Genomic DNA, 134,106 nt, shown 5'->3' on the forward strand with positions numbered 1-134,106 from the left:
AAAAACCGCGAAGTAGCATATGCAGATGTTCCCAGTGTACCACTGCGTGGCTAATCGTTGTTATATTTTGAATGAATAGGATTGAATTGGGCTGTACCACAGATGTTCATGTAAATTTTGAGGCCAATCGATCACCAGTTTATGATATTATCAATGTCATCAAAGGGACAGTGTGTAAGATTTTGACCGTTTTTCATTACGGACAGCAGGAGGTGCCTCCGGAGAAGTGCAACCCCCCATGTAAGATAATTTAATGATAACTAGACCAATGATTATATTTAAAACACACTGTTGGTCATTAAGAACACATTCATTCTCAAGTTTTTGAAATTTACATTCATTTAATTTGTTCTTTTTTTTAAATGAAAAACGGTCTTAATCTTACACACTGTCCCTTAATGTTATTATTAATGCAGGACAGGAAACCATGCTCACTCTTGTTGTGGAATGTTGCATGTCTAAGACAAAGGGTATGCCATATCGGACACAAGATGAATTTGACGCCACAGCAGGGCCCAAAAAGAGCTTCCTTGATCCACTGAATATCAAAAAATCTCTTTGTTTTTTTTACATCTTTTTTACAACTCCTTTACACACATAGGCAAAACTTACACTCACATCAGCATTAGCATGCTACGTCACTAAGTGCGATGAGAATCTGACTCATCTGCACAAAGCATTCCATCTGAGCTTAAAAATAAAACAAAATAAATAAAGTACTCACATCAGGTTAGGAATGACCTTAAAGTAAACTTAATTAAACGTAGCTCAAAATAAATATTATTGCATCCTTGGACTTGTAACTGATGCCTAGAGAGCTGGAAATGTAAAATAAAAACATGTAATAATAAAACCTAAACAAAGTTCTCTGCATACCAACAATACACCAGCACCATCATCAGGGAATCAAGTGAAATAAATCCATGTTATCAACTGCTTCAAATAATATAATAAAATAAAGGGTGTAGGAGCATTTTTGGGGCATATATTAAAATGTATTGTTGACGTGTGTTACTGTCATTTGTACCAAGTAAAATATTACTATTTTTTGTGTGTGATGCCTTACATTACAACAAAAACTACGGCATTACAGTAATTGTTTTACTTTTGTAATGCATTTCTCCCAACACTGCTCTCGAACATCCCAAGCCTGCCAGATTGCATTGTCCAATCACAAATGCATGAATCAGATTGATAGCGGCACATTAGCCAGTGAACATCAAAAGAAACTACACAAATTTAAATTTCCCCGACTTCCCCGTTAATGGTTTAATGGTAGGTTGCCATTCTCTATCATGTTTGTAAATGTTACTTTACATTGTGAATAATATATTGAAGCTCACCTAACCAAAACCACAAAATAAAATTGAAATACTGTATTTGACTTTTTATTTTTTGCATGAAATCGTTCATGCCTAAGCCAGAGGAGGATTACTGAATAAAGATGTTATTCTTGTCGTATTGAATTTCATGTTGTTGGTTTATCACAGGTGCAACATGCATTATAAAGAAGAAGTTCTCAGCCTCACAGTTCTGGAATGACTGTCGAAAACATAATGCCACGGTTTTTCAGTATATTGGTGAACTGTGCAGATACCTCTGCAACCAGCCAAAGGTAACAATGTGTCTGTTATTTAACTGTGCGTGTGATTAGTATTGTTTTAGGGGCATCTGCCTTTCCTGTGAAAATTTACTACATTTCTCTCTCAATTAAAAGTCTAACAGCCATTCTTGGCCCATCCATACATCTAAAGTTTGATAATGCAACTGGACGTCACAACAATAATGTATTTGCCTAGGTGTTCTGCGAAGGCGCCAAAAATAAACCACTTCCATGTCATCTGACCAAGTCAGAGCAATCGGGAAAATGCGGGGAGGTTTGGAATGCTGAGTTGCCTATCAACAAATATATATTCCGCTTATTAGGTAGCCTTCTTCTCTTCAGCCATTGTCTGCATGTGTAAAGTGCCGATTGAAAAGAAAATGCTATGGACTGCCCAGAAGGGACCCTCCACACTGGCTGCACTTTACTGTCGGAAAACTGCGATAATTTGTAAATGAACCTAGTCTAGCATTGAGTGGTACTTTTGGTGGCTGATTACTTTTCACTCTGCTCGTAACTGACTATAGCTGCGGTGGGACTGCTGACATATGTGTTTGGTAAATGGTAAATGGACTTTCACTTATATAGCGCTTTTCTACCTTGGGTACTCAAAGCGCTTTAGACTAACTAGTCATTTACCTACTGATGACGCAGCATCAGGAGCAACTGGGGGTTCAGTGTCTTGCTCAAGGACACTTAGACATGGTCTTGATGGTCGGGGGATCGAACCCACGGCCTTTCGGCTGGGAGACGACCGCTCTACCACCAAGCCATGCCGCCCCAATGTTTACGATCGGATTGGTCCTCAAATCGATTCTAAGGCTTGACTGGTTTGTACACTGGTTTTAGCAGTGTACAAATCTGATCTGGCTTGGGTTACTATAGCAAATATTTTGAAAAGGGGTGGCGTCCAGTACGTTTAGTGTTTGACATCATGTAATTGCGACAGTGGCAACAATAACTAGTGTGTGTTCCAAAAAGTTCTCCCAGTGATTTACTCAAAGTGGGTGTGTTCAGGGAGGGAGAGAACTCTGCGCTCCCACTGGTTTAATCACCAGCTCGTGTTTGAACTGCTTCCATATGTACTAGTTGGTGCACCAGCGCACTGTTTTCCAAATTTCGCACTGTGAGAGGTCATTGAACGCACCTCAAGTGTACTGCCGAATGTGAGTGAACTTTCTGTTGCTCAGAAAACAATCCACAGTGTCTGATTTCATATATTTCCGTCACGGCTTCCACTTAAGTTGTCCGTGCTGCGCTGCATAGTGACTTCACTGACAGTCAAATGTCCATTCATCCATCTATTTTCTAGAGCCGCTTATCCTCACTAGGGTCGCAGGCTTGCTGGTGCCTATCTCAGATGTCTATAGGCAGTAGGCGGCGGACACCCTCGACTGGTTGCCAGCCAATCTCAAGGCAACAGTCAAATGTTATTGGTGCTTTTCAGACTGAGAAGAATGCTGTCAAAATCAGATATGGAACGGAGACTCATTGCGGTTTCCCTGAATTATTCAGATTTCAAAATATTTTTGCTGAATTTCAATTGAATTTACTAGTTAGCCTCATGTAAGTGTGTGTGCGATGCGGTGCATAGCCCCTGAAATTGTGGCATATTTGGCTCGTAACTCGAATTGGCCGTATTACGGGCAATCCAAACCTATGTTAATTAGTGAATGGGTGCAACGCGTGCAAAAACCTTAGGTAAAAACATCACGACTTTATACACATATTAAAAATTAGTAACATAATCTACTGTACAGGTAAATTAAATAACATAAATATACAAAGGAAAAATGACATTTACCTTTGGGGTGACGTGACTTGAGCTGGTGGTGGGAGGGGAGCAGAGACGAACCCGCAGAATTGTTTTGTTTTTTTTTCTTAAAGAGCAGAATTTATTGATTTATTTTGTTAAACAAGAACTTTTCTCAAACTAGAACATATCACCAGCGATTGCATTCTCTTTAATCCATAATAGAAGAAGCCTCTCCATTTTGTTGTTGACCGAGGTCCGTCCCCTGGCAAGGAAAGTCATGCCCTTAGAAGACTTGCTTGCTAATAGCTTCCTTGTTCTTGAGAATTGTACCGATTGTCGAGCGGTTCTGTCCATACTCACTAGCAAGGTTAACTATGCGTGCGCCTCCTTCGTATTTTTTTTTATCATCTCCTGCTTCGTTTCTATTGTCATCATCCTCTTACTTCTTCCTTTACCGCCACTTGCAATTTTAGAAGCCATGTCTAACAGATAAAGTTTGCAAAGTCTTCACAACACACTGACCAGCTCGTGTCATTAAGCTAGATGAGGGCGTTCGGCCAATAGCATATCGGCATTTCTGTGATTGACGTGACGCCGGCCAATAGCCTATCAGCATCTCTGTGACTGAGACCGTGACTGTGACCTTAATCGACCAATAGCATATCGGCATTTCCGTGACATGCGAGAAAAGTTGTTTTTGTTGATGCAGCAAAGCGAAGAAAATAGTGCGAACACACTGACCGGCATGTTGGATGGTTCGTAAGACGAAAGGTTTGTGCGAAAGAGGGGGACAAAAAAACGCTGCGGTCCACGTCGTGAGATGAAAAATACGTAAAACAGGGGGTTCGGAAACCGGGGGCCCACTTTGAGGGGTTGAAGGATAAAAATATATTTGTATTTAACGATATTATGACTTCAAAGTCAGCCCAAGTTGGGTGATAATAAGGCCAGGTTAGTGTAAAATCCCAGAACACCCAGTGGTTAAAGTGCAGAGTCTAGAAAAAAATATTAAATTGACTGGATTGTGCCAAATGAAGTTTTGGCCCAATGCTAGTGATAATAGCAGGCCAGTGCTGGTTCTGGCTGGGCCACCATAATTTGGCTCCTGGTGTCCGACAGGGCTATCACCCAAAAAGGCTCAACGTAAAATCCTGCCGTACCAAATAAATGGCGCCTGCTGTAATGGAAAAGCAACTGAGGCCATACTGCGTCAATCAAGGCCAATGTGGTGTGGTGTCAGGGTGTTGTGGATCATGAAATGGAAAAGGGGCTTATGTTTCTTCTTAGTTTTTTAATAGGATAGGATCAAATTGATATTGAATACATTCTATGCAATTCGACTCTATTGCAGTTCAACATTCCGATTTTTGGAACACATCCATTTCTATGGGAAAGTCATTGCTATATTGAAGTAACCTGCTATAAGGCACCATCGCCATTGTACTTTTCAGCCATTTACGGAACAGAAGAAAAGCAGTTTAAAAAAGCAAACACAGTTAGCACATTATGTTTTAAATATACCGTATTTTTCGGACTATAAGCCGCGTGTTTTGAGCCCGCGGCTTATAGTCCAGTGCGGGTTATCTGTGTTTTGTTATGTTTTTTTTCTTGCTAGCCACAAGCAAGCAAATACAGTGAAATTATGTGTATCTGTTCAAGGTGTCAATTTATGGAACAACTATCAAATAGAACTGAAAAGATGTGAATCAATGGCTGTGCTCAAAAAGAGTTAAAACAATATACTATTAAAAACAAATATATGTCTAAATTTAATCGTCAGTCGAGTTATCATTAAATTATATTACATGTTGGGTGGCACTCCTCCGGAAGCTGCCATGTCTGTTACTGTATAGTTACGGACAATGGCAAATGCAGCACTTCCTGCTGTCCATAATGTAAAACTGTCGAAATCTTACACATTGTCCCTAATATCCAACACAGACACTATAACATGTACGGGATATTTTGTGGTCAAGCAATATCACAATTTTTCAGTTGTAATGTGGCTGGGTCTGGAATGTGCCCCCAAGTTGAATAGTGGTCTACTGTAGTAATTAATAGACGATAGCACATATGGCCCAAATAGTACATGTTCATTGTCAGCATTCCAATATACAGTTTATTTTTAAGGCAACAAACACTCATTCGTTTCTCACTGATCCATAATGTTGAACTTTTTGTGTGTGAAGCATCATATCATATTTGGTCCCATTTTGTTGTGATGCACTATTATTCTGACAATGCTCCCTGAACCAAAGAAGAACGCCTTTTGTTGCCTGTCTTTGCGCCTCCCACAGTGGACAGATAGACATGCACGTACTGTACACGTAATATAATGGGAGAGGTCTTTATTGATTCGAGACTGAAAGTCCTCTTTGTCCACTGTTCTTCTATTATTTTGTTGAGTGGGTGGAAGCTTGGCCGTGGCACTGTGCTCATTCACGGTCATCTATCAGCAATTAGAAAAGCGATGCACACATGACTTACGCCCATCAAAGGACTTAGACAGTGAGAGCTTATTAAAGGAGTATGTAGACCTTGACTAATCAACTGGCAACCCTTGTAAAACAATATTTTGTTCCCTTTCATTGAAGGGCCTGGTATTCAAAATCCAATCATCCATTATCTCAAACGCTTATCCTCACGAGGATCGTGTGTGTACTGGAGACCATCTCAACTCTCTTTGGGCTGTAGGAGGGGTACACTCCGAACTTGTTGCCAACCAATTGAAGAGCTCACAGGCAAACGATTTCCAACCAATCACAGGGCACACAGACAAACAACTCACAAACAAACCCAATGACAGTGTACTGCCATAGTTGTCAAAGTCCAGTCAATGCTTCTTTCTCAAACACACCTGATTCAAATAATTTTCAAGCTCCTGCAGAGCTTACTAATGAGCTAATCGTTTGATTCAGGCGTTTTGGGGAAAGAATCCTGTACAACATATAGAATACCGGCCCTCAAGGACTGAAGTTTTACACCTGTGATTTAGTGTATCCATTATTTACCTACCACACATGTTTTTGAAAATCAAAATTTGTATTATGATTTATGAATGTTAATTAAAGATACCACTTAGAGTCATAACTTTTACATTCTGAATAGAAATGTAATTTCTTGGAACACTATATGGTAGCTTTTAGTGCTGGATATTGTGTCTTAAAAGTGTATTGCGATATACAGCGATACAGCAAAGGCGTATTGCAATATGTATATATGGAATATGCGACATATTGGACAATATTTGTAAAAAAAAAATAAAAATAAAATACAATAAATAAAACATCTATAGCATATATAATAATGACTGAAAAAGACAGGTAAATTAATAGAATAGACAAATTCTATTTACTATTATTTTTCAGAAGTCATACATCATTGACATCTATGAGCACACATTAAGCATTCTTTAAAAAAAAAGTATTTCTTTCAAGCCTGCCCTTTACTATGTTAATATGTCCCCAGCAGTTGAGAATACTCTTTCAGATGGCACTGATGTGGCACAAATATATAGGTGGCTCCACATGTGCCAGCATAAAATACTGGTGATGCTCTGGTGGTACTCTTCAACCATAAATGAAACAGATCAGTGACATCACTCGCATTGGTGAAAAAAATACGTCAAAAAACAAGGAAAAATTAATTGTTATAATTTATCTAATACAGTGAAATATTGAGATATGGTCGCTTCTGTACAGATTTTTTATCTTCATATTATGAAAATTACTGAGCACATAAAATAAACAAAATGAAATAAAACAAAACAAAACTTGAAATCTCAAAATTCCCATTTGAAATAAATGCAAAATGAGATTCTACTGCCCGTAAATATGGCTGAACGGATATTATTGTGCTTTTCGGGATCACATACGGGAGCTTACTACGGACGATTTGAACAGGTGTTGGAAGCCTGAGATATGACTACAACGGCAGATATGAAGAAAATGCTATCTTCGTATCATAAAGTTTTTGTTTTCCGTTGTTTGTTTTCTCCTGCCATTTTTGGTTCGGAAAATCACCTCACTCGAAAGTTCATGTATTGCAGTGCTTCTCGAATAGTGGGGCCGGCCACCGGGGGGGATGCCAAGGTGGGCGTGGATTACCCCAGGGAAAAGGCTTTGTTGTTGTCCTATGGCAGGGGTGTCGAACTCATATTTATCGGGGGCCACATTGTAGTTATAATTTTTGTCAGAGGGCCTCTATAATTGTGAAATCAAATCAATTTTAGGTGTGTTTGTCACACTTCTAACTAGTTTTGAAACAAGAGCCCGGTAAAAACTGTTCAAAAGAGATATTGGGAACAAAAATTGCTTGTTATTTTTACCCCCAAATTTTTAAATGTTAAGGACAACTTGCAAATTTAGTATTTTAACCAGAAACTTGAAGTTTGCTCAGGATTTCGCGGGCCACATAAATTGATGTGGCGGGCCGGATCTGGCCCCCGGGCCTTGAGTTTGACACCTATGTCCTATGGTGTAATTGCAATAGAATAAGATTTTTTTTTTTGTTTTAATTTCAGGCACCTTAATGTACTTGTTTATTTTTTTCAGTATTAGACTAAGCTATAACCCGTATAAACGCTGTAAAAAATAATTAGCAGTTGTAATAAGTAAGTACGCACTGTCACTATTTGGTGTTTCTATCTGCTGAAAACCAACACTTAATAATGGGCCTCTGGTATTGAACATAGCAAAATGCATTAACATTCATGTCTGAGTGACATCTGAGCGTTTTCAATATGCAAGCAAGTACGCACAGTCATTATTTGGAGTTTCTATCTGCTGAAGAACAAAATATTACAGTTTGTTGGACAATCAACAGTGTTATTTACATAACTTCAAAGACACAGTAAAGAAAAATAATATAAAAATCAAACGATCACAGGGCAGTATGCATTTAGTTTTCTCCCACAATAATTCTAGTCAAACTTATCAAACTAATGCTACTATCCATGTCTTTATGGACCATGTTTTAAACAGTTGTGTACCCTCATGGAGGGGGCAGGAGGGGGATCAGAACCAGAAACACAGTAAGTGAAAGCAATTTTTTTTTTTTTGTTATCAAACATGCATTTGGAAAACAGAGAAGAGGGTAAAATATCAAAAGAACTATACATTGGAGTATATACAAGAAACCACTTTGGTTATTAATAGAGGAAACCCAAATGTAAACGTTTATTTAGTGGTCAGTGCAATGGTGGAACATCATGGTAATAGGCCCTGATGCATTTTTTTTGTTTTTGTTTTTGTGCCCCCAAACTCCTGGCCCAGACACGAGCACATTCACACACAGCGGGAGAAGGAAGATGAGCAAATGCCAATGGTATTTGCACTAGGACAATGGATTTTCAAAGCTGTGTTCCTTTCCCCTCAATTTGTTCCCAGTGAAACAGTCAAATTGGTTCACTTCAAAATATAACCGTCCTTGAGTTGTATCACACCCGATTTATTGTGATACATATTCAATCCTCCTTTATTGAACTGGTGGAGGCATCAACCGGTCACCAGCCAATTTCAATCATTTGAAAATTGTGAAAAGAAAAAAAAAATGTAAATAAGTACCAGGGAATGAATGCCTATACTCTGACAAGACATAAGTATGTCTTTGAGATTGAATGAGTTAAAACACACCTGTTATTTGAATTTAAAGGACAAAGCATACTGTGTCACACTGTGAAAGGATGGACAGGAATATTGAAGCCCAACCTCTCAATTTTTTAGAAAAGCTGTTAATTACAATTACGAGGAGTGTATTCCAATAACCATAGCCAGATACTCAAATGATATGAAACCACCTAATGGTGATCTGTACATGAAAACATCAACATCGTTCACCATTCTGTCTTGGCTAGTACAAAATAAGAAACAGTAATCAGGGGTTGATGCCTAAATAACTGCAGCACTGGCGCTGGAAGAAAGCCACCATACAGTGCGAAAAAAGAAATGCAAATTGCATAAAATGATTCATATAAAAAGTAAGTCACTGGATAGTAACTTTACATTGATTAGCACAAATCGGAGGTTGACTTTGGAATAAGTCAGAGGTACACAGTTAACTTAAGCAGTATTAATTTTGATCAATTTAGGATATGAAGGACCAGAAGGTTTGCCATAAAACAAAACATGTAACCAGGTAGATGCCTATTAGAAATTATATCAGAGATGGGCAGATTACTAGCCTCACATTTGGCTGATTATTGTGTGGCACAGATATGAGCTGTATCTGCATTCATAGGGGCAATGCATCTGTCAACATTACTAGATTATGTTGGAGGCTAAATCAGAAATGCTCTTGCTATAGGTTCTGTATGTATATTTTTAAATTATTCTTTGCAGCGTGTTGGCGCCGTGTAGGTTATGTTGACGTTTTTGTTTTTTTAACTGTCCACATCAAGTATCAATAAATATATGAATATGAAGTTAAAAACGTACTTACTTAAACTTAATTACTCAATGACTTCACTGCCTGCCAAAATTGCTTCCATAGATGGGACTAAGAGGACTCAGGTGAGCTTCTCTCCTCCTCTGCTTGACATGAGGACTGCCATGCTTTGCACATATTTTTCCGCCGACCACATAGGACCCTAACTGGGGAGCTTGATCTATCTGAATTACTGATGGAAGACGATACTTTGCACCACTACTCTTCAAACCAATAAGAGTGGTCCGAAACAGTATTCTACCTGCTGACATCTACTTTGTTTCATACTCGACTTTGTTTTGATCACATGGGGTCTACTGCGCTAAAATAGATCCAGACGCTGCTTGATAGAGGTGCAGGAGCAGTGTTTAGAATGGACTGTATATGAGTGCTATTATCATAAATTTTTAAATGTACCTTAGGTGGATAAAATCTATTCGTTTTTGGGCTGACCAAAATCCAATATCTACATCAGAGCGGGTCACCACTAACAATGACATGAATGTAATTAAAAAAATGTCTTAAAAATAACTTTCTCTTACTGTAATGTAATCTTCTCACACCAGACAGAGATTGACAAGGTCCACTCGGTTCGTATGGGGGTCGGGAACGGTCTGCGCCAGGATGTCGGGCAGGTGTTCCAGAGACGCTACGGAAACATAAAAATGTGTGAGGTGTACGGCTCCACTGAGGGAAACCTGTGTTTCATGAATTACATTGGCAAGACTGGCACAGTGGGGAGGTCCAACTTCTTCTACAGGGTGAGTAGATAAGGGTGGAATAGCTAATAAGAACAGGTGGGGAGTAAAACACATAAAGAGCAGACAGAGGAAAACCTGCCAAAGTTAATCACAACATGGGAAACTGATATGATCTATGCCAGTGTTAGGTTAAACGAAAACCAAAAGATAAGCCAAACACAGATGCCAAACACTTGCTTTTTTTACTGAATTTCCTTGTTTAATGAAGTATTACTTTATTTTGTGTAGCTCCTGCTTAAATATGATCTGGTAAAGTATGACATGGTGAAAGACGAGCCAGTGAAAGATGAGAATGGGTTTTGTCAGCGAGTGAAAAAGGGTAAGATTTTGGGGGGATTCCCATTAATTGAATGCCTTTTATTTGAATGCCTTACCACTTAACTATACTTTCTTGCAACTTGTCAGGTGAGACAGGGCTTTTACTATCTAAAGTAAGTGCCCTGACCCCTTTTTTTGGGTATGCTGGAAGCAAGCAGCTGACCGAAAAGAAGCTGATAAGGAACGTGTTTGTCAAAGGTGATGCCTACTTTAACACAGGTGATCTAATGGCTGAAGACAACGAGGGCTTCATCTCTTTCAAAGACAGAGTAGGAGACACCTTCAGGTACAGTTATGTAAGATTTGACTCATAGTCAAACACAACTTTTTGATTATCACCAGTTATATTCATTTCTAAAATAGTAAAGGTTTAATTTAACAGAAGTGCCACAATGTGAGATACTGTATATCTTTTTAACTCTTTCAGTGCCAAGTGTTGTTTGAACGGGCAACCGATTTCGAGCATTTTGACGCATCTTTCAAGGCTGACAGGATATTGTATTATATGTCGATTTAGACATTGGTGGTATGGTGGGACCATATCAAAGATTGGATTCAATTTTTATCTTGAAAAAGAAAGTGCGATTTTACCTTATTGTAACCCCAGTAAAATATAATATAGTATATAATAATAATATAGTAAACATAAATAGAAATAGAACAAAAATGGAAAATAAATAAAACCAAACTGCCCCTCCCCCATGGAGGAAGTGGCAACACCACATCCTAATAGACAGCCTAATTGAACCAGGGCACACCTGTTCCCTGATTGCAGTCAGTAAAGTCACTAGACAGTCAACAGCTCTGAGTGCCAACACAATTCTTTCACCGCAACAGTATCAATTCGCATGAGATAAGACACGTCAACTTTAAGATTTACCACGGACAAGTTTTGGCCAGCCCCCTCCTTTTACATGACGAAACTTCTCGTTCAAGGCACTGAAAGAATGAATCATTCAAAACAGAGTGCCCAATTATTTTGCACAACAGTCAACCAGTTTGGCTAAGAGAGAAAAAAAGAAAGAAAAACATTTTTTGAGAAGGGATAAGAAAGCAATGTGTGCAGAGCGTTAATTGCAGTAATGATGCTATAACATCAAGCTATCATCACGTTTTAGTAACGTTGTTGTTAATTATGGCCGATGTTGTTTTCTTACACTCAGGTGGAAGGGTGAAAATGTAGCAACAACAGAGGTGGCAGAAATTCTTGGGTCAGTTGATTTTATCCAGGAAGTCAATGTGTATGGAGTGGAAATACCAGGTATGGTTCTACATAGAAAAATTTGATAAACAATTAATATAGCTGAATGGCAGTCCTGTCCATACTCCTGAAAAGCTCATATTTACAGCATGATATTAGACTGATACTTTTTGGCTGATTGATTGGCCAAAAATTAAAACCAAAATATCATGAACACCCGTTTATATTGGAAATTGTAAACTTGCCCATATATGATGTTTGTACAGTAAGTATGTATAATCAATATTGTGTTGGTTTGTTTAATGTCTGATGTAAAAAAAATAAAAAAATATATAATACAAATTGGCTAGTAAACGGAAGGATTCGGGTTTCACCTTAGTTTTACTGTGTAATTGTGTTATACAAAGCAACAACGTATATATATATATATATATATATATATATATATATATATATATATATATATATATATATATATATATATATATATATATATATATATATATATATATATATATATATATATATATATATATATAAAACGTCAGTGTATGTTCTCTCGGAGATAACCTCAATGAGGTTCACGGCCGAGGAGCCACCGATGGCATCAATCAGATTTACAAATCATAGGAGCCCTTCAGACCAGCATATTCACACATTGATTTGGAAGCAGTTACCTGTTCATGTTTAAAGGGACACCGTGTAAGATTTAGACAATTTTTCACTACGGACAGCAGGAGGTGCAGCAGGTCCTGCATTTACCAATGTCCATAGTGATAACAAACTTGGCAGTCTCCGGAGAAGTGCCATCCCCCATTAAATGAAATTTAATAACTCGACCTACAATTATATTTAAAACGTAGTGTTGGTTGTTGAGAACAAAAAAATATTTGCAAGTTTTTGAGATTTATAATCATTTAATTTCTTCCTTTTTTTATGAAAAACGGTCCAAATCTTACACAATGTCACAATGTCAAAATCTAATACTGTATTTGCATTTTTTTAAGCTCGAGGTCAAACTTGTTTTAGCTTGCATGCCTTATATAGGAAAATCTATTCGGACCAATAAAGTCATGGTATATATTTTTGTAAATTTAAAACAGCAACTTCAGATTGATTAATCTTTTTAGATAATGTCCAAAATAGTATAAGGACAACATTTTTATTATTATTATCACTATTAATCATAAAACATGATTATTACTGAACCTACATGAACATTGTGCAGAAGTCAGGTTAATCCACAGCCCTAAAATCTTATTGTCATTTTTCTGCACCTATATAGGACATGAAGGAAGAGGTGGAATGGCTGCCATGATCGTAAGACCAGGCTTCATGTTTGATGGGAAGATATTTTTTGAACACGTGGTGATGGAGCTACCCACGTATGCTCGACCCCTCTTCATAAGACTTCAGGTATAGAGATAGTATCGTTTAAAACACCACTAAAGTTACCCTGTGAACTCCTTGCTATTTTCCAACTTTTCAGTTGTATTCTTCTTCACTGTATATATGTGGGGCATCTCTGTGGAAGAGTGCTTAACATGTTCGTCTCACAGTTCACCGTCCCAAATTCAATTCCAGCTGGCATTGTATGATCTACTTAACTTTGTAATGCCATTTGTATAGCAATCTTTCTTGAGCTATTTAGAATTTTTTTTTTCTTTTAAAGGTTTGTGTCAAACCATTCTGATATGGGGTAGATTGGGTTTTAGGATAATACAAGTTTATATCCTCCATTCCATTTCTATACTTTACACAGCTGTCCATCATAACCTCACCAAAACATACTAAAGGGCACCAGCATGAAAACAGCCTTATATCTCACCTTTCCCTGAATAATAATGGATTGGCAGACTGGGGTGGTGGTCCCCTTTTTTAAGAAGGGGGATCGGAGGATGTGTTCCAACTACAGAGGGATCACACTTATCAGCCTCCCCGGTAAAGTCTATTCAGGGGTGCTGGAGAGGAGGGTCCGTCTGGAAGTCAAACCTCGGATTCAGGAGGAGAATGTGGTTTTCGTTCTGGTCGTGAAACAATGGACCAGCTCTACACCCTTGGCAGGATCCTCGAGGGTGCATGGGAGTTCACCCATCCCGTCTACATGTGTTTTATGGATTTGAAGAAGGCGTTCAAACGTGTCCCTCGGGGAGTTCTGTGGGGGGTGCTTTAGGAGTACAGGGTACCGAACGCCCTGATACGAGCTGCTCGTTCCCTGTACCACAGATGTCAGAGTTTCATCTGCATTGCCGGCAGTAAGTCGAATCCGTTTTCACTGGGGGTTGGACTCCACCAAGGCTGCCCTTTATCACCGATTCTATTCATTACTTTTATGGACAGAATTTCTTGGCGCAGCTGAAGCGTTGAGAGAGTCCGGTTCGACAGCCTCCGCATTGCATCTCTGCTACTTGCAGACGATGTGGTGCTGTTGGCTTCTTCAGACCGTGACCTCCAACTCTCACTGGAGCGGTTCGCAGCCGAGTGTGAAGCGGCTGGGATGAAGATCGGCACCTCCAAATCTGAGACCATGGTCCTCTGTCGGAAAAGGGTGGAGTGCCCTCTCCGGGTCGGGGAGGAGGTCCTGCCCCAAGTGGGCCCCATACTTGAACTCCTGTTCAAGTATCTTGGGGTCTTGTTCACGAGTGAGGGTAGGGTGGAACGTGAGATTGACAGGCGGATTGCGCAGCATCTACCGTAATGCGGACTCTGTACCGGTCTATCGTGGTGAAGAAAGAGCTGAGCCGAAGGGCAACGCTCTCTATTTACCGGTCGATCTATGTTCCTGCTCTCACCTATGGTCACGAACTGTGGGTCGTGACCGAAAGAACGAGATCCCGGATACAAGCGGCCGAAATGAGTTTCCTCCGCAGGGTGTCCGGGCTCTCTCTTAGCGATAGAGTGAGGAGCTCAGTCATCCGGAAGAGACTCAGTGTCGAGTCGCTGCTCCTCCGTGTTGAGAGGAGCCAGTTAAGGTGTTTCGGTCATCTGGTTAGGATGCCTCCCAGATGCCTCCCTGGTAAGGAGTTCCGGGCATGTCCCACTGGGAGGAGGCCCCGGGGATGACCCAGGAGGCTGGAGGGAGTAGGTCTCTCGGCTGGTCTGGGAACGCCTTGGTATCCTCCCGGCGGAGGTGGATGAAGTGGGTGGGGGAAGGGAAGTCTGGGCTTCCCTGCTGAGGTTGCTCCCCCTGGACCCGACCAGGGATAAGTGGAAAAAAAAGGATGGATGGATGGATGGATAAAACCTCATTAATGGCTGTGATGGTTTACTTCAATATTTTGAAGTTATGCTCATGTTTTCTTTGTTCAGTGTCGTTTTCAAATCAGAAGTCAATGTTTGGTCAACTATTGTTGAAGTTGCCGTAGCAAAGCCTTTGGTAAGCAAGAAAATTCTTGCAATATCACATCTATGATTTGAAAATTGAAATATTAGTAAATATTTTAGCAAACGTCATTGAAGTTGACATGTTTGGTTTGCTTTTGCGGCCCACGTAAAATGAAGTGGTGGGCCATATTTGGCCCCCGTGCGTTGAGTGTGACACCTGTTTTCTACACCTTTTTCTCATCATGTTATTGGTATTCTTTTTAATGACACAACCCTTACTGATTGTTGCTTTTGTTGGTCTCCTCAGGTGACGATGGAAATGACAAGCACTTTTAAACAGCAGAAGTTCCAGCTGGTGCAGAGTGGATTTAACCCCTCAACAATATCAGATCCTCTTTATGTGTTGGATTATCAACAGAACAGTTATATCCCATTAACAATACGTGTCTACAATAGTATCCTCTGTGGAGAGCGCAAGCTATAGAAGTGTGAATTCCAGTCAAAGTAATGGATGATTTAGCCTAGCTTGTTTTAGTTTTTCATCTTTGAAGATTTAATTTGCTTGCCTCAATTATAGAAAGATTCACAAACATTATCACTCAGATAATTCATTGTTAAATATTGTTAATTCTTTATATTCAAATACAGATGCTGCAATGCTGCAGACTTTAATGTTATGGCCAGGTGGGCAAGACTTTTTGAAACCGTTTGTGTCGGTATAAACCTATTTGAACCTTGTTGTTCTGGCTGCACCACTCCAATAGGCTCTGCCAGATGAGAGCTGTCTGAAAACGACATATGGTGAATGTTTGAAGACTACGCCACAAAACTGTTGTTCCATTTCAATGACATTCTGTAAAGCATTCCTGTCCTGTATGGAAAGCTCTCATACCACAATGTGATTATGTCAAAATCTCTTTCTTTGCACATTTGTAGAAATTGCTGAGCAGTTCGAAGGGAATCTAAATTTTTCTGCACTGTCCAAATCTTTCTGATAATGTGCTCTATGTTGAAGGTCCAAATGAGGTCTTCACTAATGTGTGTACCAAGCAGTTTGAAGGTTCTCAGTCTTCCCAGCTAAGTCTCACTGTGCAAAATGCTCTTTCCCACATCTTTGATAACCATTTATTTAGCAGAGCAGCGCAGTTCATCGACACGGACAGATTCCCGTTTTGTCACCGGATTGCTGAATTACAAGAAATCTTTTAGAAACGATGGGGCTAAGCCTCACAAAGTGGTAGATTCCGTCCATTGTTTTCAATCCTTCATTGTAATCACTAGCTATCCCACTATTGAATCCTCCAAATACAGTAATTGAAAAACTGTGAAATGATCTTATACTTGAGAGTGTAAAACACAATCATAACAGGCAGCAAGCTAACAGACATGAACCCGGGGATACCTGTTGGTACCGCCGTTTCATTCACTACCACCAATTGTTGCAGTGTTTTTGTGTCACAATACATTGCCTTAAGTGTTACTTTCTTGACTTACTTTTACCTCACACTGATTGCCGATCATGGCTGATATCTCATTGTTTGCGCCGCACTCCAGAGTCATTGTTTCATTAAGTGAAATGCATATGTGTACACGATCTTGCTCAACACATTCATTATACAGGCCTAAAGTTAAAAAGCATTGTTTCAAATGACTAATTAAGAGAAGAGGTTGTATATCATTTTGCTTTTAAGTATGATTTGAATGAATAGGTTATTTCAGCATCGCTGAACAAAGCATTCTGGGATGCCTTTCCTTCTGTATGGTAGAAAGAGGTGACATCCTACAAGCAACCACTGGTCTCATTGCAACTTGGAATCTGTGACAAACACTCTGATTGGCTTTTAGCCAAGACATGCAAATCAGATTGTGAACTACAAGTTAATAAATTGCATTATCTATTAAACATGTCGAAGTCAGAGCACGCAAGAAGGTTTTCTATTGCCTCCGGATGATATCACTTTATTATTTGAACCACCCCACAGGCCTGCTACATTTTACACATACCAATACTACATTTCCCACAATGCAACAGTGACACGCCTGAGCTAGAGGCGACTTCACTTTATCATTCATCAGGGCATTAGGTAGCATAACAGTAAAAGTCACCTTTTGGATACCAGTGCTCTCGCTAGCCTGCATCCATGATTTTTGCCATGGGACGCATAATTTCAAATCAAGATATTTCTTTGTAGGGCAGTTGCTAAACAATTGTTTCACACAAGATTGCAGCCTGCAGATGAGGGCTTTGTCTCAATGTGACTCATACTCTTTGGCTGCCTTAGCTAATTGCTACTTTGATCCTGCTTTCATGGAGCATTATATCGGATATCGTTCGAGGTAGGACGCAAGCAGTCTATCGAGCTAATGTGTGGATCAAGAAGGCAAACCAATCGAACTTTTCCCCAACTCTAAAAAAACAAAAAAGATTTTAAAATGATATATTTTAGAGCTGTAATTTCAGTTTTTTGCATAATATTTGGGTACTGCAATTTCCTTGGAAACGACAATGCATCTTGTTCTACCTTTTAATTTTTTTTAAATCTTATTTTATAATATAAAAGATTTATATAGCTAGCATCAAAGAGTAGCGGTTGTATACACTTATTTTTTGGGGGAAAAGGCATTTTCGTTACAATCTTACATCACTTAGAAAATAAAAAAAAAAAAATCCCTTTTTTTATTCTGTCTTGCAAAGCAGACTGAATTTGTTTGATGATTCTTTGCACATCTATAGATTGAAGCAGAAATCATTTTTGATCGAATCGAATCATTTTGAATCGGGGACCCCAAAATCAGATTTGAATTATGAGACTCTCAAAGATTCCCACCCCTAGTTTTTTTAGTATTTCGTCAGCAGAATCTCATTATAGAGAATAAAAAAGGCCCCTAAAAGTGCTATTTTTGGGCCTGAAACAACATCAGCTCGGCAATTCTGTTAGTCGCAGTGACAAGTTGTGTAATACACAATCAGGTAACAATGACCAAGTAAGTAAAAAACGAAAATACTTCGGAAAATCAAGAAGAGGAGCAAAAGTTGACATGTTGAAGCTAAGTGGACTTTTATACCAAAATGGACTGTTACATCAGTGGTTGTGATATGAAGAAGATGATGTTGGCGGCTACATATAAGTTCATTTTATTATTTTAATACATTTTACTTTGACATTTGTGAACATCTGTTGTTGGTTTTTGCTCACATCTTGTAAACACAGTTTGAACCTTTTTACTGTGCGATTTTTGGGACTCCAAACATTTCTGTCGGGACCCATAGTTTTTTAGTACTGTGAGTTCTGGGGACCCAACGCTCTTCAGAGGTAAAATACCAATACCAATGGAAAATGGCAAAATCGAAGATGGACACACTGAAAACCGGTGGTTCCAAACAACGTGGGAGTCGGATTACCTGTTCAAGCAGATTGCTGGAAAACCTGTGTGTTTTTGGTGTGGAGAGTGGTGGTAATGAAACAGTATACTCAGAGACAGCATCATCAAAAGAAACACAGACAACGACAAGATGGACATGAAACAAGGCTACAGAAGGTGGAAGGGCTAAAACGAGGCCTTACAATCTCGGCATGCTCTGTTCAGAAAAGTCAAATCACAAAGCAAGGCCAGTTTTATTGTGGCAGAAAAGCTCGCCAAATCAGCCCAGACATTTACTGAGGGTGATTTTTTTATCAAAAACCTAACGTTTGTTTGTGTGTGTCAAGTTTGTGATGCAGTTTGCCCAACCAAAAGGCAACTCTTTTTAACCATGAGCCTGAGCAGGAATCAGTTTCTTGGCGTGTCCATCAATCTAAAAGCGCTAGCAGCACTGTGATAAAGGAAACATATTTCATTGCATGTTCTGAGTTCTTCTGACATTGCCCAGTTGTCAATTTTCATCCGCAGAGTAGACTCGAGCTAGAGCATGACAGTGGAGTTTTTAGCATTATGTCATGGCACAACTACAGGACATGATCTGTACAAAGACGTATCAAGGCCCCAATCCCAGGGCTATAGGAGGAACCGTTTATGATAGGCAAAGGCCAAAGGGGATGCTGTTAGATAGGTTAGATTGAGAGTATTTGTGTACCCCTGTAAAAAATGTATCCCCTGAAAGTAAAGTTCTCCTAGCTAGATATGAATAAATGACCACCAATTTATGTTTCATTTATGTTTGAAAAGTATTTCACTTGAGTGACTGAGTAAAGAAAAATGCTGATATTTATTTCTTCGAAGAGAATATACTGTAGTCTACTTTTGCCAGAAAATATACTGATAGTGCCTTGAATAATATGACCTTGTTCATTTAATGTGCATGTTATGGGGATTTTTATATAGAGGAAGTTTGTCTTTTGTGCCTGTTGAAAATTAAAAAAATGACTGTCAGAGCCATAAAAAAAATATTGCCTTATTGTTCAGCTCCAGATCCCCGCTGTCCATTTGACTTATTGACTATTATGCTGAGCAAAACCCTGATTTTGACGTGGACTTGGTTGTTGTGTATGAGGTGGATTGCTAGCACTCACTTGTGAATTTTGTTTGACAGAACCATGACTGTGAATGGAGTTGGGAACAATGACTTCTGAGTTAAGAATAGTGTGGACATCATCAATTTGTACATCTGCCTGTGTTCATGTATGGATTCCTGCCTGGGAAACGTATTTAAGTAAACTTTGTCGTTGAATTTAATTCTGAAGTGCACTTGAAGCTGCTTGAAGTTTTTCAGGGTGCTGCTTGTGAAGTATGAAAGGCAATGAAGGACTGTTAGAATGTAGCCCTTGTGAGAAGAATCCCCATGTATAAAAAACAAAACAAACAAACAAAAACTTTAAACCAACTATGCTCACACATGCACACTACCACCATTTTATTAGGATTCTTTTACTCATGGTGGTATCAAGTTTTGACTAAAATGTACTCTGGTCTAATTTCTGCCCACAAAACAAGTGATAACTCCACAGTGAAAATTGCAGAGGTGGGAAACTCACATTTTTTTTTTTTGCTGGTCCGAGATTCATCAGAGCACCGCCCCCTTTCTATCATCGTCTGTCCGTCCAAGCCAGACAAAATTGTAATCATCAGTCCATCTGTGTATTTTTGCACAACCTTCCACCGCCACTAGAGGATGAAATTTGACCTTTTTTTTTTTCCTGATTCGTCTTTTGTCAGGCACAGGTCTACTTCTGGCTGCACTCATTCTAATTGTTTTTTCTGTTTCTGAACTCACACTTAACGTTAACAACATGTCTGTGGTTCCACAGTTACACTGCAATTGAATCACAACGCAGTTATATGAGTGTAAAACAAAAACAAAGCTAGCTAAGGGGTTTAACCTAAGGCAATAATACACCATATTTGTAATCCCACAGCTAATGAGAATGCAGGTTAGACCAGAGCAAACTAGTGATCATGTCCACTAGGTGGCATTATCATGCTTTACATAATACTAAATTGATGGATGTCGGTTCTCATTTATAGCTGCCTGTCCTACAACTGTAGAAGACAGTTTCATGACCATTTCTCTAAAATTTATCTGTCACATACACTACAAGTAAACAAAGTATTGCTGAGGTTGAATTTGCTAAAAAAAATAAATAAAAAAAATCTATAACTAGGAAATTGAAAATCTTGCATTTCTTGGCCAAGAGACAATCCAAGAAGGAATGCAAATTTGGGTGCAGACTGCAGTGGAAACGCCTCCCAGCATGCTCTTGTCAGCACGCAATTTCTTCTTTGATTTGGCACGCTTCATGGAGGTCACGAGACCCTGCAAAATTTAGCTACCACTCAATCAAACTAGTCTCGCAACATGTAAGGAAAAAAAAGTACTACTCAGTTTAGATTTTAAATGACTGGCAAGAAGAACGGTGACCACTTGCTTGAAAAAATATGCATGCTTTTTAAAAACACACGCGCACACACACATATATATATATATATATATATATATATATATATATATATATATATATATATATATATATATATATATATACAACACAGCAGGTCCAGCATCATCAAAAAAAGTAGCATTGGTATTTTAAAAAAAAAGAAACTGGTTATCTTTTGCTTGTAAAAAAACAACAAAACTATTCAAACACTTATTTACAGAGACACACTACTGTTCCAGCCAGTCCAGGTCAAGTCTTTCATCCTTAAATGATTTCCTTTGCGCCCCATAATCAAAGAGGAACTCATCGTCCACTTTAAAGTCCTTCAGCGCTCTGAACTGTCATGGTTTGTTGGATTTTGGCTTGTGGGTTTATTTTGAGGGGTTCTGTTCCTTTCTGTTTTCATATGTGCTCCTACTCCTCTCGTGTTGCCCTGCGTTAGTTTTGATTTAGTCCACCTGTCCATCTTACCTGCCCCTCGTGTGTCCTCCAATCCACTCCCTTAGCCTATTGTTCCCTGCCCAGCTGCCGTGCGTTCGTCTGATTAGTTTGTGAGTGTTTTAAGCAGAGTTTTTGCTTCAGCCCGTGTTGGATTATTGTCATATTGTCTCTGTCGCATTTTCGTAGTCGTATTGTAGTCCCGTCTCGCCCATCGTCCCTCAGCTCCGTGTTTTCCTGCCAGCCTGCCCGTAGTGTTTGTTTTCTGTTCTGCCAGCCTGCCTTAGTTCGAGTTTTTGCCATCCTGTTTTTCCCGCTTTCGTTCTCGTTCGTTGTTAATAAATATGGATTTCATGAAGCCCCTGTCTCGACGCCCTCCTGCTTTTGGGTCCTCCTCCTACGCAACCACGCCAGCCTTCACACCCGCCGCGCACCCCCGTGACATGAACAGAACGCAGTGTCGTTCCTGACCAGCTACTGTGAGGCGACACTGGCAGGAAAAGTTCTGTGCGTCGATGCACAGGCGCTGGCCACCTGCGCTGAAAACAAAACAGTAAACTAGCTTGGATGCTGGGATATTCCACCATTTGCTCCCCTTTATCGGCCAAAGGAAAGAAGAAACAAATGTGGTTAAAGAACTTGTGAATCATTATTGAAAGTTAAACTGGACTGAAGAAGAAAAAGAGAAGATTAATAACCTGCAATTAAAACTGGATGTGATGTATTTGTACAAGGCCCAAAGGTGCTTACGTTAGATCTAAAGCCAATTGGATAGTAGAGGGAGAAAACAAATACTGGCTATTTTGCAATTTAGAAAAACACAGACAACAACTCAATTTGCAATTTAATAATCAATGGGGAGGAAAGCACAGATCCTAAGGGTATATCAAAGGAAGTCTTCACATTTTATAGTAACCTTTTCAAATCCTCATACTCAGAACAAAATGTCAAATCCTTTTTTGATGAAATAATCCGATTTCGAAAATTGATAACTCCAAATAAATTTGTGATGAAACTTTAACTATGAAGGAATTGGATTGTGCTATTAAAAACATGACGTCTGACCTCTCACCAGGAGCAGGTGGTTTATCAATGAATTTTTATAAACATTTTTGGGAAGATATAAAACCTTTACTGTTACAAACTATAATTGAATATATAAATCAAAGAGAGCTCATGTTAACTTTGAAACAAGGGGTAATTGAATTGATTCCAAAACTTGGAAAAGATAAGAGAATACTAAGCAACCTAAGACCTATAACAGTATTAAACATGGTCAATAAGATTTTTGCAAAAGTTTTGGCAACAAGTTTGAAAAGTGTAATTTCTAAGATAATTAGCCCAACACAATCGTTTTTTTGAGCAGGTTGATACATATCAAGTCAAAGGAAAAAAAGAAGAAACAAATGTGGTTAAAGAACTTATGAATCTTTATTGAAAGTTAAACTGGACCGAAGAAGAAAAAGAGAAGATTAATAACCTGCAATTAAAACTGGAAGTGATGTATTTGTACAAGGCCCAAAGGTGCTTACATAAGATCTTAAGCCAATTGGATAGTAGAGGGAGAAAAAAAATACTGGCTATTTTGCAATTTAGAAAAACGCAGACAACAATACAACTCAATTTGCAATTTAATAATCAATGGGGAGGAAAGCACAGATCCTAATCGTATATCAAAGGAAGTCTTCACATTTTATAGTACAGTATCTTATTGATAATAAACAGCTAATTGAAGAAAATGGTTTGATGTTGTTTCTGGACTTCCATAAGGCATTCGACTCGATTGAACATGATTTTGTTTTATTTTCAATATGGTGAAATACTTTGGATTTGGAAATGCATTTCTTGGTATGATTACCATGTTACTTAATGATATTAACAGCTGTGTATCCCTCTCAGAAGTTACATGTTCCAGGTTTAGGGTGGAAAGAGGCATCAGACAGGGCTGCAGCATTTCACCTCTCTTATTCATTGTAGCCCCTGAATTACTTGCTCTAACTATTATCACTTCAAACATTAAATGACTAAATATAAACAATCATAGATTAATTATAAGTCAGCTTGCTGAAGATACAACAATCTTTCTTAAAAATAAAAATAAAGAACAAATTCTGATGGTCCTTGATATAATAAAACTTTTCTCTCACGCCTCTGGTCTGCATCTGAACCTTGGTTACACATTTATGACTTTGGTTAAACATTTGTGGATTGAAATACGCGTTTGTGAATTGAAATATGCCTTTGTGAATACTTTTGCTCAAATTCTGACCCCACAGAGACCACGTTTAGGGAAAAAAAAAATGACCAAGGACTGCCAAGGAATGTTGGCGGAAACAAACAATAATAAAACAACAGTAATAATTTATGCCAAACATACTGTAAGTGCCCTTTCTATTCAGCAACATATTAAATTTGTCAACAAGTATATTTGTTACTTTTCAGCTATACTGGTTTGAAAATAACAATTGCAAATTGCATGCCTGTTTGTAACCGGGTCAACTTCCCTCCAAAATGTTGCTGACAATTACTTATCCCCAAGCTCCATACAGGGGAGGAATCCCAATTTTCGGACTCATTTGAAGTGCACCGGCCCGTCGCCTCTGGGTACAAATTGTCCTAGTATGCTGCAGGTATCCAAATCAAGCTCTAAGGGAGGAAGCCCAAAAAGCCAACCCTTGTGAGGTAGGTTACATGGTCATTCAATTTAATTCACATCTAAAAACAAGTAAAAACATATATACAAGTATTAACACTGGAGTGATTACAACATTCTTGTTATAAAGTTTGAAACATGCAACCTGACAGATTTTACATAAAGTACATTAAACACTGGATCCCCCTTCACAACTCCCCAACATAAATTTTAAAGGGACATTGTGTAAGATTTAGAGCGTTTTTCATTACGGACAGCAGGAGGTGCTGGATTTACCATTGTCTGTAGCTATAACAGACATAGCAGCCTCCGGAGGAGTGCCACCCCCCAGGGTAATACAATATAATGATAACTAGACCTACAAATATATTTAAAACATACTGTTGGTCGTTAAGAACACATTTATTTGCAAGTTTGTGAAATTTACAATCATTTAATTTATTCCTTTTTAAATGAAAAACGGTTTAAATCTTACACATTGTCTCTTTAAGGCTTTTCATCATGGTTTGCACTACACATACCTATAATATAAAAGTGTTAAAATGAAGGATTCTTTGGGTGTTAAAAAAGTGATTTTATGCTTTTTATTTTTAGTCAATACATGCAGGTGTTGTTACAATCTTTGAAAGACTGTACGTTAACTACTGTGAGGACGATGTTATTTCCTTGCATGATTTGTTGCGCAATTTTAAATCAGGCATTCGTCAGTAAAAAAAAAAAAAAAAAAAAAAGTATCTCACTTTGACCGCCCCGCCTGAAAAAACCCTGACTCTTTTAGGCAGTTTTTGATGTAAACAACAACAACAAAAACTAAAGTTCATGCTTAATACTAAGACGGACAAAAGACCATATGAGGAGTAAAGGTAAATCATAAGTAAATCTTTAATATTAAAATGTATGAGGAGAGTTTATTTTTGTATTAAAAACATCAAACTAAAAAAATAGCATGATAGTAAGGTGATACATGCTGCTGCCTTTTGTGCAGATGGTGTGGACCCCAAACCTTGATTAAAAAGAACGGTGGGGAGGTAAGGCAAGAAAAGTCATATGGCGAAAAAAAATCTACCAACAAGTAATCTTGTGAGTCACTCTGGTAACCAATGATGAAGCACACCAAAGAGCGCAACAGCCTAGCTTACATATAACACACCAATACTGTAAAAATCGACTAGGCTTTATACATGAGACAATGAGAAAAGATGGATCAAGATAAAACTCTCTCCACATTCAGCCACTACAGGTTGTTGATAAAAGAACCTAATTACTATACTGTACATTGTATGTGTATTCCAATATGCAAAAAAAAAAGATATAATTATAATTCTAACATGACTTCACTTGGGTTTACCTATAGAACAACCATAATAACATTGTGGTAGATGATATATGAGAGATCATGTTTTATGGATACATTCTGTATATTCTCATTCTAATTCCAAATGGACTATGAGATTGCATTGCTGTGACTTACTTTGTCAGGTAACTCTGAGAAATTAAAAGTGAAAAAGTGTTGAATTGATCAAATTTAATAACCTCACAATGTTGAGAACAACTATGGTAAAGCATAGAATGGACCCAAATCTGGGTTTTAAAATGATTGCAGTAAAGGTACAGACTCCACAAAGGAAAATAAGTTGTATGACAAAAGAAAATCCCCCCAAAATCCCCAGGTCATATCCCGTCAAGCACATCATATCAAACATGCTAAGCAGATAATGTGTCACATAAAAGCTAAAACTGAACATTTCACTTGCATAAACATAAACCTGGGTTAGTTTTGTTTCAAAACGTACAGAATGTACAAAAACGTAGGCAAATGTTACTGCACTTACACTTGCACTCATATTTGGTAGTGTGAATGATCTCTTTTGTAATTCTTATAGTAAAATATCATTCTGTCAGGTGAAATGGAACTAAATCTTTTTCAATCCTAAAGGCACAAATGCTGAAGTACCGTAGTAATCCTCTCACTTCATCGTTACCTTTTTTGGAATACTGTCACTTGGCAAAGAAAAGTATACACAGGATTCATTCAATTTTAATAACAAAAACAGTCAAAGAAAACATGCGCTCTTGCTCAAACTATTTACCACGCGTACAAATGCTATACTGCAGTGTTTCTTTAAAATGTCAATTCCATTGGTGAACATCACTGGAATGTTTTCACAATTATTGGTTGGATTTATGCCTCCCGCTGCCCCAGATGCAAACCATCAGGACAGTAAGTCTCCATGGGAGAGATGACTGAGTTATGGAGGATGACCACAGGGACCTGCTCTCCATAAGATTCAGTTCTTCCTGACCACGATGAAGGATGTTCCATTGTTCCCCTCACAGTCCCTTCTGACAACAATATCAGTCATCCAGTTCAAAGGCAGTACTCAGTTTTTTTTTTCCCCATACAACACGTGTTTAGGTCTTTAAAACATAATTGGTAATGCTTCTCTGTTGTTTTGGCCTCCACTCACTACATCTGAAAGGAAGAAGCTGATAAAAGAGTCAACAGGTTACTAGTTCTCCTGCAGCTCTTTGGCCTTAGTCAGGATAGTATGGACATCTGAGATGGGGTAATCCTGAGTACAAAGTGAAACAGGAAATCAACAAAATGAGTAGTCGGTCAATCCAATTACGAGCTTTCGTGCCCAATGTACACAGTATTTTGATTCGGACTGGAAAAAAATATTGATCAAGTTGGTTTAGTTGATTTTATAAATAGGTTGACGATACAGTAATTCTTCGTTTTCCACAGTTAATGGGGACTGAAACCCTCCTGAGAAGTGAAAAACAGTGACGCGTCACACCCCCCCCCCCCCCCCCCCCCCGGTGGAATTTTCATACATGAATTTACATGAGTTATTTAAATGTGAAAAGTATTGATACATTACATATTTAAGGTCAATATTACTGCAGAACACATATTTACTTGAATCTTAAAAGAGCAACGCTTATACCGTAACTGTACTGTTATCCCTTCTCTTCCCATCCCTTTGGCTGGAGTCTCACGGAGAGCCGCAGTTATATTATGAGTTGTAATCTATTCCCGCCTCAACTCCTGCCCTCATTTATAGATGGTTGCACCGAGAGCCAATCACGTGTCTTGTAGGAGAGCATGTCTCCCTCATGAAACTCACACACGCTGGTTAGGTAGACTAGGAGAGGAGTTGGATGAAGAAAAAAAAAAAAAAGACAAAAACCAAGGAGAAATCTATTATAATTTATGTGAAAAATTGAGATACGGTTGCTTCTGTATGTTTCTGTATGAGGTGAAAATTGAAGTGGATTTAATAATATTTGGCTGAAAATGTGACCAGACCGCCGATTACAGTTTGGGTCAACTTTCAAACAAACTGTTGCATCAGAGCAACTGTTGGTTCAGTGTCTGGCTCAAGGGTTCATGGTTTGGTCGCAATGGTTGCGGCTCAACGGCAACAACTCCATGTACGATTCGCAATTTCACATGTACGAAAGGATTAAGTATTGAAGTGCACGTGCTGCTGGCTGGATCACATTCATTTGAATGAGAGCTGCAGCTTAGTTTGCTTGGATTTTTGACAATGAAACATAAACTAAAGCCAGCAAAATGTTTAAAAACAGTAAGGAAAAACCTTTTTGCATTTTCCAACAGACACTCACCTGCAGCAACCTCATATTGACTGTGAAGTCTCCCGCAAGAAGATTACTCCGGATCAGTCTGTAAATGTGTTAGGTCAAGAGAAACTATGAGAAACAATAGAGCGCAATAAGTATTTTTTTTATCACCTTGGGGCTGAGTGTCTCACATGAGCATGGCACAGCAGACCAGGATGAGGAAGTGAAAGCGGTCCTGGTCAGAAAACAGAGTATCCCAAATGCGGATGACATCTGGTAGGAGGAACTCCTGTGATAACAGCAGGGTCAGCCAGCGGAAGGTGAAGTACTGAGGCTTGATATTCTGTTCTAGCTATATGCCAGGAAAAAGGGAAAACACACAGGAGTTTTACTGTCATTTTAAAAGAAGATATTGTGAAAAGAAGCTTGTGCTTTTATGTAAACATTATTTTGTTCAAGAGACAGAGACAGCACTTATTGTGGGATGAAGCCCTCTAATGTGGTGCATCCCAAATACGTGTACATGAGCAGCGAGCGCATTGCAGGGGCTATACAAAAATACATTCAAGCTCGGATTACTTGATGAAAAATTTGGGATTCGAGGGGATTGGGTGGTTGGCCCAATGTGCCTGAGGCATGATGCCTGGAAACTAAAGTCCTGAGAGGCCTAAAAGTGGGCTTCAGATGAAAGTATTTGATAAAAGTACTGTAAACATAAAATGGACCATACATTTGAACTCAGTAAAATATCAAAGTAATTCAACACTCATCACTCTTCTTGATACGTCCATTTTTTTATACATTGAGAAAAACTCCACATTGTTTTGATATTTGCAGTTACAGTGGGCCCCCGTGTTACGAGATTAATCCGTTCCACGGTTGGGCTCGTAATACGAATTCACTGTATGGCGGGCAATGCTAACCAATGTTTAATATGCGTTTAGAACCCCAGGTAAAAACATCAAAATTGTACATATATATTAAAAATTGGTACCAAAATAGTATAGTAAGTGCTACGTATATATAATATACAGGTATACAATCAGAAACCATCATAAATAAAATACATAGAAAGGATTTATTTTCCTTTGTGTGGCGATTTGGCATTATGTTACAAATTATGGAAATTCCTTTGATCTTTTTTATGATATCATAAAAGAATCAATTGGGGAAAAAACGCTAGGGATCTGAAATTTCCAGGAGATTATAACAGATTGAAACATGCTTACATTTGAAAATGCAACGATTCTGACAATTTCATGTGATTGCAGCTGGATGTGTGAGATTTTGTGTACAAAAATAATCATTGTCCAAATTTTTGACCATAAAAAACCTCTTATAATTACAATTTAATTTTTGGGATGCATTTTAATAGGATTTATGATGATATTGACATTAAACATGACATTGATTTTCATGTGATTTTTGCAACATTCCGTTGAGCGGGGGTCAAACTATGTCAGCAAACAGAAAATTCTTTGTTGACTTGAGTTTCACCTAAAGACAGTAGGTGGTGGTAGAGACCAGTTAATGACTGTGTCTTAAAGTGTCACCAAATGTCAAAGACTACATTCCATTTTTCAAGTTTTTGAGGGTGTTGATAAATTTAACCGACATGTATGGATAGAACTGATGCCTCTGAACAATGAGAGGTTGAAGGAAAAATAATATTCATAAATACCTTTACTACGCCTTTAAAAGCATTTACAAAATTTGAAAAAAAAAATGCAAAGTATAATTTGCAAAGTGTGTGCACAAGGGATAATCAACGATTGAATAGGATTTATTTTATTGGTGGTGTGTTGATGTTGGTAGTTCATTTTGAGGGGCGGCATGACTCAGTGGTAGAGTGGTCGTCTTCCAGCTGAGAGGCTGTGGGTTCGAGCCCCCGACCATCATGACCATGCCGAAGTGTCCTTGAGCAAGACACAGAACCCCTCGTTGCTCCTGATGCTGCGTCATCAGTAGGTAAATGAATAGTTAGTGTAAAGCGCCTTGAGTACCCAAAGTAGAAAAGCGCTATATAAGTGAAAGTCCATTTACCAAGTCGGCTTTCAAAACACATCTTTGGCAAGTGATGTTTTTTGATCTTCCTTGGTTGTTATTTTATGTGGTGTGCATAACAAATAAATATTTGAGTGTTGTCACATCCATGTATGTACTAATTTAAATATGTACTCGCGCCATGTCAATGGATGTCATTTTCACCAGCGCACAATGTTAAGCTGTATGCTTTTATTATTTTAGTTTACAGTGAACCCTCCCTACTTCAGGGGTTCCACTATCGCGGATTCGCGAGTGCGACTGCAGCTGCGCGAGACTTCAAAAAAAAGGGCTTCTCCGCCGGCAGTTGGCAATCCAGATTGCTAAACCAGCTTCCATACGGACGATCGTTTTATTATGAGCCGTAACAACTGGCTTCGCTTAATTGCCAAAGGTGATGGCAGCTGTCTTCTAGTGTTTGCTTTGTCCTTAATTTTCTCACTTTTTTTTCTATAACTCAGAAACCTGTCTTTTGAACTGGGGTCTTCAGACATTTTACAGTACAGTGGGCAACCGGTTTACGAACTTCCCCTCTTACGAACTTTTCGACTTACGAGCGTGGACCGCAGCGTTTTTTTGTCCCCCACTTACGCACTAACCTTTCATCTTACGAACAATCCGACATGCCGCCGGTCAATGTGTTCGCACAATAATTTTCGCTTTGCTACATCAACAAAATCAATTGTTCACGCTTGTCACGGTCACGCTGAACGTTATTGCTCTTACAATGTCACAGTCACTGTCTCAGTCACGGTGTCAGTCACGGAGATGCTGATATGCTATTGGTCGATTAAGGTCACAGTCCCGGTCTCACTCACGGAGATGCGGATATACTATTGGCCGGCGTCACGTCAATCACAGAAATGCCTATATGCTTGGCCAAACGCCTTCATCTAGCTCAGTGTTTCCCAACCTTTTGATCACCGCGTCACATTTAAAGCCTTGAGGGTGCTGCCCGCGGCACAGTCAAAGCTGTAATTTTAGACAGCGGACCGGGGGGATAATTTCCCCCGGCACAACTGACAATATCTGTGCCACGGCACCCAGCGGTTGAAAAACATGGATCTAGCTTGATGGCACAGCTGGTCGGTGTGTTGTGAAGACTTTGCAAACTTTATCTGTTAGACGTGGCTTCTAAAATTGCTAGTGGTGGTAAAGGAAGAAGTAAGAGAATGATGACAATAGAAACGAAGCAGGAGATAATAAAAAAAAAAAGGCGGAGCACGCATAGTTAACCTTGCTCGTGAGTATGGCCGTAGCCGCTCGGCAATGTTCTAAGAGCAAGACTTTCCTTGCCGGGGGACGGACCTCGGTCGACAACAAAATGGAGAGGCTTCTTCTATTATGGATTAAAGAGAAGGAAATCGCCGGTGATATGTTCTAGTTTGAGAAAAGTTCCCGTTTAAGAAAATAAATAAATAAGTTCTGCAGGTTGGTCTCTGCTCCCCTCCGCCTCCACCCAGCTCAAGTCACGTCGCCCCAAAGGTAAATGTCATTTTTCCTTTGTATATGTTATTTAACTGTACAGTAGATTATGTTACTCATTTTTAATATGTGTATAAAGTCGTGATGTTTTTACCTAAGGTTTTTGCACGCGTTGCACGCATTCACTAATTAACATAGGTTTGGATTGCCCGCCATACGAGCAGTTCGAGTTACGAGCGTAGCCGCTGAACGGATTAAGTTCGTAACACAGGGGCCCACTGTATATTCATGGTATAAATAATCTTAGCGACTATCTTAATGATAGGGTTGGTAATATAATGCTAAAAAAGTAACAAAAGATTTGGGGTAAGGACATATCTAAGAAAATATTTGTGTGTCCTTACCAACTTTGAATAGAGCTCTTCATCTTTTTCTTTGAGCATTGAGTAAACACTCTCCATCTTGTATGTTATGCCACACTGTGAATCATCCAGGCTCTTGATGAAATTATCTCGATTCTCTGACATTAGGTTGGTGAAACAGAAGAATGTATCTGCTTCAGCATGCTCTGAAAGAAAAAAACAACAGAAGGCCATTTCATCTATTACAGTAGACAAATATAATAAAATGTTACTATGAGTTTTTACATTGGCCTGTCAGTTGCCACAGTTAGCATTTTTCCACAATAAAGATAAGTTGCACTACAGGTATATCTAAACTAGATTTGTCTATGTTTCAACAAATGACACACAAATATTACACAGAGGTTCACTTGAATAAAAAGTGAACACTTATAGACAAGTGGTCCCACCTTTCCACTGGCTGTTGGGGTCTGTGGCAAAGGTATAGTAAATAGGACCAACTATTTCGTTCATGCCCTGCACATAAGCAATCCCAGGATTGAGTTTGGCATAGATAAAAAGGATGCGCTCCACCACTTCCCAGTGTGCTTCACTTCCATTGGGTAATACCTCATATTCATTAGATGGATACAGGTTCAAAGACTTTCCTGGGGAGCTCACCTGGTAGGACAGATACAATGTATAGCTAGTTAATCCCGTGCAACTGCTGTAATTACCGTAATTTTGCAGCATGTTTGGGGTACAGAAAAAAATAGTACAATGGTGCTTGCACTTAACACACAGTTGTTTTTTTTTTATAATTAAAACACTAATAAAAATACGCAATAAAAATACACATACGAATAAAATGATTACTTTTAAAAGAACATGTATACCCCGCACTTGCTGTTCTTCTAAGATAAAGTGCTTTATGATCTAAGATAAAGTGCACATGATCCATATTTGCCATTTTGTTATCCAGACCCTTTTGCCAAAACAGATCTTAGTATTTCACACAGAACAAAGATAGTTCGGGCCAATATGGATTTCACCCATATCTAGCAGACATTTCAAGACCAATACAGTATTACACGAATCATTGTAATGAAATTCGGCTCTAAGATGATGCAACTTCGAGGCTACACTCAAGTTAATTTTAAACGGACAATGTGCATATTTTAGCGACATCTAACGAAAAAACAAGAGAAAGGAATCATTTTGAAGCACATGTAATATGGCAGGGGAGCTCGTCGACCACAGTTGACCGCTGAGGTAGTGTTGGTCGACCGCATGACATTACACTACAAGGGTGTGGGGACAGCCCGAAAAAAGAATGTCTATCAAAAACCACCAAGCTTATATCACAGGAAGTTGGCTGCTGGAAATGTTGATCTTGGGGGCAAAAAAGTTTGGGCCCCCCTATACAAAGGTTTCTCAGAGGACCATACTTCAATTGGCTACAACTAACACTACATATGTTAGCATAGTTCTTCTCCTTTAAATTATCTGTAACAGAAAGATGGCAGCGAAACATGTCAGCCTAATTGTAGGCGGGGCGCGATCTGTGTAATATAACTGCAGATTACAAGAGTGACGATTATTTAAAAAACAAAAAAAAATGTGCAAGTTTTTAGTTTCCCCTAAACAAACTGAATGTAAGTTTTTCATATGATTTCTTTTAATGAATGAACAACCACTAGATTAAGCAAAATCTTACAAGTTCTCCCTTAAATAAAATCACATCAACAATGATAACACGATGATGAAAATGACACAAAAACATAGGTAAGAGAAAAAACATCTTTTGTGGCCCTTTTGTGCTGTGTGCCATGTTGGATAATGGATACTTTACAATGGATGGTAAATAAACAATGGATAATTTACACTGTTGCAAATTGAACATAACTGATCAAACACGTGTTTTCACAAATACATTATAAGGAAGAGAGAAATCATACATACATTGGTTACTCCACTGCGATTACGATTTACAGTTTGTGCTTTTAGGGTAGTTTGTTCCACTCGCCGACGCAGTGTCTCATAATCATTCTGTGGGTCCAAGATCAGTTGGCAAGGGTAGTCTGTAGGACGCTGAAAAAAGGCCATGTCTGGATACAGCCTCCTATAAAATGTAAACATCTATACTTTACTGCAGATGCATGACACCCATTATCCAGTAATTCATTGTTCAATGTAACAAAGAGGACAGAAGAGATTTCGGAAGAAAAATATATTGCAGTAGTCCGTACCTTACATCCTTATCAATCTGAAGTAGAATTTCATTATCTTTGAAGTATGTATTCCACCTGCTCTCTGGATTTGGATTCAAAGGCTGAAAAGCAAATGATTTATATATAATACACTAGTCTAGCAAGTTGGGGTTTTGCATCACGTTTTATTTTTTTTTTACTTTGCATCTCATGTAAACGCATGGACTGAGAGAAGCAAAAACCTGCCGATGGTCCCAAATGATTTTCGAATGAAAGTTCATTTGTGTTCACGAGTGCCAGGTTTCATTAGACCTAATCAGTGATTCATACGGAACAACTGTCACAGTTCAGGCCGCATGTGGTTCGTGGATTGCATGGTAAAAAAAAAAAAAAAAAACGTGTGCATGCATGTGAAGGCTGCATGTTCCTCTAACCCAAATTACTACCGTCACATGAAGCACATTACACACGGGGTGGGCACTGGCACTATTTTGCCATTAGTGAGTCATGCGTACGGATCTATTTTTGGAATGTGGATAGCACCACACCATCGGTGTCAAGTATCAACCTGGTTTTACAGTTCCCATGCTCAGGTGCCAACAGTGCTCAATATGTGGAGGATGGTAGACAGGGGCACATGGCTATTGTTCACGGTGCATGTGCTCTTCACACCCAAATTAGGCGGCGTCCTGAGAGTACATTTCGGAATACAAAATAGTTGGTCTTTGGATGACCCTTAGAAGAGATCGCTTTTAGCCTTTGTGAACTATGGAGTTACCAGCACGCACGCACGCGCGCACACACACACACACACAAACACACACACACACACACACACGCACACACAAGCTGACTCACATGGTCTTCCATTGTAACGTCTTCCCTGGATAGTCCCAGTTTGGCTTTGGCAATGCCAGGTTGGATGATCATTTCTTTTAGAAACTGGGAATACACCTCTCTGTAGTAAAGAAAAAAACATGTTATTATTAAAAAACAATTATTGTACTAAAAGGAGTGGTGATATATAAAATATGTAGAAATATTTAGATAAGGGATGAGTAATGTTCATTTAAAAAAAAAAAAACTTTTTACAATCATAAAATAAAAGCTCGAAGAAATATTCTGGCTTTCTTATAATTGTGTGAAGATCAGCTCTCCTTGAGCTTTAACAGTGAAACGTGATAGGAGGATAATGAACATTAAGTAAAATTATTATGTTTTGTTTGTTTTACACACCCAGAGGTGTCAGACATGGTAACTTCAATTTCCTCTACATTCACTCAGTAGTGACAGCCCACCGATCCTAAATTTGCGCCACCACTGCTAGGGTGGAGCAACATAATGTTTTGGATTACAGCCCTACTATGCGATTTTGTGATCGTCAAATATATTTTCTTTTTATTGGCTCTTATTGTCAGATCTTACCAATCAGTGGCATGCTCAAGGTAGCACAACACGGCTCCTAAATGCTTTGTACAGACTTAATGTGTGTTAGAAGTAAGTCGGTGTGCTGCAGCGGCAAAAGAGCAGCGTTGTGTAGATGCTCTTTTTTATGGTGACAATCACTGTAACGACCCTTTCTTTTCTTGGATCAACATTATTAAGACGGGCACTTTTTATCATAAGTTCATTCTCATCTTTGTGGTGTGCAACATAAAAAGCATTGTATTCTCAACTGCGTGAGTCAACTACAAAGCACCTCGAATTGCATGGGGGGGGGGGGGGGGGGGGGTAAATGTAATAATAATAAAATAATAATAAAATAAAAAATAAAATAATAAAAAATAGCCTTCATCAGGTTTAATCAATCAACAACATAACATTTATGTTTCTCAAATAATAATAAGTATTCTCAAATAAATTTAACCTACAGTAGGACTTAACAGTACAACAACAACAATATTTACAAAACTGAAAAGTAGTATTAAGGTAGTCTTATGAATGATGATGAAAGGAATCTTCTCAAACTAATTTATATAGCACAACAGATATAGAACAGAACATTTTATATTTCCTTTCTATTTTTTTTCTTTTGGCTTGTTTTTTTTTTTCAATGACAACTTAACAACTCAAAAAATATCCTCTCTCCACTCGTCATTTCTCTTTCATTTCTCTCACTCCTCTCCACTCTTCTGTCATTTCTCACACTCCTTTCCACTTTTCTTTTTTTCTTCACTCCACTCCAACAACAGTCTCAATGATTTCAATGTTGTACCAAATGCACTTTTTGGTGATTCAGTGACATCCCTCCCCTTATGCTACATTCTCTGGTTTTTAAATAAATCCCTCTGCCTAATTTTAAGGATTTTTTTTATGATTATTAATCAATATCTATCAATATATTGATCAATAGCTCTGCTGTTGGTTGGGTTAGGGACTCCAAAATCACCACACACATCAATGACACCCCTCCCCTTATGCTACATTCTCTGGTTTTCAAATAAATCTTTCTGCCAAATTTTAATGATTTTTCCGTTTTGGAGTCTCTAACCCAACCAATAGCAAAGCTATTGATCAATATATGTGTAAATATTGATCAATAATCATAAAAAATTACTTAAAATTAGGCAGAGGGATTTATTTGAAAACCAAAGAATGTAGCATAAGGGGAGGTGTAGTATGATCATGAAAATGTCATTAATGTGCCCAGTGATTTTGGACTCCTTATATTAAACAATATTGGAGCTATAGATGAATATTTAGTTTATTAATGATTTTTAAGAACAAAACTTGTTCAAAAATTAAACGCTTTTTTTTTTATCCCAAAGCACTGTTCCAATATGATTTGGTTAATGTCTTTGATGTGTTGGTTGAATTCATAATCACAAATTGTGGCGTTATTGTTTTTTTTTCCCTCCTCATCTCGTAATCTGCAGACGGTCCCTTGCGCACTCGCCCAGCCTCTGCTGCTCATAGAGATCAATTGCGTCTTTTCAGCGAAACAAAAGGTTTAAATATTTTACAAATGTCTTTTTTGACATTGTAGCTGGTAGTCCGTGTTATGAAGGGGGCATAAAGGCAACTTTGGTGTTTCGACGACGTTTTGTCTGAGAGGTATTGATCGCGAAAGTGCGAATCTGCCAAAATCTTGCCAACTTTACTTAAGTCACTGGATGGGGGCTTCCAATTTCAGGGTTGGTGATTTTATTTTCTGTTGTGTTCACAAGTGCGTGTGTGTGTGTACGCGTGTATTTCATCAGGTGGTGGTTTCAATTGATTGGAAGTGTCTCCGCCTCTCCAGTGCACAGGACAAGGACGTTCCAGCCTTATTTAAGTATCCATATTATTTTTAATTATTTTTTTAAAATAAATTACGATAAAAATATTGGAACTATACCTCTGTCTCCGACTCGTTGCCACATAAATAAGATGGATTTTATTTTGTTTCATTTCAGCATGCACGTCTTGAAGTGAACGTGGTAGGCTTTTTGTAGACTTGAAGGTTTGATCGGCGAGAAGAGCACTTAGACCCAGCACAAAACAGAGAGCTACATGATAAGCAACAGCTTACTCGCTCGAGCTTGTAGGCAGGCTTCTGCGGGGCCAGCTTATGATCGATTGCTGACTTTGGTCAGATAGCAACGTTTAACTCCAGCATCTTGTCCAAGAAATAGAATTTGAAAACGATGAGTAGTTAGCAGCTTCCTAACAGCAGGGAATTGTTTATGGGGCGGTTGTAGTAGCCACTACCCTGGAAGTGGATAGCGGCGGAGGTTTACAAGCATATGCATCATCCAAAAATGCTTCTCTAGTGTTATTATAAAACAAATTTCAACGAGAACGTCACGATCCAACTGGAAATAAAATAAGTAACACACCATTGAGAAAAGAGCTGATCAACATTGATTTGAATTATAACTATGCAGAAATAAAACCACACATCCAGACGTGCATGATTTAAAATAATGAAAATAATACTGGCAAGCGATTGCAACAATTTTCCTGCACATAATTTTCTAGTGAAAAATAATAGCAGGAAATGTGCGCACGTATTTAATTCTAAGAGAGCGTTGTACACACATCTAATAGACATTAACACAAAATACACACATTTACACACTAGCACAGCGCTGAATCGCACTTACAATGAGGCAAGAAGTTTGTTATGTAGCGAAAAGGCTGGCTTTCCTAATAACATTTACTAGTCTTTTGCGCCACCTACTGTCTTGAGGCGTAACACAGATGTCATCAAAGAATTTTTTGGTTTGTCAACCGATCTCAACCAATGTTCTTTCAATAAAAAAGTGATTGGACAGAACCATGACTAAGTAAATCCTTTCACAGGGCATTGCAAGGCATTACAGTATTATAGATAGCCATGAATTGGTTTCGTCCCTTTTTTTTCTTAATGCTTTGTGAAATAATCTGTCCCGTCAGATTAAACCTCCTTTGGATCTGGCCCCCAGGCTGCACGTTTGACATCCCTGCCCCAAACGGTGTAAGAAGACTGTAATGTAACCCACTGCAGTTATGTCATGTTCAACACCAGTCATTTCTTGGGATGGGATGAGACACAAATCCCACAAGAGTAGATCACTCACAAGATTGAATAAAATGAGGCAGATTATTTTTAAATTTTGTAGTGTAAAATAATGCGTAACATAAATTTTTCGGTTTTCAAAATGTTTTATTTTTACTGAGCAGACTGCAACAAAATTAACGATCTAGTGTGCAAATATAAATATAGACGAAGAATCAGGTTTATTTTTCAGCTATAGCTGAGATCTTTTCTAATACTCGATAGGTAAACAAAATACATACAGCTCCTGTTAGCTGCGGTGTTTGGTCTTTTTTTTTTAGTTGCAGTGTTGTCATGTTTACCAATATTTTACCACCTCTTCAACTGGAAAACCAAAATATCGGCAAAGTTGATGTGAATGTAATCAGAGCACCCGGTTTTTCTCTTGTAGAGCTGCAACTATTGGCACTGGCTATTAATCCATCATTCATTAGCCATAGCAGCTTATATCATATCGCTGGCTTGTTAGCAGCTGGGATAGGCGCTGGACACCCTGAACTGGTTGCCAGCCAATCGCAGGGCACAGAAGGACAAACAACTGTTTACACATCCAATCACACCTAAGGGCAAATTTGGAATGTCCAATAAATCTACCATGCATGTTTTTGGAATGTGGAGGAAGCCGAAATGCCCGGAGTGAACTCACACGGGCTCAGGGAGAACATGTTCCACACAGGAAGGCCGGAATGAACTGGAATTGAACTGAGTGCTCTGAACTGTGAGCGGACGTGCTAACTCTTCTACCAGCTATTATTATTATTTTTTTTTTTCATTTTGCTTAGTGAAAAATAAATATGAACACAGAAGACCAAATAACACAATTCAACTGAATTATGAATGACCAACCTTTATAATGTTTGATTATCAATATTTTTTTTGTTAAATATATGCTGAGATATTATATAATTTTCTCCCCATTTATTTTGGTCAAAACAAAGTAACGTCAGAGCCAAAGAACATATAAGAAGCCTGGTTTGGTCAAGAGTACCAAAGCAAAAGAAATTCAGTATGCAACAAAGTGTGCAGTCACCTGACTGCTCTCGTCAGCTGCACTACAGCGCTGCTAGCTAGCAGCTAAGGCATGCTGAACGCTGGCAACACACACATAGAATAAAATGCCAGTGTAATTAAGTCATTTTAGCGCCCTGTATTGCTTGAATGTGACATCGGGATGACGTTGTGTTGTGCGCATTGAGCTGCTACTCGTGACTCTCCTGTCACAACAGGCTTTGTGGTATAAAGTCAGCAGTTGCCACTACATACTTTCTTTGTAACAACTTCAAAATAAAAGCCTTTGTGTAAAATAAAAACAAGTATTTGTGTCCATCCTTTTTCAGTATGGTCACATTTATTTTTAAGTCTCACGAAAATTGACAGTGCTTTTATGCCACAGCAGTAAGAATCAGTGCATTAACCTGTGTAATCAGTTTCCGCAAAAACAGCCAAAAGGATCTCATGCTGTGCAGGGTCGAAATCTTGTGGTGACTTTATCTCACGAGATATCGTTGCACGAGAAAGTGTCTCATCCCTTATTTTTACTGCAATCGCCATACAATAAAAAGTAGTGTTGTATTACCCTACCTTTCCTTTTTAAGGAACGAGTCCCATCGTGTCTGATCAAGAGGAAGGTAGTTAAGAAGGATCTAGAAAGAGCAGGGTAGAAAGTCTATATTGTCATTGTAAAGTGGGAGTATTTCAAATTCTGCTACCTAATCTCAATGTGCTCAAATATTTATCTCATACATATTTGGATATTTTTAAAATGAATGTGCAAAGAATAAAAGTTCAAAACAAACGACACAGCATAATTTATAATTATTTCCATTTCTATCACAATCTATCCAATTTCAATTTTTGCACTGAAGAAGTTACCTGTAGCAGGAATAAAAACAATTGCTGCAAACCACATATGTCATTTTACCTTCCAGCAAAGTGCCCGTATGCCTCCTTCAAATGGAATTCCTAAGAGGAATAAAGAAAAGAATGATCAAATTGCTCGACAATGCATTTTCAGAGCAACACAAGGACTATCATAGAAACTTACCATTGAAGCATAGCTCTCTTAGTGTTTTCAAGTTTATGTTTTCTTCTGTCAAAGCTACTTTAAAGTCCTGTATTCTGTGGGAGAAAAACAGACAATGTTTTTAATCAGAGCCATCAGAAAATTACAGCTTAAGTGGTCCTACCAGAATTGAACATGTGGTATATTCTGTACGCACAAATATATTCATTTTGATTTTTCATTTATTTTCATTTTCATCTATCAACTATAGTTTCAAGAATTTATGACAATAAAGAACAGCTCAGCATGACTTGTGGTTAAAAACTTGCTGATGTACCTATTCGCAAATGTATTTCTTTTTTTTTCACTTTTGCTTTTTCCTTTAGGGTTATTAATCCCATTTTTCATGAAAAATCCATATTTGTATTTATTATTTACTTTTTTAACAATGAGTTGCTGTAGGCCAGTGCTTCTTAATTGTATTTTGAAAAGCCCTTTTTTTTTTTTTTAAACGTAACAAAACAAAAATAGGAGTTAACTTTCAACAGTTAACTACTTTTTACAGCGATTATACAGGTTGCAGGTCAGTCTAAAACAGAAAAAATAACCAAGTGTATCAAAATGCCTGAAATAAATAAAAAAAAAACATGGCAAAAACAAACAACCATATCTATTGCTCTTGTTTTCCTCTGTTGCTGTCTCATATCTTGATGGATATCGGTTCTCATTTATAACTACCTGCCCTACAATCCTCTTCGGGGATTAAAAAACTTTTATCTTACATTTCCTGGCCAAGAGCCAATCATTGAAAGAATGCAAATTGGGGTGCATTGGTTACTTGAATGGGTGAACACCTGCAGTGGAAAGGCATTCAGAATGCTTTTCTCGTCAGGCCAATTCTTTATGTAAAACATATTAAAAACAAAAAAACAACAACAACAGAATAACACAAAAAAAATCTCTTTAACATTTAATTCTAAAAATTACTTTTAACTTTTGGTTGGCGAGATTGTGCACACAATGAGTTTGGTTTTTGAAACCAGGACTTAAAAAGGGAGCAACTATAAATAAATCTCTGGTAAAGTCAACTGTGTTATAGCTGTGAATAACGAGTAGTGAATTGAACCAATGCAGTTTATTCACTACTAAGCATAATTCTTAACTGCTTGGTGGTGCTCTAAAATCACTGTCATATTGACTGCAGGCTGATTGCAGTTAGTACTGACTTGATCATGCAAGTCAATAGAAATATATTTCACTAAGCAAAAAGGGGCAAATATATGATGGACATCTAATGAAATGTCTATCCCGACAGTTACAGTGACGGATGAAAAATGCAATGCTGACATTTCTAACTTGCTGTTTGTTGTTTTTTTAAGTATTCCTGTCATCTGACAGTCCATTGGCTAAATGGGTGTCCATCAACGACAGATCGTTTGTCAGTGCTTATGAAGTGCCCGCTTCTGGTTGTTTGTCTTTGTGTGCCTTGCGACTGGCGGGCAAACAGTTCAAGGTATCCCTAGCCTACTGCCCCAAGACAACTGGCATAGGCACCAGCACGCCAGTGCCCCTACTGAGGATGAAAATAGAAAATGTATGGTAGTAGTAGTAATACCATTACGTGGTGCCAGTGATTCTTTAAAAGTTGAGTACTTGTACTGGTAGTGGTCTGAAAGAGCTGATCATATTAGGCCAATGAGATGGTCAGTACAGTCGGCCCCCGGTTTACGAACACCCTCTTTTACGAACATTTCAACTTACGAGCGTGGTCCGCGGAGTTTTTTGTCCCCCACTTACACACAGACCATTCACCTTACGAGCAATCTGACATACCGGCCATTGTATTTGTTCATATATTTTCGCTTTGCCACGTCATCAAAATCAGTAGTTAAAGCTTGTCACGGGAACGTAGAGATGCTGTTGCTCTTACAATGTCACAGTCACTGTCTCAGTCACGGTGTCAGTCACGGTCTCACTCACGGAGATGCTATTGGCCGGCGTCACGTCAATCACAGAAATGCCGATATGCTATTGGCCGAACGCCTTTATCTAGCTTGATGGCACAGCTGGTCGGGACGGAAGGAAGGAGAGAAAATGAGTCAAAAACGGAAGGAAGGAATGTTGTGAAGACTTTGCAAACTTTATCTGTTAGACATGGCTTCTAAAATTGTAAGTGGCGGTAAAGGAAGAAGAGGATGATGACAATAGAAACCAAGCAGGAGATAAAAAAAAATAAAATAAAAATACGAAGGAGGCGCACGCATGGCTCGTGAGTATGGCCGTAACCGCTTGGCAATCTTCTAACTTTCCTTGCCTGGGGACAGACCTCGATCGACAACAAAATTGAGAGGCTTCTTCTATTATGGATTAAAGAGAAGGAAATCGCCGGTGATATGTTCTAGTTTTGAGAAAAGTTCCCGTTTAAGAAAATAAATCAATAAATTCTGCGGGTTGGTCTCTGCTCCCCTCCGCCTCCACCCAGCTCAAGTCACGTCGCCCCAAAGGTAAATGTCATTTTTCCTTTGTATATTTATGTTATTTAATTTAACTGTACAGTAGATTATATTACTCATTTTTAATATGTGTATAAAGTCGTGATGTTTTTACCTAAGGTTTTTGCACGCGTTGCACGCATTCACGAATTAACATAGGTTTGGATTGCCCGTCATACGAGCAGTTCGAGTTACCATCGTAGCCGCTGAACGGATTACGTTCGTAACACGGGGGCCCACTGTATATTCTAAATTTTGAACAGTATTCTATAGTCATGTGTTTACTTGAGCTTTTTTTTTCCTCATCCAAGTGAAATACATGGATTTAATCCAAACATAACCGGTGCTCCAGTATAATGTTCTAGAAAAAAAAAACAGGAAATGAAACGAAAAAAATATTCAGCATACTTAAGTAATAGTAGTAACAATTTTTATTACGGCAGAAATTAGAAAAGGTTAAAAACAATTTTTTTCCGAAGAGTAATACACGTCAGAATTTAACACCTACAGCTGAATGGGATTTCACTATTTGCCAATTATCAAATGAATGACAACATCAAACGTTATTTGCACATTTCAGGATTTATCAGGCTCTTATGTCCCGTTACTATCCCAAATTAAGGCAAAACCTATGCATAACACCATAAACGCTTAATTGAAAGTAAACTGACCTGCGGCAGAAAAACATTGGGTGTATTGGATAGAAACCGGGGCAAAAAAAAAAGCACAGTTCATTGATTCAACTCAACCTATTCTGCTTTTAGAACTAATTTTATTGCTCATGTTCAAAACTACACTGTCAGCAGAATAAGCAAGACGTTAGCCGTTCCGGGCTTGTAGGCTAGTGTGAGTTGGATGTTATCAGCTGACATGCTAACGGAAAACTAGTATCGCTAGTTTGTCAAAGGATAGCTAAATATTGAGATTTTGGGGGAGTAACACCACAAATTTCAAACGACAGTATAATTCAAGGAGGACAAAAACGAAAGACAAATGTTGAGACCTGCGATAGCCCTTGAATGAAGGTTTACGGTTCTGCTAGCCCGCGTTGCAATTGTGTGTTCAAGATGCTTTTATCATTGTAGTAAATTACATTGCTCTACATATATCAGCAATTTTCGCGTCCATCATACCACGCAGGACGTACCTGTTTTTGTATGCAACGGACATATCTGGGCAAACGACGATATTTTCATGCAGCTACAGTATTTCCAAGAAGGTGTTTGCCTGAGGGAAGTCGTTCGGTCACTTCCGTCTTCAAAAACACATTGGAAAAGGCACCACACTACACACTGGTGTTCACACGTGATTTTTGTTACAGGGGAAGTGTGTGTGTGTATGCTCTCCTGTTAGACGAATGTAATTTCATAGCCAAGCTTGGAGATCAACCTTATTCATACGCGCATATATATATATATATATATATATATATATATATATATATATATATATATATATATATATATATATATATATATATATATATATATATATATATATATATATATATATATATATATATATATATATCATAACATTTAAAAAATATCTATTATTAAATAGATATTTAAATAAATAACAGGCATAGTTTTATGTAGTCAGAGGCCTTTGTGTCTAGAATCTTGATCAATATATTCATAGTGCAAGTGGGACCAAATCTAAAGTAATAGCAGTGAAATGAGAACAATTCAGTTTTGTGTCGCTCTGCTTAGACATAATTTGAAGAAATGGGCCACCATTACAATATGCAAAGTAGAGTCTGTGAATTCTGTTAATTTCGGAGCGCTCCTCCGACTGGTGCATATTTAAAAAAAAACTAACAATAAATAGAGTCAGAGAGAGCTGGCAATGTCATCCAGGGAGGGCAAAGAGCATCTACTGATTTTCTGGGCGATGTTGATCACTATCTGGAGCGTTTGGGATTATCTGGAGGCAATGCACTATTGTACAGTGCCATATAGCGCTATAGTAGAGTAAAATCAGCAAATCTTGCTTTGTACTTAGACTTGGTGCCCCTCATGTGGATGCCTGGTGCTACTGCTCCATCTTCCCCGCCTTATCCACACTCCTGCTCTTCAGCAGAACATTGTTTTGAGTTACACACATCAACTGTTCTGACTTCATGGCTTTGTGTGTGCTATTGTAACTACCTCTATAGCTAGATTTGACTTGTCAGATCACCCATCCAGCCACACGTAATCTACTGCTTTATCCTGAGTTGAAAGGATTCCTTGGCGTTCCCAGGTCAGCCGAGAGACATAGTCTTTCCGGGGTGTCCTGAGCCGTCTCCAAGGCCTCCTCACCGTGGAGAAAACCTCAGCAGGGAGGCATCCTAACCAGTAGCCCGAACCACCTCAACTGGCTCCACTCAACGTGGAGGAGCAGCAGCCCAACACTGAGGCCCTCCTGAATACCTGAGTTTCTCACCTTATCTCGAGGGAGAGCCCAGACACCCTGCGAAGGAAACTCATTTTGGGCGCTTGCATCCAAGATCTCGTTCTTCCAGTCACAACCTGCTGCACGGGACCATAGGTGAGGGCAGGAATGTAGATCAACCGATGAATAGAGAGGTTCACCTTTTGGCTCAGACAAACCAGTTTAGAGTCTGCATTACGGCAGACACTCCTCGGCCTCCTGAGTAAGTAGGAAAGGGGCCGCCAAGTCTAATCGGATTCAGGAGGACCAGCTCTCCACCCTTGGCAGGATCCTTGAGGGTGCATGGGAGTTCACCTAACCGGTCTATACTGTACGTGTTTCGTGGATTTAGAAAAGGCACAGCGAGGGTAGGACTTTGCCAAGGCTTCCTTTTGTCACCAATTCTGTTAATTACCTTTATGGACAGAATTTCTAGGTGCAGCTGAAGCTTTGATATGGTCCAGTTTGAGGATCTCAGCATTGCATCTCTGTTATTTGGAGATGATGTGGGGCTGTTGGCGTCCTTGGGCCGTGATGTCCAACTCTTACTGGAGCAGTTTTTCAGCTGAGTGTGAAGCAGCTGGAATGAAGTTCAACACCAACTCCAAATTTGAGAACATGGTCCTCAGTCCGAAAAGGGTGGAGTGTCCTCTCTGGGTCAAAGATAAGGTCCTGCCCCTAGTGGAGGAGTTTAATTAAGTATCTTGTCAGATCACGTGCAACCAAAAGAAATGAACATTGTACTGCAATCAAGTTTTAGAGCACACCAAAGAAGATTGTTCGAGACCCAATTGTAAACGTCGTAGCAAAGTGTGTGATTCTTATGCATATGACATTGTTGAGTGTTTTAGTTTTATGTTCTTGCAAAGAAACATTTAAAATGAACTAAATTAAAATTGCTTACTTTGTCATTACTGGGTACACTCTCAAGAAGAAGAGTACTTCCTGTAGGGTGCATTATTGTTCTCCAAGTAACACATCATTCGTGATCTCTGATGAGGGACCGTTTCTCAACTGTTTTTTTGCATTCAAATGTATATGTAATCTATATGTAAATGCCTTCTAAAATTATATGGAATACAACTTAAATAAATAAACAGTAAGCGCAGTAAGGGTTGTAACCCAGACAAGGGACATATACCATATAACGTAAGTGTATTTTTAACTTTGGATGATCCACTTATATTTTCACCGTGTCTGGTTCTATTAAACAAGCAGAACTACATAATTGCATCACAACACACCTGCCGAACCGCAACCCTTTTCTTTGGAATTATGCAATATGAGTATCCCCCCCCCCCCCCCCCCGCCCCCCCGCTGCAATGAATATGTTTTTTTTCAGTGCATAGCAACGTGAGGAAATGAGGAACAGGAACCGACGGACGAGAGGACTTGTAGTAGAAGTAGGAGGAGTCTGTTTGTTGACATCAGACGAAAACGAAAATCAGATGAGCGAAGACTGGCGATAATAACTCCGATTCTCGCCTTTATCAAGACGCAAAGCCTTGGCGAAAGCTAAGGTAGAGCATTATATGACAACTTGTCTACTCAGACATCGCTGACCATTGATTGTTTTTTGTATTTCCACACAGCACATATAGGCTAGCCGCACAGCTAAGTTCGCTAACATTGCTGGGAAAGTCATCGTTAGCCGAAAGCTAACGTAACCTGAAACACACTAGTGATGTTTGCTGTCAGATACTGGAAGCCCAGTTTTGAAAAACAACTACTTGTAAGTTGTGTGGCTACTTAAAAACAAGTAAATAATAGTATATTTTGCTAGCCGATCATATCTTGACTGTAGCGTTATTGTTAAGTAAATTGTTTTACTTAATCGCTAACTAGCTTGCTTGCTAACTTAGTCGCTTAGGATTCATTGCTTTAATTGCTGACAGCCTAGAAATAGACTCTAGAAGACGGGGAAGCAATGCATTTAACTGTATCGAACCCTCAATAACAAGTACGCTTAATGTCACGTCATAAGCCATATTGTTTGAATTGTTTAGATAGGTTGTAAAGTAATTATCTCAAGTCACCAACAACCAGCAAGATTGTCAATATTGTTTTTTTTAATGTTAATTGTAAGTATTCATTCCGTAGACTGACTTGTGTTCCTTCAAACAGTTTTTTTTTAAATAAATAAATTCATAAAGTTATCCAAAAGACAGGATTTTGTAGAGGATTTTGTGATGCCAAGTCTCCCTCTTGCCACATCCTTTTGTATAAATGCATAATTGTATCAATTATGTTGACAGCTTTGTTTTAAAACTCATTTCTGCTATATTTATCCGATTCTCTGCGACTCTAATTTGTTTGTATAGATGTGAATTTGTAAAGAAAAAAAAAAACGATCAAAGTTTGTCAAAATTGTGGCACCAGTCATCCTTACTCTACTTAGGGATGTCAGCATCCACGCTAGTCATTAGAATTGTTATTACTTGTCTTTTCAGGTCCCCTGCTCTGCCTAATCTTTGATCTGAGCCAGACAAGAAGAGGCGAATATGGCAGCTAAAGCAGGAGACAACCCCGACAGCCTCATGACTCTGGCAACAGTTTTCTGCCTGAGGAACCTCAGAAAGACGATGTGCTATCAGGGCCTGAGGGACAAGCTTTGCTTGCGCTCAGACATCTTTCTTCCCAGTGAAATCTGTGACAAATTGGTCAATGTGTATGTATATACAGTAGACATACCATGTTTGACCTAGTTACTGTTTTTTGATTAGTCAGTTATGTATGCTCTTATTGTATTGTGTAGCTCATGCATTTTAAATTCTGTTTACACAGGTACATGGAGTTAGTCCATACAGACACTAACTTTGAACCAGAAGAGAACTTTTTCCAACTATTCTCAGAACCCAGGTGCACAAGACTCACCAGGGTGCAACTAAAAGAAGACTTCATCCGTGACAAGGACTTAGAGGCTATAAGAAAACAGGTAAAAGGCTGTTATTCTCTATATGTCTGTTATTAAATTAAGATAGATTTTTATAATGTATGCTTATTTTCTAGTATAACAGGCTACCTGTTGGTAATTCTGTTTTTTGTTTATTAGTATGTTCACAGCTTTTTTTTTTTATACTCACCTGCTCCATGGGGTTTGACAACAAAAACAAGGTTTATCCTGTACTTCAGCGGTTCCTGTTTATCACCACGGACTGGTCAATGCTTTAGATTTGTATTGCGGCAATCAGAGAAAGTACAGTGTTCCCTCATTTTTAGCCAATGAGTTAATGACAGCTCTAACTCTTGCCGCAGCATGAAAGTAGCTTGAAGTGGCAAGGAAACATATATATGCTAAGAACATGGGAACATATGCTGATATAAATAAATTTAGCATGTTTCTTGTGAGGCAACACAACATGTGAAAAAAAGCTTGTAAAAATACTTTTTATGTGTTCTTCTAGGACCTGATTGAGCTTCATCTCACCTACTGCAACAGTCTGTCGTCCCGCAGTTTGAAAACATTGACCTGCTTCCGTGAGACACTGGTCTCTCTTTGTCTCTTTGGTTGCAGCAACATCTTTTATAGGAAGGGCGGTGCCCCACTAGCTTGCACTGAAGATACAGAGGACGATGAGGAAGAAAGCCCTGTGTCAAGGCAGGCATTAAAGACGGACTTTAACTTTCAGGGGTTTAACCGCCTGCGTTTGCTAAACCTGGGTGGCCTACCAGATGAGATGCATGCTGAGACCCTGCTAAAACCCTTGAAGTCGCTCACCTCACTAGATCTGTCTAATGTACAGTTATTGGGAACATCTTTTCTAACACAGTGGAAAGATAGACTGGCATCTCTTGTTCTCTACAATGTGGACCTTTCAGAAGACTTAGTCAATACAGTGGTGGAACTTGTCAATCTCAGGTAAGTACTAAATTCTGTTCTATTTTTTGTCAGTTTTCAACTTGTGTGAGTTGCCTAAAATGTAGCACGCATTTTAAATAATATACTTAAAGTATTATTTCTTTCACTTCCATAATTACCAGGTGGAAATTTTCCTCTTAGCAGCTAATTTGCAAACAAAAGAACTAGTTCACTTTGTTGGGATGTAAGGGAGGTTTGATCACAGGTAGCTCAAAAAAAATGCCTAAAAAGGCATCTCTTGAGCATCCATGTCCAGTTCTGTGTTAAACTTGTGAACCAACAGTCAGTAAACTATATAAGACACCAATCACCAAACACGCATATGTCTTGTGGGAATGTTACTGTCTGAAGCGTGTTAAATGGCCTATTTAACATAACATTTGACCCAACTACTTGACCGCTAATCCACATGAGGCTCGTTGATGCTGGAGACTATCCCACCAGTAAATAAAAGGGCCAAAAACAAGACGTTTCACTATAATAAAATGCAAAACAACGTCAATACACCGCTCTCACTAACACCCGTTCCTCCTATCAAATCAGTTCCCGTAGGAACCGAGTATTCATAACAATAGTTACGCTCACGGGTGATTTTTTTTTTTTTTACGACTGGCGTTGATTGTTTGGCTATGTGCTCCCAAACAAACATTTTTACCACATTTGTATTTTCAACAGATAACTAATAAATGCAACGTTGCTGTTTACTTTGCCAACTCTGTGCAAAATCTCTCCTCCTCAACTCCAGAACAAAAACGAAACTAAAAGATGTGGATAAGTTGTATTTAAGGTCAGCGTGTATTTACTCTTTCGCGCGCTTTCAGGCTCTGTACGGGAAGTATGGTACATATTTTTCTGACCTCATAAGTTTTCACTCAAGTCATGTTTCTTTGCTCGGGAGGGGCCAGTGTGAGAGCGCAGAATAAATAAAGAATGCTTAGAAATGCATTGGTGAAGGAAAATAACACATTGAGGGTGTTTAGGGTGAGAAAACAACATTGTAACATGGTTAAAAGCTCTTAAAAGTTGACTTTTCATAATAGGGCACCTTTAGGAGTGATTTTCTCTCATTGATATTGAGTAATTCACCATGCAAGTCCAACAATTACTAAAGAACCTGCATTCCTCAGGCATCTTGACATCTCACGTGAGAGTAGGAGGGCCTCCAAATTTAAGATGACAAGGAAAATCTTGACTGCTATCGTTCAGCGACTGGTCAACCTGGTTTCACTGGACATCTCAGGTCACATCATGCTTGACAACTGCACAGTTCCACACTTAGAAGAAGCTAGGGGTCGGCCCAGGTGGGTAAATAACACCTATTTGAGCTGTCAATGGTTCCTATAAAAAAGTTTTAGAATCTGATGAAAACATTTTCCTTTTCTTTAGTAATGAGCCATGCAAGAGCAGCATCTACCCTTTCCAAGAGCTGAAGAGGCCCCTGCAGTTTTTGGGTTTATACGACACAACCCTTTGTAATGTGATGCACATCCCTGCTTATAAGGTACTACTAACACAAATGACTTGAATCTCCTGAAAGTAAGGTGTTTCTCAAATCTATTACGTAGTAAAAGTGTGCTGTATTTCATATGTGCTTCACTGTGTCACAATGTGATGCATACCTTGCTGGGTCCATTCAAGTGAATTGGAACTTCTTTCAATATCGTTTTTTTTTTGTTTTGTTTTTTTTTGTTTGTTTGTTTTTTGTTTTTGCTAGCCATCAGGAGATAATCCACCAAGCAAAACTGTGTATCTGTTCAAGGTGTCAATTTATGGAACAACCATAAAATAGAACTGAAAAGATGTGAATCAATGGCTGAACTCGAAAGGTTTTAAAAATAAATCATTCAGAATATTGAAAAATATGTCTAAATTGAAAAAGATTGCGTATAAAAGTTTGTGATGCAAATTTGATATAAGGTATCTATGATTGGATTTAAATATTTATGATTGTATTAATCAGTTATTTGCAATGTGTTTGTATGTTCACTAAAATAATCTAGCAATTAAACAGAAGGCGACAGAAGAAGACGCTATCAAAGAATTGATTTTGAGTTTGAACTGCTATTTAACGCTGCAGTATAATGTTGGAGTTATGTTGAATATAATTCATCCATTTTTGCAAAAATGTGTATTTTTTTTTAATTGAACAATTGAGTCTCGATTTAACGGACTAATAGTGGGGAGACGATGTCTGGCAAAACTGATTTTGTTAAATTGAACTTGAACTTCTTTTTTCAGAACCAAAAAAGACCCAATACAGTTTGAATTTTTCTAAATAAATACATAAATGTTTGAAAATATTTGACAGTTCTTTTTGTCATAATCAAAAAGACCTAATACATTTTGAAATGTTCTAAATAAATACATAAAGGTTTGAAAATGTTTGACTTTTATTTTTATCTTCAAACATTACTATGATGGTCTTGAAATGCATGAACATTTCGTTGCTCAAATGTACCTCACCCCTAATACTCAATTCATTTTTTCAGATTTTTTTCAGGCAATGAAAATGATACTCAACAGCTGTTAGAGAATAATTTGAGCCTTTTAAACAAACCTAAAGATAGTATTTTTATTCCTTAAAGAAAACCCTGTTTTTTTTTCCCATTAAATCCACTGTTCCACATTATTATGCACAGCAGGGATTCAAGATCCTTCATGGGTTGTAATGAACTGAATAAATGAAAATAGTTATTTGTCTTTTTTGCCGCATTTAGAGATTGCTTTTACTTAAACCAATAGCTATTTCAAACGTAAACATCTGAAACCGGTCTTAAGCAGGGTTTTGTATTTTTTTTTAGTTTCCTCCCTTTTAATACTCTTTTCTCTGAGACGATACCATATTTTCTGCACTATGAGGCACACCTAAAAGCCTTATTTTTTTAAAAAAGCTGATGGTGCACTTTATAATCCGGTGCGCCTTATATATGAATCAATATTGAGATTGGGATTCTTAGATGGGGAATGAACTGATAAAGTAAGCTTTACCTGTTTCTTTTGTGTGTTTACAGTTGAACAAGGTTGGTCATATTGACATTGAGTTGTTATGCTATTGAGAGTTTATTATTTGAGTTATTATTGTTATTACTTTGAGTATTACTATATTGTGATTGAACTGGAGGAAAAGTTCCCTGATTTAAATGTTGCACTACATGTTATACCTTGCTGTTAAAAGATAAACTGTCACGGAAATACTAATAAAATAAAACATAAGACAGTTGTTTATTCATTTTGGGAGTGAATGGAGTTGTCAGAAAGCTGGTTTGTAATCTACAAATGAAGTTTGACTGCTTCAACTGTTGCACCTTATAATGCGGTACGCCTTATATTTGGAAAAAGTTTTAAAATATGTCATTATTGCGGGTGTGCCTTATAATTTGGTGCGCCTTATAGTGCGGAAAATACGGTTATAGTTGCATTATACTACCAAAGTTGTAAAACAAAAATTATTGGAAAAAGGTGAAAGAATTACTGTCATAATGTTGGTAGGATTATGTCCTAGGTGGGATTTGTTATGGTTACGTCCGGGAGACGTATCACTAAAAAATGAGTGATTGAAAATTAAAAGTTGCGTATAAGAATCGTGCTTATGTAACAGATTGGGTTTTGTGCTTGTTGGTGGTGTTTGTGCATTTGTAGGTGACTGGATCAAAGAATGAAGACCAGGTTCTGAATGCTATTGAAGCTTACACTGAGTTTCGCCCTGAATTGGCGCATCGAGCCATCAATCAACTGTTTGATATCGCCAGGATACAGCACTGCAATCAGCTACTCCGAGCATTGCAGGTATGAGACTTAAAAAAAAAAAATAAATCCACTAATCAATACATTTTACACAAAAATTGTTGCGTTCTTGTGACTGGTAAAAATGTCATGTTTCAGCTTGTTATTGCAGCATTGAAGTGCCATAAATATGATAAGAGCATTCAGGTGACAGGTAGTGCTGCACTCTTTTACCTGACAAACACAGAATACCGAAGTGACCAAAGTGTACGGCTTCGCCAAGATGTCATTCGAGTAGTTTTAAATGGAATGGAGCAATACCAGGAGGTCACTGTAAGTATGCACTTCTTATTTATATTATAAATGGCCATCTTTTAATAGCTCTGTTGTAAGATTGTGACAGTGTGGAAGATTTAGACCGTTTTTCATTATGGACAGCAAGAGGTGCTGCATTTACCATTGTAGCTATAAGCGATATGGCACCCTCCGTAGGAGCGTTACCCCCCCTGTGATATCATTTAATAATAACTAGACCTACACTTATATTCAAAACATACTGTTGGTGGTAAGAACACATTTATTTGCACGTTTTTAAAATTTGTAATAATTCATTTTATTTCATTTATAATGAAAAACGTTTTAAATCTTACAGTCTGTCCCTTCAAGTAAATGGCTGCAGCAGGGAGGGACATGAGCCTCTTATTCACAGATAGCTACAAAGATAGTTGAATAGCAGAAAAATTTGAGATTAATCAAGTTTGTGCACTATTTCGTTGCAAAAGTTAAATTTTCCTTTCTTTCCACCTCTCCCATTCTCCACACAAGGTTCAAAGGAACTGCTGCTTAACTCTGTGCAACTTCAGTATTCCTGAAGAGCTGGAGTTTCAGTATAGTCGAGTCAACCAGCTGCTTCTAAACATCTTGGAGCCAGCAAGGCAGGATGAATCCATCCAGAGAATTGCTGTACACCTCTGCAATGCTTTAGTCTGCCAGGTTGACAACCACCATAAGGAAGCTGTGGGAAAGATGGGATTTGTTATGGTAATATCAAGATGAAGTTTTCAATTTGTGGATTGAGGATTGTTTTAAAGTTTTTTTCTTTTTCCTTCTGATCCATTATAATTAATTCATCTCAGTGGCATTGTTATGCCTCTTTTAGATAGCTGAAGCACCTCTTAAAATATTCTCAAGTCACTCCTAAAGGTTTTGGTTGCATTTTTAATTGGGCTGTGTCACGCAAAGTCACCTTTATGGAACTTTTAACCCTATTAAATGCTATTTCTTCATCCTCGACACCCCCAACGTGGTGTTTTCCTCCCTTCACACACCTCTGAGCATTCCTGTTCCTTGCTGTGCTTTCAATTGCAGACCCACCCGATCAGAGAAAACGAGTGGGTCCTCAAAATTTTAACACACGCCCTCATTTTCTTTGAAGTTATCGGTACGCTGAGTCATAGTGCACACGTAGCCGGGGTTCTTGCAAACGGGTGGCAAATGTTTCTGGTTTGCTATCTTTCTGCTATCTGTGCCCGGGCTTGTTTTTTTTCTTCAATCACGCTACTCTATTTCCCACCAAAGATGCAGATGCCGGTGACGTTGAGAGATGAAAAATCTTTCTGATTTGACAGAATTTGGCAACACTACTGTCGCCTAGCGGCTTCACATGCTTGTAAATGTATAAAACTGCACTCTGCGATTCATTGATCAGCGATTTTTAAAAAAATTTTGTTTTATATTTTTTTTCCTGCTCCTCCAATAAACAAAGCCATGTGGACAGATTTTTTTTACACACAAAGGCGGGGAGAATATGTCCTGGTTACGTGAAGACAACACCTGAGATGATGTCATGAAAGGGCAATCGCACAGTGAGAGGATGGATTTATGGCAGCCAGGTGTCTCTCAATTTGAAATATAGCCACCAAAATGACTCAGATTTCATAGGGAAATTGAATCACCATTGTGAATCATATACATACCTACAGTTACATAACTGCAGAAAGTATAAAATCCTATGATACAGGCTTTTTAATGTTTTTGTTTTTTTGTTTTTTACAGAAAGGATTGAATGTTCCGTATAAAATGGCTATAAAATTATTTTAAGTAAATATATACCTAATACATAATTTTTCTTTTAGATATGATCATAATTCTGGAGATTTTCCCTTTTCTTCAGGACGGTCCTTGTCATGCATCGTTATCCAATCAGTCCACTTAAACCAGTGTATCTCAAATGGTGGGGCGGGCCCCCCTGGTGGGTGCGAGGCGATGCCAGGAGAGGCGCGGATGAAAAGGATTTGTTTTTGCCATGTGAAGTGTAATTTGGATAAAATAGAGATTGACATCTTTTTTTTGGCACTTTCATGCACTTGGGATGTTTTTTACATACACAAAACTTTAACCTATATAAATGTTGTACAAAAAAAAAAGTTGAAAGTTTAAAAAAAAAATTCTTAGTCTTTGTGTCAATGATAAAAAGGATACAGTTTTAGGTATAAAGTACGTATACAATTTTTATAGATATTACTGTTTGTGGTTGGCGTGGCGCAAAGTGTTTTCTTTTCTGGGGGGGGCTTTGCAAAATATAATTGAAAAGCATGGACTTAAATGAATAGGAAACGTCCTTGTTTAATGCAAATCCAGTCCATGATTTTTCTGTGACCTGACTTGCACAGACAAAGTAAATTGGCTGTATGTGACTTCAGTTTCACTAATGCGACTAAGTGCTTAACGGCTTTGATAATCCAGTCACAACACTTTAACAAATCAAAATGGATACAGTATGTGACGTGAACCATTTCAGGCAAGGTGCATTATTTTTGCCAAACTTGTATTACTTGAAACTTTATTTTGGAAACTAATCACTGGAAAACCGATCGAGCCAAGAGATCAAACCAAATTGGCCTGTCAAGACAACCACTGTTAATAATACAATTGTTATGGATTTAAAACATCATTGAGGAATGTTTTTCCTCAAACATTACAGCACGTCACATAAAAATCTAATCCCAGCAGCTTCGAAAGTGTATCTGAGCAATAAGTTATTGTGCCATGAGCCAAAATGTCATTACATATCATTAGACCATGCACGGAGTCATGACAGTAATCGATAGAGTTGGCACCTATAAAATCAAGGAATTAAAAAAAAATATTACCCAGCAGTATCTGGTGATTGCGGCTTTTATTTGATTTTGATTACATAATTAAATCCTAAAAAGCATTTTTTTCTCTATCGAAAATAATGGTGTTTGGCATACATTTGCAAAACTGACCCTTTTTTTGCACTTTTACACACAGTTTTTTTGTTTTTTATGAGGGGGGGGGTCATTAAAGCTACAAATGTATTTATCATGTTTTTATAATGTATTGAAATCAGACTGAAATAACACTACAAATCTAATCCGTTGACTAAACCTTTACACAGTATTATTAGTATTATCAGTCTTCGATTGCTGTGCTCATATGCTTGATTCAGTCACAAACTGTACATTATCCTGGGGATTAAGCGCCCATGTACATAAAACTTAGTGACGCCCCTGATTCTTGTAAATGGACTTTCACTTATACAGTATAGCGCTTTTCTACCTTGGGTACTCAAAGCGCTTTACACTAACTAGTCATTTACCTACTGATGACGCAGCATCAGGAGCAACTGGGGGTTCAGTGTCTTGCTCAAGGACACTTAGACATGGTCTTGATGGTCGGGGGATCGAACCCACGGCCTTTCGGCTGGGAGACGACCACTCTACCACTAAGCCGTGCCGCCCCAAATTGATTCTTGTCTTTTGTTTTTAGACAATGTTGAACCTAATACAGAAGAAGCTGCAGGATCGAATGGTGAGTTACAATATCACTGGTTCTGGTTCTTTTGAGCCTCAAGTTTTCTTTGACGACCTCAGTATGATTCAGCTGGTTAGAATTTTACGTGTGTCATTTTAATGTTTTTAGTCAATATGCTATAGCGATAGGTTTAATGAATACATCTTTGTTTTTGTATGCGCTCAGTGTGATCAGGTGATGGAGTTTTCCTGGAGTGCTCTGTGGAATATTACTGATGAGACACCAGACAATTGTCAGATGTTCCTCCATTGTGATGGAATGAGTCTCTTTTTGAACTGTTTGAAAGTGAGTTGATGTTGCACATGTTCCAAAGTCTCATATGTTTTTCACATCTTGTTAGTTTTGGATTTTTCTTTTTTTTGTGATTAAAACCTCTTTCTGTCTGTTTCAAATTTAATTGAAGGAGTTTCCAGATAAACAGGAGCTCCATCGCAACATGCTGGGTCTTCTGGGTAATGTTGCTGAGGTTAAAGCTCTACGACCAAAGCTAGTCACACCACAGTTCATCTCTGTTTTCAGGTAACACATTACTGAAGCCAATTCCAATTGTTACATATAAAAGTACAAATTCTCTGATGAAACGACAATGTCAAAAGTCGCCACTTTAGTACCATACTTCTGCAACAGGTACTCCTGACAACCCCCCCCCCCAAAAAAAAAAAGTACCTATATTGCTTTTGGTACTTTTTACTACTTTTGAAGATCAAAAATAATTAAAAAAAAATGCCTGGACCTTTGTTTCATTTTCAGAAATGTATCCAATGTTTTAATTTTTTTGTGTGCAAACTTTGCTTTTATCACCAATTGCATAATATTCCTTTCTGTTTTCCTGTCATTTACGTGCTAGTAATCTACTAGACAGTAAGGCTGATGGGATTGAGGTGTCATACAATGCATGTGGCGTGCTTTCCCACATCATGTTTGATGGACCAGAGCTTTGGTCGATGAAAGAGCCACTAAGAGACACGGTGATGAACAAGATGTGGGATGCGATCCAGAGCTGGGACGTCAGCTCACGTCGCAACATCAACTATAGGTAATAATATCTGCCTCACCATAAAAAGTAATGTGGAGGTTGTACAAACCCAATTACAGTGAAGTTTGAATTATGTGTAAATTGTAAATGAAAAGAGAATACAATTATTTACAAATTATTTTTCCTGCTATATCCAACTAATTAAACTATGAAAAAAAATCTCAATAGAAGAACATACAAATTGGGATCAGGTGGAGGCGCTACCTTGAAGTGCACGATCATTCACAAGCAAATATGGGGTAAGGTTCACCTCTTTGTGAACAATAATATGAGAAAATAATCCAAACAATTTGAGGGCAATGTCCCTCAACATATAGTTGCTAGAAATGTAGGAATTTCATCATCCACGGTTCATAACAGTATCAAAAGGTTCATAAAACCGTAAACCACCATTGAGTGCCTGTGATTTTTGATTCCTCTGGCGGCAATTAATCAAAATCCATTATCAATGTGTTAACCACATGTGCTCAGAAACACTTCAGAAAACCACTGTCCGTAAACATAGTCCGGCGCTAGATACAGTAGATGAAGTGCAACTTCAAACACTACTATGCAAAGCAAAATCCTTTTAGCAACTATTACCAGAAATGCAGCTGGCTCCCCTTGGTCAAGTAAATCAAAGATAGATTGATGTAAAGTGGATTTGTTCTGTGGTCTGATGAGTCCACATTTTAAATTGTTTTGGGAAATTTTAAATGTCATGTCTTCTGAACAAAGCTCAAAAGCCAGAATCTGAAATGCTAAATGGTACTGTGCTTGTGCCAATGGCATGGGTAAATGACACAATTGTGATCGCACCATTAATGCTAAAAGGTACATTAAGGTTTTGGAGAAACATGGTGCCATCAAAGCAACATCTTTTTCATGGACGCCCCTGCTTATTTGAGCAAAACCAAACCACATTCTGCACGAGTTACAACAGTGTTTCCTTGTAGTAGTAAACGAATGCATGTAATAGACTGGCTCATTGAAAATATGTGGGGCAATTTCAAGTGTAGAATATGACAACAAGACCAACTATTAAACAGTTGGACATCAAGCAAAAATGTGAGAGAATTCTGCCTAGAAAGCTTAAAAAAATTACTGTATTTTCTGTGCTATAAGGCGCACCGGATTATAAGGTGCACCCTCAATTAATGACACTGCAAACCTTTTTCCACATATAAGGTGCACCGGATTATAAGGCACACCCTCAATTAATGACATGTTTTAAAACTTTTTCAATCACAATATAGTAATACTCAAAGTAATAACAATAATAACTCAAATAATAACTAAACTCTCAATAGCATAATTACTCAATGTCAATATGACCTACCTTGTTCAATTGTAAACACACAAAAGAAACAGGTTAAGCTTACTTTATCAGTTCATTCCCCATCTACGGATCCCAATCTCAATATTGTTCCATATATAAGGCACACCTCATTATAAGACGCACCATCAGCTTTTTTAAAAAAAATGAAGGCTTTTAAGTGCGCCTTATAGTGCGAAAAATACGGTAATATCCTCAGTTCCCAAACATTTATTGAATTGTGTTAAAAGAAAAGGTTGATGTAACTCCATAGAAAAGGTCACACTGTTTCACCCTTATTATTACTGTTTCCTATTTTTATTTATGTTTAAGACAACGTCATAACTTCATTGGAATTAGGTGTGTGTAATAATGTTATAATAATAATAGTAATAATGGTAATACTATAAAAATAATAGTTTTTTGTCTTAGTTTTGCAGCTAAAAGTACAAGAGGACCTCAAGTTACGCCCTTAATTGGTTCATGAACCTGTTCATAACCTAAAACATTCATGAATTGAGGTGATATTTCCCTTTTTATCAAACATTAAGAAATAACATTTTATTTTTCATGCAGTCTACAGCAAGTTGGACACAATTGTGAAATGGAACAATTTCTGCAATATTTTAAATATTTTTCTTTTCTTTTCATATAAAAAGCTTATAAGCAGGATGTACATATATAGACAACCAACTTACCTCATACTTTACACTGTGTTAAATGGAACAAACTGCACACTAAACTGACAGCTGAAAAAGAAACAGTTATCTCACATGTTTTAAGGCAGGGTGGCAAAAAAAACCTAAAAAAAATCAAACATAACGTAAATAAATGCTGCGGTACTTGTGTGGTTGCATGAATTCAAGTGTTATCGTGACAAACGAGGTGATTGAGGATACACCATGTCATCCAGGGCTTCCATGGCAACGATAAAGACACAAGTCTCTATTAAAATTCAGGTGCCATCAAAATATTTGACAAGCCGTTATTTTAAGGTTAATTAATAGTTAAATCTAGTAAGAAGCACAGGAGCAAAAAATACTGATTCCATACTACTATTTTCAAGTTGATGGGCTTCACAGATGTCACAGGGTTTTCTCTGTTTAAAATTTTAAATTCACATAGGTCATTCGAGCCCATCTTGCGACTTCTGCCTCAAAGCATCGCCCCTGTCAGTCAACACAAGTCTCTATTAAAATTCAGGTGCCATCAAAATATTTGACAAGCCGTTATTTTAAGGTTAATTAATAGTTAAATCTAGTAAGAAGCACAGGAGCAAAAAATACTGATTCCATACTACTATTTTCAAGTTGATGGGCTTCACAGATGTCACAGGGTTTTCTCTGTTTAAAATTTTAAATTCACATAGGTCATTCGAGCCCATCTTGCGACTTCTGCCTCAAAGCATCGCCCCTGTCAGTCAACACTGGGCCACGTGGGCTCTGTACAACCTGGTGTCTGTTTACCGTGAGTATCTCAAGGTTCAGCCATGTTGTCAAATCAAGCCAGTGTTTGACCTATTTTTCCCCCTCATTTTTGTTTTAAAGCATATATTTATTTTATGTCCAACAAAAACATTTGATTATTTCAATTTGAAATGTTATGTTTCCAGCTTATTTCACCTTACTGTGCTTGTTCTTCTCCTCACACAAAAATGTTTTTTTGCTTCTTTATATACTGTACAGTATCAGGAATAATACCCACATTCTTCCAATCTTTGCTCATGTTCTATGTGTAGCAAGCAAGTACTGTCCCCTGCTCATAAAGGAAGGAGGAATTGGCCTTTTGGAGAGAGTTTTGGAGTTGGAAAGTTCGCAGCCTGAGACTAAAGACATGGCCCAGTAAGATAGGCTTTTTTACTTACCTTCACAACACAATACAGTTTACAAATGACACTGAAAAGATAAACACATCAGCAAATGAAATTGAACAAAAACAATGACTTTGCAAAACTGACAACAAAAAATAAACACAACCGTAAATGAAAAAAATAAACGGAATGATGAATGAATGAATCAGTTTGAGATTGTTTCCAAAAATACCCTACTTAATGTCTCGATTTTCAATTTACGGCAGGTCAAAATTTATAACTGTGAACAAAGTGGATGAAATGAAGTAATTATTGTGTGAAGGGGAAAGCCTTTAACATTTCACATTTTGAGCTTTCCCATTTCATATTCACAAAATTTAACTCATTCCTATCGCCTTATGGATCATTCTCATCATTCCAAAAATTCATACATATTAATATTTTTCCATAATTCCATAGTTTCACCTCAATATTCCAATATTCATATCCAATGGGAGATTTAACATTTCACATTTTGAGCTTTCCCATTTCACATTAACTTTATATATTACAGATTGCCATACACTATATATATATATATATATATATATATATATATATATATATATATATATATATATATATATATATATACACAACACACACACACACACACAGTGGACCCCCGTGTTACAGCGTGGCTTACGTTATTTTTATGTTGCGACGTGGTTTTGCGTCAAAAACAACTGTCATGACCCCAGGAGCTTGGCTGTGTTTGTGTTGTTTCGTCTCCATGTGCAGCCGTTTTTAGGTAATTGCACTTATTTTCAGTTGCTGTCACACTTGCCTCCCTGCAACGCGTCACTACAATTCTGGTCTGCTATTCAAAGTTGAATTCAAAGTTGAAAAGGTTAGCCATGGCTCCCATGTTAGCTAGTGATGTTATAGAGAGAAGTAAGAAATGATTTATATGGAAACGATGCTGGAGATAACCCTCATTAGGGAATATGGGCATAACAAGCGGCACTCAAAGGTAAATAAAACCTTTCTATATTGTTTATTTATGATGTTTTCTGATTGTATACATGTATATTATATATACATAGCACTTACTATACTATTTTGGTAACACATTTTAATATGTATGAACTATTTTGATGATTTTACCTGGGGTTCTAAACGCATTTGCTATTTAACATAGGTTTGGATTGCCCGTCATGCGACGAATTTGCCTTACAACCCCAACCGCGGTACGGATTCATGTCGTAACGAGGGGGCCCTCTGAGAAGTTTTATTCAATGCACAAGTTACTCATTCTAAGAAAAAAAAAATGTTGAAATTAAACATTTCAAGTATGGTGTTCCATGTTAAAGTTGAGTTGTGTGAAATAATTAAAAAAACAACCAAAAAAACATTTAACCAGAATTGCAAATGATAAACTTGACTTGAAACAAATAAATTAATGTTTCAACTATTTAAATTATTATATTACTATTATAATGTTTTTAAATAAAATTATCACAACAATTATATTTTATTTTAAGCAGGCATGTAAATCTCAACTTTTCTTTTAGGAAAGTAATGGAGCAGTGTGAGAGCTTCAAAGAAGACCCCATGGAAATAAATCATGTACAGGAGGTAAACTATGGACCAAGAGGTTGACACCACTGAGCTTTGATATCTGGCAAATACCAAGCAAGCAACCTTAAGCTCCTTGTCATCACCAGAAGGGTCAATGTGTGCATTTTTCTTCTTCTTGTGATTAGTTTTATTTTGTTGGGAAAACTGTCTCTCTGACTCGTTTCAGTTTGGGCACCAGCTTAATATCCGACATTTTGGGGTGAAGACACAGTGCATGGTGTTTTTACCTTTGCTGCTCATAAGCGTCACCTCTGTTGGGCTCGGGGATTATGTGGGTGGGTGACTATTATCGCTCAGTGTGTGTTTTGTGAAATATTTCTTGATACACCATAGTAGCTGGATTGATGCTTGATTCTCAGTGGAAACAAAGAGAAACGCTCCGCAGCACACCAACAGTTGACATTGACCATGGTGGAGGTTAAAGGTCATGTGGTGTTGTGCAACACCTGCAGAAGCCCCCCAATCTCCAGGCAGCTCACTGAGCTGTGGTGACATGTACAGTGAAGATGAGCCAATATGCAAGTAGGCTGGTGTTGGCGGGAGGGAAGACTCTGCAGATAGACTTTTTGTTAAATATGTAAATATTGTTTGTTCCTTGCTTTTACTGTGTGTATGTTTTATATTATAACTGTAAACATATAAGACTGTACACTCTATTTAAAACTATTTAGGTTGGGCTGGCTAATGTTCAGTGCAAACACAGTCACTCAACTGTAGGTTAACAATCTGTGATATGTTAAGATCATATACATTTAGAGCAACCTCAGCCCTCCAACCTCTCACACACACACACACAAAATTTCCATTCAATAGGGATAAGAAAAAAAATAACAGGATCCGCTTTTTTGACATAAAGTTAACAATTTATGTTGATTACTTTCTCATTCAGTTTTTAACTTACACAGCGAACAATGTCAGGTGGCTGTTGATATGTAATCTTAAAAGTGACTACACGGTGCTTTCTGATTTAAGTACAGTAACCAACCAATAATATACTCCAGTGTAAATAATCAAATTGGGTAACCAGCAGTAAGTGTGTTGTGATAGGAACACCTATCATGGACACTATGATTGCAGCTAATACTGTATAATTATTCATACTGTATGTTTTACGGAAGTACCTTCGTATTTACATATCGCTTTTAATTTATGTAGGGCCCGACTGATTAATTGGCCGGCCACTTAAATCTGCCCATTGTGGCCTTCGAAACATCAGCCAAAAATAATCATGCAAATGGCCGATATTTGCCCAATTTATAACTTTTTTCTTTTGTGTACTCTAACCATCCACAGCAATTGTGTACAAGCAGCACTGATACCGTTAGTACACATGAATCCATAACATTGTATTTTTTAATAAATATGGAATATGCTGATAAACTTATTCTGTGGACCCATCTTTCAAAACAAAGCAAATCTTAATTTTTACAAACAATGATTTGGTGAGCAATGCAAGAAAGATGTGCAAAGAATTGACCTTGATGTCACGACTCTACACACCATCTAAAGTTATAGTTTGTTTAAAAAATAAAACAATCATAATATACATAGTGCAACATAAATGACGCATAATTGTGTCAAATATGACATCCATTCAACTACTAGTCACACAAACACAGAGGATCAATGTCGAATGCGTTATTGAGAGTCGAAAGTGATATTATTTTTCTGTCAAACAAAATGTTTACAGTTACAGTTGACCCCTGCTGCTCATGAGGTACCAGTCCAGCCCGTGAATAGTGAAAATCAGCATATACAGTAAATGACATCTACTCAAATGCATTGGTAGGAAACAAATGCTGTTGTATACATTAGTAATTCTAAAATGAATCAGATAAATAATCAATAATCCGAGGGGAAAAAAGCCAGTAATCAGCATTTGCCGAAAGGAAAAAATCAATATTGGTCGGGCCCTACTTTTATGTCTGTGTTCACAAATCAATTCAATGACAATTCTGATGAATGGACATAATATGTTCATGTTGAAAGAAATTGTTTGACTGCTCTATTGTCAAATCCCTTTCATGAAAGTCTATCATAAGGAAAATGATTTAGAATTTAAATGTCATATTTGAAAATCATGACTCGCAAAGATTTATTCAGTAGAAAAAAAATGCAATAGTTGAGTCCACCGTCCTCTGTCACAGGTAAAACCACTTCCTAAGCTGTCATGGCTTTGGCTCTTTACACTATTTTTGAGCAAGTTTTCCACAATCTTTTTGTTAATGTGAATGTAAAGGTATCATATTCAGATACATTTCAAATAGATGAAATGGGAATAATAATAGTGCACTTTCCATTCAGTGACAGTGTAAGAGTGAACGGTTGTCTGTCTATATTTGTCCTGTGGTAGACCGAAGAGGATAAGTGTTATGGAAACTGGATGGGTGTTTTGTTCTTCACTTCATTTGTTTACCATGTTGTTTGCCATAAACTCTTACAATATTTATTTTTGATCTGTTCGACCACATCAATTCTGCTCCGACAAAAGTGCATTGAATATTGTAAGTATTGTATCATAATGCTATACAAAACCAATTGAAAAGAATTTGGGATGTTGTGCAAAGTGGAAATTAAAACAGTACAGTGATTTGCAAATTATCTTCAGCATACATCAACTGAATGGACTACAAAGGCTAGCTATTTAATGTGTGATGTTTTTGTGCAAATATTTTCTAATTTGAAAATGGATGCCTGCAACATGTTTCAAAAAAAGTTGGGACGGGGCAACTAAAACAAAGTTGATGAATTCTCAAAGAACATCTCTTTGGAACATTCCAAAGGTTAATAGGAAATGTGAATGTCATGATAGGGTATAAAAGGATCATCTTCAAAAGGATCAGTCTATCACGAGAAAAGATGGGGCGAGTTTTACCACTTAGTGAAGAACTGCATAAGAGATTCTTAAAACTTTTTAGGAACAGTTTCTTAATGTTTAATTCCATCATCCACAGACCTTAATGTCATCATAAGCATTAAACTGAGAATGTGGTAAGCACCAAGGTCAAAAACCAACACTGAATACCTGTGAACTCCGATACCTCAGGCAGCACCGCGTTCATAACAGCCAACATGCAGAGCGACTCTAACATGTAAAGGTCATACATACAAACTCATTTGAAATGGACAAATGTAAAATGGAAAAGTGTGCTCTGGTCCGATGAGTCCACATTTCAATTTTTATTTTGATTCTATTTTTTTAAATGAATGATGGATGTCGTGTACTCCGTGGCTGTGGTAGTGACCAGTGGCCAATTTTCACATTACACACCGATGGCACCATCAGTGCTAAAAGGCACATCATGGTTTTGGGGCAACACATGCTGCCATACAGGCAATGTCTTTTCCAGGAACATCCATGTTTATTTCAACAAGATAAAGCCAAGCCACATTATTCGCATGTTATTCGCAGGACTGGAAAGGAATTCCACTTTTGTTTCAACAATTGGTGTCCTCGGTTCCCAAGCGTTTATTGAGTGTTGTCAAGGAAAGATGACACAGCAGTGGCAAACATGCGCGTCGCCCGTCCCTACTTCAATGGAATGTGTTGCAGAAATATATATATATATATATATATATATATATATATATTTTTTTTTTTTTTTTTTTTTTTTAAGTGAATATTTGCCAAAGAACAATCAAGCTCATCTGTTTAAGCATTGAACTCTACACAATGTCCCAACTTCATTTGAATTGGGGTTGTACGATTGGTAAAATCTCAGTAATACGGGTGAGGGTCATGATTTACCAAACTCTTATTTTTATTGTGTTTTTTTTTTCTTTTCAATTTTAATGACCATTTTTAAACCTTTCAAAATTGATTTGCAAGAAACAGTAGCGTGACTGCTTTTTGTCCCATATGATCGAGTACTGATAAATACTCTATAGCGTCACAGCAAATCAAGGAAAATCACATTTGTTGGACTACAGAATACAATTACAGTAACATCCCCTGGGTACCGGCTAAGTACAACCACAACCCATCTTCTTATACAACCCTCATACATGCAGATGTAAAACACAGACCAATGAGTATGATCCGAAGTATACGTTAATCAAGTTTATGTATCCCGCTCATTAGCAGGAAATAATGTTTGTTATTATTCATTTGCAACAATGAAACAATGCTCCCTCTGCAGATTCCACAGCACTCAATCAATAATTCACATTACTACCACTGACACCTGACTTAAAGGGAATGTGTGTAAGATTAAGGCCGTTTTACATTATGGACAGTTTGGGCTACTGCAGGTGCTGCATTTACCATTGTCCATAGTTATAACAAACATGGCCACCTCCGGAGAAGTGCCACCCCCTCATGTAATATAATTTCATGATAACTAGACATATGAGTATTTTTAAAACATACTGTTGGTCTTTAAGAGCACATTCATTTGCAAGTTTTTGAAATTTTACAATCATTTTATTCTTTTTTTAATGAAAATCTTACACACTGTCCCTTTATGGAATTGCACCACAGCAAGTGTAGCAGGAACTGATTCCCAGTATTATTTTACCTCTACAGTGCATCACTGAGTTGTGTTCCAGTATAATTACCATTATATTCATAAGTGATGCCTTTACTGAAAACCATGTTAAATAAGATAATGATCCATGTTGGGTTTACTAACTACTATTCTACTGTATGGTTTCATCTTTATTTGTGTGATTCATGGTAGTCTACCATCAGTACTGGCATTGGGGCAGTTTTGTTCTTACTGACTCATATTCATGGGCTTGATGCTCTATTTGTGAGACACTATTTCGATTCATATTTCTGTCTCTAGGGTTTAACACCATTTACATGTGTTCATAATGTGGAGTTTTTAGCCACGAGAATCACAAATGCTTAGTTTTCTAAAGATTTGATAGAAATGGAAAAGAAGGGTCATGGCTGTTGCTATTGAAAATCATATGTCGATATCTCCCAATAGCCATACCGCAACTAGTTCTTTTTGTAACTGCAAGTGTCATCCAAATGTCAGAGAATTTTATTCACACACCATCAATATTTTTCCCAGATCTGAATAATAACTGGCCATGAGTGTAAAGGTGAAAAAGCAATAAAGATGGAGTGGTAAACAAAGTGTTTTTTTTTTTTTTTTTTTTTTTTTTAATACAGTGGTTCAATGACCAGCGCATTGCCATAGAAGACTCACTTGGATTCCTATTGCGGGTTAGAACTCCAGAGAAGTATGAAGCTAAATTTGATGCCTTAAATTATGGACATAATTTATTATAATTTTTTAACATGATTTATTATGCATTGAATGAGGCCATTTCAAAATATGTAATGAGCCTTCACAATTTTTATAAAGTATGAAATTGATGTAAGGCGGTTCGGTGATGCATTGGTTAACACGTCCATCTTGCTCTGGCCTTCCTGTGTGGAGATTACATGTTCTCCCCAAGCCCGCTTGGGTTCTCTGGGCATTCCGGCTTCCTCCCACACTCCAAAAAATGCATGGCAGGTGTATTGAACATTATACATTGACCTCGGGTGTGATTGGATATGTAAATGTTTGTTTGTCTGTCTGTGCTCTGCAATCGGCCGACAATAAGCAGCTATAGAAGATGGATGGATGGATGAATGAAGTTGATCTAATTATCTCGATTATGGGTATCTTTATTATTTTTAGTCAATAAATTATGAGTTTTTCAAAGGTAAAAAATAATCCTGGAAAAAAAGTAATTTCATAAACAAATTACTAGAAATTTAAAAAAATTAAAATGCATGTAGAAAAAGCCTTTCACGAACTCCTTGCTGTAAAGACAAGTATCCTACATAAGCAACATCAGGTCACAATCATGACACTCACTGAATTTCACAGATACATACATGTTCACATTATTCATTGGCTGTATGTTTCCAAGATATTTTAAACTAGAGATAATAAAATAGAAGTACCGTAATACGAAACAACATACAAACACAAATAATAATGTTTATAGGTTGATGGCAATGTAATGATGTACAGTAAGACCCATCGGGTGTTCCATTGATCAACAAAGTGACACATCACTCAATAGTTTGCCCAATGTGTTAGTGTTCAGGAGGCCTCATTTTCCCATTATTGACGGCGAAGGTTCTTGGAACATTTGCATGAATGGGGTTGATGACATGGCAAAGGCTGTGGCAACTGCATTACCTCGAATCAGGTCCATAAATATTTGGACATGAACACAATTTTTAGCATCCCTGTACACCTGTGGTTCTCAACCTTGTTTCAGTGATGTATCCCCTGTAAAAAATGTTTTCAGCCAAGTACACCTTAACCAGTGCAAAGCATTTTTGGATGAAAAAAAAAACAAAACATGCCATCAGTGTCTGATTTATTACAGTTTAGAACATAGGTGTCGAACTCCAGTCCTCGATGGCCGATATCCTGCACGTTTTCCGTTTTTCTCTGCTCAACACAACTGATCAAATGATTAGCTCATTAGTAAGCTGTGGGGGAACTCGAAAATCAACCTAATTAGGTATTTTTAGGAGAGAAAACCGGAAAACCTGCAGGATACCTTTCAAACTTGATTTGTATTGGTCCACAAAAAAATAACAAAGTGTCAGACCTGTTCTCAAAAAATAAATAATTATGAATAAATATTGGTCGACAGAAAAATATTCTACTTAAAAGTGGGATCATAGTAGAGATCTATTCACAAAAATAAATCATTAACTTGACAGGGAATAAGAGGTGGCACGTGACAAGTTGGGTCCAACCATTCTAGTATAGAGGAGAATCTGACTTTTAAAAATAATGAAATTGAACATAACATTATTTTTATGACCTTATATTTTCCTGAAACATTTAATGAATTCTGTAATTATTTTCATTCAATTATTTTTGCATGTTTGTTTTATTTAAAAGTATCACCAGAGGTACCCATACCCCCATTTGAGAACCACTGGTATAAACTGTAGATTTGAAATCAAAACACTCAAGATATTATATTTGAGGCTATTTTCATCGAAATCAGTTGAACTGATTATACAGTTTGTATTTGTCTTCCATTTTTTATGGTAATAATTGTGTCAGTACCCTAATAGTTATGGACTGGACTATTATGCAATCCACAAATTATTGATGTCAGTGAGGCAAAGAGGCAGATAATATCAGTCATCAGTCTGTATCCATTTAGCCTCAGCCTGGACCTTGCAGAAAGAGCGCTTACTGTATTGTCAATGTACCAATGCAGTACAGTATTATTCATTCATTTCCTGAACCACTTGGCCCCACTAGGTTATTATGTTACAGCCTATCCCAGTGTTCCCTTGGTACAACTTTGTGTACACACACAGGGTGACCCCAAAAAAAACAGGGCCCAACTCTAATTAGGCCCCGTTTCTTAGTGTTTTGTCTGAATGAAATGAAACTTTGGTCATAACTAGTTTATTATATTCAAAACATCACATCAAAACACCAGGGTCTTTGGCCTTTTTTTCTCCGTTCTTCAGCATATGTTCTAGATGGCCTCCATTTAGCTCCGTGCATTTCTTGAGGCGCAGCACAAAGTTGTCCATGACGTTCTTACAGACTGAAATGGTAATGGCTCTCATCTCCTCCCTGATGGCTTTCTTGAGTTCCGTGATGGTTCTGGGTTTCCCTGTGTAGACTCTGTCCTTAAGATAGCCCCAAAGAAAAAAATCTGGGGGCTTTAGGGAAGAAAAATATCTGGGGGGCTTAGGTCCGGGCTATGGGGTGCCCACTCAAAATCAGTCTTGAGACTGATCACTCGGCCTCCGAAGTTCTCTTTCAGCCAATCTCGGGACAGGTTTGAGGTGTGAGAACTTGCTCCGTCTTGCTGGAACCAGAACTTGCTTATGAGCGATGGGTAGATGGTCTGGACAACTTGGTGCTGCGCCTCAAGAAATGCATGGAGCTAAATGGAGGCCATCTAGAACGGCTGTAGAACGGAGAAAAAAAGGCCAAAGACCCTAGTGTTTTGATGTGATCTTTTGAATATAATAAACTAGTTATGACCAAAGTTTCATTTAATTCGGACAAAACACTAAGAAACGGGGCTTAATTAGAGTTGGGACAATTGCGCACTGCTCGCACATTCCCAGCGCACAAGAATATCTATGCTGCGCATAAAAAACAAGCAATATAAAAGTATAAAATAATATCTGTTAGATATGTCGTCTTATCTGATTGATTAGACCATTGATATTGTTTTCTGTACCATTTTGCATTGTGACAGCGAGTGACAAGTGTCCAGCCATTGATACGATAAGTTTCACTGACACTATTCAGCCAATCATATGCATTGACAGTGATTGCTTACATTCCCTGCATATACATCCCAAGCACGTTAGCTAGCTAAAATCAGTGGGGCGTAGAGAGACGCGAATGCTAACCTCTTTTCCTGGCAAAACGAACGAGCAGCGACACATCCACTCACCAAGCCAAAGTAAAAAAGAAATGCGCTTTTTTTAAGATGGAATGGCTTTTTCTCAACTTGTGGCTTGTTTATTACCATGCTGACAAGTGCAATACATGTCATGTCCAAAACACTTATTGCTCAAGATATTTGTTGTAGAAAAAAAAAAAACAAAATTGTTGAAAACAGACAAAAATAGTTTGGATTTGTTTGGCAAAATGTCAATCATAGATGCATTGTTTTCCTGTATTGGTGCCAGACGACACTTGTCACCTCAGCTATCCCCTCATAAATGACAGAATAAGTACCCAGAAGCACATTTTGGACATTATCAGGTCGTGCTGTTCACATGAATTCTTGGAGTTCCGAGTTGCCTTGCGTCATCAAAGCACGAGCCACGAATGTGCCCACTTTGGCTGGCTCAGTCAAAGACTGCAGCTTGGCCCCTGGATATACTCAGAGCCCCCCTCCTGCCTTTCTCATTAATGACAAAATGTGAGTTATGTTATATAGGTCAATTTGGGAGCGACATCAGACATGCACAAAGAGACTTAAATGTGCATGTCTGAAGTTGCTCACCGTGAAATGCTCAGGGAGTTTGTGTGAAGGGTCAGACGCATTGAAAATTAGAGGGAACATTGCCGACAACAAACGTGTACCAATAGAACACTGCTGGGATAGGCCAGTCGAGTCAAAAATGCCAGTCGAACTCCACGGTGCTGGGTAGTGAGCACAGAGCCCACTTTAGGACGTTGGACCCTCAGACCACCTTTGTGAAGTCTGTTCCTGATTGTTTGGGTAGAGACATTCATACCAGTGGCCCTCTGGAAGTCTGTTTCGTCTTGCACAAAGGAGCAGGTATCGGTCCTGCTGAGGGGTTGAGGACGTTCTACGGCCCTGTCCTGCTCTTCGAGAGTAACCACCAGTCTCCTGAAATCTCCAACTTCTGGAAATTGTGCTGGGAGACACATTAAACCTTCTTGCTGCAGCATGTTTTGATGTGCCACCCTGGAGAAGTTGGACAACCTATGCAACTTCTGTAAGGTTAAGGAATCGCCTCATACTGCCAGTACAGATAAATACGCAAGCCAAAATCACCACGAGTGGAAAACCAGCTGAAAAAGATCAAGAGGGAGAAACTTGAAATGACCACATGTAAAACCAGTCCTGTTTTGAGGGTTTTCTAATTGTTGCCACTGAACTGCACCTGTTAATTCCATCAACACCAATACATCTGAAATTGAATAACCAAGCCCTCAGCTGCTTAACCAACCAGAAAATTATCAGACAGGTTGAATATATATTCTCGTGACTTGCAGGCAAGCAGTTTAGTGTTCTGTCTCTTTAAACGCAGGGCGGAGAGTCAATTTCCGATCGTGGGTAGGGCGGATTACTGCTTCAGTCTGTTGCTACATTATCCCAGAGGATTCCCTTTTCGGGGAGATAACCACATACAGTACAGTGCAAGCTCGGCACAGCTCAGCAAGCATGGATTTTAACGTAAAAAAACTAGCTTCCGATGCGGGAGTCTTCTTCACCAGGGCGGTGCAGGTAAGGAAAATCATCTGTACACCCCTGCATGATTGCTCATCGATTTACCGTCAGTGTGATATTGCATCGAGCTTTGACGAATGTGCTGCGGGCCCGTGCTCGATATATTTCACCAACTGCAGCGTTGTAAGGAATTTCTGGTTGTGGAAACGCAAAACCAGTCGTGTATTTTCGCTTCTCTGGTAGCCTTGTAAGCCGATAAAGGTCTGTCAAGCCTCCATCTATTATTGATAACAGTGACGCTTTATGAGTCACGTGATTCCACGTTCTACTAGGCACCATCAACATGAAGCTCTAAAACTGGTCGACTCCGATGCCAGACCCAATGTGTTTCAATTAAAAAAAAATAGCAGAAATTTTAAAAGCAAAAAAAAAAAAAAAAAACGAAGACGTTCCATATTACCAAGTGTGCATGAATCGAAAGTGTATCATATACTTTCCCAGAAAAATTCTGTGCATGTATCCTTATTACTATTTATGGTGGGGGAAACTTCACAGACCAGACCAGCGATTGAAAATGCGACATATGAAGAGACCAGCTTCCATAGATTTACAGCTCTCACTGCCCCAAACGCCTTTAAACCACGACACACCAAAAATGACACTTTATAATTAGTTCACTCGTATTTACTCTCGGTTAAAGGCCCGTTTGAACATATGGAATTAATGTAATAGGTCTGCATGTTAGCACTAATTGATTTTAACGCCTGGTTTTTCACTAACCTGGCCTTATTATCACCCAACTTGGGCTGACTTTGAAAGGGAAAATACAGTCATATATACCTGTACTTTAAACCCCTCAAAATGTTCAGTGGCATCAGCCCTGACCATGAAAATGATAGAAAACGTTAACAGGTCTTCAATGGTGCAGTTTTCACAGAGAGGAATAAGCAGATATAATGGTTTGCGTCGCATGAAATAAAACGATTCCCTGAAGTAATGTAAAAGCTTTCCTGTATCATTTAGTTCTTGGATCAATGCATTTTGCCAAATTCAAGTCCCACAATGCTTAGCAAGAACTTACCTATGTGGGAGTCAGGGAAGTCATTGAATGGCTTGCAAATGTCTGCTAGCGCCTCCCGGTGGTTTTTGGGTCCCAACACATTTTTTAAATTACACCCCTTTTCGTGAATTGCCATTGAAAAGATTAATAAAAAAAAAAAATCGGAGGAAATGCATGATAAAAATCTGTTTTTCAGTGCCTATACTGTATCGAAAATTGACGAAATTTCAATATTAAATGGCAGTAAATGAGTGGCTAAATTTGACATCTGCAGGGTGTAACCCTGGATCTTCCGTTTGTAAGCATTTAGAAAGGACGGCAGGACGACATATAGTCGACATGTTTTGACAACCTATGCAATATTTTAGCCTCCTAGTGTTTTTTGTCTGCTTTTTATTTGATATTACACACCAAAAACATAAAAGCTGGAGTTGGGTCAACATTTCCAAAGGGGTTAGGATTTTTTTTTTTTTTTTTGCCATCTTCCATCAATTTCTGGGAGGCCTCAAAATTGGTAGGATTCACCGTAATTCCCCACAATATCACCCCACGCGGGCTCGGAGAGAATGTGCAAACTCCACACAGGAAGGCCACAGTAGGTGGATTTTAACTTGGCGTCTTGAACAGGGACTATCTCTCAACTGAAGCTGCACCGTCCTTCCTCACTGCAAAATGTTATATCAACAGCGGCCAGAGACTGCTCTCAATTGAAGCTGCACCATCCTTCCGCACTCCAAAATGTAATCTCAGCAGCAGCTAGAGGCGGCGCCAAAAGACAAAGATCAAGCCAAACGAAGCACAAATGAATGAATGGTTAAAGGATAAACTAAATCAGATCCAAACATTATTTTGAGTGCAGCCCATGTAACCCAATACCTGTTGATCCACGGCCCAGTGGACTGGACCGGCCGTTGAGGACCTCTGAGTTAGCTCAACCAAAGATATATCAGTTCGATATTTGTGAAGTTCAATTTCAAGTTCGTTTCAATTTACAAAGATACTCACAGAAAGCAGAAATAGCATTCTTGTGTATGTTCTAAAGAAAATTGTCTTTGTGAAATTCACGAGTCTATGTTCTGCATTCTTCATATTGACTAAACAGCCATTGTGAATGTCGTACGAGTGCATAAGGACGGAAGGCATGTCTCATCATGATCTGCCAGCTAGCTGTTTGTCACCTTTAAATGGAAGTGTTCTGTTCAAGAATGGTGACATGGTATGTCACAATTTGCATTCTTTTGGACAGCTGGAAGAGGGATTTAAGAATTCTGCTTTGGAAGACTTGTACAGGTATTGTATAAATTGAGGAAGTAAGAATACATTTGGTGTATAAATATTAACAAATATTAAAAATATAATATAAAAAATATAAAGAAACCCAAACGACTATTGATTTTCCGGACTCTTATTGATCTGACTTAAAGCCTAAATAAGCGGGAAGTGCTCTCAGTTGGACTGATGTGGACTCTGCACCCAATTGTTTTGGGTAAACTTTTTTTTTTTTTAACAAAGATGTTGAATGCAACCAATATGATTTACATTGAGAATCCTTGAATTTGTATCTAGTTCACAGAGGAGAAGTTGGGCCAGGCTGAGAAGACTGAGCTGGATCCTCATCTAGAAAACCTAATTGCACGGGCAGATTGTACCAAGAACTGGACTGAAAAGATTTTGAGACAAACAGAGGTGCTTCTACAGCCAAACCCAAGTGAGCCTTTCCATAGGTTTCAGAGAAAAAATAATCAACACATCATCACGAGCAGTTATATTTTGTTATGTGAGTTGTCACCACTTAGGAGTTTGGAGACACCAGTAGCAGTGTATTCCATTTAATATACTGTAGGTTTATAATAATTTTATTCTGTTTTTATTTATGTTTTATATAATATGAGAACCTCTGTGGAATTGGGGTTTGGATTTTGTGCTTTTCCACAGCAGAAAGCTTCCTTATCCCCATTAAGCATAAAAACTGGAATAATGATGTAAAACAACTTCCTTAAGTAATATTTGATTACGCTTCACTGTGAAATTAATTATCCATATTTATTAAATATAGATCTTAATTATCTTCTGCTGCATTCTTCTATCATTCATGAAGCAAGACCCAGAGATAATTAAACTCCTCCACTTGGTGCAGGACCTTATCCCTGATACTCTACTTTTTTCTAAATGAGGACCATGGTTTCAGATTTGGGGGTAGTGATCATCATTCTAACTGCAGACTCGGTACCGATCTGTTGTGGTGAAGAAGGAGATGAGTCCAAAGTCAAAGCTCTTGATTTACCAGTTGATCTCCGTTTCTGCCCTCAACTTCAATCAAGGGCTGTGGCTCGTGACCAAAATAATTAAATCCTAGATTCGAGCGACCGAAAAGAGTTTCCTCCTCAGGGTTTGCGAGCTCTCCCTTAGAGATAGAGCGGGATGTTTGGTCATCCAGATGGGTCTTGAGCCACTGCTTCTCTGCATTGAGAGGAGCCAGTTGAGGTGGCTCAGGCATCTGGTTCGGACGTGTCCTGGACACCTCCATGGTGAGATCTTCCGGGCATATTCTGAAGTTATCCAACATACGGCCCGTGTGCCGGTTCTGGCCTACAAACGAGTTTGATCCGGCCCATGAAATTTTCTTTTAATGTAAAGTATAAAAATGAGCTGAATTTTTCCAATAAATGAAAAACTTTAAATGTTTTATGAGTAACCCCTAGTAGTCCGGGGATTTTTCACTAACCTGGTCTTTTTATCATAATCATTAACTTGAGCTGACTTTGAAAGGGTCACAACATCAGCAAATCTAAATATATTTTTACTTTCAAGCCCTTAAAATATTCAGTGGCACCAGCCTATCCTTACATATGTATATGTACAGTAAACCCTCTCTACTTCGTGATTCCACTTTCGCGGATTAGCTAAATCGACGAATGTTTTTTTTTTCCATTATGCGATTCATGACTTCAAGGATTGTTTTTTTTTCATTTCATATAGAACTTTTGCAATAGTTCCCAAGCGTGCTGCTCCCTCGGAGGCTTGTAAGGAGCCTAAACGCTAACAAAAAATTATGACAATTGTTGAGAAGGGGATACTTCTTAAAGGGAGAAGTTAGCCGGCTGTGGCCCGCCATTTTCTGAGTGAACTAGTCCACCGTTCGCTACATTAAGGACGAGGTGAACATTAGAAGACGGCTGCGAGGCAATTCAGCGAAGCCAGTTGTTACGGCTCGTAATTAAATGATCGTTCGTATGGAAGCTGCTTTAGCAATCTGGATTGCCAACTGCTGATGAAAGAAGAACATCGTGAAGCCATATCTTTTGAAGTCTCGCTCAGCTGCCGTCATATTAATAGTGGCCTGGACGTTGAATTAAAGTCTAATCTGTACATGATCAAACAATGTTGAGTTTGCACTTGAATACCATTTTATTATAAAAGAAATCTAGATAAGAGATTCTGGTGGACCGTCTGCTCCTTACTGTCGAGTGTCTCTTCCTCCTGCCTGTTGACAACAACAGCGGCGGGGTGCACTTCATGAGTTATACGGCGCATGCTTGTGGAGTTTTAATCTTCTCCCGCCCAACAGGCACGTTCATGTCATGCATCAAGCGTACCCAAGGGCAAAGGCACACATGCACACACATTTTCGTGTGCGTAAAAATAAAAATATGCTTCAGTGCAGTAAGTTAGCTGCACTCGATGAGTGTCATTAAATAAAAGTGCTAAATCCTGCCAGAGGAAAAAAAAAAGCAAATACAAAATAACAAGAAAATGTCTTTTTTTTTTTTTTTTTTGCTTCTTTTTGACCTATTGTAGATTTCTTTTATAATAAAATGGTATTTCAAACATAAACTGTCCATTTTACTGATCTTTAATCATGTACAGATTAGACTTTAATTCATTATCCGGGCCGCTGCTAATATGAACCCAGCTGTGCGAGACTTCAAAGGAGAAGGGGAACAGTTCACGACTGTAAGGTGTATAAGGTTTAATCATTTAAGATTTAAATAAATATGTTTACTGCTGTAAAATTTGTCTTAAATATTATTTATAGCATGAAGACTTTTTACGTTTAAAAAAATCCCCCCCCAAAAATAAAAATATATTTTTTTGTTTGTTTTCTTTTTAATGTGAAAAGTGGGGGCGCTACTTTGCAGAGTTTCGATAAAATAAAGTTCACTGTGTGTGTGTGTGTGTGTGTGTGTGTGTGTGTGTGTGTGTGTATATATATATATGTATATGTATATATATGTATATGTACTGTATATATATATATATATATATATATTTATATATATATATATATATATATGTATATATGTATAATATATATATATATATATACATATATACCCACATATATATATATATATATATATATATATATATATGTGGGTATATATGTATATATATATATATATATATTATACATATATATACATATACATATACAGTATATATATATATATATATATATATATATACCATATATATATATAAATATATATATATATATATATATAAATATATATATATAAATATATATATATATATATATATATATGTATGTATGTATGTATGTATGTATATATATATATATATATATATATATATATATATATATGTATATATGTATATATATATATATATATATATATATATGTATATATGTATATATATATATATATATATATATATATATATATATATATATATATGTATATATATATATATATATATATATATATATGTAACCCCCACAGTGGGTTTTGGGTCTCTACACAAAAATTTCTATTGCACCCTATTCGCGAGTTGCCGTTGAAAGGACAAATGCCAAAATCGAATGAAATACATGACAAAAAAATATGGTTTTCAATTTGTGTTAAATTGACAAAATGTATTTCCAATTTTATAATGGCAGCAAATGAGCCTGACATGGGCTAAATTTGACATCTGCAGGGTGTACCTCTTAACCTCCCGTTTACAAGAATTTAGGAGGGACGGCAGAAAGGCGTATCGAAAGTTGACTTGTTTTGACAATCTATGCAATATTTTAGCATCCTTGTGTTTTTTTTTCCTTTGTATGCTGTTCCTTTGATTTCACCCATCAAATACATCTAAAAGCCCATGTTGGGTCAAAATTTCTCACAGGGGTTACTAGTAATGTTAATGTTTTATGATTATTAGCGATTTTTGTCCTTGTACAATTTTGGCCAATATTTATAAAAAAAAAAAAAGAAGAAGAAGAAGAAATATGACTTTGTTTTAAGTCATATAAATACTGTATATACCACTTGAGAATAGATTTTCATCAATCCGGCCCACAAGTTTAAGGGGTTTGATAGCCCTGGTCTAAGATGACTCAAAATGTTCCTAATGTGTTTAAATACAAGATAGTAAATTGCATTGAACTTAAAAATCAATACAACTGGACTGTACTTAACAAATTTAATGTACTGGATTAAAAAAAAGTTTTGGAGTGGAAATGGAAATAATATGACACGAAAAGGAGTGGTTGAAGTATTTAATTCAGAGAATATTCCAGTGGCGGGAGCCTGCATACCTTTAATTGTACTCATACCTCACTGGTACGACACCATTATTTAGTAACTAGTGGACTGGTAGGAGTAGCGTTGTGGTCCAAACATGTATTATTAACTGTGTATTTTTTGTTTGTTGTTTGTTTTACTCTCCATGCTTCAGTTGACCACACTGGTGAGTTTTTGGATTTGTTTTCCAAGCAACAATAAAACTACTGTAGATGCCCCCCCACCCCTTTTTTTAAGATCTTTTCAGGTATTATAAGCTGACGAGAAGCATAGCCCTGTTTGTAATGAGCTCCATCATATACTTTCCTTTAAATGTACCGTAGGTTCAAGTGTAACTGAGTTGCTAGGAAAAGTTTTAAAACAAAATCTATAAATAAATAATATTACACATTTCATGACACCCTACTCGCAAAGTAAATATTAGATATGTAGCAGCCCAGTTTCATATTGCAAGATTAGCAAATCATTATGCTTTATAATGGCCTTGTTCTGAACATACATTAAAAAAATAAAAACTTGAGCCTAACTTAAAAGTATTGATCCGCCATGGCAAATATTCAGACTTAGCTTTATACCAATTGATTATTGGGCCATTTGATTTTTTTTTTTTTTTTTTTAATTTATTGAAGCCTGAATATTGGCTGCTACAGACTACTACAAAATTTTTAAGTTAAGATCATATTTTCTCTTTTCAGTGTAGTTTGTTTTGCATTTAAATGGACTTGTGAGAAGCCTAATAATTAAACACATTTATCAAACAAATAACCTAGTGACTTCTTTGCTTGTATATATTTATTTTTTGCAGGTGCTCGAATAGAGGAGTTCATCTATGACAAACTGGAGAAAAAGCTTCCTTCCAGGACAACCAATGCAGAATTGCTTGGCCAATACATGCTGGATGCTGCCAGTGAATTTGGCTCCGAAACACCTTATGGTCAGTTGATCTGTCATATATGGTGCCACACAGACTTCACTATCAGTTGGCGGGAAACGGGCCCCAGGGCTGATCTGTAGGGGGCCTATATTCAAAAACTTAAAATTTATATATTTTCAAAACCAAAGCAGCTTGTGACCTAAAACCAAAACAGCTACCATAGGCTTATATGAGTCTCCATAAGCAGTGGCATCAAAAAATTCAAAGTTGTTCCCTGTTGAAATCCTGATTAATTATTTTTTACAGTACATAGCTGCAAATAATGAAAAAGCTAATTAGGCTCCATTCTCATGCAGTGTTTGGCAGCTTCTTTAGTTCATTATCCTGCTTGTCATCCACCTTTTTAGTGACAAGAGGGGGAGTGCAACCCCCCCACCACGTCATCAGTCCAATATCAATAACCTACCCCCTTCCACTGTCCCTCGATATGAACGCAAACGAATGGGCCGAAGACCAGGATCGTCCGACCAGGAATCCGGCGACCTGGAACTCATAGGTCCTGGGCTGTTTTGGTGCGAAAGGGACTTGTATGTATAGCAAAATTTAAAATAAAATACTATACTATACTATACTATACTATACTATACTATACTATACTATACTATACTATACTATAAAATACAGTGGAACCCCAGTTTTATGACGTCCCTGCCTTCCGTTTTTTTTCACCTTACGACGTGGCCCGCGACGTTGTTTTGTCCCCTCTTCACGCTATTTCTTTTGCCTTACGACACATCCAAAATGGCAGTCAGTGTGTTTGACACATCCAACATGGCGGTCAGTGTGCGCTCATATGTCTATACACACGTCAACGACAACGTCACTACAATGCTGGTCTGCTATTGGTCGCCCTCACGACTCCTTAAGATACTGGTCTAGTGTTGGTCGGCGCACGGGGTCACAAAGATGGCTTGATCTCGTTTGAGGGTGCTTTCAATATGGTATTTATTTCGCATTGTAGAGCTTAATTCCAACTTTAATTGGTTAGCCATGGGTGGGAAGATTGGCGCAATGTTTGTACGAGGTGTCTCGTCAACTTAACGCTGAAGTCTGTGGGTACCACTATGCATGGCAGGGATTGTACAGTACATTATGATTTTGGCAACCTCTTCAGCATCATTCATCATACTGATTGAACATCATATGAACATAATATAAAGCATGTGCATATGTTTGTTTATGCTGCCAACTCTAGGTAGTACGCTGATTACCGTAGGAGAATACCAGAAAAGACTTGGAACGGCTGAGAGAGAGTTTCTTCAAACATCTGCTGCTACGTTCCTCACTCCTTTACGTAACTTCCTGGAAGGAGACTGGAGGACAATATCAGTGAGTGCAACCACAACTCTATCGCTAACTCGATTAAATATTGGTTTTCTGTGTCTGTTTATAAGCCTGTTACCAGGTTTCCTACTCAAGTATGGAAAATATGAAAAATACATTTGATTAATTTCCAAGTGATAAAAAAATCTAGAAGATGAAAAACAAAATATGGGAATATATTCATGTTTCCATAATCTGACAGTCTTAAAATACATGTTTGTAAATTTAATATAAACTTTATTGTTTCCAAACTATTTCAATCAATCCAGATCGTATTTTATGGCAGGTCTAACACAGTTTGCGTGAAAGCAAATATCTTTGAAGACATCCTGCTTCTTGTATCTGATTGGCAGACGGTTCTTGGGTGCAATAATTATTTAGTGGTTTTCAACTTTGATACTTAAAGGTATTCTTTTAATTTATTTTACTTAGGGGTCTGCCGCCCTTTCTAGTTCTTTTTTAAATGTAATTTATGATTTACCGTATTTTCCGCACTATAAGGCGCACCTTCAATTAATGACATATTTTAAAACTTTTTCCAAATATAAGGTGCACTGGATTATAAGGCACACCCTCAATTAATGACATTTTTCAATCACAATCTAGTAATACTTAAAATGATAGCAATAATAACTCAATAACTCTAAACTCTCAATAGCATCATAACTCAATGTCAATACGACCAACCTTGTTCAACTGTAAACACACAAAAGAAACAGGTAAAGCTTACATTATCACTTCACTCCCCATCTACGAATCCCAATCATAATATTGATCCATATATGAGGTGCACCTGATTATAAGGCGCACCATCAGCCTTTGAAAAAAATTAAGGCTTTTGTGGTTGTTTTTGCATGATTTAACTTTTACAACTATTAATGTTGTAAAAAGTTACAACTATAAAAGTTAAATAATTTTAGAGTTGAGACTAAGGCTCTAGTGCCCCAAATTTTATATTTTGAATTTTGACTCAAACATTACTTGAAGAGGTTTCAAACTTCACAAGAGTGTTGAGTACCTGGACCTGACCAAGTGTTATTTTTCAGAGCATTATGCATTCCAAGATGCTCGCCATGCTCAGGTGACCAGTGCTGGGCAAGTTATTTCAAAACTGTAATGCATTATTTACTGTATTACTTATTGCTGTCATTTCAAAGTACTAAGTTACATTACAATATTACTGTATTTTAAATTAACATTTCAATTTACACCATTACATTACACCACTATTGCATTACTTTACTGGAAATTACTGGAAATATGGACCTCTCATTCTAAATGTAGCTCTACGCTCATTGCACATCCAGTGGAAGGTTGGCTTAAGCCTAAAAACAGTAAAAATCATTTCACGTGCGCATCACCCATATTTTGTGGTATGCAGACTGTGTGTGCTTCACCCCACTCTGTGCTACATTTAAAGGGAATGAGGGGATCTTTTGCTATGGATGGAAAACAAGTCATTCACATTCTATCCCACAAAGGCGCAAATGCCCTCTACTTTTGCAAGTCTACCAAAGTACAGAAAAATGTTGTCCGCAGTAGAAATCGAACTGTATACAGTATTGGCAATGTCAAGGGACTATCCTTCTGAATCACTGTAAAGAATTTTGAAATTGAAAATATGTAAGAACCCTTAATACATTTTCTGACTGAATTTCACCTGTCTCTCACAGAAAGAGAGGCGAATTCTGGAGAACCGCAGGCTGGATCTTGACATATGCAAAGCTCGCTTGAAAAAAGCTAAGCAGGCAGAGGCCAAAGCAGCAGTGAGTAATTATTATTATTTTTAATTATTATTTTCATTGTCCCCTCCCTTGTGAAAATACCACAGTGCTAGTAACCATAAAACATGCAGCAGACAATACTACCATCAAATGAGTTAACATTTGTGACTTGTTAATTTTGATTACTTTGTTATACATTGTTATAATTAAAAACGTGTAAAAAAACACGTAATCACACTTATTAAAGCTACGTATTTTGTTGCATTATTGTTAAGGAAACTTTGATTATTTAAAAAAATTGAGTGGATTCTGATAAATTTAAGTTCTTTAATTACCATATTTTTCGGACCATAAGTCACACCGGTACATAAGGCGCAGCACCAAAAATTGAGGAGAAAAACAATCAAATAAACAAAAAAAAAAAACATTTCTGTCACAAATAAGCTGCTCCGGACTATAAGCCGCAGATATTTATGCAAAAGAATGGTGTCTTTTTTTTTATTTATTCATTTGTATTTAAAACGTTATTTTTAGTTGCCGGCTTACAGCTACATCTTATCTTCAATAAACTGAACATCCCACGTTTAGCATCAACATATTTACAGAGGGAGGATGGATGGATACTGTATTTTCAAGATAACACCGCCAGAAAACTGCAGTTAAATAGCAGTTCAAATTCAATACTTTGATAGCATTTTTTTCTGTCTTCCTTTGTTTAATGAATTGATTATTTTAGTGAACATACCCAATTTGGATCAAAAACTTTTATACAAGCTCTTATTCAATTTATACATATATTTTTAACACTATATTTTTAAAACTTTTTTGAACACAGCCATTGATCGACATTTTTTCAGTTCTATTCATTTCTCTCCTGGTGGCTAGCTATAATTAAAAAAAAAAAACTACGAATGAGCTGCATTGGACGATAAACTGCAGGGCTTAAATCATGAGAAAAAAGTTGTGGCTTATAGTCAGGTCATATAGGCAGGTCATAAAATCAGATATTTATGCAAAAAGGTGCTGTATGGAAGTGTTTTTTTTTCTTTTTTATTTAAAACTTGTTTTAGATGCTTACAGCAACATCCTATCTTCAATAGACTGAACATGCCTGCATGTTTAGCACCAACGTATTGATAGAAAATGGATGGATGGATGGATGGATGGATGGATATTTTTAACATAACACCAACATAATACTGCAGTTAAATACTGAGTTAAAAAGCAGTTCAAACTCAATATCAATATTTTGATAGTATCTTCTGTCTCTTTGTTAAACCGATTGATTATATAAGTGAACATATGTCTATGTGTGTGTGTTAAAGGCACTTGAAAAAAATTCTGTTAATTTATGACATTTGGCTTTGGTGGTCAAAAATGCTTGTTCGAGTTGTTATTTAATTCACTTTGCTCTCAAGATTTCACTTTCCTGAATAATTTTAGGAATATTCTTGTGTGCTTCAGCAAAAAAAAAAAAAAAAAAAATTACTAAACTCACAGATTTTAGCAGAGCATGAGTAATTAAGTAGGTTGCTCTGACAGTGCACAGATTGCCTTGGCAGAGCCCTTCCCTCATGGCTTTCTCAAGCATGATGTATCGTCTTGTCACAGGCTACTGCATGTGTTGCACTTCTGCAAGATTGTTAAGTTTTGTTAGGTGACTGATTTTAAATCTTTGATTGTGCAATGTTTATGCAGATATTGTTGGTCACAGCTTTTTGATCATTTTGCACAGTTTTTTACACAGTCATTGCACTTGTTTTGTTTCACTAATAATTGGAAACGCATGATTTTGCCAATGTTTGTTCCCTCCTTCCTGCTCTTGTTGTTTATAGGCTGCACCTGATTTTCAGGAGACAAGACCTCGAAATTATGTTCTTTCTGCCAGTGCATCAGCGGTAAGAATCACAAGCGGACCCATATGGCACTGACAGAGATCACACCGTTTTTATACCAAGAGAAAATATGCTCAGCAATTCATCAATGAATTCTTTACGATCAGTATAACAAAAAAAAATCCACAACTAAGCTTTTTAAAATGCTTACTGTTATGCCAGCTGTCCATTAATTTCCATAAAAAAAATAATCAATGATTTTTTTTTTTTTTTTTTTACCAGATTGACCAAACGCTTTTTTTTTTTTTTTTTTTTGATACCACAGACAGTCCCAGAAGAAAACTTTTCATCTAATTAAGGAAATGTTAGCATAATAATATTACAGAATGTGGAGGGCCGGTTGCCTTGATTTTTGACAAATTATGAAAGACATTTTAATGATTATGAAAATAAAAATATGTAAAAGGCACCATACCACTCAAACATTTGTCATAAACTGGTAATGTGTGTACTGGTACTTCACCAGTTTTAACATGCAAGTGTTAAGACGTGACACTTATATTAAATTGCCATTTTATACATAGATTTTATATATATATATATGAGTTGGCAGGGGGAAGGAAGAGAACCCAAAGAATGCAAGCAAATTGAGAAATATGTGGTTAAAAATGGGAAGTTTTAAGAAGGAAATGAGGCACCAGACAGGTGGACAAGACAGTACGCAGACAACGCAGACAGTAAACGCAGACATGAGTGAAACAGAAACATGAACAAAACCCCACAAACTCACAAGAACCAAACCCAACCAAACATGACAGTTGAATATGAATGACATAAAATGATATCAACATATTAACTCACCCAAAACAGCTGTCTCGAAGTTATTTCAGTATAAATTCCATTCTTTCATGACTTGCTTGTAGAGTTTATCTTTGCGTTTCATTTCCAAAAATAAGTCCTTTTCTATTGACATGGATGCCAATGCTGAAAGTCGCGTCGGTCCAATTTCCGTTTTGCTCTTCTTCAGCCATTGTGGGTTTAAAAAAAACATGCGTCTGCGGGTCTGGATTCGATGTACGCTAACGCTAACATTAGCTGGTTGAGCAACATGTGTTTTTTTTTCTTTTTTTTTTAACAACTTTATTTAACTACTTTCACCGTTAAACATGGTGGATCAATCTAGCTCCGCCTTCCTGCAGTGAGCGTCCCGTTACGTCAGGGGTGTCCAAAGTCGGTCCTCGAGGGCCACTGTCCTGCATGTTTTCCAGGTTTCAATTCCTCGCAAGCTCAGCAGAAACCTGATAAAGATCCTGATCATTTGAATCAGGTGCGTCAGGAAAAGAAACCTGGAAAACATGTAGGACAGCGGCCCTCGAGGACCGACTTTGGACACTCTTGCGTTACGTCATGTTCTACGTGAGGTTTCTTGGAGGTGTTTTTATGGGTCGATTGGGTATTGCAGCTGTCTAACAAAAATATGGGCCCATACACAATATGTCATTTCACACTGCACAGAAGACTTCAACTGTTCAAGTGAATGCCCAGCGCCTCTGGGCTCAGGCAGACGTGAAGTCTGCCATCAAGTCTGAAAACGCTTGGACTCACCAAAACAAACGCCGATCACAATTGATCAGGCTTTTCAAATCTCCTGATTTTTCTTGACCTCTTCATGCTCTCTTTCTCTCCGCACTGAGATATACGGCCTATCCACTCGGGTGTTCCCAAATCTTTTTTAAAAGCACCGTAGCGCATCAAGGAGCTCTCTTTACCTTCGAACTGAGATGTACAATACTATACTGTATGTCCACTCTGGTGTCCCCATAAGTTTTTAAAAGCACCGTAGCGCATGTGTCCAGTTGTGCTTTGGTGTCTTGTTGCTGCCTTGGTTAAACAATTGAAGTTAAATCCAGTGTAGCTCCAAAAACACTTTGCAAACAAAAGGCATTCCCAGGAGAACTATTTGCCAGGGTTAGCTCATGCCCCTGGTAGCTTAGTCAGAAAGATAGCCAAGTTGGGATAGTTCATCTTATAGCGACGCTACGCCTCTAAGCTAAAGCCAACACCGTGTAGCTTGCTTGCAGAGCATTGCACCGCCTTCCTGCAGTGAGCATCCACTCACATCACGTTCAACGTGAGGCCTCTATATGGCGATCTTATGACTCAGTTGGATATTTCAGCTGAATATGAAGTTATACGGACCACTCTCATATCCATCTGCGCTTGCGCAGAAGCCCGCAACTATTGAAACGAATCACCTAGCGCCTCCGGGAGCAGGCAGATTACATACAGCCGGGCGGCACAAGTTCGCTGAATTCTAACGGCTAAAAACTCCAACTTATAACTACAACACTATAAGGAGCGTAACCTAATGGAAATAATATGACACGAAAAGAACAGAATATGGAGAAATTAAAAAAAAAAAATTAGTAATAATAAATTTAAAATGAAATTTACTTTCTTTATCATTATAATTATTGTAGTTTATTATAGTTATGATAATGATGTTATGTTAGGCCAGCAAAGAAGGCCTTGCTCGCCTTGACAGCCCACCACTGCTTAGTCATCCATCCATTTTCTAGCAAGTCGAAGACATGCTGGTGCCTATCTCAGCTGGCTTCGGGCAGTAGGCGGGGGACACCTTGAACTGGTAGTCAGCCAATTGCAGGGCACACAGAGACAAAAAAAAAAAAAATCACCCACCCAATCACACCCCGTGTGTCTACATATCAACTTACCCCGCCTATTGGTCCCTTCCAGCTGTTGCGCGTTTGTCTATTTAGTGTCCATGTATTTAAGCCCCAGTCCATTGCCTCCCAGTTGCTGTTTCCCCATAAGTTTGGTTTTAGTTTCACATTTTGCTTGTTACTGTTTGGATCCTGTGTAGTTTGTGTTTTCCCTATTCCCTGCATGGCAAATAAATCCTCTTTTTGAGCACATCACCTCCAAGCTTCACTGCATCCTTAAACGTATAGTTGAATATGTACATCGCTCGCTAAACACTTTATCTCTGGATTGGCTGTTCTCTTACATGTGATTTTTCCTACCGTACACAAGTCACAAATGTGTGTGGAGATTTTCAAATGAGAATCTGGAGTAGTATCATCAAAAAGTCACAAATTGCCAGCATATATATATATATATATATATATATATATATATATATATATATATATATATATATATATATATCTAACAGCATACTCACTCACCCATTTGCTCACACACTACTGACTTACTGACATGTATGTATGTAATTACTCTACATACATACATTCATTTGCTCTCAGCTCTCCCACATAGGCTCTTTCAGATCACAGATGTTTCTGAAATCTGAGACCCCATGGGCACTAAGACCCTATTGAGTCAACACATTTTACTTGTCCTCCAGCATTCCTTTTGGCTTCCTGTAAATCAGACAAGTCCAAAGTCCGGCCCGGGGGCCAAATGCGTCCCGTGGTCAATTTCCATCCGGCCCGCAGCCTCCGTCATAAAATCATTAACGTCTGGCCCGCATGGAGAATTAAAACATTAGGCAGCAGCGCTGTTACCTGCGTGTGCTAAATGCTGCCATCTATAGGCTCAATTAGGAACAGCAAATTAGTATATGAGTAATTGACTGTATGAGCCCCTAATTTTCTAAAATGGCGACAATCAACAAAAGGAGGAAAGTTGAGCTGCAGTGTGACGCAGTGAGCTGCGGTCAGCACCAGCAGCTTCATATCGCCAACTTTTACGGACAGCTGGATAAGTTTCTGAGAGATTCAAGCATTTGGTAAGAAAATGCTAAGCTTGTTCGGTTCGACGTATTTGTGTGAGAAGACGTTCTCGGTTATGAACTTAAATAAGAGCCGTCTGAGGACACGGCTATCGGACTCTCAATTACAAGACATCTTGCGCATCCATACTACCGCCATAGAGCCACACCTGGCCTTTGTCCTGCACTCCAGATCTCAGTTTCACCTGTCACACTCATGCGGACAAGTTATTTTTCATTCACGATAAGTCTGAAAACGTTTTTTTTTTGTTTTGTTTTGTTTTGTTTTATAAGTTTTCACTCCGGAATAATAACCATTTAAAAATCAAATCAACATTTATAGTTACTAATTTCATATTTTAAATGAGCCCTGCATTTGTTGATATGATGATTTTTCATTTCTCTGTTATTGTGTTTAAAAATTCCATAAATATTAAACTGCCATAGTGAGATATTTTTTTTATGTTTCAAATGTAATTTGCACCAAAGAGTACAATTACATCTGTTCAACTGTTACAAAAAAAGTTAATTGAAGTGTTAAGAAAAAGTGAAGTTAAGTGAATATTCAATTTCAATATTTAATGTCAATTCATTTTTGATATGCATGTTTCAAATTAACCAAAACACATGCTTAAGATAGCTGAAATGAAAATAAAAAAGCAAATGTTAAACACAGAACGGCTCGCTGAAATGTATTTAAATTAATTGCTGTTATATGTAAAGAACGCCTGCCAAGGTTGGCCCCCCTACATTTTTAACACACCAAATCTGGCCCACTTTGCAAAAATTATCACAGTCTTCAAAATACTACTTCTGACATTGAAATCATACATTAAGCATTACATAACTTACTATTGTCATAAATCACTAACCCCCACTCATGTCCGCTCACAATTTTATATTGATGATAATCCTCTTTGTATTACTATCATGTGTGGTAATTCTTTTTACTGTGTTAGGCTGGGCATCACATACCACAAATGCAAAAATGGCATTATTTAAAAAGGAAATATACTGGTTTCTGAACATGTACAATATACACTTTGTGATAATACATGATATTTCTTTTCAATTAGTTTTTGTGTCTTTGTTTTATAACTGAAGCAGTTGAAGAGCGACTGGGAAAGTTGGGATGTGGAGACAGAGCCCAGTATATCAGAGCAGCAAAAGGTTGTCAACATGGGCCTTCTGTCCTAGTGCAAGTGCCAACTTTGTGTGTGTGTGTGTATATGTTGAGATCATGAAATATTTGTAGAAATGTAATCCCTGTCCTCTTTGTTAGAGCAGTTAGTGTTTAATTACACCTACCCGTAGGTGAGTAAACTGTGGTCACTTTGTTATAAAAAAGTATTTTATAAATTATATTTTGCACATTGGCTTAGTTGAAATCAGGTTAGCTTGATTTATTATATATATTTTTTATTCACTAAAAGGCGAATTTCCATTAGAAGCACACCTTTTCAATGTGAGATTTTTAGACTTCTGAACACATGTATCGTAAAATCAGTTAGTTTTGTCTTATGTTAGAAAAGGATTAGCGGTAGTTTAGATAATTTGATGTGGTGTGGCTCAGTGGCAGAGCTCCCGTCTCCCAACCAACAGGCTGAGCTCAATTCTCGACCATGGCGACCTTGCTCAAGCAGCCTTTAGCACCTCCCTTGCACCTGCTGCTGCATCATCAGTAAGGATATGAGTAGTCAACTGCAAAGGGACTTGTAAGGTCAAAAAGCACTGTATGAATCAAGTACCATTTACCAGAGGTGGGCAATTCGTCAGCACTGTCACTGACAAATGCCCATTTTGCCAACGAATGACGGGGATGCTCAAAAAACAGTGAATTAAAAATGTCGGAATTGCCGTTTTTCATCTGTCATTGTAATCGTCAACATAGACATCATGTCAGATGTCTGTCAGCCTGCCATGCCCCACTTTGCTTACTGAAATATAATTCAACTGACTTGCATGATTATCTGCAATATTGCTGCATCTTTATCATACTAACTGCAATCAGCCTGCAGTCGACGTTATAATCCATGTTCAGTTGAGTGAGTAAATTGTGTTGGTTCAACTCGCGACTTGTCATTCACAGCTATAAAACAGCTGGCTTTACTGGAAATGTATTTGCAGTTGCGCCCTTTCTGAGTCCTGGTTTCATAAACCAAAACTCATACTATACACAAATTCGCCAACCAAAAGTTAAAAGTAAAGTTTCGAAATTGGTGTTAAGAGATTTTTTTGTGTTATTTTGCTTTTTAAATAGGTTTTACATAAATAAATTGCTTTCTGATTCTAGGATGTGTTTCCACCGCAAGGTGGTCACTTTCTAGCAACCAACCAACCAACAGAACAAATTTGCATTCTTTCTGATCCCAAATAGAATGCCAAATTGAAGTGTTTTTAATTTCCTAAAGACATTTTTTTAAGTAAATTGAACCTCAGCAGTATTTTGTTTTACTTGTGACAGATTAAATTTGTGTATTTGTGACAGATTAAATTAAAAAAAATTAGACAAATGTTAAGTAAACTGTCTTCTATAGTTGTAGGGCAGACAGTTATAAATGCGAACTGACATCCACCATTTGAGTGTCATGTAACATGATAATGCGATCTAAAGGACATGATTACTAACTACACTCTCATTCCCTACACAGTATTAAACATGATGATGATGTATTATAGCTTAGGGTTAAACCCCTTAGCTGGCTTTGTTTTTGTATAACACTTATATTACTGTGTTGTGTTTCAATTGCAGTGTAACTAGAACCACAGAAATGGTGTTACATTTATGTGTAAGTACTAAAACAGAAAAAGGGAATATGAGTGCAGACAGAAGTAGAACAGCGCCAGACAAATGATGGACCACAAAAAAATATGTGAAATGTCGCCCTCTAGTGGTTGCGGAATATTGAGCAAAAATACACCAACAGACTGACGGATCGACAATTTCAATTTCTTCTGGCTTGAAAAAATTACAGACCGACGATGACAGAAAGGGGGCAGAGCTCTGACGAATGAGAGAACAGCAAAATAATGTAAATTGCCCACCTCTGTCATTTACAAACCCTTTGAACTCAGCATTTGATAGCCTTCCTTTGTATAGTCTACTGCATATTGTTATAATGATATCATTAAGATGATATTGTGTTGAGAATGGCTTTTTGTTTCTGCTCTCTCAGTTGCTGAGTGAGGAAGTGGACAAAGTAAGTGAGATTTTCACCGATAATTAACCATCAATACAACACATACTCAAAGCGTGTGGATGTGTTTATTGTTTGTATTGTTCGTGATTCAATATTGTTTGTGTTTATTTCCTTCTACTTTCCATTTGCAGGCAGAGCATGAGCTCCGTGTCGCACAAACAGAGTTTGACCGACAAGCTGAAGTCACCAGGCTGCTGCTTGAGGGCATCAGTAGCACACACGTGAGTGTGTAGTATTAACTATGATTCCCATACTACTCTATGATGTTATGGCCAAAAGGTAAACAAAGATGCAGCATTGGATGTAACCTTAAGTTAAAGCGTTTATGCCGTTGGCCTCTGATAAGCAGATGCTCGTTTGTTTGTTTGGCAAAATTGCTTGTGTGGTGGTAGGTTGAGTTGTTCCTGTGGATTCCTAAAAAAAAAAAAAAAAAAAAAAGATTTCAAGAATCTTAAAACAATGTCAACTGGCATTAAAATGTCAGCAGTACCTCTATTTAAGAACACCTCTTGTTTTGAAAAATTCAGTTTACGAAACGCCTTGGCGGAAAAATATTGTTTCCAGTATTGAAAGGAAGTTCAAGATGCGAAAGGCAACATTGTTGGCATATAATATTAGACACAAGACACCAGTGCTCGCTCCAATAAGACTATAATGTAATACGTTGTCACAACCATTGATGTCTACCATATTTCTTAGTTTGTGATGCATCTTCATCATTTAATAATATGCCGGCTTGCCCACAAACGATTGGTATAAATAGTTTTCTGCATCGATGTTTACCGTGGTCTTGCACTTTTCATCTTTACTTGTTTCATCCACACTTGCCAACAATTTACACCATAGACGTAACAAACATAAAACAAACGTAGAACTCACAAACATTGACATTAGCTACAGCTAACATTTTACATAGTCACATAAAAACTCACATGTAACATACCACTTTGGGCTGTCGTCTGACATTAGCGTTGTTAGCACGTCGTTAGCACTTTAGCAATGACATCACACAAGAAGTACAGTGGGCCCCTGTGTGACTGTGACATTGTAAGAGCAATAGCATATCAGCGTTACCGTGTCATGCGTGAGCAAACTATTTCGATGATGTAGCAAAGCGAGGTCAATTGTGCGTACACATTGATTGGCAACGCATGGTGAAATCATAATCAAAACCATCACGAATTAACACACATATATAAAATTAATACCGTAATCTACTGTACAGTTAAATTAATTAACATGGATAAACAAAGGATAAATGACATTTTCCTCTGGGGCGACGTGACTTGAGCTGAGTGGAGACGGAGGTGAGCAGAGACCAACCCGCAGAATTTATTTATTTTCTTAAACAAGAACTTTTCTCAAACTAAAACATATCACCGGCGATTTCCTTCTCTTTAATCCATAATAGAAGAAGCCTCTCCATTTTATTGTCGAGCGAGGTCCGTCCCCCGGCAAGGAAAGTCTTGCCCTTAGAAGATTGCCGAGCGATTCCGTCCATACTCACGAGCAAGGTTAACTATGCATGCGCCTCTTTCGTATTTTTTTATCTCCTGCTTGGTTTCTATTGTCATCATCCTCTTACTTCTTCCTTTACCGCCACTTGCAATTTTAGAAGCCAAGGTCTAACAGATAAAGTTTGCAAAGTCTTCACAACATTCCTTCCTCCCGTTTATCACTCATTTTCTCTCCTTCCTTCCATCCCGACCAGCTGTGCAGTCAAGCTAGATAAAGGCGTTCGGCCAATAGCATATCGGCATTTCTGTGATTGACGTGACGCCGGCCAATAGCATCTCAGTGAGTGAGACCGGGACTGTGACCTTAATCGACCAATAGCATATTGGCATTGCCGTGACTGACTCCGTGACTGACACCGTGACTGAGACAGTGACTGTGACATTGTAAGAGCAATAGCGTTCAACGTTGCCGTGATGAGCGTCAACTTCTGATTTAGATGACGTAGTAAAGCGAAAATAAATGTACGAATACAATGGCCGGCATGTCATATTGTTCGTAAGACGGAAGGTTTGTGCGTAAGTGGGGGACAAAAAACTCTGCGCTCCACGCTCGTAAGTCGAAATGTTCGTAAAAGAGGGTGTTCGTAAACCGGGGGCCGACTGTACTTTACATGACCCCAAATAAAACTAGTAAACTTAAATGCTCAAAATAATTCAGAAATAAATATTATTGCTCCTGTGGACATGTAAATGATTCCTAGATCACTGGATATGTAAAATAAGAACGTACAACTTAAACGACCTAAAAACGTCTCTCTCTGCACTCATCACTGCCACACCAGCACCATCTCAAGGCAAACAAGTGAACTGCATTCATCTCGTCAGATGCTACAATTAATAAAATTAATGGATTTAGGAGTGCCTTTTTATTATTAATACATGTTATATTTTGATTATTATGGACTAATGTAATTCTAATATGTATTTGTTACTATTTTTGATGAATTTTCTTATTTTATATTATTCATTCTTGAGGGCTTGGAACGGATTAAGCTATTTACATGTAAAAAGCGACTCTACTTATGAAAGATTCACGTCACGAAATTACTTCCGGAATGAATTGATTTTGTTAGAAGAGGTACCACAGTATTTCAAGTCTTAAAACATGCTAACTCATGATAAGAGGTTTTCTGACTGTAAATAGTCTCAGACCTTAAAACTTCCTATAAATGAACTTTCTACACACAATTCCCCATTGTGACAATGTGGAACAAAAATGGGAATGTTTTTGGAGATTTTTAAAAAGAGCAAATTAAGAAATCAAATATGTAGTCACAGCCTTTGCCATGAAGCTCACAATTGAGCTGAGGGACACTACATCCTTTTTTCAACTGATCATCCTAGAGCTGTTACTCCAGCTTAATTGGAATCCACCTAATTTCATTCAGTTGATCAGACATTATTTGGGAAGGCACTCACACACGTCTATATAAGGTCCCAGAGTTGATTTTGCATGTCATAGCACAAACACCAAGCATGAAGTCAATGGAATGGTGTGTAGCTCTACCGTCTGGAGGCACAGATCTGGTGGTACAGACACATTCTGCTGCTTTGAAGGTCCCAATGAGCACAGTGACCTTCATTATTCGTAAATGGAAAATGTTTTGAACCACCAGGATTTTTCCTCGAGATGGCTGGCCATCTTAACTTGAGTGATTGTGGGAAAAGGGCCTTAGTCAGGGAGGTGACCAAGAACCTGATGGCCAGTCATGTTACCCCAGGATGTGTCCAGCCTAGAACTCAACTTGATCGTGTCATTCAGGTCAAATCAGAATGAGGTTATACTATATGTTCACCAAAAAGGCAAACAAATTTGCCTTATACGCAATGAACAATTTCAACATCACTCATGGAATCTTTTACTGTTGCTCTGTTTTCACTGAAATGTGCAGCTCGCAACAGTGATTACAGAATTTGGCTGCTGTAATGGTGCATTGATCCTTTGACATTGTTGGCTTTGTCTTCACAGCTGAACCACCAGCGTTGTTTGCAGGATTTTGCTGAAGCTCAGGCCACTTATTATGCTCAGTGTCATCACTATATGCACGAACTCCAGAGGGAACTCAACAGGTGCATGACTCAATACAATTCAAACATCTATGTTGCAGTTACATGGTGCTGACATTTACTAATGAATGCCTTTCTCTTGAGTAACTGCGAATCCATTTTCTCATATGCTGCAGATGTGCTAATGCAGTTAGCGCCACCCAGCAGTCTGACGTCTGCCCTAACCCTGTGTCCGCTGCATTCCCATCTGGATCGGACTCATCTGCCACCGTAGTCCCCAACGCTTCGAACAATAAGATCAAAACACTGGCTATGGAACAAACGCAGATTCCTATTACAGGCACCAGAAAGGCCAAAGTATTGTATGACTACGACGCTCATGATTCAAGCGAGCTGTCCCTTTTGGCTGATGAGGTATGGTTGTACATTTTTTACTAATTCTACCAATCAGTTTTGAAACGTCTATTATGTTAGAAGGTTAAGTCCGAACTAGTGATGGGAACAAGAAGAGAGAACAATCCCCGCATCGGCACGCGTACAGCTTCTAAATAATCACGTGACCAAAGCATGAACTCATTGAACTGCGCTGACACAGCAAAAACGCGCCAAACTGTGTTTATAAGGAACTGCGTCTGTCAACACGACGCAACCGCTCAAACGATTCAAATCACACGGTTGCTTCACTGCCTTGTGAGTGCGTCATCACTCCCAACATTCCAATAATTCACAGATTGCAGATATTTCTTCCATAATTTCATATTTTTCGAACCAATTCAACATTCATTCCCAATGGGAGACAGTCCCATTCATTGTCAAATGGAATTTTAATTTGTGCTGTAGTGAGAGGCGGTGAGGCTGCTCACCACCTTAAGAGTCCCTGGTTGGGTTCGCACTTTCTTCACTTCTCTGATAAATCTTTTTCTATTTTGATACTTCCAATTTCATTTTATTGTACATATTCACGAGAGGACTGCATGTATTATGTATCTTATTCCAAATATTTATCCTTTTCCCACACATCCTCATTTTCTATTCCAAAAAGTCCCATTGACTTACATTGGGCAAACTGACATTTAACTAAACATTTACTTTAAAAGTTTATTCAATTTGACACTAGCTCATTCATTGTATTTAATAATTTATAATAATCTGTCATAATTCCTTATTTGTGAGGTCTAGTGACCCCCGGTATACACTAGGTCAGTGGGTTGCCTGCAGGGATTTTTAACATCCAGCTGGTGTCAGTATTTGATGACACAGTCTCAACACATAGTGTCAGTGTGCCAACACGTTCCACTTTGGTTTTATTAGCTAGAGGCTTTAGAACACAGTTTTTAAGCTCCAGTCCTTGAGGGCCGGTATCCTGCATATTTTCTAAACTTCTCTCTCAAACACTCCTGATTCAAATGATTAGGATCATTTTCAAGCTCATGTAGAGCTTGCTAATAAGCTAATCATTTGAATCAGGTGTGTTGGAGAAAGAAAAGTGGAGTAAAGTGCAGATAATATTGTAAAACTGTGAAGAAATGAAAATTCAGTAACCCCTCGTTTTTAGCGGTTAATGGGGACCGGACCCCTGATATACAGTACATTCGAAAGTATCTAATGGCAACATCAGACAAGTAGGATTACTTGAAATGCATTTTAATTTTGTTGTTAAAAGGTCGTGAAATTAGTCAAAAATGGGAGACAAAATAATACAGTATATTGTCTGGACATCATTCACTAGTACATTGATCCCTCCTACTTCGCGGTCTCAGATATCGCGGTCTCAGTACTTCGTGTTTTTTTCCAGGAAAAATAAAAAAGATTTCAAAATAAAAAATAATTTAAAAAATGTGCAAAAATGCACAAAAATTGAAAAAAGCAAAAAAGTACATTATACAGTCCTGTATTAATCAAATAACGAAGTAATATTAGTTAATAACTATGTTAAGAATTCTTCAAGCGTTAAGAGTTCGTGACGTTTTTTTATCTTATTTTGAAATGCATTGCTTTTAATTTGTTGCGTCGCGTTGCATTTCCATTTCCTGTTTTACGTTCTCTGTGCGTCATTCGGCTTGTGGTGACATAGTGAATGACAACGTGAACTCATATTTATAGTTTATTATCATTTATGTTGATAACGCACGCTACTGCCTATGTTTAGTAAGCGATGAGTGTTTATTCTGTTTATGTGTTCGTTTGTGCAGAGGTTGCACTTTATAGTTAGTAGTTGTTGCTAACCCGCTAATGTCGGCTAAAAATACAGTAAATTCATAGATTAAGTGTTTATATGTTAGTTGACTGACTTTCAGATTGTTGTTGCTTTATTATTCAACAGATACTACATGATACACCATACATGAGCCAAAATAAATGACTTGCGTACTCTTTCATCGGAGTCTTGGTGCAGATAACCAGTCCTGAGAACAAATTCTCAACAAACTAAGTAATATTAGTTATTTAATGAATATACAATAATGTTAATAAGGATAATGAAATGTTAAATAATAGGAGAAAGGAAATAAAATAGGCAAAAAATACAAAAATAAAGGATTGTTTATGGTTACTGCGGCTATATTGGGGCGTGCATAGAAATCTAGGAACTGATACCCTACTTCGCGGGTTTCAGACTTCGCGGGGGGTTGACAGCCCCCATTAACCGCGAAGTAGGGGGGATCACTGTCTTGCTAATTTACTACCACTTATTATATTTGGCTACAAAAATAGAATGTTGATTTCGCTTTTGGTTGTATTGCAGCTGATTACTGTCTACACTGTACCTGGCATGGATCCTGACTGGCTGGTTGGAGAACGAGGCAACGAGAAGGGAAAGGTTCCTGTCACTTATCTTGAGCTGCTGAGTTAATGTACCAAATAAGATTACAACCATAAACATGCAAAATTGTCTTTGTACTGTCACGCTCCATATTAATGTAGTGCACTTAATTCATTACTAATACTTCAGCTAAGGTGGTCATTTAAAACATAGTCAATCTTCATATGATTAAAAATGAAATTGCATTGTGTGGTTCAAATCACATGGAATTATAAATGGCGATAGTTTCACTTTTTCCCAAATAGCCATTGCTATGATTTTGTGGCTAAATGTCTTGGCTTTATGTCAGTTCTTTTTTTTAGATCTCTTTCACAGGTATTTCTCAAGTCTGATTGAACCAAGTGGCCTCCAATGCCAAAAATACAAGATTTAGTATAAATAAACATATACATATATATATGTGTATATACATATATATATGTGTATATATATATATATATATATATATATATGTGTATATATATATATATATATATATATATATATATATATATATATATATATATATGCACGCACACACACACAAAATTTTGATTCTTTTTTTTTTTTTAAATGAATCCAGAAATTCCAGAATCAGACGTCAAGTGACAAATGTTGTTCATTTTTCGGCTGTATATTTATTTTTGCAATTTCCTCTCTAAACGTGTTGGTTGTCAAAACACCTTTAACATCCGTATGATGAGACCTTTCTATGTTATTAGAGAACAGCCTGCTGTGATGGGGAAAATGTTGCATGTCAAGTTTTTTTTTTTTTTTTTAATTTCAGGAATTGAAAATTCCATTGAGGAAAAAGCAATACAGCCGTTTAATTTTTAAGCAATTAGTCTGTGTAAAAAAACCGGCATGCCAGGATTTTCCAGTTCTGATGTCACACAAAAGATGTATGTGGTATGAAGTATGTATAAAGTATATTTCACCATTACAATTATGCATTTTTTCCTTTGAGGTAATCCTGCTCAAGTTTTCATGCTCTTTGGGAGGAATTCTTTAAAGATCCTTTGCAGCTCCATTTTAGTGTGGTCTTGGAAACATCTCCCCTTGTTGGCCCGTTCGGGAAAGGGGAGGAAAAAAAACATCACATCGTCAGGTGGGATAACTGGAATTGCCGGATGCTCAGGCACATTTTTAGCTGCCCATCAAAATTATTGCCTCTTCTCGCACGTTCAATGAAGTAAAAACTGCAGGAAGGTATTTTCATCTGTGAGGGTTTGTGTTGACTTTTCACCGTAGATTAAGCACTGTTCTGAAAATATCTGAATGACAGTTAAAAAGATGAAATACAATTAATGAAGATGTAACTTAACCCTGATCAATTTAACATTTTAAAAAAAATGGGATTCAAGAACTGTACTGATCATTCTAAACTTGTAAACTTCTAAACTATGAAGTGAGATGACCCTTATCAAATTTGTGAGAATTCAATATGGGTTATGTGCAAAATTGACATCTTAGAAATGACTTGTGAAAATATATGTAAAGTGCTGACTGGTTTTGTTCATAAATTATGGATTATGTGTGATCCTTCTGATTTTCCCCAAAATATCAGTGCATATTTTGAGTATGCATGGACTGTGATTGTGTATGTGACAATACGCTGCCTTTATGTACGTGTGGGGGGTGGGGGCAATTCATTATTTTCTTTCAGCTGTTCATGTTTCTAATTTATGTCAAATGCCCAAGATATAGTTTTTTTCCAATTTATTGTAAACCAATTTTGTCTGGATTGGAGCGCAATAAACTTGCATGAGTGGAAAAGTAACAGCAGTGTGCCCTCTTGATTTTCATCAATCCATTCATTCATTTTTATAGCCACTTTTACTCACTAGGGTCACTGGCTCTCTTGGTGCCCATCCCAGCCGTCTTAGGGCAGTAGGCGTTGGACATCCAGGACTGGTTGCCAGCCAATCGCAGATCACACAGAGAAACAGCACACTCACAATCACCAATTTGAAGTGTCCAATACACCTGGCATGCATTTTTGGGAATGTTGGAAAAGACTGGCGTACCCGAAAGAAGGCTCACCCAAGCATGGGGAAAACATGCAAACTCCACACATGAAGGCAAGGGCGAGCTGGAATTGAACCCGGAACCTCTGATCTGTGAGGTAGACGTGTAAACCACTATTTTTAATTTACATTTTACTTAGGCGGCTTGGGGAACAGTGGTTAGCAAGCTCGCCTTCACATTTCAGGGACCCGCGTTCGATTCCGGCTGGCTCCGGTTTTCATGTGTCGTGTTTGCGTGTTCTTCTCGAGTCCGGCTGCATTCTCTCCGGTTTCCTCCCACATTCCAAAAACATGCATGGCAGATGTGTTGGACAACGCTAAATTGTCCTTACGTGTAATTGTGTGCGTTGATGGTTGTTCGTCTGTGTGTCCCCTGCAATTGGCTGGCAACCAGTTCAGGTTCCCCCGCCTATTGCCCCAAGTCAGCTGGGATAGACACCGGCTTTCGAAAATGGATGGAGGGATTTTATTTGCTCTCATCCTCGACCATTTGGTGTTAGGGGAAAAAAAAAATACTGGAATTTGTTTACGTGAAGATGCTTACATAAAACTCATTTAAGGGGAACGTCTCCCCACAACCAAATACAAGTGATGGGGATAGCTTGAAAATGCTACATGAACCAGTTGTTGGAGAAAGGTGTTTTTGAATAAAGAGCAAATCAGTTGAAATGGGAGAATTTATTGCTAGAGTGTAATCTAGTGACTCTTGCGCAATATGTAACTAAGCACAATATGTGTATGTAATGTGTGTGTGCACAACACGACGTGTGTCATGGGCACTCCTACTAGAGTGGTGCCACTCTTCCTAAGGTGAACCAGGTAGAATTTGGTGATTTATTTTTATTTTGGTGAGCTATTACAAACAAATATTGGTAACTGAACAAGAACAATGTTGGTGTTTTAGAATCCCAACCCAACATTGGCATAACCACAATAAATAAATTAAAACCTCACAAAGTCCTCTCCTGTACTTGTTTCACAAACATTACTGTAAAATGTTACATTAAAACAAATACGAAAAAGTGCAAGCAAGTATTACTAGATCATTTAGAAAAATATTGTGACAGTAATGTATGTATTTTGTGTTTTTATTTGATACAATGGTTTCTAATTACAGGGAGACATGAAATATTAGGAATATTGGAACTCCAAAAATCAAGTCCAACTGTGCTGCACATTACCAAAAGGAATGACAGTTTAACAGTCAAATCTCAGAAAGCCTGACTATATGGCCATGGTGTGAGTGGACAATGTATACCAAATCGAAAAGTGGTTCTTGGAGCATCTGACAAAAATATAACAGTTTGATAACATTTCAGACTGTAGGAGAAAAAGCAACTCAGATGCTCATCCACATTCGCCCCAGGTATGCCACTTTTACACAAACAAGCATTCAAACTGTTATTTTCACCCAAAGCAGATTTAGAAGATTTAGTTACTGTTTTTGGAATAGAAAAAAAAAAAAAAACTATTAAGCATTTGGAGAACATCAGGGAGGCCAGAGACAAGATTCAAACTGTCAGTCTCAGAACCATAAGTTCTAAAGCAACCTGTTGAGGCTGGAGGGGGCTCCTCCCACCTATGGTCCCTTCTGCAGGTTTTTCATTTTCCCCAGATGGGGTTTTTGAGTTTTACCGTCCTCTTCTCTATTTGTGATGTTCTGCATGATTTCTTTTTCACCTGTGAAGTCCCTTGAAACTGTGGTGATTCAGGGCTTTACAAATAAACATGACTTGGATGGGATGAGTTGCTTTAATTCATCACAAATTGTGTATACACAGACTTAGAAGCTGTAATGTAGATGAAGATGTGCCATACATCTGATACCTACTTGCTATGGTCCAGCACCCACTGGCACAGCCTGGTGCAGTAAACCTGTGGACTTACCGTGGAGAATGTCCGGCCAGGATGCCTCAATCTTTTCCACCAATGTTCCAATCTCTTCTTTAAACTGTAAACTGTAAAAATGTCAATGATGCCAATGAAGTAGCGTTGATCCGGTCCATCGATGACATGGAGAGCATTCTTTAAGTTGAGCAGTAAACGTCTGTTGTGGGCCTCCAAGTCTGGAATTTCTTCACCGTCTGCCATGTGATGTGTTTCTCCGCTCTGGCTATCCCCCGCTTGTGCTTGCTGTAAATAGTTACGATCGATTTCTGATGAAATGAAAGTGGAACTTTCCTCTGGGACTGCCCCAGGAACAGGGGGGATACTATAAACCGGGCTGGTCCTCGGATTCACAGATCTACAACAATCGACACAGAGTTTTCATTAATCAATAACATGACATTCAGAATTATGATTACTTTTTTCTGACTTCACCATAGCAGCAACGTGTCGTATCATACAATGACGGCGTAAACTGACGACTGTGTTTTTTAGCATCCTTCACCCTTGGGGGAAATTTTGACCCCTCAGGCTTTTAGATGCTTTTGTTGTGTGATATCAAAGGAAAAACATACAAAGAAACACTAAGAGGCTAAAATATTGCATAGATTGTCAAAACAGGACAACTTTCAAGATGCCATGCTGCTGTCCCTATTAAATGCTTGCAAACGGGAGGTCTAGTGGTACACTCTGCAGATGTCAAATTTAGCCCATGCCGGACTATTTACTGCCATTCAAAATGGCAAATATTGTCAATTTTGGACATGTTGAAAACTTGATGTTTTATCATGCATTTACCCTGATTTTTGAGTAAATCCTTTCAACAGCAACTCAAAAACAGGGTGCAAAAGAAATGTTTGTGTAGAGACCCCAAAATCACCAGGGCCGCTAGCAGAAAACATATATTTGGAAGCCTTTCAATGACTTCATTGAGTGGCTTGACTCCCATAATGCAAAGTTCTTGCTATGCATTGTGAGACTTGTAGTTGACAAAAGGCTTCAATCCAAGAACTAAATGTTGCAAGAATTTTTTTTTTTATTTTATGCAAAGCATAACACTACTGTATATCTGCATATTCCTGTCTATGAAATCTACAGCACTGAATAGCTGTTTGTTTTTTTTCTCACAAAATGAAAATTATTCAAAATAAAACAGCCTTAAAATATATATGTATTGATAGGGGTGATGCCACTGAACATTTTGAGGGTTTGAAAGTAAAATATATTTTTATTTGACGATGTTTTGATCTTTTCAAAGTCATCACAATTCAGGTGATAAGGCCAAGTTAGTGAAAAAAATCCCTGGACACCCAGGCGTTAATCAGCAATTGAATATGAATTTTAATGACAGTGTGCTGATATTGGTAGCTAAGTAATGTGATGACAATATTTTGGGATAAAGGAGTTGCAAAGAGATAAACTAATTGGAATGTATCCATCAGTCTGAGGAATAACTTCAAAATAAAAGCCGAATTAGGCTGATGTATTGAGTTCCATGTATTATTTGGTGTGTTTATTCTATAGCTGGTGTACGTTGAAGCTTCCTTGGCATGTTGGTCCTCAGACATAAACATAGTGAATATAAAATTGAAAAAAAAAATTTGAATACTTTTTTTTACATGTACAGAAAACTGTGCTTGCTAGTTAGCTGCAGCAGTTAAAATACAGAACGGAGAGCTGCTAACTGGCTATAGTAAAAACTTTATCATCCCTAAATGTCTGAAAACTATGACCAATTGCTACCAAAGTACACACGGATGACTTTTGTCCACTTCAAAGCAGAAAAATATACAAATGATCAACACAATATTTTAGATTATGACAATTAATATTTGTCATCTGAGCTTACATTTGCTGTTTGAAACTCCAACATATTGTGCCAATCATTTCTAAATTTGGTACTGTTTGAAGTGGAAAACTGTGGGAATCTGAAAATGGAATTTGAGTGGCAATTGCTCATTGTTTTATTTTGCTAACAATGTTAAAACACCACGCCAGAAACCATTACAATGCTTGCTTTCTCTTTTTACTGACATTGTCTGGCATCCCGCTGACTCCTGCCAATTTGGGGGTGTCCCAGAATATCTTTAAATATATAAAAATGAATTGCTTTTATATATATATATATATATATATATATATATATATATATATATGTATGTGTATGTGTGTGTGTGTGTGTATACTATGTTGTAGAGGAACATGGGGGGTATTACAATCGTATTACAATTTTTAGGAAAATAAAAATCGCAATTAGATTATTTTCCATAATCATTCAGCCCTAATTTCATTTGAATTTCAAAAGGAAAAAAAAAAACTCATCCGCATAGCAATGAAAAAAAAAAAAACATGCTTTCTTAGGATGGGTCCCAGAGGTTGCAAATAGGTTGAAAAAAGCAGGGGCTGCAATATTGAACCCTGCGGAACACCATATTTTATAGTACTGTGGTTCACCATATGAAACGCTGCAGTCGGATTTGTGCTCTGCAACATTTTAAAAGCTCACTGGAAAACTTCTATGACAAAGTTCATCCAAGAAAGCTTTCATCCAATGAAAGGCAGTTAAGAAACTGGTCTAAAATTCAAAAGCATACCTTGGTCAAGACCAGGGTTCTTGAGCAAGGGTTGCATGTTCAAAATGTTGGAAGATTATTCCAGAAGCCTGCTGTTAATGATATTAAAGACTAACTGACAAATATGTTGAATATGACAAAATGTCCTTGAAGAAATAAGGGGAAAAGAGACATCAGAGTAAAACAAGCACACAAGATGAAGTAAACTGAGAAAACTGGTCTGTCTTGTTTAACATACACCAAGGTTTTTGACTAAACAAACCACACACCCCATTCCTTTGAACCAAAAATAATAAGTTTGGAAAGACTCACCGCTTAGTCCTCATGATTAGTGATGCAAAGGAGAGAGCATGGTGACGTTCATCTTGTTGTAAAGGCTGATGGGCAAGCAGAAGGCTGTAATCCAACACGTTAAGACTTCGGAGAAACTCTGTGTCTATTTCCATTTGCCGCAGGAGCCAGGAACGCTGCTGCTCTGTGTGCACACATTCACATATATATTCTTTAATTGTATTTCATATAATAAAATCTAAACATATACATAGACATACACAGCATTGTCCCCTACCTAGAGTGATGTATTGGCCTTCAAAGTTGAGGTCTTTGAGAACCACAATAATCTGGCATCCCTCTGGTGAAGGATCTGTCCAGCGATTCACTTCACACCCTTTAATATCATACCTAGCAAATAGCAAAACAAAGCCCAATTGAACATGCTTACAATCCTTGGGAATAAAATTAATCGATATGTGTGACATGAAGGAGTGGTACCTGGTGCTTTCCTTTAATGAGAAGTTTGGGAAAATTACATAAAGAAAAAAAACATGTATTTGCTAAACCAAGAACCTATTGCCCACCATCGGACCTGAATGATTTTTGAACAGTTAATTTGTGTTTGAGTGCCAATTTTCGTTACTTATTCCATTAGCCCAGGGGTGGGCAACTCCAGCCCTCGAGGGCCGGGGTCCTGCATGTTTTCCAGTTTTCTCTCCCTAATACACCTGATTTAAACCATTAGCTCATCAACAAGCTCTGCTGGAGCTTGAGAATAATCCTAATCATTTGATTCAGGTGTGTTTGAGAGAGAAAACAGGAAAACATGCAGGACACCGGCCCCCGAGGCCTGGAGTTGCCCACCCCTGCATTAGCCATACATAACAATTGCCATGGCGGGTGGCTTGGTGCCATGGTTTGTAAATTACTCATTGGAAAAAAGAAAGAAAGTTTGCCTCATTAAGAAGCCTGTATGTTCAACTGACATTAACACACAACTTAACACACCACCAATACACTACTGAGATCAATTTCAAAACAAAAACACAGAATAAGACTTTTTATTTAAGCATTTCCTTGGCACGCTGAATGTGCTCCGATTAGCTTGACACCTCCTTGCAACTCCTTTCTCTCAAATTATTCCCATCACAATACTTCGCTAGCAACATCAACACAGCATCATTGAAGAATCATATTCAAATTGCTGAGAAGGGACACTAGTAAACTGCTAGTCAGTTACGCTGTCATTGTACAATACAGCACAAGTCTCCTGTGTACAGTAGCTGCTGAAATGAGGAAGAGACGTATGGCTCAAACGGAGTCAGACATTCCAAACTCAAGGAAAAAAAAACTGTAATAACTATTTAAAAAGTCATTTTTAATGTGATTATTTTTTTAATGTGATTATTTTCCATCCATCTATCCATCATCTACCGCTTGAGTTGGGTCATGACAGCAGGTTTTGCAGGGAAGTCCATCTCCAGCCACTTCATCCAGCTTCTCAGTGGGATTTTCAGGTGTTCCCAGGACAGCCAAGAGACATAGTTTCTCCAGCATGTCCTGGGTCATCCCCAGGGCTATCAGGGCCATCCGCATCTCACCTGTGGAGCGTCCAGAAAACATCCTAACCAGATGCCTCTGGTGGACAACTCTACTGTACAGTGAAGCAGTGCCTCGACTCTGAGGCCCTCGTGGGTGATCGAGCTTCTCACCCCATCTCAAAGGGAGAGCTCTGACACCCTGCGGAGGAAACTCATTTTGGCCACCTGTATCCGGGATCTCGTTCTTTTGGTCCCGACCCACAGACTGTGGACGGAGAACATAGATAGACTAAATTGGCTAAATAGAGAGCTTCGCCTTTGGGCGCAGCTCTTTCTTCCTTGTAACATTCATTGTTCGCATCACAGCAGAAGCTGTAACAATCCGCCTGTTGCTCTTCTGCTCCTACCTGCCCCTACTCGTGAATAAAACTGCAAGATCCACTTGGGGCAGGATCATTTCCCCAGCCCAGGGAGGGTACTCCACCTTTTTCCAACATAGTATCAGATTTGGAGGTTCTGATCTTCATCCCAACCACTTCACACTCAGTTGTGAAACACTCATCATACATGCGCACGTACATACGTGCACACAGATAGATAGACAGACAGACAGACAGATAGATCGATCGATCTTTATTGTCCCCAGAGGGAAAATCAGGTTCACAGATAACACAGAAACATTGAGGACACATATGACAATACACACAGACATCACACAGCAATAGAGAGTAGACATGACTATCGCTGACTCTTCAGGACGGAAATAGCAGAGGAGACGTAGCTTTTACTAAAATTTGCCCGCTTCCACATCAGCGTCCTGTACCTGCGGTCCGAGGGCAGCAGGAAAAAATATGTGTTGTGGATGGTCTGAGTCTCTGGTGATAGCCCGGGCCATACGTGTGATGACTTTACTCTTCAGGTGACAGAGGTCTGTGATGGTCAGATTAATGATTTTGGATGCTGTGTGTGTGACCTTGGTGAGTTTGTTTCTGTGGGTAACAGAGAGGATGTTGAAATAGCAAGGAGAGCAGGATAGAAGAATGGGCTGTATGACACTATGGTATATAGCAGAAATAGTAGTATTGGAATGACAGAGGGCACAGAGCTTATGGAGGATGTGCATATGTTGTTGGGAACGTTTATGGATATCAGTTACGTGATGTTCAAATGTGACTTTATTGTCCAGTGTGAGTCCCAAGTTTTTAAAATTATGAACACGCTCAACTGTTTTATTGTTTATAGTGGTAAGTGCCAGATCCGGGCTGTGTGGTTGAGTGTGAAAGAGTAGCTTCTTTGTTTTGTCCACATTCAGTTCCAGAAATTTGTCTGCACACCATTTGGTGAAATGGGTAAAGCTGTTGGTAAGCTGTAATGGAGTTATTGTCTTTGAGGAGGACAAGAATGGCAGTGTCGTCAGAGTATTTGAAGTATTTGGTGACAGGGGAGGGGATGGTGCAATCATTGGTGTAAAGGGTGTACAAAAAAAAGGGGTGAGTACACACTCCTGTGGTGGTGATCCGGGTGGATGAGAGGGCTGTACCGATCCTGATAGCCTGTGGTTTGTCACTGAGGAAATTGTGGATCCAGTGGATGAGGAGGGGAGACAGGTGGCGAGCTTGATGATCATCTGGTGTCGTGTAGAAAGCTGAGCTGAAATCAATAAACAGGATGGATGCGGAGGTGCCAGGTGAAGGTCCGTCTGAACTGACACTATATTATGTTCCGGAGAGAGCGAACAGTCAGAAAGATGGTAGGGAGAGGGGGTCTGAAAGGACGCTGCCTCAGCCAGGTTGTACCCCACCTCTCCTGCCTTTCATCGGCTCTCGGGTGGTAGCTCGACTGCAGGCTTCTGGAGGCCGAGTGTGTAGGAGCTGAGTTGGAGGAGTTTATCTCGGCTATAAGTAAGTGTATCATTGCTGCTAATCCTTTACAGAGCCCCGTAGTGGTCCAGAACCCATAGAATAAGGATTATAATCACATGAATCTTGCCCAGGTTCAGCATACTGCATTCCTCACTTAACATAGACATATGAACATAAGACATTGACGAGACACTGACAGCATGTGTTGTCGCAGCAGAGCGTGCACCAGAAGTGACGAGTGGGAATGGGAGATCACCTGAAGAGGGTAATAACATCATAAAAGCAAGAATAGCAATGCTGAGACCACCAAAGCAGACATCAAAGCTTTGGCTGCACCTTATAAAATCTGTTCTTGGAGGTAATGAACAAAATGACAAAGTGCAGCCTTGACAGAGTCCAAACCTCATTTTGTCCCCAATCTCATTTTGTTTACTGTTGGGACTATGGAACAAAACGCTGACGTCTGTGGTACGGAGACCAAAAAGCACGTGTCAAGGACTTCTGCACACTGTAATACCTAACACCCAAGAGGATCCTGCCAATTGTGTAGAGATGGACAACTGCTCCATGGCCTAGATGAAAAGTAGTGTGTTTTTCATTTCAGCCATTGAGCCGTCCTGAAGCAGAGACTAGACTTCCAAATGGACCATCTTCTCCGGTCCCCCTGAATAGACTTTACCTGGGAGACTTGAGGACTGTGTACCCTGTATCTATAGTTGGAACACACCTTCCGAGTCCCCTTTCTTAAAAAGGGGAACCACCACTCTAGTCTACTAATCCAAAAGGGATTGTCCCAACTCAAAGTTTCTCAAGGGCCATTGAGAGTGGAAAACTGCCCAGATGGAGCTGACTTTTACAGTGTTGTATCAGTGGTATTCACATAGTCTGTTATTTATGTGTCTTACAATATTATGCAATGCTGTAGATCCATACCAACAAGGACAGCTCCAGAGCATCCAAAGCCTTAATAAAGTTCGGGCACATCACATCCACCCTAGGGGCCCTGAGGAGCTTTTTAATCACCTTGTGACTTTACCTCACTTGACCTTACCTCAAGCAATAAGGAAGCCCAGCAAAGTTTTTCCAGACTGCTTCCTTAGAGAAACTTGTGTTGGTGGGATTGAGGATGTCTTCAAAGTATTCTACCCCACAGGAACAGGTTGAGGTCAGCAGCACCCTTTCTCCATTATCCACATTGTAAATGGCACATTTGTTTCCCCCCTCCAGAGACGCCAGGATGTGGAAAAGAATTTCCTCAAAATTGTCCATAAGTCCCCCTATGTGGGCTGTCACCTTAATTTGGTAGAGGGGTTTGTGTGTCCCAATGATCGTAGGTGTTGTCTGGGGCTTTATGCCCCTAGCAGGGTCACCCATAGCAGGTCATAGGTGAGGGACCAGCCTAAACACGGTCCATCAACCTCCAATGATGAAAAAAATAAATGAAGGCCAGTTTCCCTCACCAGAACGTAGGTCACCGGGACCCCCCTCTGGAGCCAGGCCTGGTGGCTGGATGGAGAACGGGTCCTAACTGTGGTTTGTGCTCATCCACCAAACAGCAATCCAGAGTGCCCACCCTTTTTGGAGTCCTTGGAGGGTATGCTGGAGATCGCTCCCTCTGGGGACTCCCTTGTCATAGTGGGGGACTTCATTGCTCACGTGGGCAATGACAGTGAGACCTGGAGAGGCAAGATTGGGAGGAACGACCCCCCCCCCCCTCACGATCTGAACCCCAGTGGTGCTCTGTTATTGGACTTCTGTGCCCGTCACGGTTTGTCCATAACAAACACCATGTTCAAACATAGGGATGTCCCTATGTGTACTCAGCACCAGGACACCCTAGGCCACGGCCAGCAACTCTCGCTGGAGCAGTTTGTAACTGAGTGTGAAGCGGCTGGGATGAAGATCAGCACCTCCAAATCTGAGACCATGGTCCTCAGTCGGAAAAAGGGGGAGTTCCCTCTCCGGGTCAGGGATGCGGTCCTGCCCCAAGTGGAGGAGTTCAAGTATCTTGGGGCCTTGTTCACGAGTGAGGGCAAGATGGAACGGGAGATCGGTGCAGACCGCCTTGATGATGTCGTGGCGAAGAGAGAGCTGAGCGGAAAGGAGAAGGTTTCTGTCGATCTACGCTTTTGCCCTCACCTATGGTCACGGGCTGTGGGTCGTGACCAAAAGAATGAGATCCCAGCTACAAGTGGCCGAAATGAGTTTCCTCCGCAGGGTTTGGGTCTCCCTTAGAGATAGGGTGAGAAGCTCGGTCATGTGGGAGGGAACGTGTGTTGAGCCGCTTCTCTTCCGCGTTGAGAGGAACCAGTTAAAGTGGCTCGGGCATCTGGTTAGGATGCCTCCCAAACACCTCCATCGGGAGGTGTTCCGGGCATGTCACACTGGGATGAGGCCCCGTGGTCGACCCAGGACCAGCTCGAGAAACTGTCTCTCAGCTGGCCTGGGAATGTCTGGGGATCCTCCCAGAGGAGCTGGACAAAGTGGCCGGGGAGAGACAAGTCTGGGGTTCCCTGCTCAAGCTGCTTCCCCGGCGACCCAACCGTTGTTGTGACCAAAGCGGTAGCTAATAGATGGATGGATGGGTTGTCCAGAAGACATTTTCCATGGCCTCACCAAACTCTTCCCACCCCAGAGTTTTTTTCCTCAGTCTCAGCCACTGGAATGATTTCAAAACTTTGACAATAATAACAATAGAAATGTGCTCAATTTTGTGATTTGTACCGAGGCATACAGGGTTTGATGGCCACTGTTACCGTAATTGTAAATGAAATATGATGGCATCCACATAGATGTCCACAGAGCTCAGAATGGGCCTGTCTCTCACCTGATTGAATGAACTCAAACGTTAGGCCAGCTGCATCAGTATTTAAATAATGTATGTTTGGAGGAAGGAAAAGAAATATATTTTGTGTGTGTTGAAGGTGACATTTTTATTTTATATTCTGTGTCAGTCTAAATAGCACCCGCACAGTGTATGTTGCATGCACCCTCAAGGAGTGTGGCTTTACTCAGGGGCATGAGTAGGTAAAAGGAAGAATAAAGTGGGCCTTTTTTAAATCTTGCTAGCAGCTTGAAAGACAAACAAACTCCACTTCTCACAGGGATTCATTTGGATTTAACTGTGTCATCGTGTTGAAGACCGCAGTTCTTACCTTGCACATATTCGCTCATCTGGATAAAATACACTTTGCATCACAATGAAATATTTCTGCAAATGAAAATGTGCTTTACACCACAGCTTTGTTACATTGAAATGTGATTCAAATATAATATATACCGTAGACAAACATACCTTTTGTCTGCAGGAAATGTTTATTCTGTGAACACCTTGCAAAAAAAAAAAAAAAAAAGTAAGACAAGGCATTTTAGTTATGTGGTGTCTGTAGAAGAGTTGCACAAAGTTCTGCATATGTGCTTTTTGCTTACACACACACACACACACACACACGCACGGTATCTTATGCCCCCCAACTCTTCCCTCAACCCCTGCCTGCCACAGTTGCTCATGGCTCAGAGGTCACGGTTTTGTGAGTTAGCTCATGTGATATTTTCAAGCTAAGCCAGAGATTGCTGCTCATTACCAGAGCAACCATGATGTAATTCTCAGTCAGCAGCTAGTGGCAAAATGGCTGCCTTCCGAGATGGATAAAGACAAGTGGATTTCACTGCTTAATTCGTATTCTACAAGCACAATACTAATCAGAATGCAGTGGTGAGACCATTGGAGGCACAGTTATACTATATTTATGTATTAAAATGTTTTACTTTATTAAATGGGACAAAAAAAAGAGTGGAATAAACAGATAGCAAAACTGAAGTGCGTGTGCTTGCATGAGGATATGCATACCGAGCAATTTCACCAGAAGTGAATGAGGGTATTTCTGTAAATGTGCCATGTAGTTCTTTAGGTTGTCTAGAAGAAATCGGATTTCTCGTTTATTCTGAGTCTTCAAAAAGAACCGTTTATCATTCCTGTAAAATAAAAACACCAGAGAAAAGCACATTACAGTTCAGCTAATTTGAACCTCCTCAATTCCACAGACACGTCTTCCTCTGAGGAAGCAGAGTCTTTGGGCTCCGAGGTGGGCTCTCCCATCTCTGGGGCTCCGAGTTGGTCAAAAAATTCCTTGGTGGCAAGGCCCCGGGGGTGGATGAGATCTTCCCGGAGTTCCTGAAGGCTCTGGATGTTGTAGGGCTGTCCTGGCTGACAGGCCTCTGCAACATCCCGTGGATATCAGGGACAGTGCCCCTCGATTGGCAGACAGGGGTTGTGGTCCCCGGGGGGGCCGGAGGATGTGTTCCAACACCAGAGGAATCACACTCCTCAGTCTCCCTGGTAAGGTCATTTCAGGGGTGCTTGGAAAGGAGGGTCCGTCAGGAAGTCGAATCTTGGATTCAGGAGGAGCAGTGTGGTTTTCGTCCCGGCCATGGAGCAGTGGACCAGCTTTACACCCTCGGCAGAATCCTCAAGGGTACACGGGAGTTCGCCCAACCAATCTACATGTGCTTTGTGGACTTTGAGAAAACGTTCGACCGTGTCCCTCAGGGATCTTTGTGTGGTGTGCTTCGGGAATATGGGGTACCGCCCTGATACGGGCTTTTTGGTCCCTGTACGATCGATGCCAGAGTTTGGTCCACATTTCCGGACCAAACTTTCCTTGAAAATATGGCCCTTTTTTTCCACAACCAAGAACTGTTAGTGATTTTGATTGACAATGATTGAGGTGGTCATTGGGGAATAAAAAGAGTTTAGGAGTCTTAGTGTCTCAAAATAACTTACGTGAGGAAGAAGTCAGCCCTGCTTTTAGAGTTGCTGATGAACTGAAGGTAGCACTTATCAGAGCAGAGTGATTGTTGATATTCCTGTTCTGTCACACCTAAAGATCCCCGTAGATTGGCAAAAACCGGACCGGCAAATGTCTCCAACGTAAAACCCTTCAGACATAAGTGTAATTTGGCAAAACATCATGGTCAACAATGTGAATGAGAATCACATCCATCTACCTTGTGTATCTGCGTGTCCTCTGCTGTGAAATCATCTTCCAACAGTTGATTCTAAAACGAAAAAGGATTAAAGAGAAAAAAAATACTTCAAGGATCATATTCAATATCTGTCTTTTTTGTACAATTAACGACTTCTCAAATTTATTTTGCATATCACTGTCAAAATGAGGGTCAAGATGACGTCAAGAAAACATACTAGTGGCTGGGTGCTAATGATGGCAGCACAAGAATAGGCCCCAAATACAAGGTCAATAGGGTCAGGATCTACCACACAAGAAAGTTTTCCAGGTTCGGGCTGTGCAAAGAAGCCCCAGGGATGGTTTAGCAGGGTCTAAGGTGCTAGAGTGCAAGGTGTACATAGACCGGCATGACCAGGTACCAGGAATAGTATACCGTAACATGTGTACTGTATATAGATTGGCAGTCCCAGTATCAAGATGGCAGACACCTCCAAAGGTGGTGGAGAACAACCAGGTCAAGATCCTGTGGGACATCCAGGATCAGACTAACAAACTGGTGATAGGCCTTGAGGTAGTGTTGGATAAACGTCAGTAGACAGCTACTGTGAAAGATGTAGCAATCCCAAGTGACAGCAACAATCGGAAAAAGGAACACAAAAAGCTGGAGAAATACTAAGGCCTGAAGGAAGAACTTGTGAAAATGTGAACGGTAAAGACAACGGTTGAACCAGTAGCAAATCGAGGCACTGGGGGCGGTTACCACCAGGCTTGATGGGTGGCATCATTGAGTGACCATAAACAACATCTGACACCTCCGTGCGGAAGAGTGCAATACTGGGAAATGATAAGATCCTGCGCAGAACCCTCAAGCTCCCAAGTCTCTGGTAGAGGACCAGAGTTTGAAGGAAATACCACCCAGGGTAGGCAAGAACAATTTTTTTTTCTTTAAATAGAGGGCATATTAAGAATCCTGCCAGTAAAATGCAGTAAATGTGAGGAAACAATGTGTGGCTCTATTGTTTTTGAGTCGCAGTGTTGTTGTGTTGTCATCATCTGTGTTGGGAGTAATGCATTACAAGGTCATTACTGTAATGCATTACTTTTTAATGTAACACGATAGTGTAATGCATTACACACAGAAAAAATTTAATATTTTACTCTGTACAAATGAGAGTAACATAATGTAATTTTAATCTGAAAACAGTGTTTTTTTTCTATCCCCCAAATTTGTCAAAAACACCACAAGATTGGAGGAGAAAGGTCCAGGGCAAAATGTTTACGTCCTGGATGATTGAGGCAGCAGTAGACAACAGGTTGAATATGAATAATACATACACAAGATGGACACGCCCATTACTTTCAGTTCGTCAGCGATAAAGATGAGAATATAATAGTCAGGTGCACATTGTGCACAACACCAAAGAGATGTCCACTTCGCCAAATAGCAGCAGTGATTTGACAAACCATTTAGAGCGGTACCATAATAACTGGAAGTTAGCAAAAAGAAAACACATGGAGGATTTAAAGTGGGGATAAAACAAATCAGGCAAATTGATCGTTCTCTTGCTCAGGGATGCCACTTCCACCTCAAGAGATTAGGAGACTCGTGGTGAAGTATGCCGTGTGTAGATGATATGCTGCTGCTCTCCACAGTGGATTCACCAACATTTTGAAACCCTGGCAGCGAGAATCCTGCTGCAACTAACAATGATAAGGTACGCTAAGCTAAGGCAATACTAATTTGTGCAACCCTAATTTGTATACTGTACAATTGCTATAGTCTATATATGGTTGTGGTCAACTTTTATCAAGATGAAGCATCTTAACAGGAAGTTAAACACAATAACGATGAATTAGACTAGCTGCTAACATTAGCCCCACTGTAACCATCTATTTTTGAAACGCCTGTCCTTAATGTAGTTGACTGAACTTGAATTTGAATATAAACATTGAAATTATGGAATGCACTAACTGTTTCAGCCTAATGCATAAAGAATGCATCACTATGCTGTGAAAGTAAGTGAAAAAGTGATTAAAATACAAAAAAAAATAATTGTATCTCGTATTTATAGGTTTACAATACAATACAGATTTGTACTGTTTTTAGGCTTAAATTAACTTTCCACAGGATGTGTAATGAGCATAATGAGCTCCAATTGGAATGGCAAATCTAAAAGCAATGCAATAGTCGTGTAATAAATTCAAATACAGGAATATTGTAATGAAACTAATTACTCTGAAGTGACAGTACTAAGTAATAAATAATCCATTGCAGTTTTGAACTAACTTGCCCAACACTGGTCATCATCATCTATAAACATCACTGCAGTTCAAAACTTGAATTGTTACGAATCAAGCAATGCTTTTCTTCTTGCCTTTCTGGTGTGGGGAAATCGCTATCATCCACAGCATGACCCGAGAGGCCGCATCGTGTTTTTGGGAACTCTAATACACGACTAACAGAGCTGTCATGAAGCAATCCGCGGAGTCAGCAGGCTGAGTTCCACTCGGATTATCTTTGACGTAGCAATGTGTTGACAATCATGACTGTCGGTTCAGCACTGCTGGTTATGGACACTACCTTCAAGGGATTGTTTCAGAATGAATTTATATGTATACAACCATATGTATACATATATGGGACCTTATAGAGCAGAAGGAAAAGGCAATGGTCAAAGAGGGGTTATGGGTTGTAAACTACCGGTAATCTAATCTCTGTCATTATACACCTCTTTCTCCCTTTATCACAGTTTCGCAAATGATGGTCTCACAGACATGAGCAATTTGTGTGCTTAACCTCAGCTAAATCAAGTCTTGTTTTTATTATCCCTGCCTTACCTTCTCTTACTTCAGTAGGCCTTTCTGTTGAAGTTAATGTTCCGTCTGTTTCCATACACCTCACTTTGTTAAGGATTACATTTTATCGCAAATGAAATTGGGCCAATTTCTCTCTTTTCCTATCACCAATCATAGAGAAAACAATTATGTGAGCCACTGCAGTACAAATGACAGCTGTGGTTCATCAAACAAGAAATAGTTCTAATTGCATTCTCCCTGGACTTCTCTGTTTCTCTCGGTGGAACAAGGATGAAACAAGTTATTCTTTGACACAGTCACTCCATCACTTATGAAACTCATAAATTCTGTCTACTGTCCAAGAAGATTTTATGTCTGAAATTCCTGACAGTCAGCTGACCCATACTCACCGTAGATGCATGGTCAATTGCGGTTTGGATTGATGAAAACAAGCCCTCCTTCATCATACAAGTCAGACTGTAGAACTCGTGGTGCTGGTCAATCTCAAATAAGCCCAATAGCTCCCACTGCCGTCTCAAACCTCCCCATCTTTTTCTCTTCAATGTAGCGGAATGCTTTCCAAAGCCACGAGGAGCCACCGACTTCTGCATCTGACATACGAAAAAATAAAATACAAAACAAAACATGGACCATGAAAATAGTGCGCTGTGATAGCAGGTAAGAGATTCTATTTCCATATTTGCTCTAGATTGAAGAAATGTAAATTGAGGGGGCATCAAGATTAATGACAAACACAAAAGACAGTCGAACGTTAGTTGAGTCTTTAATGAGGTACCTGCAGGTTTTCTATGCAATTAATAATCTTGAAGCAAGAGCCAAAACAAATAGTCATTAAGTATTAGAAAAAAAGGTGAGTTGTGTAACGTGTCATGCTTCTAATACTTAAACATCAACTAAATGACTGAAAATCAGTTCTAGTAACGGAGACATGTATCCCCCCCCAAATTCAAAAAAGGACCTTTATAAAGCTAAGGTTCAAGAATTTCTTGAACCTTAGCTTTATAAAGGTCCTGTCAAGTCTCATGAACACCCTGCCTCATACACTGCTAAATCAATAGGGAGTATGGATTTGGTTACGATGAGAACTATTGCCAGCACTCCTGAAACCTATTTTATAAAATGTACACACAATCAAAACGACCTTTTAATATGTGGCCTGTAATTACTTTTGTTTTTGTGAAATAAGCACAAATCCTTTAAAAGACATTAATAGGTGGATATTGACAGTTTGGACATGTGAAATCAGTTAATTCAAAACAGGAAGGCTCGGTGTTGGTGGTTGTAAGACTGACACTTAACGCCATTGCGTTTGGTAGTGATGTAGAAGAGCACCATAGCATGATGCAACACCCGAGATCTTGGTTAGTTTGCTAGCCACATCAGTTGCATTTGAAACTAAGTGTCTTGTGTGTGATGTCAATCTTGTAATGTAATTTTGCCTAGAAAATAAAACAAACTTCACATTTGACTGCATGTCATCTATCACATACAAGTAAAAAGTGAGGTTTTGTTGACCTTAATTTACTAGATAATGCCTTTTGGGGTGAGGGGGGTTAAAACTTCATTTCTTGGCTAAGAACCAATCAGAGAGAGACTGTCACTTTGCGCTGTGACTATTGGCTTTTCGAATGCCATCACCTCCTTGCCTATGAAAAAGCATCCCAGAATGTTTTACTCAATTACGTGGAAGCGATTTATTCATTCAAATCATATTTAAAAAGCAAAATGACACAAAAATCTCTTGATAATTCCAAAGATTGCTTTTGAGTTAAGCCTGTACATTGAATGCATTGAGCACGATTGTGTACAGGATGCATTTTAGTTTTTGAAACCATGACTGAAATTCTGCACAAACGTTGACCACCCAACCACGCTCACTCAGCTCTCTCAATGAGGAGAAAGTGTTGCTCAGTAAAAAAGATTAAGGACACTTTCTGTCCCATTTAATTCTTTCACTTTACTTCCCTTTAAGCTCTTGTCTGTCTCTACATTTTCCCCTGGATCACCAAGGGGTGCCAACCAGCTCCTTTTTAGAAGCAGGGCAGTCGGTGCTTATTTTTTTGGGTAATGACAATATTTAAGATTTCTCCTAACAATGCACCTTGGACTTGAAAAATTAAATAATAACAAGAGGGCTCTCGCCAGCGGTAGCTGCTCAGGCACTAATACATAGGTGGTGGGGGGGGGGGGGGGGGTACAATAAACGTAAATAAAACAAAACAAGAAAGCAAGACAGCTGCTGCTACTGACTGAGCAACAAATGTGGCACTACAAAGAAGAAAGACCTCTTTTGATCTGGTTTATGCTAATACTGAGGGGACACTCAGCCCCTGTGCCAGCCACTTGGGAAGTTCAATCAAAATTCTGTATACTGGCTTACAATTGTTTAAATAAAAATGTAAAAACGAAGATTAACCATACAAGAAGCGAACAATGACTTTGGCTGTCGACTTGTCCTTTTCATCGCTTATGCAGTGGTTGCAAAGCGCATGACAGTCATTTCCGAAAATCATTATGAATCAGGGAATTGACACCCACCCAGAAGAAAGGTGCGATCTTACGGCCATACAACCCTAAGAATCTCCAATCTGGAAGCTAAACTCGGTCTGGGTCTGGTAATACTTGGATGGGAGTCTGTCTGGGAATAACAGGTGCTGTGAGCTTCCGGGTGGAGCCCACCATATGTGTCTAAAAATTCAATCTGCAGAGATCATTAGGCCAACCACCCAATAACCTTAAACCCCAAATAGTTACGGAAACAGATAGAAGCGACAGAAACCCTCTCTGTCCTGTGCCTCACCCGATTCGAAGAGAAGCTAACAGAAGACCAGTGAACGACAAAGACGACTGGCTGTCCACCTCTCCTTTTAACCCTAAGTTGTTGTTATGGTTGCAAGGGGTAAACATTGCCATCGGTTGGCATTCTGGAGAAAGCTTCACATTTAAACACAGATGTGGTGTTTGTTCTCAGCCCTGTTCATACAAGAAGATAAGTATAAGTGTTGTTTTAAGGTTTCTAATTTACTGTAACATCTATGCTAATTTTGATTAGCCTGTCTGCCTTTTACTGTACGAGAGCAACTAGCGAATCTTTTTTAATAAATGGTGTTACATTCCAGTTTGCGGGGAATGAGTTTGGCGTGACAAAAGAACAACAACTTTTAAATAATAATGTTTTGCCTCAATTGTGGAATCGGTTGTAAAATGGCCTACTCAGAATACTCTTGATTCAATGTAAAGTAGGAGGAGATTTTGCCTCCTATATTGCAGCAGTGTAAAACTGACTTTGGATGACAACTACCATCTGACTGTTGTGCATAGACTTGTCGATAATTGATGAGATCGATATGTCATGCCCAGTTTTCCAGTTGAATTTGATAAGGATTGAAATGGTCAAACACAATTTACCATGCACCCGCTTGCCTGTCCCAAGTCTTGGCGTACACCTCCATCACTATATATTGTCAAAGTCCACTAAATACTATGTTATTATTTACGCTTCAATTAAAATGGGAAGTAGCCTTTCACTATTGCCAACCGCATGGGATTGTGGGATATGTTACTATTTTTAGTACAAAGGTTGAACACTCTATATCATTATAAAATACTCCTTATACTCTTTTTAAATATATAAAACCAACTTGAGAGTTTAGTCATCGATGTACTCCAAAAGTGTTAAGCTTCCCCTTAGGAAACGTGAACCATCACTAAAATGTGCAAAATAATAATATTTACCTTCCTTGGCTGGGAGCTCTTCACCCTGAGACCTCAATCCTAGAATCGTCCTGGACCAAATAAATAGTAGTGTCATGTTTGTAGCAGTGATCACCAGTCTACCAGGATCATCGGTCTTACCTACAAGCGAGTGTATCTGCACAAAGACAGCACTATATACAGACCTTGTTTTCGTAACGTTAACGGTATCGCGCTATCATTATCGTGGGTCCCGGGAGAGCAATTAGATTTCATGTGACATTTCTAAAAAAATAAAAAGAAAAGAAAAAAAGAAAAAAAAAGGAAGGGGAGGTGGGCACTAACTCTTCCAGAAATTATGCCACACAACTCGCTTTGACTTTGAGTCAGCTATAATCTTGAAGGTTGGTCAAATGTGCGTGTTTATTTAGGGGAAAACGTAATTCCTGACGTTATGTCACTGCAAACATGACGCGTATACAACTATTGCAAATGTTTACAGTTACAGCAGAATACATCCGTCATATCTTATTCAGCGAGTACACACATTTTGTTAATGATTCAAAAAAATCTTGGAATGGACAAGTCTTACCTGACTGCTTTGGCGGACGATGAATAGAATGCGCGCAAGCGCGTGGGTCATTATCACATGTCAGCATCGCGTGGTGGTGTGAAGCGGAGCCTATTCCAGAGCCGACACAAGCTATCCGCTGTGTATAGAGAGGGCTTTATATTGGTGTCGTAGTTTACGCCGATTTAGGAGAGAGAAAAATACACACATAAGCATACCTCTATACATCTTTTTGTCGGACAGCTTCTAATTAAGCGATGTCTTGATTGAATCGGTCTGGAAGCAATCAGGCTGGGGGGAGGTTTAGTGAAAATGAACTCAAGTAAAAAAAACAAAAAAAACAAAAACAAAAAACGGATCAACCAATTATACATAGAATTTAGCAGGAGGTACAATTACAAACACAGCTATCTAACTAGAATAGTTTTTTTTAAATTAATAAAATGAAATAAAAAGTAGTCAAGTCAAAAATGTTCTTTAGAATAAATATATTCTATTCGCCCCAAACAAACATAGCGTGTGCGTATATATATATATATATATATATATATATATATATATATATATATATATATATAGAGAGAGAGAGAGAGAGAGAGAGAGAGAGAGAGAGAGAGAGAGAGAGAGAGAGAGAGAGAGAGAGAGAGAGAGAGAGGCGGTGCATTCAAATCCATCTGGCTTCAGCCTTCCTGTGTGGAGTTTCCATATTCTCCCCGAGACCCGAGACCACCAGCTTCCTTCCATGCTCCAAAAACATGCATGGCATGTGAATGGGACATACTAAATCGTCCTTGGGTGGGATTGGGTGCGTGAGTGGTTGTTCATCTCTATTAGCCCTGCGATTGGCTGGCAACCAGTTCAGGGTGTTCCCCGACTACTGCCCAAGTCGACCCTAAGCGGCTATAGAATATGGATGTGTGTATGTGTGTGTGTGTGTATGTATATATATATATATATATATATATATATATATATATATATATATATATATATATATATATATATATATATATATATATATATATATATATATATACATCCTCCGTCTTGTCATGTCTTGTTTGCATTTGGCAGTTTCTCTTTAGTGTCATTATGTCCACCTGTCCTTGTGAACCTGCCCCTGTGTGTGTTGACCAATTAGCTACCCCTGCCAATTGTTTCCTGTCCAGGTGTCTTGCGTTGTCTCGTCAGATGCGCGGGTATTTAGTCTACAGTTTAATTTATGTTCTTGTCGGTTTATTGTCATTTTGTCATGCTGTCTCCCAGACATTCAAAGTTTCGGTAATCTGTTAGTTTTGTTCTTGTTTTCTCCCGAGTCTGTTGATCTTAGTTTATTTTTGTAATAGGCCTTTTCTGATTTTCTGGTTGTTACTTTGTACCCTGTTTACTATATTGGTTTTTGGTCGCTTTTCTTATTAAGCTGTTTTTAACTTATTAACTGTTTTTTTGGAGTTCACCTTGTTTCCGGCTTCCTGCATTTGAGTCCACTACCCTCCACTCCCAATGCCCGGATGTGACACCACTGTGCTGCTTTGCTCTTATAATGATTGGTGTCATGGAGACTGTGCTCTGGGGCTTCTCCTGTCCCCTACCAAGAGAAATCCACTAGGTCTTGGGCATTTGCTGTGGTGGCAACCTTTGGGGATGTAGGCAGTGCTGGGTCGGGTGTTACCTGGGGATCCTATTATGTGTGGCTAGTATGGGATCAGGAACTTTGGCAGGTGTTGAGTGGCCCTGTTGATGCCTCCTTCCAGTCAAGCTATCTCTGAGGAACATGGCACCAATGTTTCCCCATTGGTTTCTTGTCATTTTCAGGGGATTTTTGGCTTGCGAGTGCGATCCCACTCAATGTGAGTGGTTGTGTGTGTGTAGTGGCTTGGGATCTAACTACTCTGTGCCCTGACAGTGAGCATGCAAACTGTGGCCCTTCAGGATGTGCGCACAATTCTAACAGGTTTTCTGTTGGTGGTTTGTTTTAAAAATAAGAGCATATTACCTGGACCAAAGAGTAGAATGCCTTTATTTTCATTGTACAGCAGGTATACCGTACAAAAGAAGCTGAACATAAAGCACCTTATTTTCTTTTTCTATCCAAAAATGCTCTGTATGTAAAATATATTTCATACTTGAAAAAGACATGAAGAAAATTCATGAAGCACAGAGCTACTCTATTTTGGGAAGTAAATTTGTCATCTACCCACACATGGAACCACTAAATGATTTCACTTTAGAACCCAGATCCTTTCAACTGTATGTAGAAACCAGTTTCACCTTGCAGCCCTACATGGAATACAGGAATGTCATTTCAGAATAGATAGATTTTGTTTTTGCATGTTACTGATATATTATGGGGATTACGTATAGCCCAACCTGAGCAATGCGATGAAGAGGTTGACATGACTGCCTCGCAGTTGATTATTGGTTCCAGTTTGAGCTCAGGTTTATATGTACCAGAATAGTATGTTCTAGCCTTGTACAATATTAACAAAAGGAAAATCTGTATGCTTATTCAAACACAAATTGACAATGTACTTTGTGTTTCAACACTAGTCATATCCCGTCATCTCAACAAAAGCAACCATTCAGACAGAAGTCACCATATGTTATTTAATTCAGCCAAAAAGGTAAACAAAATAAAACTCTATAACCAACAAAATACAGACCCAAATTGTTTTGACATATCCTTGTTCTTCAAAACAGCAGTCCATTGGACACAAATGGGGTTTGAAGTCCAGTTGAAAATTTGTATAGTTATTAAAAAACCTTTTGATGAGTGACCTGTTCAGGAGCTAATGGCTGAGAATGGAGGAAGTGATTCAATAGATTAACAGCTCCACCTTGTATTTAACCATCAGAGGTCCCATTTTGAAATTAGTTAACTTTTTTGGGTTTCTGATTCTTCCAAAGGACTACTGCAGTAAAGGCTCCTGTGGAAATGAAAATGGCATTCATTTTTAAATTAAAAATACATTGAAATGATTTAATCTCATGAGAAAGTAAATGAGACATGTGGTGATATCCATGCATGAGTTTGGAAATTGTGAGTTAGTCTTACCTATACAAAGGAGCAGTACTACGGCTGCAATACCAGGCAGAATGACAGAATATTCCCGCGGAAGAAAATACTTGTGTAACACATGATCACTGTCCATGAAAGGCTGGGAATCAACAACATATTGGACATTTCGGTTAAAAAAAAAACAAAACAGACTGTTAAGCGTTACCATAACAACAACTTCACAATTTTGTTAATTTTGATAACAAACTGTGTCTTAACAACTTTGATGATCATAATTGCAATACAGTGTTCCCTTGGAAATGGCGGAGACTTGCTTTGAATGTTTCCTGATCGCCAAAAAGACGAGTTGACTGTAATTGCACATGCCTTGTGCACTCCTCAGATCAACCTAGAGTGGAGCCCGTAGGTGACCAAATATGATAACAGAAGCAGAGTTTAGACTCAAAATTCCAATTTATTATTACAGCAGAACTTGTAACATTTTTCCAATGCTTTCTTTCGTCCTCACCTTGCGCCGCGCATTCTCAATCATGCATGAGATCACTTGGAAATAGCTACGGGAGGGAGCTACTGTAGTCAACAGCTTGGACACGACCGGCAATCAGTCAATCAGCTCACGTGTGCTCTCACAAGACATGTGATTGGCTCCCAGTGCGACATTGACAAATGAGGGCAGGAGTTGTAATCCATTCCTGCCCAGGAATTGTAATCCACTCCTGCCCTCATTGGTCGCCGCACATTCTCACTCGCGTGTGAGGTGGAAACTGCTGTAATGCATACTGTCAACAGCTGACAGTCCTAAGTGGGACTGTCCAGAAAATCAGTCAATTAGTTTACGGACACTCCTACAAAACACGTGATTGACCAGTAAGGGCAGGGGTGGATTACAACTCCGATAACAGTGCAGGTATTTTGAAAGGTTTAATCATTAAATATTTAAGTAAATAGGTGTACTGCAGTAATCTTTGCCTCAAAGATATAAAGCATAAATTATTTTCACATTTAAAATTTTTTGGTACTCATACACGTGCATGAAAATTCCTGATGGGGTTGTGGGAGGGGTCCTATTTCACAGGTTTGACTTTCGCAGCTTTTTTGCGGCTAACGAGGTTTTCGGTCCACATTAGCCGCAAAAAAAAAAACAAAACAAAACAAAACAAAAAAAAAAAAACAAGGGAACACTGTACTTTTAAAGTTGCCTTTAAACAGATTACATTTTCGTCTTGCACCAAAGTACAAATTTAGCATTCAAACCTACCAAAACAATGACCCAGATAGAATAGTAGGTAAACAGCAAGAGGCTGAAGATAATAAGACTCATGCCTGCTGCTTGATCCACTCCGGTAGCCTGGAAACAAAGACGCACAATAAGCAGGATGACAGCGTATTTGTGTTCAACAGTAGTAGTATTCATCCCCAAAATATGTATAGAGTATATTAATAATTAAGATGTATGAAAACGTACAGTGTGTTTCAGAAGACTCGAAAAAATATCTGTGACAACCAGCAGTTTAATAACTATTAACAACTACACGTTATTTGCTCACGATTATTTTTTTGTAACTCAATCATGCATCTTAGCGGAATAATCAATTCTTATTAATATGGCAGAAATGCACAAGCATGCATCTTAGCGTAATAATCAATTTTTATTAATATGGCAGAAATGCAATTTATTTGGATGATGACAACAGAGAAGGATACTTATAGGCAATATTAATTCAAGATAATTAATGAATTATTCGACTACCGATTTAAACGTGTTGAACCTTTGGCAGTTAATAACGTATGTGTTGTAGTGTCAAACATTTTTAGAATGTATTTAGGCAATATAATATTGTATGCAACAATACACTGCCAAGCATTACAGCATCATGTTCAGACGTTACCAATACTTTTGACTTCTTATCATTGCTAATCTTTCCATAACACTCAATACATAGTGCAGTTCTACGTCACAAAAACGACTTCTATACTACATAACCAAACTAAAGATGACAGTCTCCAACATTCCACTGAGACGTAAGAAGCTAATGTTATGATCGTGAGACACTGAGTTTAACATTACACTTTACACGTTGCATAGTCATCTGAACTCCCCCACGTTAAATGTATAAATTGTTTTATGTCTCTTACCATTTTCCGAACAGGTATTATTTGTCGACACTTCCTGGTTGTTTTCTTCTTCTTCGTAAAGATGCAACTGATTCAACAAGGTTGCTGATATTTGCTGCCCTCCTCTGGACACAATGTCAATTTGAAAGTTTTGTGCACCACTATACTGAACTGTACAGTAATGGAACGTTGAGAAAACATTAGGAAACTTATGATAGAATATCAGATGTATCTCATTTGCTATAAACACAAACACAAATGTCTACCTTCAAATCATATTTTATTTTAGATTGTTTTTGCATTCTGGATTCACCTAAGTTACAGTACATACTGTATAACTTTTAGGGTGAAAATTCTATAACATTCTATAACAAAATTCTATAACATTTACTGATCAACAGTATTTTACCTTTTCTTTGTTAGAGAACCACATTGTGAAGTAAAGATTGCCATGGGTATCAAATGTTTACAGGTCAAAACAGGGTTAATGAGCATAACATTTTCCTGATGATCCTGAATCTTCACTCAACAGCCAAATAGCCTATCCTTATTGGTTTTTTCAAAAGGGGCCTTTCAATGCTATATTAAAGTTCAATTAAAATATTTTGTTCTATGTGGAGACAGGACAAAAATACATACCTGTTGTGAAAACCACGAATGTAGATAACATTTATTTAGCAGAGGCGGGCAATTCTTCTGTACTGCACATCAGTCCATCACCAAAGGAATGAAGGACATTTAGCCTATGAGGTCCTGAATGAGGAAAACATTTTAAAAAATGACGGACTAAAAAAAACGATGGATCAGTAGATTTTTTTTTCTCTCAATTTCAACAGTTGTGGTAATCATCACTACTTGTGCTACCTGTCATTGTTGATTATGGTTTGTCACATAACCTAGTTACATTTCAGACAAATGTTTAACCTGCCATACACTTGGAAACAGAAGCATAAAAACAGTCTAAATAGGCAGAAATCACACATACATGCACCCAGGAATAACTGGCTGAGTGCAAAAGCAATAGTATGGAACAGCTACTATTAAGAGAGAACTTATCCTTAATGTATTACACTGAGCAAAACTCACGTTCTCCACATTAAAAGAAGCCAGTATGGCCAGTAAGACGTTGTTTGCGCTGCAGTTCAGTCATGGTTTCATGAATTGAAACGCGTACTGTACACAATCATAGTCCATTCATTGTATGAGCCTAAACTCAAAAGCAATTTTTAGAATTAGTGAGAGATTTTTGTATTGTTTTGCCTTGTAAATATGATTTGTATGAAAAAATTGCTTGCACATAGTTGAGCAAAGAATTCTGAGATGCCTTTCCATTCAAGAAACCAATGGGCACATCACAAAGTGGCAATCTCACTCTGCTTGGCTCTTAGCCAGAAAATGCAAAATAGATTAAAATTAAAATTAAGATAAAAAATTAATAAAAATGATTAAAAATACTTTAATAAGTGCTACGTATATATAAAATGTATGTATACAATCAGAAACCATCATAAATAAAAAAGTATAGAAAGGATTTATTTACCTTTGAGTGCCGCTCGTTATGCCCATATTCCCTAATAAGGGTTATCTCCAGCAGCGTTTCCATATATATATATATATATATATATATATATATATATATATATATATATATATATATATATATATATATATATATATATATATATATATATATATATATATATATTTCTACACACACACACACACACACACACACACACACACACCGTATTTTCCGGACTATAAGCCGCACTGTTATATAAGCCGCAGCAGCAAAATATGAGCAAAAAATTGATTTTTGTCACGTATAAGGTGCACTGGACTATAAGCCGCAGTTAATAACAACAGATCTTTTACACAAAAAGAAGGTATATGAAGATTATAATTTTTTTAAGTTATTTAACTTTTTTGTAATCGTCTGCCAACAACAACATCCTCTTTTACAGACTGAACATGCCTGCATGTTTAGCCCAAATATATTTATAAAAAATGGATAGATATATGTTCGTTAAATAGCAGTTCAAAATCGAAATCAATCCTTCAATAGCATCTTCTTTTGTCTCCCTTTGTTTGATAGTTTATTTTAGTGATCATAGTAACACATTCTACATAATTCATATACAATCATAAATACTTAAAATCACATATACTGTGTACTGTATATAAAATTTGCACATCACAAATTTCCCCCCAAATTTATACATTCTATTATCAAATTTAGACATATATATTTTTAAAATAATATATTGTTTTAACTCTTTTTGAGCATTGAGCCATTGATTTTTTTTTTGTGTGAAGGGGGGGCATTGATGACCGGACTGAGCCGAAGGAACAACGATTACAATTTTCAGGTTGAAAAAATGGCGGACAGACAATGACAATGGGGAATTGATGACTGATGGACAAACAAAAAAAATAAAGCACAAATATTTAAGGATCACGGCTAATAGCAAAATATCACCAATCTACCTTTTTATTTCCATTTTCAGGTAACCCCCCAAAACATTTAATTACCAGGTTCAGAAAAAAAAGACTGGTGGAAAAAAAGGTCATAATACAGCATATACACAGTCAATATAGAGTAGAGGGAAATGTACATGATAACAAACATGCCGAAATGGACAATTTTCCTCATAATGTAAGTTTTGACAGTCGTCTATCCAGTACCTTTATAGTACAAAAAATAGACCTGGGCTGGATGGAAAAGACAACAGTGTAATCTTTCATGATGGTAATGTAATGTAATGTAATGTAATGCAATGTTATGTTATGTAATGTTTGTGGAAACAAAACAACACTTGGGTCAGTAATTTTTTTATAATGGGGAAACAGCTTTTGTTTATCTATTTAAGTGATGTCTAACTGATTAGAATTCAGGAAAATGCCATCATGTTTGGCTCATATTCACGAGGAGGCCAAGAAAGTCACAAAGGCCAATGTCTACAGGGGTCCTTAACAGTACAATCAATAGTAATTAAAAATACAAAAATACATTTGAATTATTTTTCCCTCTTTTAATTTCTTCAGCAAATCCTTAGCAGTGGCTAGTTAAAGGTCCATTTCGTATGGACTGCATCATATTTGGCCATTATAAGCAAGGAAAAGACTTTCACAGACAGAATTGACTATGCATGGCCTGCATGCATGTTATACACTATGATAATACACTGCTCCTGTCACTAACACAGTGACACTGTTAAGCACAAATGTGTCCATTGGAGGGAAGGTCCATTGTTTACACTGACAGTCTTGGTACATTGAATGCTTTGTGGTGCCACTGCAGCTTCATACACAAAGTGACAAGACCACAAAAGAATATGAAAACATAACACAGATTTTTGTTTGACCATAATCAATAAGTAGCATCCCAGTCAACCCACAGCCAACTGCATCACTCAGAGCAAACTCAGAGAGGAAAGTGCAAGGAAAATTCAAGTTTGTTCTGAAATGACTGTAGTGATGAAAAATGCATACAGAAATACTGCATATGCAGGCCATCAAAACATAGGAGTGGTTTTTAGGTAAGTGTTTAGTATCTTTATTTGGTCTTTATTGTGGCCAGTCTTCGCACAGGTGGAAGACAATTGTTTAGATTTTTAAGGATGAGAGTTTAATAGAATTATTTTGGTCCTCAACAGTGAAATGTTTGAACAAAAATGAGCATTCATGTCAGTACCGGCCATTTGTTAGTTTGTTGCTCTTCGTATATAAAAAGGAAAAAAAAAACATCTGTTACTCACAATAACATTCTGAACTTTGGCTGCGGCTGTATGTGAAAAATATTTTAGTAAATTTAATCTTTAGTAAATTATTAAATATGGCCTGCCAAATGAGAGTAAAAGAATAGAACAGTTATCATTTAAGATATAATGTGCATTGTTTCAAGAGGTTTAGAATAATCCTTAGATGTGTGCAAAGTCGTATAAGCAGGTAAATACAAAAATCATATTCACATTACACAATATAGAACAATAAAATGTTTAGGGTGAGCTGTGTGCTCGTTAAGACGTATTTTATGCCGACATGCAACCTAAACTTGACCGACTCGACATCTGGTTTTCATTCTTGACATGAGATTCAATCTATAACCTGAATGTGATAAGCTCTGTTCATATTCCTAATGAGAAAGAAGTCTAAATTTCTGTGTAGAGAGATCTTGTGACTGTGCAAAATGATGATGGACTGAAAATGAATGAATCATTATTTCTTCAGTGTTCAACTAAGTGTCCAAGTAGTCAGTTGATTTAGAAGTCATTTAAAAAAAAATTTTGACTATAATTATATATGTTATAAAACAATTAAATTATACTTAGTAATTGAATCAATATTATGTTAGATTTAATTTACACAAACAGTGTTAAAAGAGAAAATTATACAGAAAAGCAGAATTATATTGTTGCTAGAAATGTTTAAGAATCAAGGACAAAATAACTGCTTGACATTCAGCAAGGCATACCAGGCTGATGTGCTTCTTAATCATTCATTTGGAACCAACTTGGGAATTATTTTTACATCGTTGGCGTTCATTTGGAATGTGCTAATAAAGCATGTGCGTCTACGTGCATATTTGTTGTTGTGACTTTCGGTTTATCCCATCAGAAGGCACCATTGGGAGCCAGAGTTCTTGATGCAACTCACACTTTTTTTTTTAACCCTTTATTGGGCACAGTGGCCGCTTTCTCAAAAATCCTGAAAATTCTTGCCTGTTTTAGGGCACATGTTTGACTTCAATTATTATTCTTATTTTTTGTTTTTTTTTCTGCAAACTTGACCATGACTCCAAAAAGTTTGAGAACCCCTGGTTTAGCCTATCGGCCGCAAGCGGCCGCTGTGCCCAGTAAAAGGTTAATCCAGGGTACTGGAGGGGAATAGAAGCACTGTTATCTGCAATAATGGCAGCAGCATGTACCTATATATCAGAGTAGTCTTATAAAACAGTGCTGCATTGTGAAGGCAGATTTGGTCATACTTTTGCACACAGTCATATACAGTACAATCAGATGCTTAAGAATTCCCGTGGAGTTCATTCTGCAGCAGACGGGATGTTCAATGTGTCTCAATGACCACAGCTTCAAAGACACCAGGAGTTACTCTGTGAAGACACATACACACGTTTTGATGAAATGCTGGGACTGGGACATTTTTGTGAGAAATAGTGGGACACGCAGTAATGTACCTGTTCGCAAGCTGTGCACCACTGAGGGTTGTGGTCCCATCTTTGCTGACAAACAATTGCAAGTGGCTGTCTGGTGATGGGGAAAAATACTATTTAAATTAAGCTACTAATTTCCATTTATTTGTGCACAGCAATTTACTTTACAAGCGTTCAGAGTATGCATTTTCTAGACATTTGAATTTGATACCAGAAATTTTTATTAAAAATGCTATAAAAACTGTAAAAATTACACAATATTTCATGTAGAACACAAAAACCATTTTGAACATATTAATCAAAGGTCCTATTGAAGTATACCTCAATATTCAAAAGAGCATGTCCCCGTACCTTCACTGTTACTGCTGTTTGAAAAGTTTTGACTCTGAACAATCTTTTCTACAATGTCATCTGCATCAACACGTGTATCGTCCACACAACTATGTTGTCTCTCCATCATGTCATTCTTCCTTCTGCGCAGCACAACAAAACCAAGTTTAATATATGAAGCACTTTGAATGAACAAGTAATGTACAAATTGTAAGAAATTACATGTTAACTGCTACAGTGGTTTGCTTTTGTTAGCTGTAAGCAAATTAGCTGCTGGGGGCACACCTTTAACTGGTTGTCAGTTGCAGTAGGGGAACAAAACAGATATGGGGAGAAGATGCAAATTCCACACGGGAAGGCCAGAGTTGCAAGCAAAACCACAAATTCTGCATGTAAGGCCAACGTGCTAAGCAGTCTCCCACTGTGCTGCCTGTCTTCTCTTGCGTAAATTGAATATATTCATTAAATATATTCAACATAACATAATAAATAAGTACATAAAAAATCAAATCAATTAATAATATTAGACAGATAGCTAGATAGCGAGATAGCTAGATAGATAGCTAGATAGATGGATGGATGGACGGACAGACTGATAGATAGATAGATAGATAGATAGATAGATAGATAGATAGATAGATAGATAGATAGATAGATAGATAGATAGATAGATAGATAGATAGATAGATAGATAGATAGATAGATAGATAGATAGATAGGCTGTATCATTTTTTTAAATATATCATCAGTTTGGCAGCATTGTTCATAACAAATGACACAAGATTTGTAGTTGTGTTTCATGCAATTTCTTCTCTTGTGATAACTTGATTTGGTATTTAGCTGCACTGGTATATAAGCCGCAGCAGCAAAAATTGACCAAAAAGACATCTTTTGCCACGGATAAGCAACACTGGACTATAAACCGCAGGTCATAACATCAGATATTTATGCAAAAAGATGGTATATGAAAGTTTTATTTATTTATTTATTTTTATATATACATTTTTTTAAATCGTCTACCAACTGCAACATCCTCTCTTCAACAGCATTCTGTCTCCCATTGTTTAATTGATAGATAAATTTAGTGAAAATGGCAGATACACATTTGCTTGACCGGCGGGAAAAAAAACAGCAGATAAGCCTCACTGGACTATAAGCCGCAGGGCTCGAATCATGAGGAAAAAGTCGCGGCTTATAGTAAAAAAAATAAGGTATATTCACTATTAAAAAGGCCCGCATGCCCAGAAAAGCTCCACATAACTTCAATTCTAAACGCACTGAATTTACACTTCACTGACATGAGGAATTTTCAAGGAATTTCAAGTATGGACATTTATGCCATCCAAGGTGTCGAACCCTTCACTGATACCAGTGTGCTGCGCCATGATCAGTAAACCTCTGAGAGAGCAGTGTGGTTGATATTCTGCAGAATCTAGGTGTGTGCTATCACCTGGACGATCTATTTGACATGATGGCAGCAACGGAGGGTAGTGGAGGTCTCTCTGGTTTTGTGGGAGTTCCTTGCTGATGCAGTTGTGTTGGGGTAGAGGGATGTGGTTGCATAAAGCCACACGAAACGTTGCTGCTGGAGGAGGTGTTTCCATGGTGACTGAGATCAGTAAGGCTGGAGGAACGAGAATGCCCTGTGCTGTAACCTAGAGAAGGAGATAACCCATGAATAAATGTGGCATCAGATGGTGTATGCGAAAGGCCTCAAAAATTCCAAAAAAGAAATTTCCTAAATCGTTTGAAGAAGGTTAAATAAAATTCCCAACAATGATGCGAGAATGAGGAAGTTGCCTGACCTGATATCTTGCTATGCTGGCTGGCAAAGCTGGAGTTGCGGAAATGACCAATGTGAAAGGCTTCATCTTGGTTGGAAACATTACCTCTCTCATCTGTTTGTCCTGCAGCCCAGACATATTAGGGAAAAATATATATTTATATGTGGTGTGGAGGTGGGGGTGGGGGCTGCATAATGCACTGGTATTACTGTTACATAATTCAGGTTTGCAGTGAGTACAGACATGTAGGAATACACAATACCTCGGAGACCTGACTTTCTTTACACAACAAATGTGACATTAATGCTCCTAAACAAAAGATGTTATGTGATCATGTAACAGATGGTTAGTTTCAGAAGGTACAAATGGACATAGATTACTCCACTCCAAAGAGCAGAATTAGTTGAAGTCCAGAAGGCTGGATGAAGTTCCACATTGTAAGGTTGTGTCAACAACTCTTTTGGAGCAGTTTTAAAATCACACATCAACTACAAATTAGAAGATTAAGAAATTATCTTTATTTCATTACATTTAAAGGAACATGCTATATTGCAGGGGCTCTCAAAACTTTTGGACTCAGGGACCCCTTTTTGGAAATACCATTTTCCAAGGAGGTCCCTTGCAAATGTTTGAAGAAACAAAAGAAAAAAAAAACCTTCAAGCCAAATATTAAGTGCCTTTTTATTCACCAACAGATTCAATTTAACAGCAACGATATTTTTTACTTTTCAGCAGTGATGGGAAAAGTACAGATTGTTTACTTGAGTAAAAGTAAAACTACCCTATGTAAAAAATGACGAGTAAAAGTGCTGAACCAAAAAATCTACTCAAGTAAAAGTAAAAGTACAAGCTCTGAAATGTGTTTTAAAGTTAAAAAAAAAGTAAAAAGTATTTTTTTTTCACGATTTCAAAGATCACAATTCCAATTTATGTATTTTTTCTATGCCTTTGAGACAAATATTTTGAGTTACGTTCAAGAAGGAGCGGCCTGGTGGAATTGTCTATGGGCAGTAGGCGGGGGACATGCTTCCTCACACATTCCAAAAACATAGGCACCAGCAAGCCAGAGACCTCAGTGTGGCTAAGCGGCTACATGCATAATGCTCTAATGCATGGATGGATGCATTACGTGATGTAGTGTACTTCACTAACAGCATTAGATGTATTTGTTATTTACACGGGGGGGGGGGGGTGGCTGCTTTAAAAAACCACATCACAAACGTATGGACAGGGTATGGTATGGACTTTTTGTCCACTTTCTTTTTAATCGCGGGAGGAGAGGAGAGGGGGGCGAGCTTGTTGTGCACTTCACGGTAGATCCGGAAAAAAGAGCATTGCTGAGAACTTTC

At 38.3% G+C, this 134,106-nt stretch overlaps 7 protein-coding genes across 17 annotated transcripts in view; 3 read left to right on the top strand and 4 right to left on the bottom strand.

Annotated features, from left to right (window-relative positions):
- Positions 1-17,307, top strand: part of slc27a6 (solute carrier family 27 member 6) — a 37,505-nt gene extending 20,198 nt beyond the window's left edge. For both annotated transcript variants that reach the window (XM_088434168.1, XM_088434169.1), the window contains 7 exons: positions 1,491-1,615; positions 10,349-10,543; positions 10,772-10,862; positions 10,949-11,147; positions 12,025-12,122; positions 13,348-13,478; positions 15,694-17,307. In XM_088434168.1, the coding sequence (XP_088290294.1) occupies positions 1,491-1,615; positions 10,349-10,543; positions 10,772-10,862; positions 10,949-11,147; positions 12,025-12,122; positions 13,348-13,478; positions 15,694-15,870 (1,016 nt within the window). In that variant the 3' untranslated portion in view covers positions 15,871-17,307. The remainder of the gene's footprint in view (positions 1-1,490; positions 1,616-10,348; positions 10,544-10,771; positions 10,863-10,948; positions 11,148-12,024; positions 12,123-13,347; positions 13,479-15,693) is intronic.
- Positions 17,308-24,383: 7,076 nt separating this feature from the next.
- tbc1d13 (TBC1 domain family, member 13) lies at positions 24,384-44,237 on the bottom strand. 2 transcript variants are annotated; one of them, XM_088435869.1, is made up of 12 exons: positions 44,121-44,237; positions 40,524-40,597; positions 40,401-40,441; positions 40,061-40,122; positions 34,819-34,918; positions 34,000-34,082; positions 33,713-33,872; positions 32,221-32,431; positions 31,814-31,977; positions 28,133-28,293; positions 27,987-28,044; positions 24,384-26,926 (listed from the first exon to the last, which is right to left on the bottom strand). In XM_088435869.1, the coding sequence occupies exons 1-12, from the start codon at positions 44,141-44,143 to the stop codon at positions 26,864-26,866; spliced, it is 1,200 nt and encodes a 399-aa protein (XP_088291995.1). In that variant the 5' UTR covers positions 44,144-44,237; the 3' UTR covers positions 24,384-26,863. The 2 variants fall into 2 exon arrangements, 1 of the variants encoding a protein (XP_088291995.1); XR_015868057.1 differs by having other exon boundaries at positions 26,842-26,926; positions 28,113-28,293.
- Positions 44,238-46,799: 2,562 nt separating this feature from the next.
- On the top strand, positions 46,800-67,653 carry zer1 (zyg-11 related, cell cycle regulator). Of its 2 annotated transcripts, XM_088435662.1 has the most exons (16): positions 46,800-46,908; positions 47,839-48,056; positions 48,173-48,323; positions 48,793-49,247; positions 50,375-50,548; positions 50,634-50,748; positions 52,887-53,033; positions 53,130-53,303; positions 53,796-54,011; positions 56,763-56,804; positions 56,973-57,092; positions 57,211-57,326; positions 57,655-57,843; positions 60,507-60,604; positions 60,876-60,978; positions 62,501-67,653. In XM_088435662.1, exons 2-16 carry the CDS (start codon positions 47,890-47,892, stop codon positions 62,586-62,588), a joined length of 2,355 nt encoding a protein of 784 aa, XP_088291788.1. In that variant the 5' UTR covers positions 46,800-46,908; positions 47,839-47,889; the 3' UTR covers positions 62,589-67,653. The 2 variants fall into 2 exon arrangements, with proteins under 2 accessions (XP_088291788.1, XP_088291789.1); XM_088435663.1 differs by lacking the exons at positions 60,507-60,604; positions 60,876-60,978; positions 62,501-67,653 and adding an exon at positions 60,263-60,457.
- A 4,677-nt stretch (positions 67,654-72,330) lies between these two features.
- On the top strand, positions 72,331-99,908 carry sh3glb2b (SH3-domain GRB2-like endophilin B2b). 5 transcript variants are annotated; one of them, XM_088435204.1, is made up of 13 exons: positions 72,331-72,500; positions 75,070-75,211; positions 79,189-79,200; positions 79,840-79,968; positions 81,164-81,297; positions 82,965-83,057; positions 84,851-84,913; positions 89,709-89,774; positions 91,781-91,804; positions 91,936-92,025; positions 95,291-95,391; positions 95,505-95,742; positions 98,072-99,908. In XM_088435204.1, the coding sequence occupies exons 1-13, from the start codon at positions 72,438-72,440 to the stop codon at positions 98,177-98,179; spliced, it is 1,263 nt and encodes a 420-aa protein (XP_088291330.1). In that variant the 5' UTR covers positions 72,331-72,437; the 3' UTR covers positions 98,180-99,908. The 5 variants fall into 5 exon arrangements, with proteins under 5 accessions (XP_088291330.1, XP_088291331.1, XP_088291327.1 ...); XM_088435205.1 differs by lacking the exon at positions 79,189-79,200; XM_088435201.1 differs by lacking the exon at positions 89,709-89,774 and having other exon boundaries at positions 72,332-72,500.
- A 1,317-nt stretch (positions 99,909-101,225) lies between these two features.
- Positions 101,226-120,687, bottom strand: pip5kl1 (phosphatidylinositol-4-phosphate 5-kinase-like 1). 3 transcript variants are annotated; one of them, XM_088435870.1, is made up of 12 exons: positions 120,558-120,687; positions 120,361-120,478; positions 119,811-119,860; positions 116,465-116,665; positions 113,299-113,349; positions 113,075-113,229; positions 112,142-112,266; positions 111,587-111,621; positions 111,447-111,502; positions 105,184-105,296; positions 104,928-105,090; positions 101,226-102,400 (listed from the first exon to the last, which is right to left on the bottom strand). In XM_088435870.1, the coding sequence occupies exons 4-12, from the start codon at positions 116,663-116,665 to the stop codon at positions 101,983-101,985; spliced, it is 1,317 nt and encodes a 438-aa protein (XP_088291996.1). In that variant the 5' UTR covers positions 119,811-119,860; positions 120,361-120,478; positions 120,558-120,687; the 3' UTR covers positions 101,226-101,982. The 3 variants fall into 3 exon arrangements, with proteins under 3 accessions (XP_088291996.1, XP_088291998.1, XP_088291997.1); XM_088435872.1 differs by lacking the exons at positions 120,361-120,478; positions 120,558-120,687 and adding an exon at positions 119,935-120,127; XM_088435871.1 differs by lacking the exons at positions 120,361-120,478; positions 120,558-120,687 and adding an exon at positions 119,931-120,127.
- Positions 120,688-122,932: 2,245 nt separating this feature from the next.
- On the bottom strand, positions 122,933-125,577 carry dpm2 (dolichyl-phosphate mannosyltransferase subunit 2, regulatory). The gene is made up of 4 exons (XM_088435265.1): positions 125,495-125,577; positions 124,617-124,706; positions 123,395-123,497; positions 122,933-123,266 (listed from the first exon to the last, which is right to left on the bottom strand). The coding sequence occupies exons 1-4, from the start codon at positions 125,495-125,497 to the stop codon at positions 123,211-123,213; spliced, it is 252 nt and encodes an 83-aa protein (XP_088291391.1). The 5' UTR covers positions 125,498-125,577; the 3' UTR covers positions 122,933-123,210.
- Positions 125,578-127,946: 2,369 nt separating this feature from the next.
- eeig1b (estrogen-induced osteoclastogenesis regulator 1b) overlaps positions 127,947-134,106 on the bottom strand; it is a 29,586-nt gene continuing 23,426 nt past the window's right edge. For both annotated transcript variants that reach the window (XM_088435623.1, XM_088435624.1), the window contains 5 exons: positions 132,779-132,880; positions 132,424-132,628; positions 130,995-131,116; positions 130,668-130,737; positions 127,947-130,583 (listed from right to left, as the gene is read on the bottom strand). In XM_088435623.1, the coding sequence (XP_088291749.1) occupies positions 130,538-130,583; positions 130,668-130,737; positions 130,995-131,116; positions 132,424-132,628; positions 132,779-132,880 (545 nt within the window). In that variant the 3' untranslated portion in view covers positions 127,947-130,537. The remainder of the gene's footprint in view (positions 130,584-130,667; positions 130,738-130,994; positions 131,117-132,423; positions 132,629-132,778; positions 132,881-134,106) is intronic.

The sequence above is a fragment of the Hippichthys cyanospilos genome, chromosome 15 (genome assembly GCF_059441005.1).
Source record: "Hippichthys cyanospilos isolate Australia breed blue-spotted pipefish chromosome 15, RoL_Hcya_1.0, whole genome shotgun sequence".
Lineage (NCBI taxonomy): Eukaryota > Metazoa > Chordata > Actinopteri > Syngnathiformes > Syngnathidae > Hippichthys > Hippichthys cyanospilos.

Bases quoted from the DNA above. Each gene is read 5' to 3' on its own strand.
- tbc1d13 (XM_088435869.1), bottom strand. From the start codon at position 44,143: ATGTCCGTTGCATACAAAAACAG. The intron at 31,978-32,220 runs GTGGGACCACTT...TTTTTCTTTCAG, and splicing joins CCCCAACAGCCAGTGGAAAG to AGCATGCTGAAGCAGATACA. The intron at 28,294-31,813 runs GTAAGGACACAC...CCTGGCATATAG, and splicing joins AAGAGCTCTATTCAAAGTTG to CTAGAACAGAATATCAAGCC.
- zer1 (XM_088435662.1), top strand. From the start codon at position 47,890: ATGGCAGCTAAAGCAGGAGACAACCCCGACAGCCTCATGACTCTGGCA. The intron at 53,034-53,129 runs GTATGAGACTTA...GTCATGTTTCAG, and splicing joins AGCTACTCCGAGCATTGCAG to CTTGTTATTGCAGCATTGAA. The intron at 57,327-57,654 runs GTAACACATTAC...TTTACGTGCTAG, and splicing joins CAGTTCATCTCTGTTTTCAG to TAATCTACTAGACAGTAAGG.
- sh3glb2b (XM_088435204.1), top strand. From the start codon at position 72,438: ATGGATTTTAACGTAAAAAAACTAGCTTCCGATGCGGGAGTCTTCTTC. The intron at 79,969-81,163 runs GTCAGTTGATCT...TGCCAACTCTAG, and splicing joins TGGCTCCGAAACACCTTATG to GTAGTACGCTGATTACCGTA. The intron at 81,298-82,964 runs GTGAGTGCAACC...TGTCTCTCACAG, and splicing joins GAGACTGGAGGACAATATCA to AAAGAGAGGCGAATTCTGGA.
- pip5kl1 (XM_088435870.1), bottom strand. From the start codon at position 116,665: ATGCAGAAGTCGGTGGCTCCTCGTGGCTTTGGAAAGCATTCCGCTACA. The intron at 113,350-116,464 runs GTGAGTATGGGT...TTTTCGTTTTAG, and splicing joins CAATTGACCATGCATCTACG to AATCAACTGTTGGAAGATGA. The intron at 111,622-112,141 runs GTATGCATATCC...TTTTTTTGCAAG, and splicing joins ACTTCTGGTGAAATTGCTCG to GTGTTCACAGAATAAACATT.
- dpm2 (XM_088435265.1), bottom strand. The intron at 123,498-124,616 runs GTAGGTTTGAAT...GTTGATTCCCAG, and splicing joins CTATCTGGGTCATTGTTTTG to CCTTTCATGGACAGTGATCA. The intron at 123,267-123,394 runs GTAAGACTAACT...TCATTTCCACAG, and splicing joins AGTACTGCTCCTTTGTATAG to GAGCCTTTACTGCAGTAGTC.